Genomic DNA, 129,110 nt, shown 5'->3' on the forward strand with positions numbered 1-129,110 from the left:
TCCTAGATATCCCTGATAATACTGGTAAATTATTATAAATATTTCAATAGGATTTCCATAGGCTGGTTATTTACTAACAAAATTCAGGTATTTTATGTATTTATTTATAAGTTCATAGTCAGAAGTAAAGAATATACCTGAAAAACTGCTCTTTGCAGAAATTCCAAATGCCTTAGTTGAAATGAATTTTTATTGCTCTTAGTCAATAAGATTTATGATCCAAACAGATTCCCTTCATTTTCAGTAGGTTACAGGATGATAAAGATTTGATGACTGGAAGTTACAGAAGACAGATATTTAAAGGGCATACATAGAATCAGTCAGAAGAAATATTTGTATTGTTTCATCAACCGTAAATGTATAGAAAGAAAGAAACCTAATAAATAGTTCCCTGGCTAAGTGGAAAAAATCTTCAGTGATACAAGAGGTAGATTTGGCACAAAATGGATATGCAAAATCAGTTCTTATTTTATTCCCAGGCTATTTTATCCTCTCAGTAGAGTAAAATCTATACAATTGTCTTTTTTCCCTTTTTTGCCTAATTCCTTGCTTATGAACACATTAGCCAGAAAATGTTTAGGGAAAATAAAGTAAAATATAGATCAGAAAATAAACTTCACATTGGCAGCTGTAAAAGGTTTGAAAAAGGTATAAGTATAAATAGTATGAAAAAGGTATGAAGTATTGGTTGATATTAATTTGTGAGTCTAATTTATTTGGCTACATATATTCCCAAGAGTACATTGATGTTAAAAACTTTAAGTATGTTGATAGGTAAATGTATTACTTATATATATATAAATGAGATTTATTAAATAAGAAAGCTCCAAAATAATAAATTAACATTGAAATAACATAATGATTAGATACAAAAAGTAGATTGCTTATAATGAATTTAAAAGAAGAATGGAAACAACAGAATTAATCTCATTCTCTTAAAAAATATGCTATAGAGAAGTATAAAATGATCTAATTGTTTTCACTTTTTTTTCATTTTTGTAGATGGGGAAGCCCTATTTTATAGGCTAAACTCAGGTCAGTATCTTTCAGAAATTAATCTTCACTTTGATATAGCAAGGTGTATTCTGAGCCCACTTTTAGAACACAGAAATTTTTTCCACCTATATTGAGATATAATTGACATAAGTTTAAAATATACAATGTGATGGATGATTCAGTATGTGTATATATTTTAAATGACTACCACAGTAAAGTTAGTTGACACCTCAATCACCTCACACAATTATTTTTTGTGTGTGTCTGTGTGTGTGTGGTGAGAACAATGTAAGATCTACTCTCATAGCAACGTTTACATACCTGATACAAAATGGTTAACTGTAGTCACCATGCTGTACATTAGATCCCCCGAACTTATTCATCTTATAATTGGAAGTTTGTACTTTTGATCAAGCTCTTCCCATTTCTCCCATCTTCAATCTCCTGGACACCACCATTCTACTCTCTGTTTCTATGAGTTAGATGTTTTTAGATTCCACATAAAAGGGAAATTGTATAGTATTTGTCTTTTTCTGACTTACTTCACTTAGCATAATTGTTACCAAGTCCAAGCTCGTACTGCTCGCTGCACAACAGGCCAGAAATTGAGAGACGAGTTGTTGGGGTAAGGAATAGAGACTTTATTCAGAAAGCCAGAAGACCAAGATGGTGGACTCATGCCCCAGAATACCATCTTGCCTGAGTTAGAATTCAGGCTTCTTTTATACTAAAAGGGGAAGGAGTAAAGTCAAACATTTCCTGGTTCCCATCAGCCTCCGGAGGGGATGTGTTAATTTCTTCCTCCCTGAAGTCATTCACAGGTGGGCCTGTTCAGGATGTTTCTGGCGAGCTAAACAAGGGAAACAAGGGTATTTTAACTTAGTGCTCATTACCTGGGAGGCAGGGTCCCCAGAGACAAGCCATTATGTATAATTTAAATTTATAGGCAACATCCCTTTAGTGATTAATTTGTAATAGAATACAAAATGTTCTTCCCTATTACATAACGCCCTTAAGATCCATCCATGTTGCCACAAATAGTAGGATTTTCTTTTTATGGCTGAATAGTATTCCACTGTGCATGAGATATAGATATATACATATATCTATATCTCACACTTTCTTTAGCCATTCATCTGTTGATGGCCACTTAGGCGGTTTCCATGTCTTGGCTATTGTGAATAGTGCTGCAATGAATATGGGAGTGAAGATATCTCTTTGAGATAGTGATTTTATTTCCTTTGGGTCTATACTCGAGTGGAATTGGTAGGTCATATGGTAGTTCTATTTTTAATCTTTTGAGGAACCTCCATACTGTTTTTCAAAATAGCTGTACCGATTTACATTCCCACCAATATGGAATAGAGAAAATTGATGTATTCTGCTTTTATACATACTTGATTTTGTGAATGAACTACCAGGACTCCTCACTCATTTATCTCACATGATTGTAAACTACTCAAGGGTAGGATTCTTGATCTATGGCCGCAATGACACTCAGTATATGTTTGTTTTGAATTAATAAAATAATTCAGGATCATTGATAAATGATTTGTTCTACATACAAAAATTTTCTATATGAAGGTAACCAAACCCTCTGCAAGGTAAACTTTCTAAAATGAACCACAGAAGGCCTATCTTCAGACCCAGGGAGACATGGGACTTCTGAACACAGTTTAACCTTATTTTGAGGGCATAAAAATAAATGCCAATTATATTATATACCATTCAATGATGCTCTTGGCATTTGCTGATATGCATGTGACAGTTGGACCCTACTCTAGAGATAGTTTCTGAGTTTCTATGTTTCTTCTTAATTTGCCTTTCTTTCTCCTCACTTATGTTGAATATCTAGCTTTATATCTTTATAGGGTCATTATGTCTGCTTTTAGCACTCAGTTCCAATTCTTACTGTCTTCAGTCTAGTGTGATGAGAACACCTTTGATCCCAGCTCATTAACCTCGTATATGTTGTAAGGGTAGGCACTCTCTGTGAGACACCAAGGAATTTTTCCTGGAGGGAAAAGTTCATGCATGGGTTTTGTGACACCTCTATTTATTGCAAGGGGGTTTGGGGATGACTCCTGATTGCAACCTACATTTCAGATAGCTAGAATTTTCCAGGTATTTAACCTATATGGAGAATGTTATTGTATAATTTTTCTTTAGAGACAATATTAAGTGTCCCCAAACCCCGTCTGTAAACCATTTCCTCTTATCTTTTGGCTAAATGTGTGTGTGTGTGTGTGTGTGTGTGTGTGTGTGTGTGTGTATAACTATGCACAATTTAGTTTTGGCAATGATTTATCAGAACACATAGGAAGACCTTTGTCTTTTAACCAGCTCTATTTACTGTTTGTTTTAATTTGCACCTATATCTCTCAGATAGATTTGCTGACCATAAGTCTTGGATTTCCCAGAAGAGCTCCAATTTCTAAAATTTTATCTTAGTATCAGACCATATGCTTTAACTTTTTATTTGAATGATATAGTCAGTTTGTATTTAGGAAATTTGTGAATTTTAGAGCATAGAGAAGCACTAAAAAAGAAAAGAAACCTGCAATCCACTAAGTCCCAAAATAAAAATGTTACCCCAAATGGTTTTTTTGAGGTTTCTTGAATATATAATTGACTGGTAACCTTATGCAAAATTCTATTGCCATTGTTAAGTATTTTATTTCACATAGTTATTGAGAAAATTCTTTTGGAGACCAATGCTTTGATGTATTTGATAAAAATATTTTGATGTCTCTAAGTCTTTCTTAATATGTGTGCTTGCATGTAAATCATGCCATTTGTTGTAAAGTACTCATTCTTATTGTGTGTTTTTGACTCTGCTATACTTACTATAGCTTGACAATCTTGCAAATTTACATGCTATTTATTTAAATATGAAGAAAATTCACCTTGATTCATAATAATAACAATCCTGGAATCATCTGTAAGTTGTGTGTACATGAATTTTGGTATCCACCTGTGAAATAGAAATTGTAGCCATTTAATTCACATTAATTAATTTTAGTTTATATAGTACTTTTGTCACATGAAAAACTCTTTTAACTAACTCTTCTACATTTCACCAACAGATTTCACCAACAGAATAATAATTTATGCTTTGAGGCACCTTTTCAAGTCATCTAAGAATTATATTTTGCTGTGTTCTAATTCATGCATCTAGACTGACTCTATAAATTGGCTGGAGCATTAGTGCAGCCATTCTCCTTTATGGGTCTGGTCTGGAGGGGTATTAAGATACCATGGTCAATGGATAATTACTATATTCATGCCTGAGTATTGACTCAGTTAGCAGATGTATATGGGAACACCTCTCAGGACAAGAACTGTCTGCAATCAAGATTCACTTTCTATTGGCAAATCTATTTAAAAATCTATCACTGACAGCAGTTCTCCCTTTTTTTATTCAGATGATAAAATAGCTCAAAGCAAATCAGGTAAATTACCTTGTTTTCTTTTCTTATGCTATTTATGCTAAATAACGATAGAGTGGCAGTGCTTTTCTTTGGAGACAGGACATTTCTTCCATGGAAAATCATTAAAACACCTAAAATGAAATATTCCTTATTAATACAAAGGAACATACCATAGTGTGTTTTAACATAATCTGGGCCAGCCATTTAATATTTCATCAGTATTTATGAAGGTGGTGACCTTTGAAATAGGAAACTACTCTGGTTATGTGCTTTTTAAAAATTTCTTAAACCTATGAGAAAAATGTGAATGTAGATTTAAAGTTTTACTTTCCTATATTTTTATTGACAGAACATGCTTTTATTTTGTATTCTGCGATTAATTCCTTACTGATTTATTTTAATTAAAATCGATCTTAGTTCCAATAGTTTTACTACAGATTTCTTTGAGCAACTGAATAGTTATGATTATTACTCATCATTTTGGTACAGTTGGAAACTAGGCCGCTATTACCCATTATTTGTTTTCCCCCTCCACCAAATGAAAAATAAGCCACAGAAAATGAACACTACTTTTATGGAATTTTTCGTAAACCTAATGATAGGATTTTTGTCAATATCAATATAGATTCAATTTGATTCTGGTGTAATGTACACAGCAATCAAATAGCCTAAGATTACTTTTATATATTTTTTCGATCTCTCTTTCTACAACCTTAATACAATAAAATGTAATTGGCAAATATTTCCTTTGAGGTAAAACACATACTGAAAATAAGCAGCAGGTCTACTGTCTCATGAAGAAGTCACCTCATCATAACTACAAACAGGACTCATTAGGTTCTGTCACAATGGCATAGCAAGAGCTTCTCTACTTCCTCATTCAGGGAGTTAGAATGAGGCAAGGGAACACTTGGAATTCCATAGCTCTCTGAAAATCCTCTGAAATTATGAGCAATTGGATTTATTCCTTTGTCGCTCAGGGAACCTTCCAGGTCTCATTGAGGAGGGACATGAGGGTCTCTAAAACTAGAGCTGCATTGGATGAATAAAAATGCCAAGCAAGGAAGCCCCAACCAACCACTCAACCAGCCAGCGTAAAATTGGACAAACTCGGGCTTCCCTGGTGGCGCAGTGGTTGAGAGTCTGCCTGCTGATGCAGGAGACACGGGTTCGTGCCCCGGTCAGGGAGGGTCCCGCATGCCGCGGAGCGGCTGGGCCCGTGAGCCATGGCCGCTGAGCCTGCGCGTCCGGAGCCTGTGCTCCGCAACGGGAGAGGCCACAGCAGTGAGAGGCCCGCGTACCGCAAAAAAAAAAAAAAAAAAAAAAAATTGGACAAGCTCCAGAGCTATGTTAATCCCACAAGCTTCATTCCTAAAAGGGACAAAGTCTCACATATCTGAGAAAAGGATCCATAGGCCGCTGTAGTACTTTATACTTTTGATATTCATTAATTTTAGACAACATAACTCGTTTATCACCATTACTTTTTTTTTTTTTTTTTTTCCGGTACGCTGGCCTCTCACTGTTGTGGCCTCTCCCGTTGTGGAGCACAGGCTCCGGACGCGCAGGCTCAGCGGCCATGGCTCACAGGCCCATCCGCTCCGTGGCATGTGGGATCTTCCCGGACCGGGGCGCGAACCCGTGCTCCCTGCATCAGCAGGCGGACTCTCAATCACTGCGCCACCAGGGAAGCCCTAGCACCATTAATTTTAAAATCCCCTCTTCCACACAGCTCACTCATAGTCTCCTCTCTGATCTGGCAATTTTTTTCCATAGGGTGGGGGTGGAGGAGCAGAATTATGTCTATTTCTTTATTCTATTCCATTCTAAGATCCAAAGTATAAGATAACTCTTCCAAAAATTTATGCAAAATGTATGCAAAATATAGTATGACTTTACTCTGAAATAAGTAAATGTATTTTACCTACCTTTGAGCTATGAAGTATATGAACATATTTTATTTATCTCTAAGAATTGTATAAGCAATCTGTCTTTAAGCAAGGTGAAAGCAGTGTACCTCTTGCTTAAGAGAAAAGGGTCTCTTAGCAGATTTTACCACTTGATCTTGGGCAAGTTATTCAACCTTTTTAAAGTATCAGTTTTCTCATTTACAAGTGAGGATTAATAATAGTACCTACCTAATAGGAGAACCGTTAAAGGGATAAGGCAAGAGTTAAAGAGTAAGAGTAAGAGAGTTAAAAGAGATAAGGCAAGTAAGATACTTTTACACATCTAAGATGTGGTACATACAACTGGCCATTACTACTGGTAACCCCAATGGCAATATTTATATATTGAATAAGTTTTATATAGTAAAATATGAGAAGGATAAAATAGTTAGTAGAAACGAATATGGCACACTGGTTAAGATACCAGGCTATTCATTTCAACAACAGAATGAGGAAATAAATTCAGAAGAAATGTTGGTCCAACAAAATGAAGGATCTAATATATCTGTGAGGTTAAACTCAGGAGAGGTATGATGGATATAGTGAATACTTATCATGAATTAAATAAGTGAAATAAAATGAATCTGCATGAGTTTGATGTGACAAGTTTGGTGAAGAAAATGAAATATATTAAAAGATATGTGGCTTTTGACTGTTGACTATTTATGTGCCAGACACTGTGAGAGGTGCTTTCATCTCATTTAATTCTTTTACTTAATTAATAAATATATTATGAAGTAGATATTGTTTTATCCTCATTTATTATGTACTCTCAGTTTAATAGATAAGGAAACTTTGTTTCAGAAGTATTAAATAATTTATCCAAGGACAGGTCAAGGGCACAGCCAGGGGCAAGAATAAAAATGAATGTCTACATAGCATATGCATAAATAAAAAGAAAAACATCTAATTAAAATGTGTTTTTTCTTCCACCTTGACAAAAATATATTTGTGACAACCTGGAAGGCCTGATACCAATGCAGAATTTTCAGATCACTGGAATTCAACCCAAGAATGGGATGGGCAGTACCCTTGCCAATGTTCCTGTCCCATTGCCCTTTCCATTCCTTGCTTTGTCACACACATAGAGGGATACCCTAACCTGCATGTCTCAGTTCCATCTACTTTTCCTATAAACAGCCACCTCCTGGCCATCCCCCCAGGCCTAGGGGTTCTCATTCCTGTGATGTGGTCTAACCTTGGAAAGACAGTCTTGAGAAAGACGGTAACATGCTTGAGACTACAGGGCCCTAGGGCTTTAGTATGATCTACAGTGGAGGAGGGAAGATGGTCCTGGCTCTGGGTTAGCATATCCACCTGACCCTACGTCTGTATTCTTTGCCCTCTAAGGAGGACCATGACTCAAGGAAGGCCAGAGTGAAACTTGTGTGGCTTAAAGTAGGAACCCCTCTTGTCTGAGTTTAAGGGAGGTCCTATCAAAGGCCATTCTGATTGCAAGTTTGGAAGTCCAGATGAGTTTGACTCAAAAGCTCATATATTTCCCACTACTGAATATGGCTTTATTTCTTTCTGCTTTTCCATCAGACTGAGATATTTCGACTTCAAGATGCAGTTATAAAAGTACATGGCAGTGAAGAAAGACAGTGAGAGAGAGAGGATAAAAGAGGAAAGGAGAAGAGTGTGTAGTGAAGTAAGGCAGGTAGAGGGCAAGCTCAGAAAAAGAAAAAAGCTCTATATGGAGAAGAGTTGTAAATGTAATAGTGGTTTGAGGATTACTTAATAACATAATAATACAAATTGGCTGTAACTTAAGCAGCACTTGAATTCCTCCTAAACCAAACACTAATAAGTAAATATTATAATTTCATGATGTTTTAAATGTTGGGGGCCTCTTCATCCAACTACATAGTAGACTAACTCATTACTATTCTCAAAATCATTAATATTTTATTCCTGTATATTGTTTGCTATAGAAAAATAATTTTGCTGTGAACATGGAAAATGGCTAAGAAGTGCAAGAGTTGTTGAGGAAAGATAATTTAAAACAAAATCTCCTGTCACCCCAGAAAACCTCTCCACAAAAGTAGAAGAGAAGGAAAACAGTTTTATTACTGAATAAGCATTAAACCAGAATGTGATACACGTCACAGGCAATCTGATGGAGAGATTGCAAGGACAGAAAGAAATCTCACCCTTTTATACAGCCAGGCAGATACAACTCACTACATACCTGTCCTCAAGATGAACAATAACTAGTCCTCAAGTAAGAGCACTTGACATCACCAATTGTCACACATGGTTTGTCCTAAATTTGCTTGGTAGTTGGGGTAGCCACCTGTGTTTGCTAATTGCCTTTATAAGAAAAAAAGTACTTTCTTGTATCTTTAAAAATCATAAAAGAGGTAGGTTTGTGCTTGGAGCCAGACACCAGCTGAAGTTATGTTCATATCACCTAGGACATAGGGGAGCTCTCTCCCTTGATGACAGCATTTCAAAAAGATGGTCACCAATCCCTCGAAGAAACATTCTTGGGTTGCTTATATAACCTTTAAAAAGATTTACAAACATTTTAAAGATGTAGACAAAGAACTCACAATTTTCTAAAGTAAATGATCTAAAAATGAGGAGAGTCTCTCTTCCCTTATTGTCAACAGAGAGAATTGTCTCTTATTTTTATTTGTATTTGCTCTTACATAGTCTTCAAGTTTTGCTTACAAATCACATATTTTATTTTATTGTCTAGTTAGTGACCAAAATGCATGTCTTCCACAAATTTACAAGAATATCATAGTTATTAAGGCCTAATTCTAAAGTACTTTAATTTTATCATAGAGATTTAAAAAAACATAAATGGTATGACAGAAAGCACAAAATAACTCATGTAATTCAGTGTATATTACCTTAACAAAAGGTCTTTGTTGATGAATGCATTTATTAAATAAATATTAATTGAGTGTCCTTTATGGTTCAGGCACATTTCAAGACATCTGGAATACCCCAGTGAATAAAACAGGCAAAAATCTTGAGTTTATAGAGCTTAAAATCTGGAAGGAGGAGACAGTTCATAAACAATAAACATTATAAGTAGTAAACATGATATACTACAGGGTGACAATTTCTATGGAATAAATTAGAGTAATATAATGATAATTGGGAGGATTAAAATGGGGGTTGCAAATTTACACTGTCAGAGTATGCCTCACTGAGATGACATTTAAGCTAAGACTTGGAGGTGAGTAAATGTTAATTTATGAGTAAATGCTTTCATCTTTTTTTCTTTGTAGAAATATGGAAAAGAGAATCAATTATGTTATTTTAAATTTATCAGCTGTTACTAAGCCAAGGACAGTGTGGATCCAACATGGTAGAATATTTTGATGAGAGGGGGTTGAACAATGGAACTTGGAGCTTAGCGGTAGACAATGAAGCAGATGGGGAGGTTTCTGCCCTGTCCATGAGAGGAAGAATTTCTACTACACATCAATTAAATCTTCACAACTCTATTCATCTCTTTCTTGAAGTCTTAGAACTATGACAAAAAGATATGGGCATAGTGATTAAGTCAATAAGGGGTGTATGTTGTTCCAAGTGCCACCAGAGTAAAGGCACTTACACAAAATAAAATACGGCTTTTTATAGTGTCACAATCCAATAACCCTTTATAGTGCTAGCAATACTGTTTTCAAATACAATCTTCTGTTATTCGCATTAGGTCCTTTTTTGCTCAGTAGCTTATCCTTTTGTGACTCAAACAGGAGAAAGAAATCTCTTGTTGGTTCACTCTTTAACAGTGGATTTAGTGCTCAAGGAGAAGCTGAAGACAGGTCGAGAGAACCTCAGGATGCCAACAGTTTAGAGTTAAAAGACACCCCAGCAGTTACTGTTGGAGAAAAATACTGACCTAGAAGTGCTTTTTTCATTTGGGATAATCTGATCATTGTTTTATTAGCAGCACATGGCCTTAATAGTAACAGTGAAAAGCTAAAGGCACTAATTCCAGTGCCAATGAGAGCGATGAATTCTGTTTTAAGAGAATTTTGGCAAAGCAGTTTACATTAAATTAAATTCTTCCTGATAATTTTTATTTTCTTATGCCATCTTTCTTACTATTATTGTGAAGATCAATCATTTTTATGATTATAAACTAATAATTTAAAATGCTTCCTGGACCCAGTTTTAGTGCAGAATCTCTCATGTTTCTGTCGGCAACCACAATCCATTTTCTATACCAAGATTCTCTCTTGAAATTGCATACTCAGTTTGCCAAGCAATATTATAAAGTAGGGTTTTTAGACAGTTTGTTTGTGGCCTTTAATTTTGTTTTGTTTGGAAAATAATTTTAATTTTCATTCGGTGAGGCGTGTCCTCTCTGATTCAATATGCTTCTACCTATTGGCTGATTCAAACTTTTCCATTACTTGCCTGGTCCCTGAAGTTTCTGTATTTTGTACCTCTGCAAAAGTCGGAAAGAAGGAGATACAGTGAAGAAGATAACTTCAATATTTTATATTAAAATTTAATATTTGAGTCCAGGTGGTGATAACTGAAAAGGGAGAAGCAGTTTTAAGTGTAGGGATACGGTTGAAATCTCTTCAGGAAAGACACAAAGGTTTCCTATCTGTTCAGTCATCTGTTTTGGGATTGACAAGCTCAGTATGACTAATAAGTTAACACAGATATTTGCTTTTGTTTACAACACTGAGATGTGAATGGTTTGCTCATATTCTATAGGATATATTGAAACTTTATCTTAAATGAACCTAGTGCTTCACTTTTCTTATGGAATTCTCTCAAACTTCATGGTAAATTTGTTGCCATGCTCACCCCTAGTTACACTGTGTGGAATCATATATGGAAAGATATGTGGAAGGGAGGGGATGATACATTCAAAACTATAATGAAGGCCTAGTTCAAGCAATGTGTTAATTTCTTGTATAATATGAATGAATGCAACTGTTCTCTGATAATGCTTATTTTTTGTATGGTAGAGAAAACCAATTTAGCAAGTGGTCTTGCCAACAGTGTCTCTGGTGGTACAGAATTTGCAGCACTGCTTCAAATAAAAATAAAATTGGTTGGGGTCCGTCTGGCCAAATGGATTTGGTGTGAATTCAGTAAATGGATTAGCCAGCTCTAATTCTGCTGCCAGTGAAACAAGTATTCTAAGTTGTTTCTTAGTTTCTGCTTTTGACAGAAAAAGCAATCAATTAGCAAAGGAGGAACTGATGGTTATTTTTTGACCAATACAGATTTAGTGTTGGAGGGACTCATGGGAAAGATTTTTAAACTATGTTTGATTCTTAAAGGATCTGTGTTATCTTCAACAGAAACCAATTTAAACATTTTAGTGAAGAGGCAAGTAGATTGAATGCTTTTAGAAGGGACAATAGATTGAATGCTTTTATGAAGGGACTTGGACCTGGAATGAAGAGATCCGGTTTCTATCCAGTCTTTTCTACTAACCTTCTGTGGACTTTGGTAAAGCCACTTAAACTCTCTTGTTCCCAAGTTTTGTCATAAGAAACAGAAACTTTTTGGTCTCATGTTTCTGTATGAATTTGACTTTTTAAGTTCTATTACTCATATTTGAACTAATTGTCTTGAAAAGGAATGCAAGAATGTTTGAAACTGTCAAATGTGTATATCTACGGTCAAGAATTAGGAGGTGATAAGTAAAACAAAAGTGTTAAAATTTGTTATAGTGATTTTTATTTCAAAATGGTTTTCAATATTGTTTTATATTATATTTTCAATAAACAAAATGGTGTGGATAAATAGCTTTTTATATTTGGAAATTAAAGTCAGTGACAGAAGTGAGGGTCAATAAAGTACAGTAAGTATAGGTATTTTTTGTGTCAGAGCAACTTATCTTAAAAGACGTGGAAGTTGGTGGAAACAGGAAGAAGAGCAAGGAGTTTGTTCTCGCTGGGCTTTGGCTTTGGCTCTCAGTTCAGAGGCTCAGGAATTCTAATCTAGACTCTATTAAGAAAAAACACAAATGATTTACATCCTTTGTTTATTGCTCCTGATTACAGTTTAAGTTTCCATTTGTCTTTTGATTTTGGACTTGATGGTAAAAAGGCAGGTTAATTTGGATTTGGTCTTGGTAATTCTGGCTCACGCAGAGTTGGTGTCAGTGATCTTGAAAATAAAAAGCTTTGGTAAAAATAAAACAGGGAGCTTTGGAAAATCAAGTTCCAGTGATCTAAGTACTACTCTTTAGGTTTTGTGCATAAAAAGTATTGACTCATAAGTTGTACCTAAATATTCCCTGGTGACAATCTTTTTTAATTTCAGCAGACAGCTGAACATCGGCAGAGGGGCTGGATTTAGTAGCAGTGCCTCTGGAAATTTAGCATTTGGTTTGGGGACATCTGGTCAAAAGGGATTGGAAGTCAGTAGAGTTGATTGGAGTGAAATTAGCAGTAGAGGATCTGCTGGGGGTGAATCCATAGGTTTTAGATGCCTGTAGCTTAGGTATTCCAACTAAGACTCATTCCAGAAAAAATTTAAATTAATTAAATTAACTAATTAGTTAAAATACTTCTCTTTACATTTAACAACAAATTAATTAGAAAAGATTAATTTTTAATAACATCTTGATTTTTTCATCAGTTGGAACAGGGTGTTTTGGCTGGGAACTTGGAGCTAGAAGGGGCAATGCTGCATTTGGTTTTAGAGCTTCTGGTTTGAGTTCATTTGGTGACAGCAGCTTTAGTACCAGAACAGTTGAAGGAAATTGAATGATTAGATCTGAAGGATCCATTTCCAATGATCTAGGTATTGATATCTCATTTTTGTGTATACAAACTTCTGAATCATAGAATGTTTTCAGTAGGCTCTGTGATGATCATTTTATATTTTTCAGGTGACACCAGTCTGAGAATTGGGAATACCTTTGTTGGTGATAGCTCTGGAAATTTGGAATCCAGTTTAGGGGCTTTTGGTCAGCAGGGATTTGGAATCAATGAACTTGGAGGGGATAGAATGAGTGGCAGTGCATCTGTTGGGGCTGGATTTAAAGGCCTTGGATCTGATGTCAGTAGCTCAGGTATTCCAATAAAGACACATTCTGGCAAATTTTAAGTTAATTAAATTAACTAAGTAGTGGAAACACTTTTCTCTAAATAACATTTCACAACAAACTAACTAATTATTAAAGATTGAATTTTGATAACATCTTGATTTTTTTTCATCCGTTGGAACGGGGTCTTTAGTTAGGAACTTGGAGCAGGGAAGGGCAATGCTGTATTTGGTTTTGGAGCTTCTGGTTTGAGTTCATTTGGTGATGGTGACTTTAGTAGCAAAACAGTTGAAGGAAATTGAGTGATTAGATCTGAAGGATCCATTTCCAATGATCTAGGTATTGATATCTCATATTTGTGCATACAAATTTCTGAATCATAAAATATTTTCAATATACTCTGTGACAGTCATTTTATATTCTGCAGGTGACACCAATTTGAGAAATGGTAATACCTTTTTTGGTGATAGCTCTGGAAACTTAGAATCCAAATTAGGGGCTTTTGGTCAACAGGGATTTGGAATCAATGAACTTGGAGGGGATAGAATGAGTGGCAGTACATCTGTTAGGGGTAGACATAAAGACTTTGGCTCTGATGCCAGTAGTTCAGATATCCTCTCAGTCTCTGTTCCTAAGGGACAGAGACATTAATGTCTCTTGATATCAGACATCTTGAGATTGAACATCTCAGTTCATCTAGATTAATAGTTTTAATACTTCCAGTTTCTGTGAATGCAGAATCCTTTATTCAGTTGACATCTTGAAATGGTACCTAGGTTTCCCAAGTGTAAAACAATTCAAAGTGGGAGTAAGTTTGGTTGAAACTGAAATATCAGACTTGGAGTCCTGTCTACACAACCCTTTTCTCTTTCCCTGAACAAGTTTTAAGGCAATTTATCTGGAATAAAGTAATTTGGTGTCAGTTCATTTAGTAGTGAGACTTATAATTTTGTTACTCCAGCAGGTTGTTGAGTTGATAATATTTTTTTCTTATATAGCTTCACGTGGTTTTAAGTCTGCTAGCATACCATTGCTGAACTTGGATCTATGGTTTATACATCAGATCTAAAAATATTTTTTTCATATTTTACCAGATAAAATTATACACATAAACAGCCTAATCATTTTGTATTAAATAGGTGTCACAAGCTCATCTGACTACAGTACTTCTGGACTACTCAGCACTCCAGGTAGTTTGATTTTTAATGTTCAGTGTTTATAATGTATATGTAAGATGTTCTGTTGATTATTGATTTGCTAGGCCTTGATATTATTATGTGTTTCTCATGTAGCATTGAACATCTAAGTGCTTCTCCTCTTCCAGTACTAAAATTTAGATGACCAATTGGATACTTGAAACAATTTTTTGAATAAGAAAGATTAAATTATATCTTAATAGAACCTAAATAAAACAATACAACTTCCCCTTTATCATTTTAGATATAGTATTTAAAGAATGATTTTATAAATAAATTAAGAATTTAATCTATTATCACTCAACCTGGGCAAAGAGAAGTGGCCTCAAGATATACATAAATGGCATTGTGAAAAATATTTTAAAATTCTATCAAAATGTTCACTTTTTAAAATTGTTGTTACTATTCTATTCTGCTTGCTTTTAAACCTTGCTCTAAGACTTCATGTGTTTACTTGGTTGCATAAAAGGGTCCATGCATTGGAAATAAATGATAATGGGAAACAAATCTTCAAGGTTATGAATTTTTCCCTTTGATCAGGAGAACTGATTATTTTTGTATATAGATGATTGAGTTATTAGTATTATACAGTAGGCTGATTTAATAAAATCTATCTTGGGCCTGTTTGGGTAGCATTTTCCAATAAAAATAGACTACAAATATTCTATTTTTGAAGTTGAAAATATAGTTCTGTAAGGAATACAGCATATGTTATTAATTGTACATGACCCAAAATGAATAAACTGTCAATGATTTCTGAACATATTGTGGCTGATTGCTACAAGAAAAAATATGGGCTTCAAAGATAATCATACATATGACTTTGACAAATCATAGCTGTCACAAAATCAAATTATATATTTAGGATTAAAAAAAACCCACTGATGGCCTTCAATACCAACTTTTAAATTCCCATGTAGAAGACCAAATATCCTGTATATTTAAAGTCAATATATATTTGTAATTTAAGTAATCTATGTATTGTGTTGAATAGGAAAAGGAACCCATATTCCAGAAGCAACCCCCAAATACTCAGAAACAAACACAACTATTGGTAAGTAAAAATGACTCTGATTTATATCCATATTTATATGACCAAGACAACCAGTACCTAATGAGGTTTCAAAGTATCGAGAATTTGAAACTGGTTTAAAAAATTTTTCCATCATCTATCTGTTTTATACACACACACAGACACAGACACCCACCACACATACACATAACATATATACACACACATAACATATGTACATACACATATATGTATAGAGAGAAATAATATAATTCTTTATACTTATTTAATATTAATGATAACCCACTCAGACAACATTAGAAAAGCTAGCTCTACAAAAAGCAAAACAAACGAGCAAACAGACCACAGCTTCCCTCCATATATCCCTTCCCATAGTAGAGACAATTTCCCTTTTCCACTGGGAAACAAGATGTTTTACTTTTTTTGTTTTAGCCAACTTTGGGTATTTGCAAGTACTCAGATATTACTTTTAGCACATTTTGCAGTATATAAGAAAGAAAAATACAGACTTAAGGTGGATGTGAGAATAGTACCTTTCAGTGATTTTTTTTCTTGGTACATAAACACTTAAAAAACCGAAACTAGAAGCTACATTAATTGTTCTAAATAGTAATGAATATTCTACCCTAAATATTTTGTAGGTGAAGTTTCTACTTGGGGCAAAGGAGCATATAAAGCTTTCAACGGCCGTGTCTTTTCCTTTGAGTCTTCATGCACGTATAGTTTCTGCCGTCACTGTGTTGAATCTGGAGGAGAATTCAATATTGAGATCAAACGAAACAATGATAGTGAGATTGAAAAAATAACAGTTATAGTAGACAGTAATGTCATCTCTATTGTTGGCAATATCATTTTAGTTAATGGAGAAAGGTAAATGTCACAGTGTTTTGAATAAAGGCTATAGAATCACTTGAAGTAACCTGAGCAAAAAGAAAATAAAAGGTTTATTAGGGGAGAGATAGTACTCTTTTCCTATTTTGGTGCTCATATTGATATTTATAATAAGTTCTTGTAAAATGTATAAGACTTTGCTATATGTGGGATTATAAGATATTATATTTATTCCTATCACAAGCTGGGAAAAAAAGAGTAGTTCTGTTGTTTGACTATTTTGAATATCTAGATTTGGGGCAACATGCATATTCAACAAAACTGTTAATAGAATATTTCAATTTTCATTTGCATGCTTAATGCTAAATAAAAATTTGAGCTTTTACAATACATTAAAACTTAGGCCATTGTTTTTAGAAGTAGCAATTTATATTTGGAAGGGATGACATATTTGAATATTTTTCAGGATAAGAAAGTGAGGCATGATATTCTGCTTGTGAACATTTCAAATTATTTAATCATTTTATTCTTATAATGGACCAGTTTCTTCTTGTTCATTTCTCCAAAGCCTCAAAGATTTATTCATTGTTCCTTACAAGTCTTTCCAAAATCAGATGAAAGCCATTGTGTCTCTTCTTCTGAAATGATCAGAAAAAAAAACTTTACTATTTATTAGCAGTATTATATTTATGATACTAAATATAGAAACATGAATTACCAGAAAAAAACATGATGTAATAATACTGTTCTTACACCTTTTATATGTACTTGTATTTTATACTTTTCAGTGTACAGATACCATATGACAATAAGATGATTCACATTAAGAAATATGGAGAACATAATGTTCTGAATAGCCGTAGAGGAATCCTGTCTTTAATGTGGGATGAATATAATAAACTCTCGGTAAGTCCATCTATGATCTTCTTATAGTTTGCGCTTTTTGTTCTTTACTTTCAGTTATAAAATAATACAATATAAGGAAAATAAGAACTAAGATTTATTGAGAAATCTCTATGTATCAGGCACTGTACTAAGGATTATCTAATATTTAAAATATGGTTATTAATCTTATTTTACAGATGATGGAACTCAGGAAATTCAGGCTAATAAAAGTTAAATAATCCACCCAAAGACACAGTTAGTAAAAGTGAAGTCAGGATCTTGCCAAATTCTAAATCTAAATCCTTTAGAAAAGGCCCTCTAATACATTCCTAAGTAACCAGCTTAGGTAAAATTGAACATGAAGAGGGCCTGTCTTTTGGTTTGGTTAAACTTTGTCTTGAGATATTTTCAATATTTTATAAACATACACGTAACCTTTTTTTAAAGCTCACTCTTCACAAGCAGTATCCAACTTGTGGTCTTTGTGGTGACTTCAACAGCATTCCAGGTAAGATTTCAATGCATTTTGTCTAAGAAAATTGCCTCCCAAAAGGAAATTATAAAGTAATTTTTCATATTTGGATAAATCTAACAATTAACAATTTGCATTTGTCTATAGAATGAGAAATTGTTAAAATAAAAAAATATATTTATATTGTCAAGTCCATATTTATCTTGAAAATAATGTGTATATATATATATATATATATATAAAATGAATATCTTGAAGTTAACATTGCTTTCTTTTCAAGGAGAAGATATTAATGAGCACATTGACAATAGTAAAATTCCTGGTAATTGTCCCAAAGCTGTTACCAAAAGCTATCAAGTTTGTGAAGATGGAGTGCATGTAAGAAATACATATTTCATTTAATAGCAGATTTCAACAATATTCCCTTTGGTTTCAATTTGGATAGCCAACATCCTTTTCTAACACTCAGACCTTATTAGAATTTTGCCATTGCTTCCTCTCCAATGTCCCTGTGGTCTGTTTCTCTGCTTTAGTTTAGCTGTAGATGCTAAAATAAGTGTTTTTTTTTAAATGATATTTACTATATATGAGTGTAACAATTGTAATTTCCTTTGAACAGTGTTTTAGTTGGTCTGTAAACTGACATGCTTCACCTCTCCATGATTATTTCTTAATAAGGACTGACTTGACTCTTACAGTTTAGAAATCCCTGTAGTGCATTCCTAAGAACTACTTTCTGCTCTCACTCCCTTACTTTCGCCCCAGATAGCCAGTCTGAATTGTCATCTCCAGTGTACTTTACCTTCTTTCTGAAAAAGTTACAGATAATATTTTTGACTACACCACTTGAAAATAGTCATCATTTATTCTGAATTTTCTGCACTTGCAGAAACTCTTAATGTTGAATTTGGTAGATTGCACTCATTTGATGACTGAAGGAATTTTCACATATTCTTATTTCAATCTAGAACAAAATTCTCAAGACCAAGATATGTATGAATAGTATAGGTAGAAGAGACTTGTGTTTTAATTGACAATGGGTATTGTATTTATAACCACCTTGTCATCTTTTAGCAAAGCAAACTAAGGTCATCTGCTATCTTCCTTGTGAAATGCTCCTGGAGTTTTGCAGTTAGAATTGCTTTCTCTTTCCTCTGTTACCCTATGTCACTCATTGGTACTTATGATCTATAAAAATTCCTCATGTTTTTCTCACATGTTTCCTAAGAGATTATGAGCTCTGTGATAACAGAGATTAGGTTTTACTGTTGTGGTAGTTGCACAGTGTGTGAGAACTTATGCCTGGTTGCTCAAAAATGTTAGTTGAATGAGTATACAAATTTATATTAAAGCCAATGTGTATTTAGTAAGAACTTACTATGTACAAGACATTGTGTTAAGCCTAGAGATTATAAAGTTCTATTTCTTGCTCCAAAGAAACCTGTAATCTAGTGAGAAATATACACAAAGAATAGTACATTAAAAACAAACAATCTTTGAAGATTTCGTTTCACTTAATTTTATACCTCACTTGGAGAATGTTATCAGTTGTCCTGGGGCTTAATTGGTGCAAACTGTGTTATTTGCTTGCTAGTAGCTTTTATATTTCTCTGAAAACAAACATAGTTAAGATAGCAAAAAGCTATGTGGTAATTAAAATATTTTGAAATTTGAACTTTTTGTGCTTGACAATATGTCTTTACTTCCTTAAACAACATGAGAACAGATATGTTGTTTCCAGAGCAGACTCACATGGCCCCCACCAAGAAAGCACAGAATCAGTCCATTTTATTTTTTTGCTCATCAAATATAAGCAGACTGACAGTTAAAGGGTCAATATCCCTCTGTGTATTGTGGTATCAATCATTCACCATCCCAATCTCTGACATTGACAAACTTTCCTTTTCTCACCCCTTTCATTTTCTCAAGTTCTAAACTTCATGTCACTTTTAGAGAAATTTTGGATGAGTTTCGGTACAACAAATTTTGAAGTCCTTATATAGCAATCAAAAGTATCAGAGGTGAAGTTTTCTTTTAGGAGTCACTGTACCAAATGTAATGATTCAAAACTCCCCATTTCAACCAGTGTTCAAGAATTTTCCTGTCAAAGCTACAGGGTATTATGCAAAATAAATTTCTGAATTTATCTTTCCCAAAATACTCATTTGATTCTTCATTTTTCCTATGTTTTCTTAAAACTTCATGCTTTATTTCCTAGCACTGTAACAAAATTATTGGAACCTACTTTGAGAAATGTGGAAAGGTTGGCACTTTATCCAACAACTACAAAATGATCTGCATTGATGAGTACTGCCAAAGTAGAGACAAAAAATCCACCTGTGACACTTATGCAGAATTGTCCCGCCTCTGTTCATCAGATGGTCCCGGCACCTATGTATCCTGGAGAGACGATCCTGATGTGGTTTGTGGTAGGTTTCAAATATATTGTAGATTCCAAATCAGGAAGCTTCTATAGCACTTAAAGTTGGGATGTGTTTCAAAGTAGTCTTCTCAAATGCTTAAGCCCTGGAAGAAACCTCAGAGACCATAATCTTGTCTCTGACACGTACCTGTGAGGAAACTGAGGTCCATTTTGTGGGGTTACTTGCTACAAGTGCTTTGTGTTAAGATCTTAATTTGGAACTTTATAATCAGTAAAAGTCACTGGGAAAAATGAATAATTCTGTGAAATTCTGTAAAAACTCTGTAAAAAATAACTGAAAAAGTTATCGAAAGTATGTTGATGAGTAATTATTTTTTTCAGAAAATTAGAAAACCTAAAGGAGTTTCATACAAATATGAATATACTTTTCATTTATACTTAGTTCAGTCTTTATAAGTTAAAATACAAATAGAATATCAATTTCAAAGTAAGGTAAAATGATACTATATAATATACATTTCCTCCAAATTAAATATTGTATCATAAAATAATGCATAGGAAATTGGCATAATTTAGTACTGAATATCTTTAAAAACTGACATATCTTGAAAAGTAGACTCAAAGAATCCCATTTGAAAAGATCCACATTAGAATATTATGTATTTATCACATTTATTTTCCATGTATACATATTTCTATATTTCTCCAGAAAAACCTAGATGCCCAGAAAAACATATCTACAAAGAATGTGGTCCCTCAAATCCTGCAACTTGTTCTAATGTGGCTCCTTTTCAAGGCATTGAATGTGTGAGTGGCTGCACCTGCCCAGAAGGTAATACTATTTACACTAAAACAATTGAAAATGAAGTGACTCAGTTATAGTGGGATCTTGTTTCTAACAAGATATTTAATGAATAAATTATTACCTATTTATAATCCATCCTTCTAGCATACTGCAGGGGAGGGGTAGAGAGACTTTTAAAGTTAATGTGCATTTCTGTCTCTACAATACCTGAGGGCCATGGTACTACACAGATGATTTGCTAGCTCTGTATTAGGCTCAAAAGGACTGCTCTGTGGCTCCGAAAATTGTCTATACTCTTGCCAGTTCTCAAATTTCTTAAATAGAAATTATCATTTTAAGTGCATGTTTACACTTGAAAGAACAACCTCAAAAGTGATTTTGCAACACACTGCTTGAGAATTTACTGATGTTTATATAGTTTCAAGATTAACTTTATATAATGTACTCTAGGTTATCTATTGGATGATATTGGAGAGAAAGGGAGATGCGTGTTGAAGGCTGACTGTCCCTGTGAATCTAATGGAAAAGTGTATCAGTCAGGAGAAATCCGTGAAGGTTCTTGTGGTTCTCAGTGGTATGTGTGTGTGCTTTTGGTCTACATTTTATTGATAGTGACATAATACTAATATTTTAATGTAATTTGAAGTAATTCCCTAAATCCACATGTAAAATAAACTTTTCAGAAAAAAAAAGCAACCTTCTGGCATTTTCTGTGTTTATATTCTGTCTTTCAATTTTTGAGGAAAGCTTTGTGTTTTATGTAAAATATATGAGCTTTCTTTGTATCTTTAAAAGACAATGTGTTTTTACTAACTAAAATAGTGTTTTGAATAGTAAACCGATTGGTGGTTGCAAAACAGAGCAAAGCATAATACAAAAGTATGGTTACAATAATGAAACAATATGCTAATTTCCAAGAATATTTAAAAATATACAATTAGAAACAACCCAACACTTTTCAAATAATTTTTATATGAGGCTACACTGGTGAAGATACATTTAATCCAGATAGGATTTTTTTTTTTAGATTCTATACTTTTGACATTTTATTGGTACTTTCTGTCACCTTGGCCACAAGAAGTATTGGTGTAAAGCTTATCCACATTACTACATTACATAAGGAAAATAAAGTTGCTTTGCAAATTTTGGGTAAGGCTGGAAAGGAATGGGGTGAGGGGGAGAAAGGGAAGAAGAGGCAACAGCAATAACAAAAATATAAACTTTGCTAATTGTATTCCATTAAACCAGTGCTCTCCAAACCTCCAGATAGGATTTTAATGTGCCAAACGTTAGTGTAGATTATTTCTCTTTTAGTTGAATAGCTTGATTCTTCCTTTTGCGTTCAGGAACAATATTCTGACCAGACAGATTTCCCTGTTCCTCATTATGCCTTTTCTCTGAAACTCCACATATCTGCTGGACTTCAGAGGACTTTCTAGAATGTACTGTGTCCTTGTGAGGAAATAAACTGACTAAATGAAAACTAATATATTATTAATACTGTAATATTTTCTCAATAAATAGGCAATGTTCTATTAGTCTGGTAATAATATATTAATAATAATTATGAATAACAAGAGCTATGATTTATTGAATGTGTAGAACTGTGCTGTCCAAGAGAAATATAATGTGAGCCACAAATACAACCTACATATATAATTTAACACTTTTAGTTGATCCATTTTAAAAAGTAAAAAGAAACAAGTGGAACTAATTATAATCATGTACTTTACATATCCAAAATATTATCATTTCGACATGAAATTAGTATAAAATGTTGAGAGATTTTACAATCTTTTTTCATATTAAGTCTTAGAAGTCTGTGTGTATTTTACATTTACAGCAGATTTCAATCTGGACTGACAAGCCGCATTTCACATAATCAGTAGCTATGTCTCTATACTATATTGGACAGTGCAGGTCTATAATGTGGCATGTAACAGGTGTTTTAATACTAATAGTGAAATGTGTTCCATTTAAACAAACTCCTGAAATCCAGTTTACAAGTTTTTATATGTTTAATGCAGGCAGAAGTTATTATTTTGGTCAATGGAATTAGAGTCTTTTAAAATACCAGGATACCATGGTCAATGAGACATTTTATCAAAGCTGAGATGTTGGGTGGGGAATGAAAATGGTGTAAGAAAACTTAACTAGATGTCGTAGTTTAAGTTATGATTTTTTAATGTTGTGTTATTTATTTTCACAATAGAGAAAACATAATTGATGACCTTTAACATAACCATTGCATTTTAACAGCACATGCCAAGAAGCAAAGTGGTCTTGCACTAAAATGCTATGTCCTGGAAGATGTAAGGTGGAAGGAAGTTTGATTACCACCTTTGATGGTGTTAAATACAATCATCATGGAAACTGTCACTTTTTGGCCATCCATGTACGTAACAGTGTACAACACTTGAGAAAACTGATACATCAAACTATTTCTCAGCCATTTTAAAACACAATCTTCATCTTTATTTACTATTAAAAATAACAAACATCCCTTCAATCATTGGTTATGTATTTCAGTATCTGCTTTCGGTCACATATTGACATTGACAATGATTATTACCTGTGCTCCTTAGAAATTCTTGATAAACAAAAACAATCAAAATCTCCTTCATTACTAATAATTTTCTAAATACACCGGGAAAAGTTTTCCTTTTTCTACTTTTCTTTGCATGTGTTCATTAGTGCCTCAAATGAAACTATCTTTTACATTCCATAAAGGATCTTCCTCTTTCATCATTATTCTTTTACATTTATTTTTAGTTTTTATAATATAACAGTATGATAGAGGTTATCCTTACATTTAAACTCTTTTCAATATTAAAATTTTAAGTAATCCGAAGTTCAATAAAAGGGGGATTCTATTTCGTAGCTTGTACCTTTAGCTAGCATGAGAACAGGAAATTTTACTGAATCTTCCTGGTCAGAAACAAAGATGAGCAGAATTTGTGACTCCTGAAGTGAGAGATGTGGGTCAATGACCAGTAATCTGAAAAATGTAGTTGCTGTTATCAAAAGCCAGTTTTCCAAATCTTCTTTCCTTTTTTGTAATACTCCTCACATAATCCATGAGAATAGGGGATGGGCAAAGTGAGAGGGAAATATGTCAAAATATATAGAATATTTGCTTCTTATAGATTAGAGATTCCTAGATCTTGAAATGAAAACTGGAAGTCAATGTTTGGCATGACTTTTATTATGGGTTGACAAATTAAATACCTCTCTCATTGGATTTAAGTTGACATCATGGATTTTTCCAGAGAATAAACAAGCTATGTTCCCTCTAAGTCCTATTAGTCTCAATAATGCAGCACAATTCCTTTGGAGAAGACGAAAAGTAAAGCTAAAAGAAAAAAAAAATAATGTTATGAAAATCCACCAGTTATAGACTACTTAAATAGTCTTAGATGCAAGAAACTTGAACCATCTGTAAAGCTTTTGGCCAATCCTAGACTGTGCCATTGACTGAACTAGGTTTCTAGTTTCAGAGCAGAATGATAAGATGTAAGCCTTTTGCATATTTGAAATGCAAACATGCATTGTGAATGAATCACATAGTAATAGCATATATTCAATGACATTTTAATAAACATTTACATGAAATGCATTTTTTAACAGGATAAAGATTGGTCTATTAGTGTTGAGCTTCGTCCATGTCCAAGTGGTCAGTCAGGAACGTGCTTAAATAGTGTTACACTCCTCTTGAATTCGGTAAGTAATCAGATTCCTAAAGCAAAATCGAATCAGTTACTCCACAAATTCAGAATTTTCAGGTTGTAAAAGAGAGGTTTTACTGTGTAAATTAAAAGCATAAGTAAGATTGGTAAAGTCTCTGGAAGAGCTGGATAGTTCCAAGGATCCTTAAGTATATCAAAATTAACGTAGACACATAACTAATGTGCTAATTACAGGTCAGCCTTATGTGCTTATTCGATTATTAAAATCTATGGCCCATTTAAGAAGACATTTATATTTGTTTAGAATTTCATGTATTTGGAATTATCATTTTAAGTGGAGATGACCTATATGGGGGGAGGTCACCTAGCTTGATCTTTGGTACTTACAAGTGGTTCGACCTTTGGAAATCCAAGTTACCTTCTTGGGTCTTGGTTTCCTCATCTACAAATCAGGGATGAAAAGTCCTTTATAATCCTCCTCAAAGAATTGATATAAGAAATGCTTTAGGGCTTCCCTGGTGGCGCAGTGGTTGAGAGTCTGCTTGCTGATGCAGGGGACATAGGTTCGTGCCCCGGTCCGGGAGGATCCCACGTGCCGCGGAGCGGGCTCGCTGAGCCTGTGCGTCCGGAGCCTGTGCTCTGCAATGGGAGAGGCCACAGCAGTGAGAGGCCCGCATACCGCAAAAAAAAAAAAAAAAAAAAAGAAATGCTTTAAAAATGATCTATATTTTAGATATTTATAAATTAATCCATTACAATTAAACTTTTATGGAAAAAAATTTCAGGTTCATATATTACACTAAAATGAATTAATATTGTAAATTAATATGAACTAACAATGTGTTTTAAATATTAGTTTGCTCCAGTTGAAAAATACATATTCAATAGAGATGGAACAGTCACAAATGACAAGATTAGAAATCAAGGTTATTATTATTCAGGTAAGTTTAATAATAACATTTTAAAATAAATATAAAATGCATTAATTTATTCAATCTTTAAGGATATTAAATGTTTCTGCTTTTTAAAATCTATTAAAGTATAAAAGCATTTTAAGAAATCAAAAACTGTTTAATATGTCAATTGTTGCTATTAATATAAATTATTACTTTAACAGAAAAAATACAGATCTCCAATGCATCTTCCTCATACCTTCAAGCAGAAACATACTTTCATGGAAAACTGCAAATACAAATTGTTCCTGTGATGCAATTATATGTTTCCATGCCACCCAACCAATTCACAGACACTGTAGGTAAGTCGTCTAGATATGTTTTTATTTCCAAGGCGCTCTTGTAACCATCTAGTGTAATTTTCAGTTGTCTCAATTAATGACATTAGACCATAAGGCATTTTTACTTAATCTTTCCTTCCATATTGCAGTAAAATAATTCTAACATACAGTGAGGACAGCTTTATTTATTACAAAATCTATTTCCTAATGGTTTTCAACAATTTAAAATTTTTAAGGTTTTTAAATTAAGGATTTATTAAGTGAGATTTGATAATTTTTGTTATTTCATTTTGCTAATATATGTTACTAAAGCTTTGACTTGTAGAAGAATAAATGAAAATATTATACATATAAATCTTTTGAAAATCAAGTTTCAAATACAAGCTATTACAACTTGTCTTTCTGCTCGTAGATTACATTTCTTTTACTGAGTTTTTCTGTTATAGAAATCAGCTCTTACATACTGTTCAAATATCAAACAAAACAAAGAAACGATGGCAAATCCTACAGTTACTCATTTAAAACCATCTAAATTTTTGCAATATACTTTTGCTTAAGAAGGTGACATTTATACACAGAAAAAAAATGTAACTCATGGGTCAGAAGGGTCCAGATAAGAAAGACAATACTCTCAGGTGGCTTATACATGTTTTGATTTGAGCAAAGAACTGAATATGAATCCAAAAAGAAGATGAGAAAATGCTAAAATTTGTTTTGTGCTCTGTACAGGACTCTGTGGTTCCTACAACAACAGAGCAGAGGATGATTTCATGTCAAGTCAGAATATATTAGAGAAGACATCTCAGGCATTTGCTAATTCTTGGGAAATGATGCCTTGTCCTAAAGGAAACACTGCTTCATGCGTCAGTATAGAAAAAGGTAATGTTAATTGAACATCAAACTCCGTAATTAGATATTTGGTACTGGAATTATAAACTTATTCTGGTAATAATATGAGACTACCAGATAATCCTGGTTTCAGCTAGCATTTGTTGTACTGTCCCAGTTTTAGAGGGAACAGTGGAGAAACAATCGGGCTGGTTGATGACACTCTTAGAAAACATGTCTCATTGGGAAATGGAGGGAGGAAAAGACACAGCTGCCTTTTTCTGTACTAACTCTTTTCTTCCTTATACAGTTTTCTCCACGGTTATAGAATAATAGGGTTAGAGGAGACTTTACCTATCACTTAGTTTATTAGTATTCCTATTTTATTTAGTTGTAGAAGTCATCATTTCTTTGAATAGCGAGACTCACCGTAACTACTGAGACACTTAATGATGCAGCTATAGTTAGATCCAGGTCTCCTAACCATTGCCATCATGTATACCAAACCCCAAATATAGATCTTAATGGGAAAACTGTACACTTGTATGATTCAGCTCATGTTTTAGCTTACCAAATACTTTCATACCTATTAGTTCAATTTATTTCCACAAATATTCATGAAGGACATAGATGAGGTTATTATCTCCATTAATGTAGATGGTGATAATGGAGTTTAGATAGAGTGTTCTTAATAAGGTGTAATCCAAGTGTTTTGAGTCCAAGTCTTTCTCTGATTGTTCCCCTAGTATTGCTGATTTTAATACATACTTCACTTTATGTTGCTTCTTTCATAAGTAATGGAATGCAACGGAAGGTAAGTTAAGATGTATTATGATGATATGTTAATTAGTTATTTCTAAATTAATCTGCATATTTGAAACAAATGTTTGATCAGTTTTTAATAATATTTAAAAATTACTAAAGCGGTTCCTTTTGAAAGTTTCATCTATTTGTTTTGATTTAAAAGATGAGCTGGTAAATGCATTAACATCAACATGGTAATACATATTTCACGGTTTTAATTGTTGTTATTTTGTTTTGTGGTGTTGCAATGAAAAAAATGAGCATAGGTAAAAAACATATATATCTCATAGAAACCAAGCCAATTTAGGTTAAGCAGACTATATGTTAACAATTTTGAGAGATATGTAAATGACTCAATTTTCAGTGTTTTATATATAACTTAATAAAATAAAATACAGAAAATTAAACTATACTTTAATAAGATGTTAATAATGTTTACAAAAAAACAGTGAAACCTGGTTGCAAGTTTGGCCTCATAATTGGCCTCAATGTCCTTTAAATAGGTTCAGTCATCTTCCTTTATTGCTTCCTGGTGACAGTAACTTTTAAAGGCCAATCAACAAATAGTTAAAAAAAATTTTAGTAATGTTTGTCCTAGTCATGGTCATCATCCTTAAGAATCTGCAGATCACTGAGCAAAACATTTCCTACTCAGATGATATTTTTGTGAATTTTCTCTTCTGTTAATTTAATCTGAGACTAGTTATTTATAAACCAACCAAATATCAATTAAGCAGTTAAAAATAAAATTAGCATATCTGAATTATTTATATTGGTTGTCCTAATGTATGACCTTCAGAAACACTGATCTGACCTACTTGGGTGACAGTACTAACATTTCATAATTTGACATAAATATGTATTTTAAATTAAAAGATACGTAAATAAATACTCTGGTTCCCCTATTCATATTTTTATATAGAAACTGCCCTTCAGAAAATGTTAACTGATTTAATATAAAAGTCCAAAGCTAATAAAGATTTGCCTCTAAGTTTAAATAGTTTCTGATTATATCATGCTATTTTTGTATATAGTGATAACAAATTATAGCAAAACACTTTAAAAACACAATTGTTTTAATAAAGACAAAAGTTAAAAATTTACACTTTCTCTTTTAATCAAAAAATTATGACAGTTTTGATCTAATATGTGGTTCATTAATTTTCTTCCAGAAAGGTTTGCTGAAAGGCACTGTGGAATTCTTCTTGATTTGAGTGGGCCTTTTGCTTCCTGCCATTCAGTTGTGGACCCTAAACCATATCAAGAGGTATGTGAGGGTCTGATATTAACAGCTTTTTTTGAGAAATATTTTGATAATATTAAAAGAAGCATGAGATATTAAAAATGTTCAAATAGCAGCCATTGTCAGTAGATTAAGATATATGTTTAAATTTAACATTGGATTATACTAATTTATTCAATTGTTAGATATACCAACTCAAAACAAAAAGAGGTACTGGAAAATAACCCCAAATGAGAAAAGTCTTGAATAAGTTTCTTTTTCTGTCTTTTCTAAGTTCTTGGAAAACTCATTTAATAATTGATTTGCTATTTTGTATATTTTTGAAAAGACGTAATTCCAAAAGTTTCAAGGACATACGTTTTTCAGGGAAGAGGAGTGGTTATGAACTGATTTGTTATACACAGTTTTCCTGTTCTGAATATTTTCATAATGTAATATAAATTTGTTTCTTATTTTAAAGGAATGCAAAAAATATACTTGTACTTGTGAAAATAGTCAAGACTGCCTGTGCACGATTTTAGGCAACTATGTGAAAGCATGTGCTGAGAAGGAAACTTACATGATAGGATGGAGGGCTGGGCTTTGTGGTAAGCAGAGGCTTTAGATAACTCTACTTGCTTCTCAATTTTACAAAAGTTGTGTGTGAGTGTGTGTGTCTAGGTGTACTTTAAGCATGTGTATTTACAAGTTTGTACTTTGTTCTTTCAAAGATGATTTTAGGTTTGTTCAAAAAGTATGTTTTTTGCAATCCTTGCATATTTACTTCTTGGTTTATTTCTTCTATCTTGATTAAATACATTCATATTTTAACAAGAACAGAATATATATGCATTTATATATAAATATATGTTTCTGTTCAACTTTTGTATGCTGAAATATAAATAATGTTCTGACATGCATTTTTAACTCATAGTCAAATATTAATAACTTATTTTGAAAAAATAAATTAGTAAGCTAAGGGCTCAACTACTATGTTTACAAAAATCTTACTTTGGGGACTTCCCTGGCAGTCCAGTGGTTAAGACTCTGCACTTCCATTGCAGGAAGCACAGGCTGGATCCTTGGTCAGGGAACAAAGATCCCTCTTGCCACGTGGCCAGAAAAAAATCTTATTTTGTTTTAAAATATTTATTACACTAAAGTCAGAAAAAGAAGGAAAAATACTGTATGTTATCACTTTTTTTTTTTTTTTTTTTTTGGCGGTACGTGGGCCTCTCACTGTTGTGGCCTATCCCGTTGCGGAGCACAGGCTCTGGACGCACAGGCTCAGCGGCCATGGCCCACGGGCCCAGCCGCTCCGTGGCATGTGGGATCTTCCCGGACCAGGGCACGAACCCGTGTCCCCTGCATCGGCAGGCGGACTCTCAACCACTGCGCCACCAGGGAAGCCCTGTATGTTATCACTTTTATGTGGAATCTGAAAAATAAAACAAACTAGTGAATATAACAAAAAAGAAATAGACTCACAGATATAGAGAACAAACTAGTGGTTACCAGTGGAGAAAGGGGAGGGAAAATATAGGGGTAGAGGATTAAGAGGTACAAATTTACTATGTATAAAATAAATAAGCTGCAGGTATATATTGTATAGCACAGGAAATGCATCAAATATTTTGTGATAAATATAAAGTAGAGTATAATCTATAAAAATTTTGAAGCACTGTGTTGTACACTGAAACTAATACAATATTGTAAATCAACTGTACTCAGTAAAGAAAAAGTGAAAAAAATTCTTATTAGAAAGCTGATAAATCCTTCATTTAATGGAAAAAAATGTTTATTGCACTATTCAAATACGACTTCAGAGAAGTACTTTGTTTACAAAAAAGAAAAACTTCTGTAGAAACACATCTCTATAGATAAATCTTAATACTGCATAGCCAATATCCAGTTAATCAGTAAGGTCCGCCAAGTTCACCTCCAAAATTTCTTTCAAATATATTCATATCTTTCCATCTCTTTTGCCACCAACCTAGTTCAAAAGCTGTCACTTTTACTTCTGGGTGATTGCAATAACCTCCTTTAATATCCAGTCTTGGTTCCCTCTAATCCAATTTCTGCAGAGAAATCAGTATAATCTTTAAAGTAAAACCAAATAAAACTAACCTGATCATGTGACATTCCAGTCTAAAACAAGTCAATGGCAATTCATTTCTTTTAGGCTAAAGACCAAGCTGCTTACAAGGGTCGTGCAAGTTCTAAAGGCTACTTGTCTCTGGGCTTATAGTTTCTATTCTTCTACTTGCTTTTTGAAAGAATTTCCCTCTCTTGTAATTTAGACATAGAATTACCAGACATAGAATTAATTACCTTTCTCCAGGCTGTCTTCATGCTGTCCGTCTACCCCCTCCTTTTCACTAAGTGCAGGTTCCCAGCTGTACACACTTAGAGCTTCCTATCTTGCTTTTTTAGCATGCAGCACAATTGTCCTTTCCCCAGGAATATAAGCTACAGGAGAGCAGTGTACTGCCTATCTTGTTTATGGGCTTTATTCTCAGCAGAATGTGTAAACATTATAGTAGTGTCTCAATAATGACAGAAAAAAAGAATGAAAAAAGGACAGTTACCTTTTCCTCTATTATTCATAATCTCAATTATGATTAATTCACTATAATACCTATAAACATCAACTTGAGGTAAGATTATTAATTTTCCTGGTTATTTACATGTTGATTATTTTTCCCTATACCAACAGATCAATCTTGTCCAAGTGGCCTAGTTTTCAGGTACAATGTTAAAACCTGCAATAGTTCCTGCCGATCATTGTCAGAGAGAGATAGGAGCTGCGATATGGAAGATGTTCTAGTTGATGGATGCACTTGCCCTGATGGAATGTACCAGACTAATGAAGGAAATTGTGTTCCAAAATCTCAGTGTGACTGCTACATAAATGACGAGGTCATACAACCAGGCAAACTCATCCATATTGATGACGATAAATGGTATGGAAATTACAAATATACTTGTTATGACTTTGAAATCAAGGGACTGTGCTTTTCAGAGAAATAGTCTTTTGCTAGTATGAAGTCTTCTTTAGACCTATCATATTTAAAATTTTGTATTTCTTATTAAAGTTTGATATTACCTCTTTTACCTGGAGTGTTCACTACACTGTAATGGCCATCGCTGATTTATCCCACTCTTGTTTGGTTTTAAATGACAGTAGTATTGACAGTAGATTGTCAATTGACAGTAGTATTGACAGTAGACAGTATATGACAGTAGAAAAAATATTCTAGAAGCTACTACATACAGACAATGCAAAATGATTTTATATTCAATGTTTCCTAGTTGTCTCTCAGCATTTGTCATTCAACAAAGAGTTACTCAATAAATATCTACTGTGTGCCATGCTTTGTGCTGAGCCCTGGAGTTACAAAGATGAGTGAGCATTGTCTTGGACTCAGATATTGCAAGGAGGTTTGTATACTATCATATGGTACCAAAAAGGGCCAGTTGCTACTGCAGGAGATAAAAAACTTCTCAGAGGAGACCAGCATTTCAGTTTTCCTAAGGGATGAATCTTCCAGACAAAATTGGGTTGTGAAGAGTGACTTCTAGTGGAGTAAACAAAATGAACTGATGTAGGAAATGTTTGAAAAAGTATTGCACATGCAGGTTGTCGCTGCACAGGATTACGCTGGAAAAGAAGGCAGTGACCAGGGCATACGCAAGAGTTTGAACTTTGTTCCTGGGAAGTAGGAGGTGCTGAAGAATTGTAACTTTTTGTAATGGATAAGAAGGTTGTGATTTCTGCAGTCTGGGCAAAGTAGTCTATCCACATTTCTAATTCGATACACATAAATAGCAATTCTTAAAAACATAACTGCAAAATTGAAGCAGTTGTTCCAAAAAAACTTTGGATGCACCTTCTCTCTTTTCTTTAGTTCCATAAAGATATCACTTAGCAATGAATAATTTTTCTTGGTCATTTTAAAGGAAAGGATGTGTATCAACTCTTTTCCATCAAATATGTAAAACATTTGGTTGGGGTTTGGTAATGATACATTCCCTGTAGATGCTGGGGAATCCGTACATTACCTTTTTAATAAAACTTAGGCCAGCGCCTCCAAATTATGGTTGCCTTCATCATTATCCTGTTTCAGACCTCTAAGACCTCTTATTGGCACTACTGTGAGAGCTAACTTGGCTGTTCTTTGCCCTGTCTCTCTCTGTCTCTGTCTCAAGTTTCTTGTACTACCAATAGAATATCAAATCTATAGCACTATTCTGACTGTGTCACTTAGCTGCTCAAACACTTTTGTTATGGTGACAGTTGCTTAAAGAATAGAAACAGGGCTTCCCTGGTGGTGCAGTGGTCCACTTGCCGATGCAGGGGACACGGGTTCATGCCCCGGTCCGGGAAGATCCCACATGCCGTGGAGTGGCTGGGCCCGTGAGCCATGGCCGCTGAGCCTGCGTGTCCGGAGCCTGTGCTCCGCAACGGGAGAGGCCACAACAGTGAGAGGCCCGCGTACTGCGAAAAAAAAAAAAAAAAAGAATAGAAACAAACTTGCATGTGAGACTAACTGAAATCTGGCCGTAACTTACTTCCAGTACTTCTCCCTGTAATGTATCCTGCCTTCTATCAAACAAGTCATTGGAACGTACCTTGTTCTTTCCTTTGTCACATTTTACATCTTATCAGCAATATCTGTTGAATCTTACTCATCCATCAAGATCAAGCCATCTTTTCCATGAAGTTTTCTGTATGTCCATAAGAATCTTGCTTGTACATTTCTATAATACATACAGGATTATATCTTATACTTTGGTACATTTTATGCATCTTCTGGGGGACTGTGTCTCCTTGGTCTTATTATTTGTGATAAAACAGGTGGTTTATGAATGAGAGGTTAAAGTTGCTGTAACAGTGTATTAAGAAGCTGTCATTGGAATTTTATTTAAACGCATCATTTCCAGGACTTCCTTGGCGGTCCAGTGGTTAAGACTCTGTTCTCTCAATGCAGGGGGCACAGGTTCGATCCCTGGTTGGGGAAATAAGATTCCTCATGCTGCACGGCACAGCCTAAAAAAAAAAAAAGTATCATTTTCTTTTATTTCCAGCATATGTCGAGATGGAATTCTTCTTTGCCAGACTCCCATTGATTTAACACTACGTAAGTTTTGAAATCATGATGCTTAAGATATCTACTTTGGTTAAAATAAGCAGATCAAGGGGCCCTTGATTAACAGCTTCCCTTGTTCCACAGAGAATTGTTCTAGAGGGGCTGAATATGTTGACTGTAGGAATCCTAAGGCACAGAGAAGAGTTGACAGTACCTGTAGCACTCGGAACATACCTAATTTCGAAGTAAGTAACATGGCATTAGAGTTTAGTTTTTTAAAACTTTTGTTTCAGTGAAGAGAGAAATTAAAACATCAATGAAAAGTAATTAGAAGGTCATATTATTTTCTGTGTGTCATTTTGATTTGTCAAATGTTGACTCTAAATGTATATTTGGTATATTTCTGCATTGTTAATTAAAACTGATAATGTGATGTATTTAGACTAGTGCCCCATGGTGTATATTTTATATTTATTTCTGTAGGAGAACTTGCCTTGCAAGCGTGGATGCTACTGTCCTGTAGGAATGGTTCGAAATTCTAAAGGGAACTGTGTCTTCCCTGATGACTGCCCATGTTCTTTTGGTGGACAAGAGTATGACCAAGGAAGTGTCACCTCGGTTGGCTGCAACAAATGGTGCATAATAAAAGATTACTACTTTATTTGTTTTGGATATTTGAAAGTGGACAATCTGCTCTGATTTTTATGAGAAAGAAGTCATACTCTGGGATATTTTGAAAAATAATGGTCAAATGTAGTTAGAAAAAAAGCTATCTTTAAAATAGAAATTTTACATAGCATTATGTATGATGAACATCAGATAATGAAGAAACTGCAAAATTTAAACCAATATGAAACATTGTTTTGTGCTTCTTTACAAAAACAATATGAGTATATGAATCTTGATGTAATATAATTACCACACTGTATCATTGCTCTCTTTTAGTACTTGCATAAAAGGATCTTGGAACTGTACACAAAATGAATGTCAAACCACCTGCCATATCTATGGGGAAGGTCATGTTAGATCTTTTGATGGAAAAAGTTACAGCTTTGATGGTCTCTGCCAGTATTCATTTATTGAGGTAATTGCAAGTGTATTTTATCACAATTTTTCTTTACTTATTATTTATTTGTAGATGAACTCTGGAGTATTTTATTCTCAAAATGTGAAATTAAAAAAAAATGGCCCCTTATATGTTTCTCAAAGGCAGTAAAATGTAACATAATGTAAAAATGAGTCTGGAGGCAGTAGACCTAGATTTCACTCCTGGCTCTGCCATTTCTCAGATGTATGACTTACTTTGGGCACATTCCTTAATCTCTCTGTGTCTCAGTTTCCTCAGCTATAAAATGGGGATGGAAATAGCCCCTACTTGAAACCAAAGTAGAGAAAATATTGGCGCACATACTAAATGCTCAATAAATGTTAGGTGTCATTATTTTAACAACAGCACTATTAGCAATAACAGTTACATTTTCTTGAGTGCTTTTTGCAAAGCGAATTTATATATTTTATTACATTCAATCATTTAAAATATAAAAGGCTTATATTATTATTCCTATGATGGAGATGAAGAAATTGAGGGTTAGAGAGGTTAAGCAACATGAATTACTAAGCAGAAAATGCTATATTCAACCTAGATCTGTCTGATTCTGGAGTTCATGCTTGTTCCATACACCTAAACTGCTTCCTAAGTAACATGTAATGGGTGAAGTTTGGATTGTTTTGCATTAGTTTTGATTGAATATCAAATTTCATATAAATCACTGAGGAAAAAGCCCCCACATCTTATCTAGCTATTTGCAGAGCCTAGAAATAAATCTAAGACTTACACAATTTAAATATATATACATCTATGGTATAATTCTAAACTTGTATAGAGGTAATGGGAAAAGGACTCAGTCAAAACAAGTTAACTAGTTTGGACTCAGCAAAGGCTACAGACCCATAACACAGTTACACCACTGTCTTTTGGAAATTCCATAACAAAACATATGGTAATTTATTGATTATAAGGGGTCACTGTCTAAGAAATGTTTGTCTGATACAAACATTGTAATTGAGTTCCATGTCCCTGATATAAATAAACTATTATTAACATTTAATTTTTAAAGGATTATTGTGGTCGTGAAAATGGCACATTCCGTATTTTAACTGAAAGCGTCCCGTGTTGTGAAGATGGGCTTACATGCTCAAGAAAAATTATAGTTGCTCTTCAGGTACAGTACTGTTTCTCTTTACTTTCTTTTTCTCTCAGATTATGCACCGCCAAATAAAACTAATGTTTTTGTAAGTCTATCTTTTCATTTATAGGATCAGAATATTGTCTTGCAAGATGGTAAAATCACAGCAGTCAAAACTACGGAAAGTAAGGAATGTGAACTCAGTGGAAAATCATACTCTGTTCATACTGTTGGCCTGTACTTGATTTTGAAAATTTTAAGTGGAATAACCATAATTTGGGACAAAAATACAAGAATTTCTGTGTTATTGGATCCACGCTGGAATGTATGTATATCACATTCATATATATAATAATATAACAGAAGCAAATAACAATAGAAGCAAAATCATTTTTGCTGCTGAAGATTAGAGACATATTCAAATGTGGAAAGTGGGAGAATGGTAGTCTTTGTTATAGAACAAGGTTCCACATCTATTCAACCTTACGTGAAGTATTAAATGTAATCAAAGATGATAGAATTTGGTGAAAAATAAATGCAATAAACCTGAAGCATTCTAGTTTAGCCATATGTGGTTGCTTGGTGTATAGATAGAATTAATGTAATCCTTGGAACAAATATTCTAAGAACCTAAGAGTATACTCCTGTATGATTTGAAGCTACTGAATATAATTATTTTTAAATTCTTAAGGCATTTATCTTGGTCAATACTGAAATATAGGATATCTTGGATTAAATGGGAGCAGAATCTTATCCACAGATTCTGGTTTCCATTCAAAATTTGGAATTTAAAATAGATTTATAATATACACAATCTTAATATCTCTATCATATGTCTATCTATCCATACCTATCTATCTCTCTATATATCTCTAGCATAACTCACTTTTAAAGTTCCCTTTCTGATCTATATAGGGCAAAGTGTGTGGTCTTTGCGGAAATAACAATGGCGATCTTAAGGATGATTTCACAACGAGATACTCATCAGTAGCTGCTGGAGCACTGGAATTTGGAAATAGTTGGAAAACAAGTCAAGAATGTTCAGACACAGTAGCTCAAACCTTCCCATGTGACTCAAACCCATACTGTAAAGCTTGGGCTGTGCGGAAATGTGAGATCATCCGGGACAGCACCTTCAGAGACTGCCACAATAAGGTAGTGGGGCTCTGAGAGCAATGACAGGCATGGGTTTTGCTCTCAGGTACTCAGGTGCTGTGCTTGATGCCAAAAATCTTGGCTTTCTGTGCACCGATGGTGAAAAGAAATACAGAGACAAGAGTTTTGGAGCAATGAGAAAAATGGCTTTAATCTTTGCCTGGCAAAGGGGAAAACACAGCAGGCTAGTGCCTCAAGAACTGTGCTCCCCTTCCCTGGGGAACAGGGAAAGATTATATAGCCTGGGGCTCATGGTCTGGGGTAGGTGATAAGGCTCAAAGTAATTAAGGTCTTGCATGTCTTTTTTTCTGCAAATTCATGGCCAAAGCTGGTGTCAGGTGGCTCAGCAACCCGGTCTGGTGTCCCTGAAGTTATTGCCTGTGACCTTCTTTCTGAAATGAATAGTGCTACAAGGGAGTGCAGGGGAGAAGAAATGCCAGGTGCAAAGGGTAGTTCATATGGAGTCAGAGAGTAACTAGCCTTGTGAAGGACAAGGCTACAAGTGTTTGTTAGTAGTAACAGCTAAAGAATAACCAAGATTGCTTAACTCTTTCAGGTGTGGTTATATTGTTTCCCCAGTCTGTTCATTGTTTTCTTATTTTCCTTGTTTATCAGAAAAGAAAATCTCATTTCTATTTTTGCTTTAACATGGTCTTCCTAGGTGGACCCCAGTACGTACTATGATGCATGTGTTGAAGAAGCTTGTGCATGTGACATGGAGGGGAAGTACCTGGGATTCTGCACAGCTGTGGCGATGTATGCAGAAGCATGCAGTGCGGTTGGAGTATGTGTTACATGGAGGAAACCAGATCTCTGTCGTAAGTCCATATGTTGTTGTTCTTTAAAACGTAATCAGACAGAATTGTTTTGTTAGACAACCATTCTTCTCCTCATATTTTCTATAAAATACATATTCTTGGGCATAGACAGGTTTAAACACATGTTAATGTTTGTTTATGATTGAAAAAAAATACCTATTTAAAAAAGTATAGCACCTGGCACAGTACATCAAATTCAACTTTTTTAGTTTCAAAAGTTCTTCTGTTCACAGGGGAAAATTGAATATTGATGGAAAATATTTCTTATTCATACTTAAATGAACAATGAACTGTTTACCTATCTTGGTATAGTTATATATTCTTAAATATTTACCTCATATATCACTTTTGGGTGAAGTCCTCACACATCATCTTGAAAAGTTCTACAGAGTTCTAGTCAAGATAAACTGTTAAATGAATATAAACTGAATTTTGTTATGTGTGGAATGTGGTAACTTTAGTAGAAATTAGTCAACACATTTCCTTCCAAAGGAAGGTATGATAAGAGATAATGTGTCAAATGAGAAATGTTGAAATTGAATCCTCATTTTATTTAGTTTATTATGTACAGCTTTATATATTATATTGAAATCTTTAGTTGCCTCATTTGGGAACTGTTATTTACATATTAAAGAAGCTTAATTTCCCTGGAGATTTATTTTTCTCATTTAAGCTTAGACATTAAAACCATGAATATAGACTATAACCTAAAATAGCTAAAAAATGGGAAAATTAATATTTACTCTTCCACCTCAAACCAATCTTATTGTGAGATGTCAAAGAAAAGTGCTATTTTGATTCTATATGCTTTCCCTCCTTTTTTTGTAAGCTGTTTTTGCTTATATGGCAATTTAGATAAAGCCAAAGGGACTTGATAAGACAGAATGATATACTTTAGTTCTGTTTATTGTTAGTTTCATTCAAAAACTCTTATAAAAATGCTTTGGAAAATGAAAGGTGAAAATTGTCATGTAATTAATGCAAGTAATTTGATATAATTCAATCATAGCTGTCTACTGTGATTATTATAATGCACCTGGGGAATGCAGCTGGCATTATAAACCTTGTGGTACACTGACTGCAAAAACATGCAAAGATAGAGTAATTGGCCAGAAGTTTTCTGCAGTTTTAGAAGGTAAGACATATTTTAATAATTTCCATGAAGAAGCGCAAATTATACTGATACCTTAAAACGAAAATATTTTAGGATACTGACAATTCAGTATCTTACATTTTGTAATTTAATGAATAGTTGTTTATCTTTATTATGATATTAATATTTCTACATTAGAAATATTTTGTCTAGACATAAATTATCTATTTAACGGGAGAGAGAGAGAGAGAGAGAACATAGCGATCTGATAGCATTGGCAATCTTTATACATTTCATTAGACAAGGTAGTTTGTTGAGAATGTAGTTTCAGAATGCAACATATAATATAGTCTCACTTGAATGGAGGCCAATTAACTATATCTCACAGTTAAAAATTACCTTATTGCTAGCATTACATATCTTAGAGAAAAAGAATGAAGTGACAAGAAAACAAGATGATACAGAAACTTTCCAAAAGTCACATCTGTGTTAAATCCCAGGCTTTGGGATATTTTCAGCCCATTTTATTATGATTTCTGTTATCTTCGTCTACCCTTGTGAAAGTAGATATTTAGAATTGGCATTCACATTTCAAGACCCATATTTATCCAAGTCTTGCATTATGTTCAACAGCGTGCTGTCATTAAAGTAGTAAATCATTTAAAATATTTTAGGAAACATATTAGAAAAAAATTAAATCAGCCAAAATTTCTAAGTTCTCAGGTTTATATTCATTGCAAGAGGGTCTGAATCCTGTTCAATTTTTTTTCTTAACAAAACATCTCTATTTATTTATTTAACATCTTTATTGGAGTATAATTGCTTTACAATGGTGTGTTAGTTTCTGCTGTATAACAAAGTGAATCAGCTCTACATATACATATACCCCCATATCTCCTCCCTCTTGTGTCTCCCTCTCATCCTTCCTATCCCACCCCTCTAGGTGGTCACATAGCACCTCACTTATCTCCCTGTGCTATGCAGCTGCTTCCCGCTAGCTATCTATGTTACAACTGGTACTGTATATATGTCCATGCCACTCTCTCACTTTGTCCCAGCTTACCCTTCACCTCCACGTGTCCTCAAGTCCATTCTCTGCATCTGCGTCTTTGTTCCTGTCCTGCCCCTAGGTTCTTCAGAACCATTTTTTTTTTTTTTTAGATTCCATATATATGTGTTAGCTTATGGTGTTTGTTTTTCTCTTTCTGACTTACTTCACTGTATGACAGACTCTATGTCCATCCACCTCACTAAAAATAACTCAATTTCATTTCTTTATATGGCTGAGTAATATTCCATTATATATATATGTGCCACTCTTCTTTATCCATTCATCAGTCAATGGATACTTAGGTTGCTTCCATGTCCTGGCTATTGTAAATAGAGCTGCAATGAACTTTGTGGTACATGACTCTTTTTGAATTATTGTTTTCTCAGGGTATATGCCCAGTAGTGGGATTGCTGGGTCATATAGTAGTTCTATTCTTAGTTTTTTAAGGAACTTCCATACTGTTCTCCATAGTGGCTGTTTCAATTTTATATATTTTTCACTAAGAGTATGCTGTTGTTTTGCTATTATCTACTTCAGTTCATGGAACCATTGAAGTAAGTTTACAAAGGTACAATGTAGTTTCAGCAAATAGAGATGAACTGTGGGTCATTTTTACACACAGGCTGTTATGCTAAGTGCCCAGACAGTGCTCCCTTCCTGGATGAGAACACCATGAAATGCGTCAGTTTGTCTGAGTGCAGCTGCTTCTATAATGACATCATACCTGCTGGTGGAGTGATCCAAGATAACTGTGGGAGAATATGGTAAATTCTCTAACTGTCCAGTATTTCTGTTTCTTCCATTTTTATTTAGAAAACAATTAAGAAAAAAATCAGTGAATATATTTTTTAACTGTTATTTCTAAATGGGAAGGTCAGCTTTAGGTTCAGTTTTATATCACTTATGTTGGTTATTTTGTGTTTTCAGTAAATTCACATATCAACAAATGGTTTGTTAAATCTTATACTTAGTGCATAAGACAGAACAGAAAATGTCACTATGTACTTTTGGGTAAAAAGAAAGTTTTCATTCCATAAATGTAAGATCATGTTTATAAGCTTTCAGAGAGTGACATGGAAGTAAAGAAGGGAGGTCTGTACTAGAGCGGCATGGCCATCAAAAAAAAGTCATGTTTGAAACTTAAAATCTAAGAACTAACTTTACAGCTTGACTCCAAACATTCCTTTAGGTCCCAAGAACTCCTCAGTGAAAAGATTAGGAAACAGTACATGAAAAATACAAAAAAACAGTTTGAATCCACAGCATGCTCTTGGGGAAACAGTTATTTACTGTTCTCTTATTTGGTTCTGTTTTGATTTTCACGGTTAGACAATTTGTTATTTTAAATTTGGGAGATGTATGTAATTAGGAGCTAAAAATTTCAACCTAATTCTTGTTTTTTATTTTGATTGTTTATTTTTTGTTTATAATTTAACTTTCAGCTATTGCATCGCAGGAGAGTTGGAGTGCAGTGGTGAGTCACTATGTTTTACTCTAATCAATTTAGGAAAGATGAGGTAAAGGGTTTGGAATCTTTTCATATCATCAACAGCAGAGGAGTAAGTACTTAATGCTTTAGACTGCTCCTCAGTGGATTGAGACTATTCTGTTTCAGGGTATTTGTTCATATTGAGTCAGTTCAAAACCAATGCTGTCAAGGTACTTCGAACCACTGGTAGATGGGGCAATTCTCCTGCCCCACTCCTGCCTGTCTGTAGGTTCTGGGAATTAAGGGAGTGAGACATCAACTAAAATAATTTAATAAAGGGATGGAGTGGAAGGTGAGGATTATATAGATAGAATTCAATACTTGAAGGATTACTCATGTGCAACATATATCTTAAAAAGAAATTTCAATAAGCTTCCAAAGAATATATAAATGACTCCTGTTTTGCATTCGAAATTGTAAGAAGTGAAATAAAAAAGGCCAGATAACTCATAGGCAACTTGAGTTTTAGATTTTTTTTTCACAATTTTTCATTCCTGTGAATAATAGTAATTTATGATTATTTCAGAAACTGCTCCTACAAATTCAACATTTACAGGTAAAATCATCATTATGGTTTAAATGTGTATTTCTGATGTCTTTTTATGGATAATCATTTATAGTTTCACATGAATCTGTGCCAGCAAAAGATATGCTGGTAAATATGCTGATATAAAATTTCAAATTAAAATTAACAGTTACTGGGCTTCCCTGGTGGTGTAGTCGTTGAGAGTTCGCCTGCTGATGCAGGGGACACGGGTTCGTGCCCCAGTCCGGGAAGATCCCACATGCTGCAGAGCGGCTGGGCCCGTGAGCCGTGGCTGCTGAGCCTGCGCGTTCGGAGCCTGTGCTCTGCAACGGGAGAGGCCACAACAGTGAGAGGCCCGCGTACCTCAAAGAAAACAAACAAACAAACAAATAAAATTAACAGTTGCTAGAAAATATGTCAAAATATTATTTCATTATACTCCTGTGATTTAAGTTAGAAATATGATTAGAACATACAATAGGTATTGTATGCTTATTAGTTAAATATAATCATCCAAAGCTTGATATTTTTAGATGATAATTGGAACAAGTGGAATGAAAAAGAAGTAAATGTGATCTCCTGTGAAGTAAATATTTTGAAATCATGATTATACTGGGAGATGACTTGAAAACATAGAAATAAAAGTTAATTTATTTTTCTTAACTCATGTATTTGTTACAAGCTATAATTTGTTGCAAGTATTTCAGTTATGTCCATTCAAGAGCGTATTGGGCAAAATGCAGTTTAACTTTGGGTTTGGAACTTGTAATACATTGGTGATATAAGTGTACTTAGAGTTGCTACAGTACACTTACACATTCCTGTCTTGTATGATTCAGGGATAGAATTTATTTCCTGTTGATCATTATTTGGAGGTGGTGTCAATTAAGAGATAGTATAGTAAATTGGAAACCTTAGGTTTTGGTAACGTATTTAGTATGTGGTCATCAGTGAAGTGTTATTTATTTTAGTTATCATTGGTTACTTTCCTAAAGCTAAGGTATCACATGTCAGGGTTTGTCTTGGCCCTGTCTTATAAAGTTCCTGTGAGATTTTGGTTAAGTGGTAATAACAGAAAATAGTTATTTTTGTCGGGCATACAGTAAGTATACAGTGGTATTCATATTGATTTAATGAAAGATTGCTTTGTTAATTAACCTCTGCATACAACTTCAGAAACTTTTATTAAGTTTATGGCAACTGGTTTCTTGAACTAAATTTTCCAGCAAAATTATTTAAGTAATTATTTTCATAAATATTTTCTTCCCTAAACAGTTTCTACTACAACAGCTACCTCCATACTAAGCGCTGAAGCAGGTAAAAAAAAAAAGGCTTATTTGCTTTTTAGCTTCTAAATAAGCATCAAAGTGAATTTGCAACTCAGGCATTTGGCCCTTTTCTCAATTTTGTCATTCTCTATTTATTTATTTTCTAAATGCCAAATAGCAGGGTCTACATCCCAACTGTGATATTGGTGAAGAACCTCTTCCCTATTCAGAGATCATGTGTCCTAAAAATAACATTCTACATATTACTAATTTGGAAGAAAGTGGCTACAGAAGAAAATTCTATGCTAAATTCTTTGAAAATAATTTATATTTTCTTTTCAACTGACACCAAGGAATTTTAACTTTAATTGAATCATTTGTAATTAAAGCAGTGATCAGAGAAGTACAGGAGTACTTCTGGTAAATGAATTTAACTGACATTTCATTATTTATTTGAATTATAGAGATATCTAACCCATGTCTAAATAAATACTTCGTAATCTTGCCTTTCAATACCATTTTAACATACATTTCCGAATATTTGTCTCCTCCTTTGTACAGCAATTACACTGGTGACCAGTAGCTCAGGCACAGGCAAGCCATAATCATCAACCACAACTTAATCAAGAGGGCATTAAAAAAAAATTCCAAAACTTCCTTTTTCAGTATTATACCTTTGCAGTTACACTTTTCAGGGAAGATTTTTGGTTTTTTTTTAACGTCTTTATTGGAGTATTATTGCCTTACAATGGTGTGTTAGTTTCTGCTTCATAACAAAGTGAATCAGTTATATACATACATATATCCCCATATCTATTCCCTCTTGTGTCTCCCTCCCTCCCACCCTCCCTATCCCACCCCTCTAGGTGGTCACAAAGCACAGAGCTGATCTCCCTATGTTATGCGGTTGCTTCCCACTAGCTATAAGTTTTACATTTGGTAGTGTATATATGTCCATGCCACTCTCTCACTTTGTCCCAGCTTACCCTTCCCCCTCCCCGTATCCTCAATTCCATCCTCTAGTAGGTCTGCGTCTTTATTCCCGTCTTACCCCTAGGTTCTTCATGACCTTTTTTTTTTTTTTTTTATTCCATATATATGTGTTAGCATACGGTATTTTTTTTTCCTTTCTGAGTTACTTCACTCTGTATGACAGACACAAGGTCCATCCACCTCACTACAAATAACTCAATTTCATTTCTTTTTATGGCTGAGTAATATTCCATTGTATATGTGTGCCACATCTTCTTTATCCCTTCATCTGTTGATGGACACTTCGGTTGCTTCCATGTCTTGGCTATTGTAAATAGAGCTGCAATGAACATTGTGGTACATGACCCTTTTTGAATTATGGTTTTCTCAGGATATATGCCCAGTAGTGGGATTGCTGGGTCATAAGGTAGTTCTATTTTTAGTGTTTTGAGGAACCTCCATACTGTTCTCCATAGTGGCTGTATCAATTTACATTCCCACCAACAGTGCAAGAGGGTTCCCTTTTCTTCACATCCTCTCCAGCATTTATTGTTTGTAGATTTTTTGATGACGGCCATTCTGACCGGTGTGAGGTGATACCTCATTGTAGTTTTGATTTGCATTTTTCTAATGATTAGTGATTTTGAGCATCCTTTCATGTGTTTGTTGGCAGTCTCTATATCTTCTTTGGAGAAATGTTTATTTAGGTCTTCTGCCCATTTTTGAATTGGGTTGTTTGTTTTTTGATATTGAGCTTCATGAGCTGCTTGTATATTTTGGAGATTAATCCTTTGTCAGTTGCTTCATTTGCAAATATTTTCTCCCATTCTGAGAGTTGTCTTTTGGTCTTGTTTATGGTTTCCTTTGCTGTGCAAAACTTTTAAGTTTCATTAGGTCCCATTTGTTTATTTTTGTTTTTATTTCCATTTCTCTAAGATGTGGGTCAAAAAGGATCTTGCTGTGATTTATGTCATAGAGTGTTTTGCCTGTGTTTTCCTCTAAGAGTTTGATAGTGTCTGGCCTTACATTTAGGTCTTTAATCCATTTTGAACATTTTTCACAGAACTGGAACAAAAAATTTCACAATTTGTATGGAAACACAAAAGACCCTGAATAGTCAAAGCAATCTTGAATAAGAAAAACAAAGCTGGATGAATCAGGCTCCTGGACTTTAGACTATACTACAAAGCTACAGTAATCAAGACAGTATGGTACTGGCACAAAAACAGAAATATAGATCAATGGAACAGGATAGAAAGCCCAGAGATAAACCCATGCACATATGGTTACCTTATCTTTGATAAAGGAGGCAAGAATATACAATGGAGAAAAGACAGTCTCTTCAATAAGTGGTGCTGGGAAAACTGAACAGCTACATGTAAAAGAATGACATTAAAACACTCCCTAACACCATACACAAAAATAAACTCAGGGAAGATTTTGTTTTCTGTTTTTGTTTTGTTTATTTTTAACATTTTAGAAGAAAACTTTGGAAAAAAATGTTATACAAACTGATAAGAGTCTTTGACATTTACTTGTGGTCTATAGATTTTAAACTTTAATTTTACATTTTGACATCTATGTACTATTTAATCAAATTTCTCTGAAACATTAATTTCAAGTTAATCCATCTTATATATTGCCATAAATGTTATCAGTAACATAATTTTCCTTCCACATGAAACATTTTTTTCCATTGTTCTCCAATTCAGCAGCTTCCATTCCAGAGATTACTACATCAAGCAGTGAAATAATCCGTAGGTGAATCAACAAGCCTATAAACTGACAAATATAGGCTTTTACATATATTAAAATTGTTTTTTACATATTAGAATCAACAGACCCACTCTCCTATACTTAATACCTTTTTATTCCCCTCAATTAACATTATTTTTCTTTCTCCTCTTATTTATTACTTTCTCCAATCTGTCTGTCTCTGTATATACATATATATTTTAAAACATAATATTTTATTGAGGTATAATTGGCATGTTAACATTTTATTAGTTTCAGTTGTTCAACATAATGATTTGATATTTATATATATTGCAAAATGATCAGCACAAGAAGTCTAGGTAACATCCTTGAAGTCACAGTTAATGGTTTGCCATCCTTGTATTACCAATTGCACTTAGTCCCAAGCTATATAATAGTTAGTATTCAATAAATATTTGTAGAATGAATGGATGATTCTTCTTTTCCCTGTCCCAAATTTTAATTCGGGTTTTTTTCTTTTGGCACAGAATTTCTAGTGAAGATTATACTATTGATTAGATATTATTTATACTGATGAATCTTATAGTTCATACATTTCATTCATTGGAGCGAATATTTCTTCTCTAGAATACAAAGAGATAGTGTAAAATCAAGACTACTTTTTGATTATGATTTTATATCATGATATAGAATTATGACTAATTTGCGGTACTTTTGTAATTTTTAGTGTTGTCTGATTTATTTGGTACTTAATACATGTTGCTTATATTCAAAGGGCAAACATGTAACTTTATCACCATCATAGTGTGGAATATCATTAAAATGCCCAACTGACATGTTTAATTTCTATCAAACTTTCTCTTATGTTGAATATCATTAGCAGGTCTGGCTCTTTCAATGTAATTTTAGAAGAACTGACATGTTTCAGAAGTATTTTTCTTTATTCTATAATTGTAAATTTATTTCTGAAGGCTTAGTAAAAATTTCATCCCGGTAGTTGTTTAATATACACTGCATAATGATATTCTATCTATGTATTATCTCAGCCATAAACAATGGACTGAATTCCTAATTCTCAGCCTTGTTCTGTGTCTAAGATAAGTAATTTGGTTCAGTTATATAGGTCCCTTTCAGTTAAAATAAAATCATTCACTCAGCTACTAAAACTTTTGAATCTTGAGGCCATTTAATGTATTCTTGACTGTTGATTTGATGAATTGTGTAGTCATGCATGAGTCATAAGCAATTTGGATAACTATTTCAATATGATGCTGATATCTGCATCTTGCATTAAAAGTAGGCAATCAGAACTAAGAAGACTGGTTTGATTTTTTCCAGTTTATACATATATTTTCTTTTATTGCCTTTTCTTCCCCAAGCATTCAGTTTTGAACATAATATTCTGGCAATTAATTTTGTCAACATTCTGTATTGTAGCAAGCAAACTTTTCACATAAAACAGAAGGCCATGAGTAGATTACCTAGAGCTTTCGTTACTTCATCATTAGCCACTGATAAGGTTTTAGATGTAAAATTAATCTTAAAACACTACAAAAATCTCATCAATTGCTTCCACCATAGCATTTAAAAAAATTATAAATCTAATGTAGAGTTTAATTATAGGGAAGATTAGCTAGGTGATGTTTTCCTGAATTCATTTGGTATTATTTATGACTTTTAATGCTTAACCTTACCAAATCCTAATGTTTTATTTAATTTCACTGAAATTCCAGCAGACATTTCATGCTATTAGTATAATATTATTTTACTAAAACATCATCTTAGTACTGTATTATAATATATAGCAAATAATAACTATTAATGAGTGATTACTATATTTTAGTCATTATATCATGAACTTTTTATTCAATTTCTCATTAAATCTCAACAATCCCCTGATTCCACAATCCTCCACAACACAGGTGCCCTCATATTTTACAGGGGAGGAGATACAAAGAGCTTAAATATTTTTTCCAGCATTACAAATATCAGAAGAAAAAGGGATTTTCTGGTATGATGTAGAGAGAAAAAAGAGTTGTCTTTTCCTTTTTATTTGTGAAAGCAAGAAATTATAAAATCAGAAATTATAATTTCACAGATGTGAATCATTAAGGCTTGCCCCAACGTTAATCTGAAATCAGGAGAAAAAAGTAGTTTTTAGAAGTTTATTTTTTTCATGTTAAAATTCTGTAAATGTGCCACAAATCAAATAAATTTTAAGTAGATTTAGTCAAATAATCCTAATATAGAGAAAACATTGATTATCAAGTTATAGAGTCATTAGTAACTTTCCAGAATTTTTGGATAATGTAGATGTAGCTTTATATTGATACTGGAATAAATTAGTAATTGCTTATTTCCCAGATGAACTGAGGCACATAAAATTTTGTATATTACTTAAATTTCAATTCTAAAATAATTATTAGTGATTTAATGTTTAGCTCCTCATCGACTATTCCACAACATCTTTTCTGAGAATATTCCCATATCATACATAACAGGTAGGAACTTAGAAATTATTCAAATAATCATTGATTTAGTTTCATCAAAAATCTGTAACTTGGGGGCTCAGATAGTACCACTTGGTTATCTTTGTTCAATTAACTGCATAACTATAAATTCTATTTTATTTAATTTATTATTTAAACATCTTTATTGGAGTATAATTGCTTTACAATGTCATGTTACTTTCTGCTGCATAACAAAGTGAATCAGCTATATGTATACATGTATCCCCATAGCCCCTCCCTCTTGCATCTTCCTCCCACCCTCCCTATCCCACCCCACTAAGTGGTCACAAAGAACCGAGCTGATCTCCCTGTTCTATGTGGCTGCTTCCCACTAGCTATATATTTTGCATCTGGTAGTATATATATGTTAGTGCTACTTTCTCACTTCTTTCCAGCTTAACCTTCCCTCTCCCTATGTCCTCAAGTTTATTCTCTATGTCTGCATCTTTATTCCTGCCCTGCCCCTAGGTTCATCAGAACCTTTTTCTTTTTTATTCCATATATTGTGTTAGCATATGGTATTTGTTTTTTTCTTTCTGACTTACTTCACTCTGTATGACAGACCCTAGGTACATCCACCTCAATACAAATAACCCAATTTCATTTCTTTTTATGGCTGAGTAATATTCCATTGTATATATGTGCCTCATCATCTTTATCCATTCATCTGTCGATAGACACTTAGGTTGCTTCCATGTCCTGGCTATTGTAACTAGTGTTGCAATGAACATTGTGGTACATGACTCTTTTTGAATTATGGTTTTCTCAGGATATATTGCCCAGTAGTGGGAATGCTGGGTCATATGTAGTTCTATTTTTAGCTTTCTAAGCAACCTCCATACTGTTCTCCATAGTGGCTGTATCAATTTACATTCCCACCAACAGTGCAGAAGGGTTCCCTTTTCTCCACACCCTCTCCAGCATTTATTGTTTGTAGAGTTTTTGATGGTGGCCATTCTGACCAGTGTGAGGTGATATCTCATCATAGTTTTGATTTGCATTTCTCTAATGACTAGTGATGTTGAACATCCTTTCATGTGTTTGTTGCCAATCTGTGTATCTTCTTTGGAGAAATGTCTATTAAGTCTTCTGTCCATTTTTGGATTGGGTTGTTCGTTTTTTGTTGTTGTTTTTTTTTTTGATATTGAGCTGAATGAGCTGTTTGTATATTTTGGAGATTAATCCTTTGTCAGTTGCTTCATTTGCAAATATTTCTCCCATTCTGAAGGTTGTCTTTTTGTCTTGTTTATGGTTTCCTTTGCTGTGCAAAAGCTTTTAAGTTTCATTAGGTCCCATTTGTTTATTATTGTTTTTATTTCCATTTCTCTAGGAGGGTCAAAAGCGATCTTGCTGCAATTGATGTCAGAAAGTGTATTGCCTGGGGTTTCCTCTAAGAATTTTATAGTATCTTGCCTTACATTTATGTCTTTAATCCATTTTGAGTTTAATTTTGTGTATGGTGTTAAGAAATGTTCTAATTTCACTCTTTTACATGTAGCTGTCCAGTTCTCCCAGCACCATTTATTGAAGAGGCTGTCTTTTCTCCATTGTATATTCTTGCCTCCTTTATCAAAGATAAGGTGACCATATGGGCGTTGGTTTAGCTCTGGGCTTTCTATTCTGTTCCATTTATCTTTATTTCTGTTTTTGTGCCAGTATCATACTGTCTTGATTACTGTAGCTTTGTAGTATAGTCTAAAGTCAGGGAACCTGATTCATCCAGCTTTGTTTTTCTTATTCAAGATTGCTTTGGCTATTCAAGGTCTTTTGTGTTTCCATACAAATAGTGAAATTTTTTGTTCTAGTTCTGTGAAAAATGTCACTGGTAGTTTGATAGGCATTGCATTGAATCTGTACATTGCTTTGGGTTGTATAGTCTTTTTCACAATATTGATTCTTTCAATCCAAGAACATGGTATATCTCTCTATCTGTTTGTATTGTCTTTAATTTCTTTCATCTCTGTCATATAGTTTTCTGCACATAGATGTTTTCTCTCCTTAGGTACGTTTTTTCCTAGGTATTTTATTCTTTTTGTTGCAATGGTAAATGGGAGTGTTTCCTTAATTTCACTTTCAGATTTTTCTTCGTTAGTGTATAGGAATGCAAGAGATTTCTGTGCATTAATTTTGTATCCTGCTACCTTACCAAATTCATTGATTAGCTCTAGTTGTTTTCTGGTAGCATCTTTAGGATTCTCTATGTATAATATCACATCATCTGCAAACAGTGACAGTGTTACTTCTTCTTTTCTGATTTGGATTTCTTTTATTTCTTTTTCTTCTCTGATTGCTGTGCCTAAAACTTCCCAAAATACGTTGAACAATAATGGTGAGAGTGGACAACCTGTCTTGTTCCTGATCTTAGAGGAAAAGTTTTCAGTTTTTCACCATTGAGAATGATGTTGGCTGTGGGTTTGTCATATATGACCTTTATTATGTTGAGGTAAGTTCACTCTTTGCCTACTTTCTGTAGGATTTTTTTTTTATCCTAAATGGGTGTTGAATTTTGTCAAAAGATTTCTGCATCTATTGAGATGATCATATGGTTTTTATCCTCCAATTTGTTAATATGATGTATCACATTGATTGATTTGCATATATTTAAGAATCCTTGCATTCCTGGTATAAACCCCACTTGATCATGGTGTATGACCCTTTTAATATACTGTTGGATTCTGTTTGCTAGTATTTTGTTGAGGATTTTTTCATCTATGTTCATCAGTGATATTGACTTGTAGTTTTCTTTTTTTTTGTGAAACCTTTGTCTGGTTTTGGTATCAGGGTGATTGTGGCCTTGTAGAAGGAATTTGGGAGTGTTCCTCCCTCTGCTATATTTTGGAAGACTTTGAGGAGGATAGATGTTAGCTCTTCTCTAAGTGTTTGGTAGAATTCGCCTGTGAAGCCATCTGGTGTTGGGCTTTTGTTTGTTGGAAGATTTTTAATCACAGTTTAAATTTCAGTTCTTGTGACTGGTCTGTTTATATTTTCTACTTCTTCCTGGTTCAGTCTTGGAAGGTTGTGCTTTTCTAAGAATTTGTCCATTTCTTCCAGGTTGTCCATTTTATTGGCGTATAGTTGATTGTAGTAATGTCTCATGATCTTTTTTATTTCTGCAGTGTCAGTTATTACTTCTCCTTTTTCATTTCTAATTCTGTTGATTTGAAACTTCTCCATTTTTTTCTTGATGGGTCTGGCTAATGGTTTATCAATTTTGTTTATCTTTTCAAAGAATCAGCTTTTAGTTTTATTGATCTTTGCTATCATATCATTCATTTCTTTTTCATTTATTTCTCATATGATCTTTATGATTTCTTTCTTTCTGCTAAATTTGGTTTTTTTTTGTTGTTGTTGTTGCTCTTTTTTAATTGCTTTAGGTGTAAGGTTAGGTTGTTTATTTGAGATTTTTCTTGTTTCTTGAGGTAGGATTGTATTGCTATAAACTTCCCTGTTAGAACTGCTTTTGCTGCATCCCATAGGTTTTGGGTCGCCATGTTTTCATTGTCATTTATTTCTAGGTATTTTTTGATTTCCTCTTTGATTTCTTCAGTGATCTCTTGGTTATTTAGTAGTATATTGTTTAGCCTCCATACATTTGTATGTTTTACAGTTATTTTCCTGTAATTGATATCTAGTCTCATAGCATTGTGGTCAGAAAAGATACTTGATACAATTTCAATTTTCTTAAATTTACCAAGGCTTGATTTGTGACCCAAGTTATGATCTATCCTGGAGAATGTTCCATGAGCAGTTGAGAAGAAAGTGTATACTGTTGTTTTGGGATGGACTGTCCTATAAATATCAATTAAGTCCATCTTGTCTAATGTGTCATTTAAAGCTTATGTTTTCTTATTTATTTTCAATTTGGATGAGCTGTCCATTGATGAAAGTGGGGTGTTAAAGTTCCCTACTGTGATTGTTTTACTGTTGATTTCCCCTTTCATGGTAGTTAGCATTTGCCTTATGTATTGAGGTGCTCCTATGTTGGGTGCATAAATATTTACAATTGTTATATCTTCTTCTTGGACTGATCCCTGATCAATAGATATGTCCTTCTTTGTCTCTTGTAATAGACTTTATTTTAAAGTCTATTTTGTCTGATATGAGAATTGCTACTGCAGATTTCTTTTGATTTCCTTTTTCATGGAATATGTTTTTCCATCCCCTCAGTTTCAGTCTATATGTGTCCCTAGGTCTGAGTGGGTCTCTTGTAGACGGCATATATGTGGGTGTTGTTTTTTTATCCATTCAGCCAGTCTATGTTTTTTGGTTGGAGCATTTAATCTATTTACATTTAAGGTAATTATCGATATTTATGTTCCTGTTACCATTTTCTTAATTGTTTTGGGTTTGTTTTTGTAGGTTTTTTTCTTTCTCTTATATTTCCTACCTAGAGAAGTTCCTTTAGCATTTGTAAAGTTGGTTTGGTGGGGCTGAATTCTCTTAAATTTTCTTGTCTGTAAACTTTTTAATTTCTCTGTCGAATCTGAATGAGATCCTTGCTCAGTAGAGTAATCTTTGTTGTAGGTTTTTCCCTTTCATCCCTTTAAATATGTCCTGCTGCTCCCTTCTGGCTTGCAGAGATTCTGCTGAAAGATCAGCTGTTAACCTAATGGGGATTCCCTTGTATGTTATTTGTTGCTTTTCCCTTGCTGCTTTTAATATTTTTTCTTTGTATTTAATTTTTGATAGTTTGTTTAATATGTGTCTTGATGTGTTTCTCCTTGGATTTATCCTGTATGGGACTCTCTGTGCTTCCTGGAATTGATTGACTATTTCCTTTCCCATGTTAAGGAAGTTTTCAACTATAATTTTTTCAAATATTTTCTCATCCCTTTCTTTTTCTCTTCTTCTCCTGGGACCCCTATAATTCGAATGTTGGTGCGTTTAATGTTATCCCAGAGGTCTCTGAGACTGTCCTCCATTCTTTTCATTCTTTTTTCTTTATTTTGCTTTGTGATAGTTATTTCCACTATTTTATCTTCCAGGTCATTTATCCGTTCTTCTGCTTCCGTTATTCTGCTATTGATTCCTTCTAAAGAATTTTTATTTTCCTTTATTTTGTTGTTCATCATTGTTTGTTTACTCTTTAGTTCTTCTAGGTCCTTGTTAAACATTTCTTGTTTTTTCTGCATTCTATTTCCAAGATTTGGATCATCTTTACTATCACTATTCTGAATTCTTTTTCAGGTAGACTGCCTATTTCCTCTTCATTTGTTTGGTCTGGTGTGTTTTTCCCTTGTTCCTTCATTGGCTGTGTGTTTCTCTGTCTTCTCATTTTACTTAACTGACTGTGTTTGGGGTCTTTTTGCAGGCTGCAGGCTCATAGTTCCCATTATTTTTGCTGTCTGCCCCAGTGAGTGAGGTTTGTTCAGTGTCTTGTGTAGGCTTCCTTGTGGAGGGGATTGGTGCCTGTGTTCTGGTGGGTGGGGCTGGATCTTGTCTTTCTGGAGAGCAGGGCCACATCCGGTGGTGTGTTTTTTGGTGTCTGTGAACTTAGTATGAATTTAGGCAACTTCTCTGCTAATGGGTGGGGTTGTGCTCCTGTCTTGCTAATTGTTTTGCATGGGGCATCCAGCACTGGACGTTGCTTGCCATTGGGTGGAGCTGGGTCTTAGTGTTGAGAGGGAGATCTCTGGGAGAACTCTCGCCAACTGATATTACATGGGTCCGGGAGGTCTCTGGTGGTCCAATGTCCTGAACTCATGTCTCCCACCTCAGAGGCTCAGGCCTGACACCAGGCCAGAGCACCAAGACCCTGTAAGCCACCAGGCCTAAGAGAAAAGGGAGAAAAAAGAAAGAAAAAAATTTTTAATTATTAAAATAAAAAATAATAAATGAAAAAAAAAATAGAGCAACCAAACCAATAAACAAATCCACTAATGATAACAAGTGCTAAAAGCTAAGATAAACATAAAAATCAGAAACAAATCAGTCACAGACAGCAAACCCCAAGTCTACAATTGCTCTCAAAGTCCACTGTCTCAATTTTGGGATGATTCATTATCTATTTAGGTATTCCACAGATGCCGGGTAAATCAATTTGATTGTGGAGATTTAATCCGCTGCTCCTGAGGCTGCACAGAGAAATTTCCCTTTCTCTTCTTTTTTCGCACAGCTCCTGGGGTTCAGCTTTGGTTTTGGCCCCACCTCTGCAAGTAGTTCACCCTCAGGCATCTGTTCCCTGCCCAGACAAGAGGGGGTTAAACAGTGGCTGAGTAGGGGGCTCTTGCTCACTCAGGCCAGGGGGAGTGAGGGGTAGAGTAGTCATAACTAGAATGTGGGGTGAGCCTGCAGTGGCAGAGACTGATGTGATGTTGTAACAGCCTGAGGGATGCCATGTGTTCTCCTGGGGAAGTTGTCCCTGGGTCATGGGACCCTGGCAGTAGCAGGTTGCATGGGCTCCTAGGGGGGCGGTGGGTGGTGTGGATAGTGACCTGTGCTTGCACACAGGATTCTTGGTGGCTACAGCAGCAGCCTTAGTGTTTCCTGACTGTCTCTGGGGTCCGAGCTGATAGACACAGCTCATACCCTTCTCTGGAGTTCACTTAGGCGGTGCTCTACCATCTGTGGGCAGATGGGGAAGGAGTCCCCTCTCCTGTGCACCCCAAAACAATGGTCTCTTGGCTCTTAGACAGGTCCAGATTTTTTTCTGGACTCCCTCCCAGCTAGCTGTGGTGCACTAGCCCCCTCAGGCGGTCTTCACGCAGCCAACCCCAGTGCTCTCCCTGGGATCTGACCTCTGAAGTCCAAGCCTCAGCTCCCAGTGCCCACCCACCCTGGCGGGTGAGCAGGCAAGCCTTTCAGTCTGGTGAGTGCTAGTCAGCACCGATCCTCTGTGAGGGAATCTCTCCTCTTTGCCCTCTGCACCCCTGTTGCTGCACTCTCCTCCACGGCTCCAAAGCTTTCTCCCTGCCCAGCCCCCGTTTCCACCAGTGAAGGGACTTCCTAGTGTGTGGAAACTTTTCCTTCTTCACAGCTCCTTCCCTGAGGTACAGGTCCCATCCCTATTCTTTTGTCTCTGCTTTTTTCTTTTGCCCTACCCCGGTATGTGGGGATTTTCTTGCCTTTTGGGAAGTCTGAGGTCTTCTGCCAGCATTCAGTAGGTGTTCTGTAGGAGTTGTTCCACATGTAGATGTATTTCTGACGTATTTGTGGGGAGGAAGGTGATATCCACGTCTTACTCCTCTGCCATCTTGAAGGTCCCCCCTCTGGAACCACACCAACCATAAATTTTATACTTCAACATGTGCTATAGTTTCCTGGACTGGGTATAAAATGTTGAGAATTAAATGTGACATTTTTGAATTTTAACAGTCATAAGAGATAACATGTCCATTTGCTGGTGACTGAAGTATCATAAGAATCTACTTAAAGTGAGGATGGCAATCAGTAGACTCTCAGAAGGATGAGTATGTTTATTGATAGTCTTATTTTGAAGCTCTTAAAAAAGCCAAGTTTAATGTTCTATTGATCTTCATTTTTCATGTAAGAATAAAGCAATTCATTTTAAGGCACATCAACATAATTAAAAAAAAACTTGTTTTATAAATTCATCCAATAAGCATCACGCCATAGTAAAAATAAAACAGTTTAAAGTGTTTGCTTTTAGAACACTTTTTTCCTTTTTTCTTTTAAATTTTTATTGGAGTATAGTTACTTTACCACACTGTGTTAGTTTCTACTGTATAGCAAAATGAATCAGCTATATATATATATATATATATATATATATATATATATATATCCCCTAGTTTTTGGATTTCCTTCCCATTTAGTTCACCACAGTGCATTGAGTAGAGTTCCCTGTGCTATACAGTATGTTCTCATTAGTTGTCTATTTTATACATAGCATCAATTGTGTATATGTGTCAATCCCAATCTCCCAATTCCTCCCACCCTACCCTTTCCCCCTTGGTATCCATAAGTTTGTTCTCTGTCTCTATTTCTGCTTTGCAAATCAGATAATCTATAACATTTTTTAAAGGAAGTAAGGATCCTTTTTGTGGAGAAATTGCCTTGCACAAAGTGAAGGCTTGAAAATCATATCCCATCTCTTTTACTGACATCAGTGATTTAAAAGTTGAACAGCATTTGACAAGTTGTGATGAATTCATAACTACATAATGATTTTTGGTTTTTAGCTTTCTAGTGGTGAAGCTCTCTTGATCAGTGATGAGAAAAATGGATCCCAAGATAAGAGTTTAGTCATCATTACTAGCAAGTTTCTTGTTTCTTTCTAAATATAGTATGCCTCAACTAAGAATATTTAAATAGACACTGAAAAATGAAATGTAATATTTCCAGATATAATATAGCTAGGAAGACACATCATTTTGAACATGTGTTGCCTCTCCATGAATTGTCTACGATGGATGGAAGGATTTTTTTCTTAGACATGAGAACCTATTTTACCCAGAAATTTGGTTTATAGTCTCAATGTTCTAAATGTACTTTCATTTTGGATAATATATTTGTCCTTTTGAATTGAACCAATATGATTAATGGGTTAATTTAATTTAGCCAAAACTCTTCTATTTTTATTTTCTGCATTGTCTTAAGATATCAATGTGATATTTTAAAAAAAAACCTATGATTCTTGAATAGGTAAGATTTATTTCAAAAAAAGACTGTGCAGAAGGGCACCTTTTTTCCCTTATCTTGTTCCCTGGGTGAAGTACTTTTGATCAAGTAATATATCAAATACTTCCCTGTATCAAGTACTTTTCACTGGCCATTAGTTATTTTTTTGTTTTTGTTTCTCACCTATAACTTGAAAATGACTTGTACAATAACTTGTACAAGTTATTTTAAAGTTTCTTCCATAAATTTAAATGACCTTCTCGGATGGATCAAAGGCATTCCTGCCAGATAGAAGGAGAAAGGCCTGGGTGCTCAGAAGAGGATTTATGATGTATTTGACTTTAAAACTTTAAAGGAAGTTAAAGGAAGCAATATGCAAAGCTTAAGTTTTTTTCCATGCCTTATATATCTATTTTATTTTCTATACAGTAAAGGCTTTCAAAGGGTTAAAATGCCCTGAGAGATGCTTAGCCAACCATTGCAATAAGTATGTTATTTTTAGAAGAAAAATTATTCAATTATGCTTTTTTCCTGTTTAGCTTGACAAATCTTGACACAGAGCTAATATTTACTGAGCACTATTATAATTATTTGACACATATTATCTCATTTGGTATAGAATTCTATGAAGTGGGCACCATTATTTTCCTCAATTTACAAATGAGGAAATGGAAGCACAAAAGGTTAAGCCATGTGTTGAAGGTCACTTGGTAATAAGTAGCAGAGAGAGGATTAAATCCAGGGCATAGTTTTCTAGATTCTAGTCTTAAGGCTTTTGTGTTTTGATATTTAAAAAAAAAGTTAAATTTAATTTAAATCAGTTATTGAAGTAGTAGCATGTAATTGCAGATTCCAATTTCAAATTGGGACTTGTGTTAAAATTTATAATAACTTATTTAATAAGTTTCTAATAAATTTATAACTTATTTAATAAGTTTAATAAATTTATAACTTATTTAATACATTTCTATTAAAACTAAAAATAGCTCATTGACTAAATGGGATACTAATTCGTATAATTAAAATGTAGGTTTCTGTTACATAACAATTTGATATCTTAAAATGCATCTTTCTTTTCTCAAAAAGTTAAATTTTATCAGAATTTATATAAGTTGTATATAAATTTTATTTGTTTGTATAATGTGCTTATTCTAAAATTGCATCAATCATAGAAAGAAGATAATTGTACCAGGATATTACAGAGAGCCAGTTGAGTGTAGTGGGAAGCAGAAGCAGATAAATAAGAACTAGAATCTCTTCTCTTCTACTTACTAGCTGTATGACCCTAGTTTTAATCTGTCAAACACTCTGAAGATTAGTTTTCTCATTCTTTAAGTATGAAAAATATAATATCTACATTACAGGACTTGAGTAAATGTGATAGTGCAGCTTTGTGTAATACATAATAAATAATAAAGTCAAATTTATTACTACTTACAATTTTTTAAAGAATAATTCATTATGTAAATAAACTTAAATTTTAACAGAGGAGTTTAGTATTTTTAATAATTAATCACAAGTATACTGCTTCCTTAATTAAAATCAATTTTATGTATTTTTAACTTTTTTCAGGAATAAGATATTTTGCAAAAAATAAACCTTGCAATACTGAATGTGTTGTTTATTATGGTAAATGTTATAGATACTCCTTAAGATTATCTTTCAAATTTATATTAAGTAAAATAGAATCCATTGAAGAAAAAAGGCAAATTAATCATTTATAAAAGATTTTATAAAAATTTAAATGGTTCTTAGAAGTAAACAAAAAACTTAGCAGTAGCTGGGAAATTAATTGCAAGATTTTATTTTAATTATTAAGTTTATTGAGAGGTGAAAAATAAATGAGGTTAAAATAATAAAATAAATTATTAATTTTATCATGAGGTAAAAATAAATGGACACAGTCACTTTGAAAATTGTTAGGGTGGATTACTACTTTGTAATACACAGAGCTATCAATATTTTGGTAAAGACAACTCTTTCTATTATCATTTATGTCTTGGCAACAAAGAATCTGATACACAGTAATTCATAACATCAAGTACTTTAGTGTGTATGTTCATCTGCAAGTAATGGAAAAATCAACTGAAATTGTAATGATTATGGATGTCAAAATTAATGAGAACAGAAATGCTTTATCTATCAGTTTTGGTAATTAAACCATGAAGACAAGTAGATGTGGATTCTCATACATTCCTGTTAGTAGAGGCTTATCCATACTTTTTATTGCTATATCAACAATTTCAGACCTACCTCTTCCCAGGTTCTTTTGTGGGAAAAGATAACATGACTTTGTTAAAAAAAAATATGGCAAGAACTAAACCAAAATCTTAGTAGGAAAGTAATAACGGAACAAAAATCTTAAGGACTCTTTGAAGAAAGTCACTGGATTCATGATTCTCTTTTCTATAGTAAGAATTGACTGAACAGTTAAATCACCCATTGGTATTAAAGGCCAAGTAAACTTGAGATGAGAAGTTCACTTTATATTTTTCTCAGGTATTACTAGAACTCCAGTGCCTATCACCTCCACAGCTGGAAGTGTGGGCACCACAGGAGCAGTGGGCCCCACCTTCACCAGTCCTGGGCTCATATCAGGTAAATTAAGTTCAGAACAAATATACCAGCCACTCCTAAGCAGCTGGTTTCAGGCAATACTGCTCACTGCAATATTTTACAAAATCAATGTATCTGACTTATATATAATCAGATTTGGATGTTCTTTATATGTAATTAAAATGTAGACTCCGTAGTTTTTGCACAAGTTACTTTATTATTGAATATCATGTTATAATCATATACACCCATTACCTTGAGAGTTGACAGCATGCACTTTTTTAACAGAAAAAAACTTTGTTTTTTCTTTACCTTCATCAGGGTCAACTGGAGGATCAGTAAGTGCAACCACAGGCGCTGAAGATGGAAGCACAAGTGACATAGGCTTCAGAGCAGGTGAGACAAAGAAATGAGTCCATAGCTTCTTTCCACAAGCAGTCCTCCTTTTCAAGTCAAGAACAACTGTACTCTGAGTTCATTAGATAACAGGGATCTGGTGTCAGCACTATATTATCTGGATGACTTTGGGAAAAATTCAAAAATTAATATTTATATGTTAACAAAATATTAGTGACATTTCTATGGCACACTGAAATTTCTGAATTATGCTGAAATATGTGTCTTTTTTCCCAGGTGGAAGAAAATAATAAAAGTTCTCAAAGCTGGCAGAGGCAGGATTAGAACCCAGACCCTTAGCCTCCTCTGTCATAGCTCCACAATTCTGCGAGCTGTGCCTAAGAGCAAACATCCAAGAGAAGTCAGTGAGAGTATGCTTGCCCTTGTGCATCACTGACTAAATTTCAACTACTGTTGGTTTCATGAATAAAATATTATTGACTTCTTTAAGTGTAGATGATTTTGATTAAAAACAAACAAGCCTGAGTTCACCCTGTCCCTTATGCTGCAAGTTAGTGACTTTAAATATTGAATAACTCTTAAATTTCCTCTGTGCATCACATTTGCCTCTGCTTTTGATCAGATGTTAAACATTTTCCACCTAGTCTTTACATGCACCCACCTCGCTCACTTTCCTCTGATACAGTGATGCTCAAAGTGCAGTTCCCAGACCAACAGCATCCACAGCTCCTGCAAACTTTTTAGAAGCACAGAATTTTGGGGCCTACCTGCCTAGAATCAGAAGCTCTTAGTGTGGAGCCAGGCAAACAGTGTATTAACAAGCCCTTTAGGCAATGGATGCTTGTCAATGTTGAGAACTTTCCCATCCTTCCCCACTTCCCTCCCAATTTACACTTTAGTTGATACCACACCAGAATGAACTTACAAAACCTCAACTGTCATCATACCACTCCACTACTTAAAATCTTTCAACTTTTCAGATTGCTTTTAGGATAAATCAAAACTCCTTTATATACCATTAAAAGCCATTTCTATAGTGTTTCCATGGAATTTCTCTTTATGCATTTATTAACTAATCGATGGCCTGACTTTATTTTTCTTACATTTATTTTCCCTTAGTAAATTTCTCAATTTAAAATCTTTGTCAAAAACTTTTTGGAATAAGATATTGTTTGCATGAAAAATAATGTGTTGAAAGATGTAAGCTACAGTAGCACAAATTAAGAAACTATTTAATTCCAACTAGATCAGTGAATTGACTGAAATTTGAGGGTGATGACTATTTAGTATATATTTTCTAGAATTTGAATGGGAATTATTTGGGTGATAATGACAAGTCAGTCCAGGGCTTCTCAAAGTTTGCTCTGCCAATGAGTGCAATTCAGAACTGTTTGTTACTGGTCCATGAAGTGATAAGAACAGAAACAGAAAACAAGTATTTAGAAACATGGCAATTTGACACAGCAATTTTTATATTTGTTGAATAAAAGCTTATGTTGTGTATGGATTTATTTTTTTTTAATTTTATTTCTCTCCTTTCATGGCATTTTTCCAAAGCATCAATATGGAAGACTGAAAATTTTACAGAATTGATCTTTTACCACAGATCTTCTGAGAAGCACGTGTTAGAGTATGAACTTAGGTCTAGATTGCCTGGGTGACCTGGAGCAAGTCACTTAACCATATCTGTTAAGTGAGAATAGTAATATTATCTGCCTCAGAGGATTTTTATAGGATTACATGAGTTGATTTATGTCTAGGTTATTTTTCAAACTGCTATTCTTTATGAGCAGGAACAGGGGTCCTACTGCACCAACAACAGGAGATGAGGAAGACGGCACACCCAGCAAACCAAGCACAGGAGCAATAAGCCCAGGGAAATTAGGCAGTTCAGGATGTGCTCCTTAACCCCTGTTAAATGGCACTGAACATATTGCAGGTTGAACTAAAGATTAAGCTCTATGTGGTATAAGACCATCTAGTCACAGAAATCATAGGGATCATTTAAAGTTGTCTTTTATGTGAGAAACCTCAATTCTGTCACATTAGAGAAGAGTGGTATGTAGAATCCGGCAACAGTGGAAGTAATACTCATTCCCTGCTGTTGTGTCAGGGACCCCAGGAGTATCAGAGGGTTTCACAACCACGCATGGAAGCAAGAGCACAAGTGGAGACTCACTTACCCCAGGCACAACCCCGGGAGGCCAAGCAGGTATTGAAATGGGAAGTCTGAGGCATCTTCTTACTGACCTTAGGGAAGTAGCCAGCACTTCTGAGTTATTAGTTACTAGTAAATGCACATATTCATGACCTCACTATCCCTGCATTTATGGGATTAATGGCAGTGTTTCTCTAACATTAACTCAGAGGTGATTTATAGCAAAGCGTGTTATGTTTCAGATTCTAAGACTCCTGCCTTTGGACTTCTGAGGCTGTGAATGTGAAGTGGGGCTAAAGTCATGGTTTGCAATCTTGGCTACAAATAAGAATTGACTAGAAAGATTTTTGAAAATACATACTGAAGAGGCTTTTACAGAGTAATTGAATCAGAACTCCTGGAAGAAAGACCCAGGCATAAGTAATTTTTAAAAGCCTTACAGTTGGTTCCAATGTATAGGCTGGAGCTGAGAATCACTGGGCTAGTGTATCTGTATATTTAATAAGCAACCCAGATGGTTCTTATGATCAATTTTTGGAAAGAGTGAACTGGGAATGTATAAGTGTGACAAGTCTTTTGAAAACAGAGAACAGCATATTCTGTTCGCTTAACTAAAGATCTTTATATATATATATATGTAATTTGATATATATTGTTTATTTTGAAAGAGACTACCAGATCATCAGCTGGTGAAACAACTAGAGCACCAAGAAGTGAAGTGACACAAACTGAAGGTAAGTTAGGTGAGTAGAGGATCTCACTGAGGCCACGACTTTTGTCAAAAAGGGCAGTCTTTCATCAGAATACCATTGATTGCACTTAGTATTAGTTGATAACATACCATCCAACAAAAGATGTAGGATGTAGAATAGTATAAACATGATTAACATTTTCAAGAAGTCTTTTTTCTGGTTTCTCCAAATCTTCCCTTCAAAAGTACTACAGTACTGGATTGTCATAATAATATATATACTCTCCCAATACTGTTTATGAGGTGTAACAGGAGAATTTGTTGGAACTACCACTGGAACTGGCAGTGGCATCACAGCTAGACCACCCTTCCATGGTTCCAGCCCAACTGGTAGCTCAGAGTCAAGGTGCAGGTCACCAGGACACTTTGGTGGTGCTCCATCAGGAGCTGAGACTCCAAGTTCTCATGAGGAATTTAGGTGAATTGAGCAATGGCTATGGATTTAACAGTTATAATTTTAGGACAAATGGATATGGGTAGTTTGAGCATTTTCATTACAACCATCTACGTAGAGTAGAGTTGCCAGATAAAACACAGGATGCCATTTAAATTTGAATTTCACATAAATAAGAAATTTTTTTGGTGTAAGTATGCCCCATGCAATAATTGGGATGTGATTGTTGTTTATCTAGATTCAAGTGTAACTGGGTGTCATCTATTTTGATACGCTATATCTGGCAACCCCAATGTCCACTGAGAACCATTGTTCTTTTCAATTAGGAACAACTGGAGGGGAAAATGCTGCCATCACTGGAGCTGCTGGTGAAAACACTTCTGGAGCAGCAGGTACTGAATGAACATAATCAGAATAAAACCAGACAATGGAAATGTGAGTTCTTTACTTAAAATTTTGTCAGAGGCAAGGTTTTCTGGAAAATTTAATTATTATTATTTGTGTGATGTCAAAACTGATGAAGATCAGAAATAAATCAAGAGTTATTTATTGATGTGTGCCCACATCACACTGGGTGCCCTAGAGAAAGTAGGAGAGGAGAAGAGTAAGATACTTATTCTCTTAGAACTTGATTTTTGATCAGGAGAAATGAATATTTATATACACACAAAGGCAAAAACCATGTCCAATAGAAGATAATCTAAATCGAGGAAATGTTCAGTGACAATTGTTGAAGTGGGAACTCAAGAGGACCTTCTAGTAAGAGAACTGATTTGTTGGGGTTAAAGGCAAAAGAATTATTCTATTTTGAAAAGAATATGACATTATGATCAGTACACTATGACTGTGTTGACTGAAGAAAAGCACACAACCTAAAAGTTGTGAGTTATGTTTTATTTAGGGACCTTATTGAGGACTATAGCCCATGATACAGCCTCTCAGATAGCTCTGAGGAACTGTTCTGAAGAGGTAAGGGAGGAGCCAAGATATATAGGATTTTTGCTGAATACAATACATGTAGTCTTACATCAAAAGATTACAGCTAATCATAAAAAAATCAGACATCTCAAGTTAATGATTTTAGTGCTCTTCTGTGTATGGGAAGAAACAAGAGTCTAGGCTCATTGAAATTATTCCTTAGGTGTTCATCTTAACTATGTAGGGCCAGTATCCTCTTTTTCTCCATCTTGAATTCCCCTGAGGGCGCACTGTTGGTGGGGGAGGCCGCAGTAGCTGATGGCGTGATGGCAGGCAACATTCTTTGTTTACTGGAATGGCAGGAGACATTCTTTGTCTATAACTATACACTTTAACTTGAGCAAATACACTCAAAATATAAGTAAACTGAGTGAAATTTTAGGGATGTATTCAATTTCAGGGGAATAAACAGCAATCATATTTCAGGTGTTGGGGAAATAGAATTGAAAACAAAATCTCCCAACCCAGAGACCCTGTCCACAAAGGTAGAAGACAAAGAAAACAGTTTTATTATTGAATAAGCATTAAACCAGAATGTGATGCAAATTATAGCCAATTCACTAAAGATCTATAAAGGCAGAAAGAAATCTCACCAAGCCAATACAATCTGCTACATGCATGTTCTCCAGAAAAATAGTTCGTAAGTAAGAGAACTTGACAGCACCATTTATTACACATAGTTCATTCTAAATTCACCTGGCAATTGGGTGACCATCTGGTTATTTAATAACTGGTTTTATACAACAGAAAAATAAACTTCTATCTTGATGATAGGAGGAAGTTTTGTATCTGGAGGGGGAAGAACCACTGTCTTCTTAGATGTTTACATTTCAAAGAGATAGTGCTCAAGCCCTTGAGAAAGACATTTCTGGGTCATTAAGCTGACAAGAGGCTTATTTAGTTTTTTTGAAAGATTTACATACATTTCAAAGACACTGAAAAGAACTTGCATTTACAGATATTCTAAAGTAAATACTCTAAGAAAAGGAAAGGGGAAGTCTCTTCCCTTATTTTCAATAGAGAGAATTAAGCCTCTTATTCAAAATTTTTATTTGTTCTTACACAGGCCATCTTCATAAAATGATCAATTTTATATTTTAATTAGCTAGCTTTTTTCTCCCATTATAAAATTAAGCCTTGCCTAGGGTATTGCCTGGAGCAATCCCCAGAGCTGGAGGTGGCAACACCCATGGGGAACCAGGCACTGGAGCCACAAGTCCCGGGAAATCAGGCAAGTTTGGACCTGATTTTTTAACAGTTCCCAACCACACCTCCCTCATCAGTGTCTGATCTGGACTAAGGATCTGATCCTTAATGTGCACTGATGCTCTTAGGATTGAGTAGCATTTAAACTCAAGGAACCTGTGAAAAAAATTTTTTTAAAAAAGAGGAAAATGGTGGCTGCATACATTAGAAGCTACACATACCTCCTTTCACCAACCAGAAATATCAACACAGAGCCCATATCTAGAATATTTAGAGAAGACTAAAATCTCGAGACTGGAAAAGAGCGCTCTGGGGCTCATAGAGGAATCAAGATTCAGGTCAGAGCATCAGAACAGAGGGAAGTATAGAGAGGTCTTTAATAGTGGTAGAATGTAGGTAGCATCAACTGGGTTCACCTCCAAAAGGAAAGGTCCTCACCTTGATTAGAGAACACTGAGAGATCTGGGATCTGGCAAGTCAGAGCATTTGTGAATGCGAGTTTGAAAGAAAGGATTGGAGAGTTCATGGAATGAGAACTGGCAGTCTTGGGAAGGCATGCAACTGCTTGTAAAGGGGAAGGAGGCATATTGGAAGGTGAAGGAATCCTTGGAGAATGAATGTCAATGGAAAAAGAAAAAAAAAATGCTCAGGGTCTCAAGAAAACAGTATAATAATTAAAAATTAGAAGACAGAAAAAGGAAAAGCTCCACTTATAAAAGAATCTTCCCTTCAATGTAACAAGAGGAAGCCCTTGATCTTAGAAATCTGATGAACCTCACAGAAGCCTCTGTGCCCTCACTGCATAGGATCTCCTGCTATTGCTGTTTTAGGAAAACACAATGCAAAAATAAAAAGGCATGAAAAAAATTAAATTCCAATATCTATTTTAAACTATTCTTTTGTATACATTTTCAGAAATTTTCAGCAATAGCAAGCAAATTCTAAAAATCTAGTCATAAAGCAGAGGAACACTAAAATGTTACCAAATTCAGGTTTGGCTGTTCACTGCTTGAAAGCCAATATTGAGAGGCAAGTGTTGGTAGAAAGGAAAAGTTGTTTTAATCAGAAGTCCAGCAATCTGAGGAGAAGGTGGACTCATGTCCCAGAACCAATTCCAAACATTCTACTTGGCCATGACAGTTTTTAAAGGGAAAACAGGGAATCTCAGTGAATCGTTGAGGCAAAATGTTAGGTTCTGTATCATTCTCCATTGCATGCAGAATGCCTGACTCCTCATGATCTTTCTTCAGATGTTTTCTTGCTTGCATTGTCTGCCTGCAGAATTGCTAAGGGGGAGTCTGGGGGTAGAAAGCTAGTCACTCTTTAACTACAGAATTCTTCATTCCTACTGCTTTTTTTTTTTTTTTTTTTTTTGTGGTACGTGGTCCTCTCACTCTTGTGGCCTCTCCTGTTGCGGAGCACAGGCTCCGGATGCACAGGCTCATGGGCCCAGCCGCTCTGCAGCATGTAGGATCTTCCCTGACCAGGGCACGAACCCATGTCCCCTGCATCGGCAGGCGGACTCTCAACCACTGCGCCACCAGGGAAGCCCTCATTCCTACTGCTTTTAATCTAGGGAAAGAATCAACAGGTTAGGCAAGGTATTATGTGCATTCATTAGGGCATAAGTCAGGAGTTAAGTTAAATGTTGCCGAGTGATCTCATTTCTATAAGGTTTGAGAGGAACAGAAACAGGCAACAGGAAAGGGGCAAAGGAGCTTCTTACAAATCCCCACTGTCAGACATCATTCTATTTCTCTGGGATTAGGGGTGAAGGTCCATGTTCTGTAACTTCTTCATGTTGACATATGGCACCATATTCTTAGAGTGGAAGATGTTGACATGGGTCTGTAGCATCTCTTTGCTGAAAGTTTTAATTGCCTGCTTACATATGCAGGCAGAGCAAGTTATAATTATTTTGATACCCTCAAAGATATAGATTATTATGAGCAACAATGTTAATCCCATTCTCCTGAGGCCAGTTCTTGGAATTGTGCTAGCCATAGATGGCTGACATAGGCCAGCCTATGTCATGGGTACATTCTGGTCATCATGAAGTTAGCTTTTTCCCTCTGGTGGCAGTCATAGTTATCTGTAAAACAACTCAGGAATGTGCACCGGACACTGAAAGATTCTGTGACTCTATTCCCTAATCATTAACTGCTTGAACTTGTTCTTTTGTGACTCAGGGAGGCCTGGGAGAGTTCAGCTTTTCTACAAACAAGAGGCAGGGGACATGGAAGGGCCTTTGTACTTGGGGGAGCCATCTGGGTTCTGCTCAGTTTGAAAAACATAACATTAACACAAACTTAAAATAAAGAAACAACTGAAGATATAAAGAGACATCAAAATTATAAACTAAAAAACTCAGGGTAAAAACGGATAAATAATAGGAAGATGTTAAATTGGAATTGATGAAAACTAAGGAGAGATATTGAAAAAAAAGAAAATTTTTCTTGAAAGTAAAGACCAAATAACAAGGTACCCAACAGAGAATAAATGACTGAAAGTATGGGAAAGGGATTAGAGGGTAGAATTGGAAATATCACCCCCCCAAAAAAATTGCAGACACTTTTAAAAAAGGTAAAGTGGATCAGAGTAGGACATAGTTATAGGAAACAGACAAAAATATTATATATATGTATATATATATGTGTGTGTGTGTGTATATATATATATATATATATATATAAAATTGCAGTTTCTGGAGAAGAAAAGGCAATGAAATAGAACTAATATTTAAAATTGTAAATCAGATTAAGTTTCCTGTAATAAAAAAAAATTTCAAATCTACACGTTGAAAGGACCTACCTGAAAGAATCATTCATGAACAGTCAATTCTGTGGCTTATTTTAGAAAAATGTTAAGCTTGAAAGATAAAGAAATGTTCTGGATGTTGAGGGAAAAGGCAGCTATTAAAAGAGAAAGAAAATCAGGTTAACATTAGACAAGAGTAGAGTAGCATTTAGATACCTAAGGAAAGAGAATGTGGGCCAAGGTTTTCATAGCTAACTAAATGTAATTCAAGTATTAAAGCTATAGGAATATGAAAGAATTCAGGGAATTAGATAGCCATGAGCCCTTCATAATGAAATCACTGGAGGAGTGTTAAGCAGCAAAAAGATGCCTTGAAAACAAGCAAAAAGATTGTAACGCTATTTTTAACTGTAGCTCTAAAACTATAACAAAGTTTGAAAGAAAGGTGGAAGATAAGTGTTACATATTTGACCAAGTAAAAACGTCCAAGTATAAATGACCAAGTAAAAACATGAGCATTAAGAAAGAAAATGGTATTTACTTAAATTGGAAACTACAGAAGAGAAAGAGAACAAGGAAAGAAGAGATTATGAGTTAATTTTATTGCTGCCCACAGGGGACAACCAATAGACACTATCTGAAAGAAAATTGGGAGGATGCTAATGGGATTATATTAAAAAAACACTATAAAATATAACCTTTCTGGGCTTCCCTGGTGGCGCAGTGGTTGAGAGTCCACCTGCTGATGCAGGGGACACGGGTTCGTGCCCCGGTCTGGGAGGATCCCACATGCCGCGGAGTGGCTGGGCCCGTGAGCCATGGCCGCTGAGCCTGCGCGTCCGGAGCCTGTGCTGTGCAACGGGAGAGGCCACAACGGTGAGAGGCCCGCGTACCGCAGAAAACCAGAAAACACCTTTCTAACTATCAAAAGAGAAATAAAAAAGCAAAAAGCAAAAAAAAAAAAAAAAAAAAAAATGAGCATCTAAAGAGTTTGCATAGCAAAAGACAAGTGGCTAAAATTAGAATCCAAAAGTGTATTAAAATAATGTTTAATAATAATTCTTATTAACTTTCAATGAAAGCTTTTCAAAATTACAAAATCATTAAAATAGTTCATTGTACTAATAGCTCTAAGAGAAATAAAAACAAGTAGTTTTCTACAAAGAGGCTAAAAAAGCCATTTGATAAACATTCAATAATCATTTCTGATGTGAAAAAAGAAAAATAAATAAACAACTTGCCCAAGCAGTGTCCATATGCAAACACTACTCCTAGAATCAATATCATGTAATTAAGTGAGTGAATCATTTAACCTCTATTACCTTAGTTTTCTTATCTGTAAAAACTGAGTAATGCAATCTATTGAGTAGCATTGTGATGAGGATCAAATGAAATAATGAATAAATGTATGTCAAAGCACATTTTTTTGAAATGTATAAAGGGTAATAATTATTATTGATATGGAAAAGTAGACGCTTCTGTAATCTTTAGCTGGAAGTTAATTTAAATCAGAATCGGTTATCTCATATTTTAAGAAATTCTGTGAATGAGACTTTTCCATTTTTTTCCCTTTATAACAGGTACACCTGGAACGTCAGGTGGTACAACTAGTGTCACAGAGTGTGACAGTGATCTGACAGTTCAGGTGTTCTCCATTACTAAACAAGACTAATGTGGCATTTAAAATCTGATATTCTTATATGGCCAATTTAGAAATCACTGGAATGTTACTTGATACAATCATAGTGGATTTAAGTAAAAAAGTAATAGTGACCATCTTCTGTTTGGTCCTTAAATGTTGTCTTTGAGTTAGGGACTTCTTAGGATGTATTTCCCATGCAGTTATTTCCATTTCTTTATCTAAGATCTGCATTACACTACACAAAATCACTTCAACAACAAGCAAAAATAAATATGGATTGAAAGTACTAAATAATTATAAAACAATATTAGTTATTTTTGCATTTTATTGATTGTTAATATAATTTTCCCATTACAGAAATATTTGAGTTCAATAAATTCATTTCTTTCTTGAATAATAGACTGTTGGATATTAAAAGTTATCAGGCATTAACAAGGATATTCAAATTTAAAGTTAGAGTCTTTCATTTTGCAGTCTTTTGCAAAAATCCACTATCTTTAGTATTAGAAAAATTTCACGGTTCATTAATATTAGAAAGTGTAGTTTAAAATATTAATATATTTTTCCATAAGTTCTTTATTGAACAGAAAAGTGATCTAGAACCATGATGAACAGCTTTCCCAATTTCTGAGAGTAATTTAATAAATAACATTGGCTTCTGAATTGTCTAAAAATTCAGAAAACAATTTGCTCCCTAAAATCTCTACACATTGGTTTAAAAATGCCTTATTTTCTAGAATTTGCAAATGAGACATGACAATACCTCACTTGCTCAAAGCTCAACCCATACTAAACAACGTTTGTGCTTCATAATACTTAACATGTTTTGAAGGACTAAAGATAGAGACTAAAAACAAACAAATAAATAGGATTGATGAATATTTCTCATGAAACAGGCAAAAAAAAGTGTTTGAGAAATATAATTGGTAGAATAAAATAATACTGTTTTTATACCTTGATTTTTACCCAATATATTGATACAACTTAATGGATAAAAATAAAGATATGAGGCAATCATTAACCATTGTATAATATCATTTGTGAGTCACCTTAATCTGTTTTAGCAAAAATAAAAAATGATGAGCAGAAAAAAATGCACTAAGTGTAAAATGGACAAAGTGTTGTCACATACATTTACTTACTTGAATTATACAACTGCCCTGAGCAATTGACAGTATATTCAGAATTATTTACATTTTATTTATGAAAAAATTAATGTGTTTACTTCAGTCACAGGATGAGTATGTTGTGAGGCCAAAACAGGGCCTACACTGTTGATTCTTCATCCAGTTATTCACCATTACTACATAGGCCACCAACATGGTGAATTTCTGTCAAAAGTATAGAAAGATCTTGTCAACTTGCCTTTTCTTATTTTCAGCTGTATTCCCAGTACTTACCTGAATGACTGATTTGATAAGTGTCTGGTGGATATCTGGTGAATAAGTAAATAGATGAATAGGAACTCACAGTCTGGTAAAGGATTAAGAGCTTTATTCTTATAAATGAAGTAAAAATAACAGGTTATGTGAAAGAGCACCTTCCAGAAGAACTGGAGATGTGGGAGGGAGTAGGCTACTTGTTGCTATACTCAAGTAGTGGAGCTTTGCATCCACACACGTACACCACTGTGTAGATCCATATCTCTACAAATCCAAGGCCTCCATACTCATTTGGTCCTTTAGAATTCTTCAGATAAAGATTTGGAGCATTCTGAGTTATGACAGGTTGTTGCAGAATTAAGTCCATTAGGTTAAGCCCAGGAGGAAGTAGAAGCATTTTGTAAAACAGTTAAGCATATAGAAGAATTTTTAAAATCATTGAATGTGGATTCCAGAGGACAGGGTAAAAGTAATTGTGATAGAGAACAGGCTGTGGAAGAAGTAAGAGTTTAGAATAAAAGAGACAAAGCCCAGCATGACTTTAGAATGCCACAGATGATAGAGGAAACTGAAATGTAGGCTTTACTCAGTGTCAAAGAATGACAGGGTATGAGGTATGGTGGAATTAATTGCTTCAAGAACTCAAACAGAATACTAATTCAAAGTTGCATGAATGAGAATAAAGTTAAGTTTTCAGAGGCAATCACAGTTTTAGCTGGTAGATAGCAAACTAGTCTGTAGAAAAATGCAAGAGCATGACTTGGCGGGTGGGAAGTTCCCTTAAATTGAGCTCAGAAAGAAGCTTCTGGTAATCAGAGACAAGACAGGCCTAGTGGGCATGGTTGCATAATCCATAGGAAGTCAGCTATAAGAAACTTTCGAAGACATTTTAGATTTAGATATCCAAATATATATCCCCAGTCTTGGCTTCTCTGGATCTCTAGATTGAGTAATCTCTAGATTGAGTAATCGATAACTCGATATTTCCACATTTATGTCTAATAGAAATCGCAGATTTAGCATGAGCTAAACAGAATTCTTGATTTTCTTTCATACTCTCACCTGTTCTATCAGTCTTTCCCATATCACTAAATGGTACCATAACTGACTCGTTTTACTCAGGAAAAAATCTTAAAGTTTTCCTTGATGCCTCTCTTTTAATTTTGCACTTCCCAATACAAACAAGGCCTGTTAATGCTAGTTCTAGAACATATCCTGAATCCATCCACTGTTCTCAATCTCCTTTGTCACCACTCTAGCCCTAGGCACTTATATATCATTTGGATTCCTGAAATAACCTCATACTGGTCTTCCAACTTCTATTATACACCCTTTACCATACATTCTCTACAGAGTGGAAAGAGAAATTTTTAAATATATGTAAATCTATCACTCCAAGGCATAACATTGTATTCCATTGCATTTAGAAAAATGTCCAATTTCCCTCCCCTGATTCACAATAACTTGCCCAATCCTATGTACATGTCCTCACCTTCTAGTGTTCTCCTCCTAACCTCCCATGATCCATATACATTCATCTAGTTCTGCTTCTCTAGCATAAACAGCTCATTTCAGTCTTTTGCACTGTCTGATCCCACTGCCTGTAAAGATATTTCCCCTAGAGTTTCACATAGTTGTCTGCTTCTTGTCAGAGCTCAAAATTAATGACATCTTTTCAGAGAGGCATTTGCTAACCAGGGAGTCTAAAATTAGAACCCCAGATGCTGGATATCACCTCACTTCATCTTAGTGCTTCGATGCATTTCTTGTTTGTGAATTTGATTGGTTGGAAAGTAATTTCATTTATGTGTCTTCATGTCTCTCTTATACAGCTGGAGTGACAGAGACAACTAGACCATCAACAGAAGAATCAGCAACCACTAAACGATCAAATGAAGTCTCAGGAAAAACAGTACCATTAACTGAAGGATCAAGGACAACTGTGCAATCAATTGGAGTTACAGGGACTACTGGATCATCAGCTGAAGAATCAGAGACAACAGTACCATCAACTGGAGTGACAGGGACTACTGAAACATCAACTGGAGGATCAGGAACAACTGGATCATCAATTGGAGTATCAGGGGCTACTGGACCATCAACTGGTGATTCTGGGGCGACTGCATCATCAGCTTTAGGTTCAAAGACAAGTGAACGATCGGTTAGAGGATCAAGAACCACTGAGATATCAAATGCAGTGGCAGGAACATATGAACCATCAATGAGAACATCAGGGACAACTGGAAAATCTAGGTCAATTGGACCATCTGTTTTAGGGTCAGAGACAACCACTCCACTATTTGGAGCAAAAGGAACTACTATTATTGGAAAAGGAACCAGTTTATGGTCATCTGGAGGATCAGGGATCACTGGATCAACACGTAGAAATTCAATAGAAACTGGACCAAATGTTGTACGTTCAGAGACAAGTGCACCATTATCTGGAGCAACAAAGACCACTGTTATAAGATCGGGAACCAGATCACCCTCATCTGGAGCATCTTGGACCCCAGGACCATCAACTGGAGGATCAGCAACAACAGGACAATCTGGTGTAGGTTCAGAGACAAATGTACCATTATCTAGAGCAACAGGAAACATAGTTACAGAATCAGGAATGGGTTTACCCTTACCTGGAGCATCAAGGAAACCTGGATCATCACCTGGAGGATCAGCAGCAACTGGACCACCTGGTATTGGTCCAGAGACAACTGCAGCATTATCTGGAACAACAGGAACTGCAGCTATATCATCAGGAACAAGCTTATCATCAGTTGAGAGATCAGGGACCACTAGATCACTACCTGGAATATCAGGGACAAGTGGACCAACTAGTCTAAGTTCAGAGATATCTGTGCCATTATCTGCAACAACAGGAACTAATGTTATAGGATCAGGAACAGGTTTACCCTCATCTGGAGCATCAGGGACCCCGGGATCATCACCTGCAGGATCAGCAGCAACTGGACCACATGGTGTTGGTTCAGAGACAACGGCACCATTATCTGGAGCAACAGGGACCGCTGCTATAAGATCAGGAACAGGTTTAACATCGGTTTTAAAATCAGCGACCACTAGATCAATACCAGGAAGATCAGGGACAACTGGACCACCTGCTGTAAGTTCAGAGACAACTGCACCAATATCTGGAACAAGAGGAACTGCAACTATAGGATCAGGTCCCAGTTTACCATCAGTTGAAGGATCAGGGAGCACTAGATCACTACCTGGAGGATCAGGGACAAGTGGACCACCTAGTGTAAGTTCAGAGATAACTGCACCATTATCTGGAGCAACAGGGACTAGTGTTACAGGATCAGGAACCAGTTTACCAGTATCTAGAGCATCAGGGACCCTTCGATCATCAACTGGAGGATCAGCAGCAACTTCATCACCTGGTGTTGGTTTGGAGACAACAGCAACATTATCTGGAGCAACAGGGACTGCTGCTATAGGAGCAGGAACAAGTTTACTCTCAGCTGAAGAAACAGGGACCACTAGATCAATTCCTCAAGGATCAGGGACAACTGCACTACCTCGTGTAAGTTCACAGACAACTGCAGCATTATCTGGAAAAACAATAACTGCAGCTATAGGATCAGCAACCAGTTTACCATCAGTTGAGGTATCAGGGATCACTAGATCACTACCTGGAGGATCAGAGAGAAGTGGACCAACTGGAGTAGGTTCAGAGATAACTGTGCCATTATCTGGAACAATAGGGACTAATGTTATAGGATCAGAAACCACTTTAACCTCATCCAGAACATCAGGGACATGTGGATTGTCAACTGGAGGATCAGCAGCAAGTGAACCACCTGGTATTGGTTTGCAGACAACAGCACCATTTTCTGGAGCAACAGAGACCGCTCCTATAGGATCAGGAACCAATTTTTCCTCATCTGGAACATCAGAGACACCTGGATCATCTATTGGAGGATTGGCAACTGGATCACCTGGTATTGTTTCAGACACAACTGCCCTATTATCTGGAGCAGCAGGGGCTACTGCTATAGAATTAGGAACCAGTTTACCTTCATCTGGAGTATCAGAAACCCCTGGATCATCACCTGGAGGGTCATCAGCTGCTGGACCACCTGGCCTTAGTTCAGAGACAACTGCACCATTATCTGGAGAAACAAGAATTGCCACTATAAGACCAGGAACCGGTTTACACTCATCTGGAACGTCAGGGACCCCTTTATCATCTCCTGGAGGATCAGCAACAAGTGGACCACCTGGTATTGGTTCAGAGACCACTGAATCATTATCTGGAGCAACAGGAGCTGCAACTATAGGATCAGGAACCAGTTTATCATCAGTTGAGGGATCAGGGACCACTAGATCACTACTTAGAGGATCACAGACAAATGGACAACCTGGCGTAAGTTCAGACATAACTGTGTCATTGTCTGGAACAACAGGGTCTAGTGTTATAGAATCAGCAAGCAGTTTACCCTCATCTGGAGCATCAGTGAACCCTGGATCATCACCTGGAGGATCATCAGCAACTGGATCACCTGGTGTTGTTTCAGAGACAATGGCATCATTTTCTGGAGCATCAGAGACCGCTGCTTTAGGATCAGGAACAAGTTTACCCTCATCTGGAGCATCAGGGACCACTGGACCGTCACCTGGAAGATCAGCAGTAACTGGATCACATGTTATTTTTTGGGAGACAGATGCGGTATTATCTGGAGCAAAAGGAACTGCAGTTATAGGTTCAGGAACAAGTTTACCATCAGTTGAGGGATCAGGGACCACTAGATCACTACCTGGAGGATCAGGGACAAGTGGACTGACTGATTTAAGTTCACAGATAACTCAGCAATTATCTGGAACAACAGGGAGTAATGTTATAAGATCAGGAACTAGTTTACCCTCATCTGGAGCATCAGGGAACCCTGCAATATCACCTGGAAGATCAGCAGTAACTGGACCACCTGTTGTAGGTTCAGAGACATTTGGACCAGTATCTGGAGCAATAGGCACCACTCTTACAGGATCTGGAGACAGTTTAACATCATTTGAAAGAACAGCCTCTACTAGATCAATTCCTGGAGGATCAGGGAGAACTGGACTATCAGTTGTAGGTTCAGAGACAACTGTGTCTCTATTTGAAGCAACAGGGACCACTGTTGTTGCATCAAGAGCCAGCTTGCCATCAGCTGAAAGATCTGCCACCAGTAGTTCAATACATGCAGGGTCAGGGACAAGCGGACCATATATTGTAGGTTCAGACACAAGTGCACCATTATCTAGAGCAACAGGGACCACTGCTATAGGATCAGGAACTGGTTTACCATCAGTTGAAGGGTCAGGGACCACTAGATCAGTACCTGGAGGATCAAGGACAAGTGGACCACGTGGTGTAAGTTCAAAGACAATTGCATCTTTATCTGGAGCAACAGAGACTAATGTTATAGAATCAGGAACTAGTTTACCCTCATCTGGAGCATCAGGGACCCCTAGATTATTGCCTGGAGAATCAGCAGCACCTGAACCACCTGGCGTAGGTTCAGAGACAACTGCACCATTATCTGTAGGAAAAAAGACTACTATTTATGGATTAGGGACCATTTTACCCTCGTCAGTAACATCGGCGAACCCTGGATCATTACCTGGTGGATCACCAACCTCTGGATCACCTGGTTCAAGTTCAGAGACAACTGCACCATCATCTGGAGCAAGAGCAACCACTGTTATAGGATTAGTAACAAGTTTACCATTAGTTGAAAGATCAGCGACCACTAGATCAATATTTGGAGGATCAGAGACAAGTGGACCATCTGTTGTAGGTTCAGAGACAACTGCACCATTATCTGGAGCTATAGGGACAACTGTTATTGTGTCAAGAACCAGTTTGTCATCAGTTGAAGCATCAGCCACCACTAGTTCAATACCTGGAGAGTCAGGGACAAGTCAACCATATGTTGTAGGTTCAGAGACAAGTGCACCATTATCTGCAACAACAGGTACCACTGTTATAGGATCAGGAACCAGTGTACCCTCATCTGGAGCATCAGGGACTCCTGGATCATTGCCTGTAGGATCAGCACCAACTGGGCCACCTGGTGTAAGTTCAGAGACAACTGCACCATTATCTGGAGCAAAAAGGACCACGGTTATAGGAAGAGGAACTAGTTTACCATCAGTTGAAGGATCAGTCACCACTAGATCAATACCTGGAGGATCAGGAACAGCTGGGTCATCTTTTGTAGGTTCAGAGACAGCTACACCATTATCTGGAGAAATAGGGACGACTGTTATGGGATCAGGGACAAGTTTACAATCAGTTGTAGGATCAGGGATAACTGGATCCACAGTTGTACTGTTAGGAACAACTAGAACCTCTATTGTAAGTTCAGGGACAATTGAATCATTATCTGGACCCTCAGAGACAACTGGAACATCAATTGAAAGATCAGGAACAACTAGTTCAGTATCTGGAGTGACAGGAACCAATAGAATCTCTGTTGTAAATTCAGGTATAACTACACTATCATCTAGAGCAACACTGACCCCTGAATCATCGCCTGGAGGATCTGTATCAACTGAATCACCTGATGTAGGTTTAGGGACAACTGGATCATTAACTGAAGCATCATCGACAACTGAAACATCAGCTGAAGAATCAGGCAAAACTGTAACTTTTTTTGCAGGTACCAGGACAACTGGATTATCAGCTGGAAGTTCAGGGACAACTGGGCCACCATCTGGAGAAAGAGGGACCACTGTTATTGAATCAAGAGCAAGGGGATCATCAGCTGAAGCATCACGGACAACTGGATCAGCAGGTGGACTAACAATAACCACTAGAACATCTGGTATAGGTTCAGGGGCAAGTGCACTATCATCTGGAGTGACAAGGACAACAATAACATCCAGTGTAGGTTTAGGGACAACTGGATCATCATCTGGAGAAACAGGGACCACTGTTGTTGAATCAGGAACAAGTGGACCCTCAGGTGAAGGATCAGGGACAACTGCATCACCAGATGGATTGACAAGAACAACTAAAATCTCTGTTGTAAGTTTAGGGACTACTGGACCATCAACTGGAGTGCTGTGGAAAACACGAACATCTATTGTAGGTTCAGGAACAACAGGACCAGCAGTTGAAGTATCAGGGACAGCTGGACCATCATCTGGAGGATCAAGGACAACTAGAACATCAATTAAAGGATTTGGAACAACTGGTTCATTAGCTGGAGTTACAGGAACAACTATAATCTATGCTGAAATTTCAGGGACAGCTGAACCATTATCTGGGGTGACTAGGACTCCTGTATTATCACCAGGAGGATCAGCATCAACTGGAACAAGTGTTGTAGGGTCAGGGACAACGGGATCATCAGGTGGAGATTTATGGAGAACTGGACCATCAACTGGGAAAACAGGAACCACTGGATCATCACCTGGAGAATCAGTGTCAGGTGGTATTTCTGCTGTAGGTTCAGGGACAACTGTACCATCACCCGGAGTCACAAGGACAGCGGGAGTTTCAGAGACCACTCGATCATCTGTTATAGGATCTGAGACAACCAGACCTGCAGTTGAAGGATCAGGGACAACTGGATCAACAGCTGGACTGACTATAACCACTAGGACATCTGTTGTAGTTTCAGGGACAACTGGACCATCATCTGAAGTGACAAGGACAACAATAACATCTGGTGTAGTTTCAGGGACAATAGGACCACCATCTGGAGAAACAGAGACCACTGTTATAGGATCAGGAGCAAGTGGATCATCAGCTGAAGGATCACAGACAAGTGGATCAACACCTGGAATGACAAGAACCACTGGAACATTCATTGTAGGTTCAGAGACAACTGCACCATTATCTGGAGCATCAGGGACAACTGGATCATCACTTGGCCTGAGTGCCACAACTAGCTTCTCTGTCGTAGGCTCAGGGACAATGGAAGCATCAACTAGAGAATCATGGACAACAAGCCCAGGAGATGTAACTTCATCAACCATTGTATTGTCAGCTGGTGCTTCAGGAACAACTAGACCTGGAGTAACAAGGACAAGTAGACCATCTGTTGTAGGTTCAGAGACAGCTAGTCCATCATCTGGAGAAACAGGGGTAACTATTATAGGATCAGGGTCAAGTGGATCATCAGCTGAAGGATCAGAGACAACTGGATCAACAGCTGGACTGACTATAACCACTAGGACATCTGTTGTAGGTTCAGGGACAACTGGACCGTCATCTGGAGTGACAGGGACAAAAATAATATCTGGTGTAGGTTCAGGGACAACTGGGCCACCATCTGGAGAAAGAGGGACCACTGTTATTGACTCAAGAGCAAGGGGATCATCAGCTGAAGCATCACGGACAACTGGATCAGCAGGTGGACTAACAATAACCACTAGAACATCTGGTATAGGTTCAGGGGCAAGTGCACTATCATCTGGAGTGACAAGGACAACAATAACATCCAGTGTAGGTTTAGGGACAACTGGATCATCATCTGGAGAAACAGGGACCACTGTTGTTGAATCAGGAACAAGTGGACCCTCAGGTGAAGGATCAGGGACAACTGCATCACCAGATGGATTGACAAGAACAACTAAAATCTCTGTTGTAAGTTTAGGGACTACTGGACCATCAACTGGAGTGCTGTGGAAAACACGAACATCTATTGTAGGTTCAGGGACAACTGGATCATCAACTGGAGTATTAGAGACAATTGATACATCAGCTGAAGGATCGAAGACAACTAGACCATCAACTGGAAGATCATGGACAACTGGGACACCAGTTGAAGGATCTGGAACAACTGGATCATCAACTTTTACAACCACAGGGGCCAGGAGGACAACTTGGGGGCCAGGAAGTGAGGTTACCACATATGAAGGTAAGACAAGTTAGCTATATTTAGACAATAATATAAATAATTTTAATTTAATAGAGATCTAATTTTGAACTATATTACTTTATCAGAATTATACTATTTAGAACTCAAAGATGGGAACTTTGTAGAATATTATTGTTTTAAATTGATTCCTCAGGCCCCTTAAGAAGGTTATGTTTTCATCCCTATTACTTCTTTTGTGACCAGGTGGAATCAGTAGATCAGTAGGAGCTACCAGAGGTGCTGGTAGTGGAGGCCCAGTTGGAGCATCAAGCTTTGGAACCACTTCTGCTGGGAACCAAGCAGACAAGACTCACCAGGATGCTCTTTTGGTGGTCCAATATGAGCATGCCTTAGGCCCAAATTACAATAATGATTTAAGTTAATTTAAGCAAGGACCATATTTTTTGAGAAATGATTAAGAGGTGTTCTAGGTTTTTATTAACATCTAAATTTGAAATTTACTTAAATGGCAGTAAGTTTATAATTTTTACAAAATGAACCATGTGAAGATAATAGTCAGTTATCCTTTTAACCAGACACAACTAAAGAACCATATGGAGAAACTACTGAAGTGGGTGAAAGCATGACCAGATCAACTACACCCAGAAAATCAGGCGAGTGGGAAGGGAAGCTATTGGCCCCAGTTACAACCCAACATAAGTTTTTTTGATAAATCTCATAAATATCCATTATTGAATATTAGTGTATTATAAGTTTAGAAATCAGAAAATCTGATCCAAATTATCTGGTATTGAGGACCTTGGATATTTTGTTAGGTGTTTTCAGACCAGTACTGCAACTGCAACATCTGGACTCAAAGTAGTTAAATTGTTAAATGTCCAGTTAGTGTCCCAATAAAATAAGAACATTGCTCATGACTTTCTTCTTTTAATCTCACATTCCTTAGGAGCCACCCCTGGCTCAACAATTGCACCAGAAAGATCCACTACTACTGGTAAGTAAGCAGGAGATGTGAGATGTATTTTTTGACTTGTTTTCATGCTCACTGGCTAATTAAACATGGCAAAATAATTAATAATAATTCCAGTTAAATAATACAATGCCCTAAAATCTATTATGTTATTTAACTATTTAAATAAATATTGTTATCTCATTTTACTCATGAAGAACTTAGAAAAGATATTACATAACTTGGTCCAGGTTCTACAGCAAAACAAATAGTGGAGACAATATATATTTTTTAACATCTTTATTGGAGTATAATTGCTTTACAATGGTGTGTTAGCTTCTGCTTTATAACAAAGTGAACCAGCTATACATATACATATATCCTCATATCTCCTTCCTCTTGCATCTCCCTCCCACCCTCCTTATCCCACTCCTCTAGGTGGTCACAAAGCACCGAGCTGATCTCCCTGTGCTATGTGGCTGCTTCCCACTAGCTAGCTATTTTACATTTGGTAGTGTATATGTGTCAATGTTACTCTCTCACTTCGTCCCAGCTTACCCTTCCCCCTCCCTGTGTCCTCAAGTCCATTCTCTACTTCTGTGTCTTTATTCTGTCCTGCCCCTAGGTTCTTCAGAACCTTTTTTTTTTAGATTCCATATACATGTGTTAGCATATGGTATTTGTTTTTCTCTTTCTGACTTACTTCATTCTGTATGACAGACTCTATGTCCATCCACCTCACTACAAATAACTCAATTTTGTTTCTTTTTATGGCTGAGTAATATTCCATTGTATATATATGCCGCATCTTCTTTATCCATTCATCTGTCGATGGACACTTAGGTTGCTTCCATGTCCTGGCTCTTGTAAATAGAGCTGCAATGAACATTGTGGTACATGACTCTTTTTGAATTATGGTTCTCTCAGGGTATATGCCCAGTAGTGGGATTGCTGGGTCATATGGTAGTTCTATTTTTAGTTTTTTTTTTTTTTTTTTTGCTGTACGTGGGCCTCTCACTGCTGTGGCCTCTCCCGTCGTGGAGCCCAGGCTCCAGACACGCAGGCTCAGCAGCCATGGCCCACAGGCGCAGCTGCTCTGCAGCATGCAGGACCCTCCCATACCGGGGTACGAACCCGTGTCCCCTGCATCGGCAGGCGGACTCCCAACCACTGCACCACGAGGGAAGACCAATTTTTAGTTTTTTAAGGAACCTCCATACTGTTCCCCATAGTGGCTGTATCAATTTACATGTGGAGACAATATTTTTATCCATTGTTTACTGACTCCACAGTGTGCTCTTTACCACAAGGGCATCCTTCACTAAGGAAATATACAATGATCCTTAGTGACCCATTAATAAAAGCTTGCATTTAATATTTACATAGATTAAATTTTCCCCGTTTCTAACTATAAAAACTACAGCAGCAGATAATAAAAAGAAGTATAACATTTTTAATATGTTGAGAAACTTTGGCATTTTGCCATTCTGAAATCACAAGATTTGAGGCATTTATGAAAACTATAATACTATTGTTTTGCAAATCAAAATTTTATCTCTTTATTTCTTTTTACAGTTATTACAACATGACATAAAATTCACAAATACTTATAAGACAATTTTTTCTTAACAATAAATGGACTATTTATTCAAGCCTATAATATATTATCAAGTTTCTAGACTAGTAACACTGGGTCGGCCAAAAAGTTCATTCGGGTTTTTCTGTAGCATCGTATATGGAAAAACCCGAATGAACTTTTTGGCCAACCCAATATACTCATATCGAATATAGTGGGAAAAACTTCATTTCTCAATTTGCAGGTTATCTAATAGAACCTAGGTTTTAGTGAATAAATTGTCCAATATTTAAAGAATAGCTTGCTTATTGTTTCTTTTTCTGGTAAAGATTTATCCTATGTTTATTCTAACTACTCTTACAAACTCCCCTTATGTAAAATTATTTTACAAACTAATCACTAGAAAATAATTAATTTGATAATTTGATTCAGACTAAATGTATAATATTATCTGTTTAATCTATGGTTATGCTAACCTAAATGAATTGCCATGCTTCATATTATATATTGAACATAATAATTATAAATTAATTCCATAGTTACTAATATGTGACTCCTGGGCACTGTATGTATTTTATCTTTTTTTTTTTTTTTTGCATTTTCCAAGTTCAAGACTTTAGTCTTTAAATGGAACCAAAGAAGAATTACATATGTGTAAACATTTTATTTGGGAAAAGGGCAATGCCTTTGTTTTTAGTTTGATAATTTGTAACTCATAGATGATTTCTTAAAAGAGCACTTTACAATTTATCTCCCAAGAGATCTCTCACCCTGAATAGAATTTCTAAGATGAGCCTTTGTGGAAATAATATATTTCTGTTTTTTAATAAAAAAATTTATATATCATGGCATTTGAAACATCGTGGTGAATTTTTTTTTTTTTGGTACACGGGCCTCTCACTGTTGTGGAGCACATGGCTCGTGAGCCCAGCCGCTCCGCGGCATGTGGGATCTTCCCGGACCGGGACACGAACCCGTGTCCCCTGCATTGGCAGGCGGACTGTCGACCACTGCACCACCAGAGAAGCCCCATTGTGGTGAATTTTAAAAATAAAATTCAAATATATTATTTAATTGAAACATGAATTTAATTTTTCTTTATTAGGCTCCGATAATGCAATTCCACCAGAACCTGTTGTAGGTAAGTTGATATTAAAATGACAAAATTATGCTTTTTCACAATGTGCCTTGAAATAATATTTCTAATTTTTCTACTTGAACACTGAAAAATATCTAAGGGACTGTTATATTCTTCTCAAATTTTAACCTAATACAAATTAATCTGTATGAATTGAGTTAAATAAAAATGTACATTTATAAATATATTTGTATTTTTAAATTTAGTGCCATTTAAGCAACCTGAAGTAACAGATGAAAAAATGTCACATTATAAATGTGGATTTGAAAAAAAATGGTGTTACAGTAACTAGAATCAAAAATATGATAGTAGAAGTCTTAATTTATCAGATTAATAAAACATAAACTTCAAATTAGATTTTGGTAGCATAGGGCTCTTGCTTTTTCTATTTTTATACCTTCTTGAATCATACCAAAGACATTGAATCTTATATATAATTGTTAAATTCTGCACTGGTTGTGTACAAACTTACAGAATCAATCAAATAAACAAAAATGACTCTAGAAATACACTCTTTATTAAATAAAAAGGCAGTTCCATATTTCTCAGCATATTATTTGTCACCTATCATTTCCATTAAATTTTTTAGCTTTTATTGCATCCTGGTGTCTCTTTTAAATTTAACAGTTTTAAAAGATATGCAAAAGAAATTTATTTTTTAGAATGTTCCACTTTTTCTTAATTGTTCCCCCTCTGCATTCTTTTAGCATTTACATTTGAGTATAACCTCCATGAGGACAGACATTTTTTTCTTATTTTGTTCACTGGTATAAAATCCCTTTCTGGTCCTTATCTGATAAGGTGTTTGATTTTGATACTTGCCCACCTGATCCACTAGATTCTACCTTTGTGGAATAGGGACCATTCAATATGCATCACTCTGTTGTCACTCATTACCTACTACCAGAAACCTGAGAGATCCTTTAAGACAGGCATTTCCAACACAGGTAAGGCTGAAATAATAATAAGAACACCACTATAGGCACTCAGGACATGAAGCTTTTTGTAGGGCTGCTGTGAAAAAATAATACTAAATGCCTCTTCCCCATATCCCAAATGCCCAGAATTTACTGTTCTCCTATTTTCTACCTCAGAGGCTACAACATCCAGAGAAGATACTGGTACTGCTGGAATTGGATTCCAGACAGGTGAGAAGGAGCAGCTCCTGTCTTGTTATTATCACTAATTATGACACAGGATATCCTAGAGAGAATTTCTGGAGAACAGTTCATATTTACTCTACCAATACTGCATTTTAGGCAAATTAATTATTTTTCAGTTTTGAATTTTTTTTCTGAAAAGTTGCTAATAACATTCTAGAGTCGTAGCTGTAATACTGAAGTTGGGATTGTAGTAATTGTTATGAAACACTTCTCCTGTGGATTTACATATATCATAAGCTTTGACAAGGGAAGAGTGAGAAAACTTTGTATTCCTGAGAAACTGAGAAGAGTTACAGGAACCTAGGAAACATGTCTGTCCCACGTAGATGTATGCTTTTCACAAGGAAGTGATGAAGAGCACAGTATTTTCCCAGTGTCTCAAGTTCTCAGCACACTCATAGCTTCTGTTTTGAAACCAATGTAGCATCAGAAAGCCAAGTCATAGGGAGTAAGACAGGAGAGGGTGGGAGAAACCCACCCTGTTTCCTCGATGTAGAATGCCAGGAAGTGTATTTCTGGTTGAGAACATTGTCACTATTATTGCTTTGGTAATAAAATGGTTAATGAAAAACTACACAGAGCTCATCAACAGAGAAGAGTCAGTGAGCAGTCCAGTTGGATACTATGAAGATATACCTAGGTTCTTTCTAGAAGCATGCTTTTAGGGAAGAAACATGAGCACCATGGTGACTACATTTCATTATGTGTTTCAGGCACCACTGAGGTAGCCCCTGGCACAACTGTTGCCCCTGGCAATTTCAACACAGGTGAGTCAACAAGGTGACATATAATCTTCCACAGTCCTCCCACAAATTAGATGTCTCCTCTGTTACTATCTTTTGCAGACCTCCTGCCATATCCTTTCCATGATCCTTAAATATTCTCCAGTTAACTCTTTCCTCCTTCTCTCCCACAGAAGGAGAAAGTGAAACAACCAGAGTTGGAATAGCCAAAAGTGAGGCCTGCTAAGCTAATACCTGAACTTTATGATACCTTCACAAAAACAATCTTATGAAAATATATCTTCACTGTTTATATATGTTATATTGAGCAAATTCAGAAAAACAAGACAAGACAGTTTCCTTATTTCCTGAGCTTATAAGTGCCTTCACTAGACTATTGTGAAGTCAAACTAGGATAGATAAACTGGTAATGTAGAGAGAAATTTCCTATCTCGCCTCCAAAAAAAGGGACCTGATAGTTGAGCACTTTCTCAGTAAAATTGTAGAAAGACATGTTACAAGGGGCATATATGGATCACTTACTTGTACTAAAAGTCTCAGGGTTATAGTTTGCTATTGCACGGAGACTTTAGATTCCTATTTAAATCACGTGGTGAACAGCAATTGAGCTAGTGACCACTGACCCTTTCTTGTTTTAGGTACTACAGGTAGAGTCTCTGGAAAAACTCTGGAACCTGGAAGTTACAACACAGGTATCTGGACAGTGGCACCTTGGGTGATATATTCTGACAAAAGCACAGTGTGTACTTTCCCACACCCTAGTCTTTACTCCTTTCTTTCTTTTCTCTGTCAGAGTTCACCATTTCCACGAGAAGAAGTGGGACCACCCAACCAGAACTTCCAGGAGGTGAGCTCTTTTAATCTGAGGCTTTGGGACTTTCATCAAATCTCTGTTTGTGTGAATACAGTGAACACATTAGTGTGAAAGTGGGCAAAGGAAAGGGGCCTGAATTTCCTCTGGGAACACAATATGCCAGAGTCACAAACCTGGGTCTGCCTAAGAATTCCATGACCTCAGATATCTCCATCTGGATTTCCAGAGGCATGGGCTTGCAGAGCTAGCTGTTGAATGCCATGAATGAGGGTGACTGCTAGCCAGCCCCTGCCTACCAAGTCCCCTATCCTTTTATATGGTTTGCCATGTTCTCATAACACTTACTAACATCTATCACATCCACCTATTTATTATGTTTATTGTTCACTGTTGGTCTCCAGTTGCTAGAATGTAACTTGCATTAGGGTAGGGATCTTTGAATATTCTGCTTGCTGATATATGCAAGGGTCTAAAACAATATTGCACAGAAGAGATGATTAATACATACTAGTGGAACGATGAAATGTATACTTATTTTGAGGCTTCACTCTATTTGCTTTAATAGGTATCACCATGGTTTTACCTGGAGCCAGCAGCAGTTCACAGAGTTCCATGTCAGGTAAGATGGACTAAATAAGTTAACCTTATCAGAGTATTAGAGTCAAGGAGATCTATTTTAAATATCTGAATATCAAATTAGCTCAAGTAATTGATGAGTAAAACTTAGAAAGACGAACACTTCATCTGCCTTTTTCCTCCTTCAGGCAGCTCTGTCACCACTCTAGGGAGCCCAGGGTCTGGAAGTGAAACAGGTGAGGGTGACATAAGGTCTCCTTTCACTTTCAGTGACTCTATGGAAAGGGAACTCTAATAACAATAATGATCAATAGGTGGGTCAGGAAAGGAAACTGTGGGAGTAATTGATGGTTCATTTCCTACAGAATCAAAGATCTGCAGGACAGGTCTCCAGTGATTCAAGGCTGCATAGCTACTTCAGTATTCACTGGGGAGTTAATGCTGTGTTGATCCCTTTATTTTTCTCACTTTAGGTACTTCAGGAGAATTCTCTAAGACAACCATATCTGGAAGTTCCCACACAGGTAGGTTAACAAGAAGGAAATCTTGCTAATTAACCTCATAATATAGTTAGTAGACCTGTTCTGATAAAATATCAGCATCATTCTTTTCTTAATATTCCAAATCCTCAGAACTCATCATTCATCACTTTATTTCCTCAGAGGCCACAAGATTAATAGGAGGCAGTGGCACACCTGGAACTGGACTCAGACCTAGTATAAATGGGTTGCTCATAGTTTGGGGTTTAGCATGAATTATGATTCTCCATAGGTTTGCCTGTTGGGAGTTGTGATCTCCTGCAGAGTAGTTTTCATTGGCTTTTAGGATTTTCTTAGATTTAACATGTTATGGAAGAACTTTCAATACTAGCATCTAGCCTCACAGATGTAACTTTCTAAAGATGGGCTGGTGTGTAATCCGTGTGAGGGGTTTCTCCTTGGGATGGCATACACATCAGGGGGACCAAGGAATATTACACACCTAGGAAGAAGAGAAAGCAATGTGAACAGGCCTATCTATATAAAGGTTTTCTTGCTCAAATAATCAATAATGATATTCAGTATTTTCCTTGGCGCATTCAAATATTCTTCTGGTTTTTGGCCCACAGTAGATAGCACTGCAGTACCAGGAGGTCAAGCAACTGGGAGTGTGACAGGTGAACCTGGGAAAAAACCACCTTGTTTTCCTGTCTTGGAATAAATGGGTTGTCTGAGAAAGTTGCCTCAACTTGGGAACATTTTGATTGCTTTTTTAATGGCATTTGTCATAGAAAAGGTTTATGACTCTCACCTCATCAGGAAGCAGTGAAAGGACCCTTTGATATAGCACATTTCTTCTAGAGGCAGGTCTTTAGGAGACAAACACAAGTCACTGTGATGACTTTAGACCCTTTGTGTTTCAGGCACCACTGAGGTAATTCCTGGCACAACTGTTGCCCTTGGCAGTTCCAACACAGGTGAGTCGACAAAATGGCAGGAAATCTTCCATGGATCCAGCTATGATGAGTTTACTCCAGTGCTATCCTGTGTAGGAGAACTACCACATATTTTCCATGGTCCTTGCATGGTTTCTAATCATCTCTCTTTCGTTTTCCCCTCTCTCAGAGGCCACAACTTCTGTAGAAGAAAGTAGAACATCAAGAGTTGGAATAATCATGGGTGAGCACTGCTGAGTCACTACTTGTACTTTCTAATGTCTTCCTAATAAAAAGTCTTGTCTGAAATATATCAAAACTCTTTGAATTTCCATATTCAGCATATTGGGCAAAATTTTAGCAGATGTTCAATATTTGACGTCAATAAATTCAGTTCAGACACTTCAACTTTTCTTGCTTGTGTTCTAACGAGCCTTCATCAGGGCATCACGGGGCCCATTCCTGATAGTTATACAGGTGATTTGCCCTCAAATCTATCTTCCTTTAACTAGACCTTAAAAGGGGGTCTCAGTGTTGGAGGACTTTCTCCATAAATTTGAGAAGGGAATGATATGTTTTGAAGGAAATACCTGGAGGATCTCTTGAAACTAAGAAGTCCAGAGAAATATAGATTCACTGGTATATGGGAGAAACAGTTTTTTTTAAAAGCCTATGCCCATTTCATGATGTGCAACAAGTTGACCACAGACCTTTTTTTTTTCCTTTTTTTTATTTCAGGCACAATTGAGAGCATCTCTGGCAAAACTCTGGGACCTGGAAGTGCCAACACAGGTCAGGAGTCCTAAACGTGGACCTTCAGGAGATATAGACTGTGGAAGCCCAGAATGTCCTGTCCACACCCCAAATCTTTACTCCTTTCTTCTTTTCTTCTCTCAGAAGCCACAAGTTCCACAAGAGGCAGTGAGACCTCCCAAGGAGGACTACCAGGAGGTGAGTTTTTCAGTCCAAGGCCTAGGTTCTCATTATTTCTTTATTTGGATCACTTCAATGAGCAAATGAATGGTAAGGAGTATGATGGAAGGACTTGCCATATTTGTTGGTTCAAAAACTCAGGAGCTTCCTGGGAGAAATCTGAAACTTGACTCCATCCACAAAGGGCAAGGTGAGACTGAAGAAAGAGGCAAACCACTCCATGTTGGTGGGTAGCAGGTTTAACAAACAAGGGAACTTACATGCAAAGCTTGTGTTGGGCAGCCATAAGACAAGTAGATCTCTGCATCTGCCTGCCAGAATCTTAAAAGTTTATGTAGAGGCCTTAACTGGGTTCAGTCACGTATACCATCCTGAAGGTTTCAATGACACATTGCTCTCTCCAGGCTGCATCCTTGAAAATGACTCCCACTATGGGAACTGTGGTCAGAACGTAAGTTCCAAGGCCAGGGAATGGGGCGAGGTGTCACTGATTGCCTGGGTGTAGCTTTAGGGTCAACTAGTTGTACATCCTCTCCATGACAGTCCTCTTCTTCAACAATACTGTACCATATGAACCCGGGTAATTATTCTTCCTGGGAATTCCAAGACCACAGATGTCTCAATCAAGCTATCCTCAGTGTTCTGGTTTACAAAGATTTTTTTTTTCCTGTAAAAAGGTATGCATACATATTGCATATATCCCAACCCCTTCCCCCAGTACTTCCAATCCTCCTTACCCAGCTTGCCTTCCTGCCATAGCCTGCTGTCTATCATCTCTCCCATACTTATGCATGATGTTTATTATTTATTTTCTATCTCCCCTCAATGGAAAAGTTCATGAAGGCAACTGATTATCAAAATGTTCCAAGTTATATCAAAGATTCTTTCTTACAAAGATTAAACCATACTTTATTCCCTCACTTAGGCACCTCTGGCACACCAGGTGGATATGTCCCTGGAAGTAAAACAGGTAAGGGTGATTTTTACTGCTGCTTCCTCTTACTACATAGTAAAAGGGAACCCCAGGTGCAACACATCCATCCAAAGCTGACTTGAGAAATGAAATGCTGTAAAATTGTTTATTTTCCATTTTTTTCATAGACAGTCTTCAGAAAAGGATACTAGTGCTTTAGGGCCACACTGATGATTCCAAGATGAACTGAGGAGGAAATGCTGTACTGCAACATTTACTTTTTGCATTTTAGGTATCACTGGAGAATTGTCTGGAACAACCATTGCATCTGAAATTTCTAACACAGGTAGGTTAGCAAGAAGGAAATTCCCCATATTTAATCTCAGATGTCATGATCTCACTTTTAGGGCTTCTATAATAAAAATACTCCAATATCTCTTCCCAGTATTCCAAATTCCCAGACTTCATCATTATCCTATTTCTTCCCTCAGGGGCCACAATTTCCACAGAAGAGACTAGAACTGGAGCTCAAACAGGTGAAAACAAAGAGCCTGTGATTTGAGACCATCAGTTTTAGGACTCTCTAGGCTTTCCTTGAGAAAGTTTGTGTGTAATTTAGGGACACTGCAAGTGAGTCAAAATAGGTTTGCTATTAGAGATAAAATCTTTTTGAAAATCCATTAAATACAGAATTGAGCTTCACTGCTTCAAGTCTAAAGAAGGGATGGGATTTCTCCATTGGTATTACAAATATCACCAGCATATTAGCCAGAATCCAAAAAGAATTCTCTTTTTTTTGTCAATTCCTTCTAGCTGAAATAATACAGAGTGCAGAGTGATTTCTGCCCTATGGAAATCTTTGTCTGAGCTTCCAAATTCCAGAGTGTTAATATTGTCCCAAATCCCTGAATTCATATACAGCAGAATACTCTCTCTCTCTCTCTCTCTCTCTAAATCTCTCTCTGTCTCTCACTCAATCTCTTTGTCTTGTCTTCTCTTCAGACTGCTCTACCAGGGAGCCAGGTCTCTGAGAGTCAAACAGGTGAACATGAGAAAATATAAATATCTCCCTGGTATTTACCAATACTAAGAATAAGAGGACTTCTATTGTGAAAATATAGTTTTACTTAATTTTTTTCCGAAAGAAATGTACTTGTGGAAAGATATGTGAGGAATCCTAGAATAGGACCTCAATGACTGAAAAGAAACATAATGATTTTCTTCTTAGCTCTTCTTTGAACGTAAAGGAAATGACATATAATCCCTTTTCCTTTGTGATTTCAGGTACCAGTGGTGTAGTCTCCAGCCCAGCTATTACATCTGGAAGTTCCAGCACTGGTAATGGAATAGATACAAAGGCAATCATCCCTTGTCTAACCCCAGGGAGAAATATGTATCCCCAAACATACTTTCCACTTTCCTTATTTCTTTTTTCCAGAGTCTAAAACTTCCTTAGAAAGCCTCAGAGTCATTGTGATGAAATTAGTGAGAACTAGGATTCCCAGATGTTAGCATTGCTGTTGAGAACCATCATGAGTTTGCCTCTGGATCAGAGAGATTGTACAGGAAGGGCAGGCCCTCCAGCCAATATGCAGGGCCCAAAATACTGTTGATTCACAACCCCCAGCTGGTTTCTGGACCAGCCTTTTCCCACGCCTGGCACTGTGGTGTGGATTTCTGAAGAGGGCAGTAGGAGTAGTAATTCCCTGGAAGACTAACCCACTGGATATTACAGGCATTACTGTAGGAGTCAACACTGTCCAAGAAGGTTCTGTCTCAGGTAAAAGGATGACTAAAATGAACTTAGAAAACTTTGCCTCCCATTTGACTTGTATCTTGAGCTTTAAATTCTAAATTGCCTAATGGTTGGTTGCCTCCATGAATGATTAAAGGTCATAACATACACAGAATCTTTTTCCTGCTTTCAACCATTAGTAACTCTCTCTGGAACATCAGACAATCAAGTCACTGAAAGTAAAGCAGGTAGATGTGGAAAAACTTCCTCTGTTTTTAGCTGAAGATTTTGTGTTATATTTGCTAAGTAGGCTGACTAGAAAATAGGCTTCTTGAGTAAAAAGTCTTCATTTATTCAGTGATGAATCTCTAGTATTCAACAGAGCTCAGTAAATATTTGTTGAATGAATGAAGTAATTGATATACGAGAAAAACACACGTGATTCAATCCAGGAGTAGAAAGGCCAGTGAAAGGGCGTGCTTACAGGTCTGCCATCTGGACAAAACGGTCTCTGTGAACAGTGTTTCTGGAAGCTGCCATGCACAATGTAACACTGAATGATATGGCCCTGGAAATATACATTTATTTTTATACATTGATTTGATACTCAGATTGCCTCGATGTGGAAGATTCTGTATGATAATCCCATGTCCTTCTCATTTCAGGTACCAAGGGTATGGCCTCAGGTACCACTGTTGAACCTGGAAGTTCCAATATCGGTAGGCTAACAAGCTGTAAAGAAAGCATCCTTTCTAGAAATAAGGTGGCAAAAATGTCTCTCACACTGATCTTCTCACATAAGAACATCATAGCCTATTTTCCCTTCTTCCTAAATCCTCTTTTATCCATTTCTTCTTTTTTTATTTACAGAAGCCACAACTTCCACTGGAGTCATTAGAACTTCTGTAGTGGAATGGAAAATAGATGACAATTATTGTGTATGTGTGTGTGAGAATTTTGGTTGATAAATTACAGTTGACCCTGAACAACGTGGGTTTGAACTGCACAGGTCCATTTATATGTGGGTTATTTTCAATAGTAAATATTATTGTTACCACATAGTCTGTGGTTGGTTGAATCCACGGATGTGGAATCATGGATATGGAGTATCTGTGGATACAGAGGGCCAACTGTAAATTATGCATGGATTTTTTGACTATGAAGAGAGTCGGCACTCCTAACCCCCACCTTGTTCAATGGTCAACCGTGCTTTTTGTTTCTTGCAGGACAGTTTCTTGTGGAGGAACTTTTTAGGAACTCTCATCTCAGATCAACAATGTTTTCTTTTTTTACTTGATTTTGAATCAATTTGGGCAGATTTTTGAAGTCCCTCTCTTTCCGTTGTCCAGCCTCATACATGTAGATCCCTGCAAATGAAAGTAGAAGTGATAAATATCTAGAAAGTTTTTTCTATTTGCCATTTTAGGTATCACCACGAAATTAAATGATGGAAAGACAGTCCCAGAGGGTTCTATTTCAGGTAAACAGAAGGCTACAATGAACACAGAAAATTGACCTCTGTTCATTAGATTCTTCCTTGAGTACAAAAGTGGCTGAAATGTGCAGTGCTTATCCCAATAACTGTCTATGTTACATTCAAAAGTTTTCCTATTTTCATCCTCTTAGGAGCTACCACTGGAGTATCAATAAATGAAGAAACTGGAAACACATTAGGTGACTATGGTGGGAAGGGGGCCAGAAGAACAAGAAAGCAGAGCATGAATAACCCCTATCTTACTACCATTAAATTCCAGAAGAGGGGTCTCCTATGCTGAGGAATTTGCATCTTTGTTTGATTTGGGAATTAAAACTATGCATAAGAGAACACAAATAATTCACAAGCATTTGAAAAAGCCCAAAAGATGATCAGAGTCCCCCATGGGATGAAAAGTCACCACTTCTCTTTTTGTTGCAGGTACCACAAGGGTAGCTTCTGGCACTACACTTGAACCTAGGAGTTCAAACACAGGTGAGCCAACCAACTGGAGAGAATTCTCCACAGGAAAATCTCTACTAGTAAAGTATCTTTCATGGTACTGTTATCAAGAAAGTTTTTTCTTAGAATGCTTAACTTTCCTGAATGCTTAACTTTTCTCAGAATGCTAAATCCTCTTCATCTTACTTTTTTTTTTTTTACTTTTCTTCTCTCTTAGAAGCTAGTACACCCTCTGGAGACAGTGGGACCACAGAAACTGGAATATATACATGTCAGCACACAAGCTTCATAACCTCTCCACTTTTCACTTACAATAGCAATAATAGCTAACTCTTTTGAACACTAACTATGTGCCAGGAGCTATTCTACAACTTATTATTATTTCTTTTCCCTCACACCAAACTGTGAGGTAAGTACTACTGTTTTCACAGATAAGAAAATCTATGGCTCAGAGATATTAACTAAAGTGTGCAAGGTCACACAGCAAATAAACAGCAGATTTCAACTCAGGCCATCTGGCTTCAAGGTCCATCCACTTAGCTATGCTCCTCTGTTACTACTACCACACTATTTCACTAGATTTCTTTGTCACATGTCTAAACTTTTCTTGCACATTAAAATTTCAGTAACATCAATACTTTACCCAGATGAAAATTCAATGGGCAATCAACCCTTCACTGTTCATTCTTCTAGGGGGATCTAGTAGTGAAGTCACTGGCATTCAAACAGATAAGTAAAGGAAACTACATTTGTTTCACTGACATTTCCAGAGAAAGGAATAGTTATCATTGAGACTCCCACAACCACCCAACATTGCACCTTCCCCCCACCAAATTTTTATTGGGATGAAATATTACATTAGAAAAAAATATTAAAAACTCTGGAAAAAGCTATCCCTGAAAACAACATTTTAACGTAATAAAGAATTCTGTAGTTTCCCCATTCTATTCTAGAATACGCTCTTCTTATTGTAGGAATAAAATTGACATAATGATACCATTCAATTTTTTTAAAAAACATCTTTATTGGAGTATAATTGCTTTACAATGTTGTGTTAGTTTCTGCTGTGCAACAAAGTGAATCAGCTATATGTATACATATATCCCTATATCCCCTCCCTCTTGTGTCTCCCTCCCAACCTCCCTATCCCACCCCTCTAGGTGGTCACAAAGCACTGAGCTGATCTCCCTGTGCTATGCGGCTGCTTCCCACTAGCTATGTATTTTACATTTGGTAATGTATATGTGTCCATGCCACTCTCTCACTTCACCCCAGATTACCCTTCCCCCTCCCCATGTCCTCAAGTCCGTTCTCTACATCTGCATCTTTATTCCTGTCCTGCCCCAAGGTTCTTCAGAACCTTTATATATTCCATATATATGTGTTAGCATATGGCAAATGTTTTCTTCTTTCTGACTTACTTCACTCTGTATGAAAGACTCTAGGTCCATCCACTTCACTACAAATAACTCAATTTCACTTCTTTTTTATGGCTGAGTAATATTCCATTGTATATATGTGCCACATCTTCTTTATCCATCATCTGTCAGTGGACACTTAGGTTGCTTCCATGTCCTGGCTCTTGTAAATAGAGCTGCAATGAACATTGTGGTACATGACCCTTTTTGAATTATGGTTTTCTCAGGGTATATGCCCAGTAGTGGGATTGCTGGGTTGTATGGTAGTTCTATTTTTAGTTTTTTCAGGAACCTCCATACTGTTCTCCATAGTGGCTGTATAAATTAACATTCCCACCAACAGTGCAAGAGGGTTCCCTTTTCTCCATACCCTCTCCAGCATTTATGGTTTGTAGATTTTTTGATGATGGCCATTTTGACTGGTGTGAGGTGATACCTCATTGCAGTTTTGATTTGCATTTCTCTAATGATTAGTGATTTTGAGCATCATTTCATGTGTTTGTTGGCAATCTGTATATCTTCTTTGGAGAAACGTCTATTTAGTTATTTTGCCCAATTTTGGACTGGGTTTTTTTTTTTTTTTGATATTGAGCTTCATGAGCTGCTTGTATATTTTGGAGATTAATCCTTTGTCAGTTGCTTCATTTGCAAATATTTTCTCCCATTCTGAGGGTTGTATTTTGGTCTTGTTTATGCTTTCCTTTGCTGTGCAAAAACTTTGAAGTTTTATTAGGTCTCATTTGTTTATTTTTGTTTTTATTTCCATTTCTCTAGGAGGTGGGTCAAAAAGGATCTTGCTGTGATTTATGTCATAGAGTGTTCTGCCTATGTTTTCCTCTATGAGTTTGATAGTTTCTGGCCTTACATTTAGGTCTTTAATCCATTTTGAGTTTATTTTTGTGCATGGTGTTAGGCAGTGTTCCAATTTTATTCTTTTACATGTAGTTGTCCAGTTTTCCCAGCACCACTTATTGAAGAGGCTGTCGTTTCTGAATTCTGTATTCTTGACTCCTTTATCTCTGGGCTTTCTGTCCTGTTCCATTGATCTATATGTCTATTTTTGTGCCAGTACCATACTGTTTTGATTACTGTTGTATATTCTGAAGTCAGGGAGCCTAATTCCTCCACCTCCATTTTTCTTTCTCAAGATTGCTTTTGTTCTTCACGGTCTTTTGTGTTTTCATACAAACTGTGCAATTTTTTGTTCTAGTTCTGTGAAAAATCGCATTGGTAGTTTGATAGGGATTACACTGTATCTGTAGATTGTTTTGGGCAGTATGGTCTTTTTCACAATGTTGATTCTTCCAGTCCAAGAACATGGTATATCTCTCCATCTGTTTGTATCATCTTTAATTTCTTTCACCAGTGTCTTATAGTTCTCTGCATACAGGTCTTTTTTCTCCTTAGGTAGGCTTATTCCTAGGTATTTTATTCTTTATGTTGCAATGGTAAATGGCAGTGTTTTCTTAATTTCTCTTTCAGATTTTTCATCATTAATGTATAGGAATGCAAGAGATTTCTGTGCATTAATTTTGTATCCTGCTACTTTACCAAATTCATTGATTAGCTCTAGTAGTTTTCTGGTAGCATGTTTAGGATTCTGTATGTATAGTATCACATCACCTGCAAACAGTGACAGTTTTACTTCTTCTTTTCTGATTTGGATTCCTTTTACTACCTTTTCTTCTCTGATTGCTGTGGCTAAAACCTCCAAAACTATGTTGAATAGTAGTGGTGAGAGTGGGCAAACTTGTCTTGTTCCTTATCTTAGTGGAAATGGTTTCAGTTGTTCGCCATTGAGGATGATGTTGGCTGTGGGTTTGTCATATATGGCTTTATTATGTTGAGGTAAGTTCCCTCTATGCCTACTTTCTGGAGGGTTTTTATCATATGTGGGTGATGAATTTTGTCAAAATTTTCTCTGCATGTATTGAGATGACCATATGGTTTTTCTCCTTCAATTTGTTAATATGGTGTATCACATTGATTGATTTGCATATATTGGAGAATCCTTGCATTCCTGGGATAAACCCCATTTAATCATGGTGTATGATCATTTTAATGTGCTGTTGGATTCTGCTTGCTAGTATTTTGTTGGGGAATTTTGTGTCTATGTTCATCAGTGATGTTGGCCTGTAGTTTTCTTTTTTTGTGACATTTTTGTCTGGTTTTGGTATCCGGGTGATGGTGGCCTCGTAGAATGAATTTGGGAGTGTTCCTCCATCTGCTATATTTTGGAAGACTTTGAGAAGCATAGGTTTTAGCTCTTCTCTCAATGTTTGATAGAATTCCCCTGTGAAGCCATCTGGTTATAGCCTTTTGTTTGTTGGAAGATTTTTAATCACAGTTTCAATTTTAGTGCTTGTGATTGTTCTGTTTATATTTTCTATTTCTTCCTGGTTCAGTCTTGGAAGGTTGTTCATTTCTAAGAATTTGTCCATTTCTTCCAGGTTGTCCATTTTATTGGCATATAGTTGCTTGTAGTAATCTCTCAAATACCATTCAATTTTGTTTTCAGGTACTACTGGAGTGTATCGTGGTAGTACCATCTCACCTTGGAGTTCCAACACAGGTGAATCAATGGGGAAACAGGTGGTATAATTTCTTTCTTGGGGCAAGTTCTGGAGCAATAGCACATGATGCCTTTTTATGACTTTCTATTAGATTTCACTACTCTCTACCTTTTCATTCTTAGAAGCTACAACTTTCAAAGAAGGAAGCATAACCAAAGAAAAGGAGGAAGCTTGTATTTATGAAAATTATATCATTTCTTCTGGGATAAACCTTATACTGTAATTCTTAAGAGAGAAGTCCAGAAAGGATTCCCTTTTTGACATTCAAGCTATTACCTGGGTGTGAGATGGAGGCATTATATGTCCATATAATTATAAGTAGGGAAGCAGAGATGATGGAAGTAACTCTGGAAGTTTAGTTCTATTAAATTTTTGATTTTGGATGTTATGAATTTATTCACTTTATACAATTAAATGCATTTAGACAAATATTGTTTTTATTTCTTGTCATTAGGAGCCACCACTGGCATATCTGAGAGGCCAAGTCCTGGAAGTGAAATAGGTAAATATGGGAGAGGCCCAGTGACCTCTGATATTTAACCTTAAGAAGCAAATCATCAAGGCCTGGACATGAGCCAATGTTTTTATTGTTGCCCTGAATTTAAAAATGGAGAATGCACCTCATTTTGACAGGATAGCCCCAAGAAGAGTCTTCTACTTTCAAGTCCCAGAGATCTTGTTGGCCATGCTCTTCTCGGGATGTTAAATGCATCACTATTGGGATTCTCTGTTTCTCTCTTCTACTTCAGGTACCACTAGTGTAGTCTCTGACACAACAGTTGCATCTGGAAACTCTAACACAGGTAAAGCAATAACCTAATGGGGAGTATAAAGAACTTCAGTAATGAGATAGCCTCCTCCCTTCAACTCTTGCACCCAAAAACACACATTCCCTACCATACCCAGTGGATACCACCCAACTTTTCTGAGTACATGAGTCTTCAGTATTTAGTATTTCTTTGTTTCACTTAGGGGCCAAAACTTCTTTGGGAAGTGGTGAAACCACCCAGGGTAGAATTAAAATAGGTGAGTAATAACAGTCAAAAATTATTTTTCTCTTCATCTTAAAGTATATCACATTGGCTATAATAAAATTAGGGGGAATTCTATTCTACCTGAATCTCTCTTTGGGTACAAATTGTTAGGATGTTAACTGCCCTATATTTTACCCCATGTGAATTGCCTTTTTTGTACATTTGTAATAAAATGGCATAATAGAAGCCACACTTAAGGCAAGAAAGTTTCTGATATAATTTGTGCTAAACCAAATACTACTTTGAAACCCTAGTAAAAGGGAATCATAAATTGATTCTCTCCTCTTGTGATTTCAGTTACCATGAGGGTGACTACTGGCACAACTATCGCACCTGGGAATATACAGGAGGAAGGAAAAAATTTATAACTGATAGAAGATATAGTGAGGTCAAATGTTGACAGTTTGGGTTTAAGATGCTCTGAGGTGTCCAGTTAGTATGCTCAGCAGGAGTGATAAATGCGACCAGAACACAGAAGAGAAGCTTGCATTGGAGATAGAGATTTGTCAAGTCATTCACTTACAAATGATATTTGAAACTGTGGATGCTGGTGGGTTTCCTTATGATGGGCATATAGAGTGAGAAGAGAAGACAAATAAACAGAAACATGATTCCTTGAGCTACAAAGGTGGGCAAAGGCAAAGGGACCTGAAAAAGGGAGGAGTTGGGGCTCAACAATTGCCAGTATGGTTAAGTCAAATCCATAAGGCAAAGTTTTGGAGTGCTGGAGACTAGATTGCTTCTAATTTTGGGATTCAGAATGTCAAATCAAACAGGATCAACCAGAATTTGCAGGGGACATATGTGTTTTTAATATTTTGTTTTTCAGAGAGCCTAGCCTTACAATTATAAAACTTTGAAATTAAAAGGGAGACCTGTCTTGAAATAATTAATTAAAATTTCAAGATTCTTGATCCTTTCCATTTTTTAACCTTCAGGAGTCACTAGCATAATTTCAGGGAGCCAATCTACTAGAAGTAAAATGGGTGAAGTTGGGGAAGTTAAAAATGTGAAGATGGGAGAGGCACCCAACTCCATGATACTAGTTCTAGAAAAGAAGGATCCCAGAAGACTGGAGTTTACCACAAGAAATGAAACAGATCAATAAAAAAATGTTTATTTCACCTTTTGGAACAAGGAATCCTAGAGAAGGAATGCATTCTTTTACAGAAACACATGATTTGTCCTAAACCATGATCTCCATCTAATAAGAAAGACATCCCTGCACATTTCCTCCTCTTTATATTCTCTCCCATCCCAGGTACCACTGAGACAGGCTCTAGGACATCCTCACCTGGAAGTTTCAAAACAGGTAAGTCAAATAGTAAAAGGAATTCTCCTTTAAGTGGTCATAGGGAGAAGATCATACACTGCTATATAATTTTCATATTTTCAACCCCTCAAGCTTCTCAATTTTTCCTCCTTTGCTCTTACAGAAGCCACAACTTTTAAAGAATATGTTGGAAACACTGAAGCAGGAATTTCATCAGGTGAGTTTTGCCAGATTTTGGATTCTCAATGATTTTTTCATTTGAATTTACTACATACAGGTTGTGAATGAAAATTAGCATGACTTAAAAATGGTTTCTTTTAATTTAATAGCATATCATAAGGCCAGCCTAGATTAGCTCCCTGGTTTTTTCTAGAGAACATACTATAGATGTAATTTAATTCTCTAAGCACATTCTTTATTTGAAATTTCACTGCTTTTGTTTTGCCAGGCAATAGCCTGGAATCAGTAGGAGTCACCAGTAGCCAAGAAGGTGAATGGAGATCATTATAATAGACACAACTAAATTTGTTAATTAAGGCTTCGGTTGAGATGCCTAACCCTTGATCACAAGTTTAGACAATTTTTTTCTGGTTTTTTTTTTTTTTTTTTTTTTTTGATGCTGGAAAACCAGGGAGTTAAGTCACTAGAAGTAAATCATGTAAATAGAGGACAGATATTCTCTCATTTAATATCAGATTCTAGATGATTCTAGATCTAGAGAAATAAGATCTATGGAGCATGACTTTTCCTCCTATATTTTATTTGACCAAGCAGTTATGAGAAAGTGCACAGGAAAATATGCTAGGCTTAACATTTTGTGCAAGAAAAAATTTTAAACAGTTTTCTACTGCTTCAGAGAAACAGGAACACTTGTCAATACCACACTCTTCTTAGGGTGAGAAAGGCTTTGTGAGGTTTATCCTTCTCTCTTACTACAGGTACCACTGGGATAGCCTCTGGCACAACAGGTATTCCTGGAAGTTCCAAAACAGGCAAGTAAATATTTAATATGTGGCTCTAAGTAGCTAAGCCTAGAAAAATAAGAGCCTTTCTCTGGAATTTACTGACTGTTGTAACATCAACACAGCAGTCCTGACTTTAGTCTTCTTTGCCTTTCTTAGGAACTAGCACTGGAGTTGGAATGCAAAAAAGTAAGTGTCAGTGGTTCATATCTGTTGAGTTCTCAGTTACTGACTCCTATGCCTTTGCTTCAACCTAGGGGAATGTTGAAGGTAAAGATAAAGGGCCAGGAAATAGGGCAGAATCTCAGTAGAGAATGTCCTCTTCCAGCCATCTAAGGTTGTCTTCTTGCTCTGAGTTTCTGGGCTCCAACCAGAGCCCCGAGGTAAGTGTGTAAAAGTGCACAAGGGCACACTACTAAAGGGAGGAGTAGAGGCTGAAATCCAGCCAGCATTTCTTCAACAAGTTATAAATCCATGGGGTTTCATCTGCCCAGAGGGTTTTTTTTCTGTTAGTTTGTTTTTACTTCATAAAGTTGCTCTATGGGCTAGCTGCAGCATTGGCCTAGACTTTCATCTGATTTACTTTCTCTTCCTGCTTTTGATCTTTGAGGCTACCTATAGAAGGTATGTCTGATGTGAAATGTCCTTCATTTGACTTTGCAGGCACTGCTGTGATATCAAGCAAAATTACTGGTGTCTCAGAAAGTTCCAGCCAAGGTAATGGAAATGACTGACAGAGTGAAGTTAACATGTTCAATATTCTTCTTCCCTTTAACACCCAATTGTTTCAGAAAATGGATATTTATCTCTATGAATATTAAACTTGAACTGTAAAAGAAAAATTGTACCAAATGGAGTTAAATGGGCAAAAAAGACTTTAAGATTATTAAATAGGAGTCAAGAACATTGCAATAGGTTGAGATTTTGAACTTAACTTTGCTGAAATAAAAGGTGGGAGAGTGTTTAAGTGCTGGGGTTAGCTAGTGGGAAAGTACTAGACAGCGTTAGGGGAGAGGTTGGTTTCTGTGATTTGGTGATCTGTGTTTGCTAATTGGTGCTTATAGAATGAAGTTAGGCTCCTACCTTCCCACAGTGACAGGGAGATAGGGGCACTATGTTTCTTTTCTGTTTTTATTGAAGTATAGTTGATTTACAATATTATATTAGTTTCAGGTATACAGCATAGTGCTTCAATATTTTCATAGATTATACTCTATTTAAAATTATTACAAAATAATGACTATATTCCCTGAAAGTATAATATATACTTGTTGTTTACCTATATTATATACAGTAGTTTGTATCTCTTAATCCCTACCTCTATCTTGCCCTTTCCTTCTTCTCTCTCCCCACTAGTATCCACTAGTTTATTCTCTATATCTGTGAGTTTGTTTCTATTTTGCTATATACATTTGTTTGTTTTATTTTTTAGGTTCCACATGTAAGTGATAACATACAGTTTCTGTCTTTGTATGACATTTCACTAAGCATAATACTCTCTAGGTCCATTCACATTGTTGCAAATGGCAGAATTTCATTCTTTTTTATGGCAGAGTAATATTCCATTATATACGCATGCACACATATATACTTACTACATCTTCTTTATCCATTCATCTGTTGATGGACACTTGGGTTGCTTCCCTATGTTGGCTATTGTAGATAGTACTGCTTTGTACATTAGGGTGCATGTATCTTTTTGAATTTGTGTTTTTATTTTGTTTGAATATATATCCAGGAGCAGAATTGTGGGGCCATATGGTAGTTCTAATAGATTAAAGACCTAAATGTAAGACCTAAAACCATAAAATTCCTATAAGAGAACATAGGCAGAACACTCTTTGACATAAATCATAGCAATATTTTTTTGGATCTGTCTCCAAAAGCAAAGGAAATAAAAACAAAAATAGGCAAATGATTTTCTCCAGAAGCATTCCCGGTTACAAATTACCTCCCTCCTATCCCCTCAGGCTGTCTCCTTGCAGCCAACAGCAGTCCTCCCCCCAGGTTTGCTCTCCAATCCCCACGTTCAGCTCTCAGCCCCCATGTGCACCGGTAGACACACGTCCCAGATTGGGGCATGCAGGGTTATGGTGCGGACTGTCTGTGTAGGTGTCACTGTGTCCTGTCTGCCACACACCCTCCTTCAACAGCCTCAGATGCTCCCTTTCTGTCCCAACTGATTTCCCTGTCAGTGAGGGGTCTTCCCCAGATGTGGGAGCCTCTCCTGTGCTTCAGCTCCCCACCAGGGGCACAGATCCCATCCTGCTTCCTCTCCTTTTCTTTTTCCCTTCTTTCTTTCATCCTACCCTGTTATGCGGGGATCTTTCTTGTCCTTTCCGGTGTCCAAGGTCTTCTGCTAGTGTTCAGCTGGTGTTCTGTGAGAATTGTTCCATCTGTAGATATACTACTGATGCATTTGTGGAGAGAGATGAACTCTCCATCCTCCTATTCCCCCACCATCTTGGTCAGAATGGCCATCATCAAAAAATCTACAAACAATAAATGCTGGGGATGGTGTGGAGAAAAGGGAACCCTCACGCATTGTTGGTGGGAATGCAAATTGATACAGCCACTATGGAGAACAGTATGGAGGTTGCTTAAAAAGCTAAAAATAGAACTACCATATGACCCAGCAATCCCACTACTGGGCGTATACCCAGAGAAAACCATAATTCAAAAAGACTCACGCACCCCAATGTTCACTGCAGCACTATTTACAATAGCCAGGACATGGAAACAACCTAAGTGTCCATCGACAGATGAATGAATAAAGATGTGGTACATATATACAATGGAATATTACTCAGCCATAAAAAGGAACAAAATTGGGTCATTTGTAGAGACATAGATGGACCATGAAAGAGTCAAAAAGAGAAAAACAAGTGTCATATATTAACGCATATATGTGGAATCTGAAAAAATCGGTATAGATGATCTTATTTACAAAGCAGAAATAGACACACAGGTGTAGAGAACAAAAGTATGGATACCAAGGGGAAAGGGGTGGTGGTGGGATGAACTGGGAGATTGGGGTTGACATATATACACTATTGATACTATGTATAAAATAGATAACTAATGAGAACTTACTGTATAGCACAGGGAACTCTACTCAATGCTCTGTGGTGACCTAAATGAGAAGGAAATCCAGAAAAGAGGGGGATATATATATATATATATATATATATATATATATATATATATATATACACATATAGCTGATTCACTTTGCTGTACAGTATAAACTAAAATAATATTGTGAAGCAACTACACAGCAATAAAAAAAATAAGCAAATGAGACCTAATTAAATTTAAAAGCTTTTGCACAGCAAAGGAAACCATCAACAAACAAAAGACAACCTCCTGAATAAGAGACAATATTTACAAATGATATGACTGACAAGGGGTTAATATCCAAAATATATAAACAACTCCTACAACCCTCCCCAAAAAACTAATATGGGAGAACCAGGAAACCAGGATATAGGAAGCAAAATAGTTAAGTGTGAAAATAGTTTTTGTCATTAAGAGAAGGGGGCCCTTAAATGATAAGGCTACCAGGGTCATAGGAAAATACTCAATTCTTCTTTGAGCCAGGAGTTGCTATGTTAGGGCCTGTTTCAATGGCAGGAGCATGAACCAGCATTAGTAGGTGTACTAGTACACTCCAGGTGCTTTGAGACTCTTATTCTTTGTGAAGATGTCTTCAGACACACTCTTCTGAGACCAGAAAAAGTTCACTGCTCTTTCCCTATTCATTTTAGTTACCTCCAAGGAAACATCTGAAACAACCAGTGCTCCTGTAATTTCTACCACAGGTAGGTCAAATAATAATAAATGAACTTTGCTTGGTGGCATCTTAGAAGACAGGGCAGCTTACCTGAAGTTAAACTCTAGCTTTTTTAGTCCCTCTACTCACCACGTTTGTGCCTCTCTTAGCAGTCACTGCTTCCACAGGAGTCAAGGAAACCTCTGGAACTGGAATGCAAACAGATGAATGCTAGCAATACAGACCCTTCAATGATCAGTGTGCCTGTGATTATATATGAGGAGTTGAGTTTGGAGGAGAGGAGTGGTGGGAAAGGAACAGCAAAGAAAGGCCAGGAAGATTATCCTACATTTCCTTTTGGAGTATGACTTTGAAGTTCAACTAGGGATTTGTTTTTTCCTCCAGGATTTTTTTGGGTTAGGCTTTTAGCAGAACACCTCACTGGAAGACTTAGTTATGACCTTGAAATCTCTGAGAATGGGATTATGAAATTGCATTCCTGAAATTTTAAATATTTCCCTCCGCAGGCTCCACCTCAGTGTCAAATGGAATCACAACAAGCCCCAAAGTGTCCTACCCAGGTAAAATGAAATGACCCAAATGCACTGGAATGAATTGTCTCTTCCACACGAAGCTTTCCTTAATCGTGAATGTGTGTGATCATTTGTGCGTGCATGCATACACACAGAAACTTGATATGCGTACATGATATCTAATAAATAAAATGACAGCATTATCCTTTTACAGAAACCACTGTAGTAGCAACAGGAGATCAAGAAAATGAAAATAAAACAGGTCAGTATGGGAAAAGTACTGATTTTTTTGTTATTCAACTAACACTTCTTTAATACCTTACATGTGCTAGACTCTGTAGCAGCCCTTGCCATTTTATTATTTTGTGTGTGTGGGGGGGGAAGAGATTATTTTTTTAATATAAATTTATTTATTTGTTTGTTTTTATTTTTGGCTGTCTTGGGTCTTCGTTGTTGAGTGCAGGCTTTCTCTAGTTGCGGCAAGCAGGGCCTACTCTGTGTTGTGGTGCATGGGCGTCTCATTGCCATGGCTTCTCTTGTTGCGGAGCACGGGCTCTAGGTGCGTGGGCTTCAGTAGTTGCAGCATGAAGGCTCAGTAGTTGTGGCACATGGGCTTAGTTGCTCTGCAGCATGTGGGATCTTCCAAGACCAGGGTTCAAACCGCTGTCCCCTTCATTGGCAGGCGGGTTCTTAACCACTGTGCCACCAGGGAAGCCTGGAAGAGATTATTATCTACACAGATACTATCGTTATAGTGTATTTAATGCTTCTCAAACACGTGCACAGCAATTATGGTCCTGGGAGTGCACTGAGACTGTTAATTTCTGTTTATTAGTTGGTAGGGTTGAATGAAGGCATTAGGGAAGAGATCATTGATTTCAATATTGGCTAGGGTGAGGAGGGAATTCCTGTCAAATGGCACTTAAAAAGACAGCGACTTGAGACAGCATGAGTGACTTCAGGAATCAACCAGGTATTGGTAATATTTGTATGAGGTTCAGGGAAGAAATGAGATTAGATAGGTAAGCAAAGGAATGTTTATGAAGGACCTTATTTCCAAACTTAAATGAGACTTTATCCTTACAATAAATGGGGTCTCCTTAAAGATTTTGTTAAGAGAATGATATGATCAGATAGGTCTTAGAAAAATTGCTGATAGCAATGTGGAGCATATGAGATTGTATCTTATTCCTCCCGTTACAAATTTTTTCAATGAACTGGGAATTCTGGGTAGGGAAAATTTTCTGCTATATTTATGCCTAAACACAATTTCTCTCTGCTGTTGCTGGTTTCTGGTAATCTGTTAAGCATTTATAATTGAGAATTAGCCTAGTGTCCCCTTAGTAAAGAGAAATATTTTATGCCCCAAACTTGCACATCTTTAATTAATTTATTTTCTGTTTTTCTGTACCTATTATTTGTTGGGGTCCTTTTACTCAAACATAAAGAAACTTTAAGTTCTTCTCAAATATTCTGTTATTTCTAGTTCAGCCTTCTGCTTGGTAGAGAGAATAAAAATATTAATCTGAATTTTAGCAGTTTGGAAATAGAATTTGCAATTGGAGTGGATTGTTAGGTTGATGAAACTTTGTGATAAGTGAAGCCTCACAGAAAATAGTAAGCAGTTTAAAGCATTTTGTGGGAGTGGAGACAGAACAAGATTAAAATATTGTAAGACAAAAAGAGGATAAAAATTCTTAAAGGATTAAAACCAGGCAACTAATAATACTTATATCTTTTCTATATCTGAGTTATCCTTTTCCTTGTTTGATTATACATTTTATTGTCCTATTTATCAGAACTGTCTTCTGAGAAATTTTGAAGAGAAGTTTACCTTGATTCTCATTCTGCCTTTTGATTCTCATATTTTCCTCCCATTAAAATTTGAAATCTAAAAGAAACACTTTCTAATGGTGGAATATCAAATGCCATGAGGAGTAGAAAGGGAAGATTGATGGCAATATGTCTGTTTGTAAAACTAGCAATGTGGTCAAGTGCTTTCAGTGATTAGAAAACTATATTTATTCCAAACCTATTCCAGTAACTTTAGAGATTAATATGAGGTGTCTGTTTTTACACAGGATGTCCAGTATCACTTCCACCGCCTCCAGGTAAGCTTACCTCCACTTGAAAATCAAGCATCCTACATTAATGGTTTTTCTTGTAAATCAAATTTCAGAGGTCATGCCAATGAAAGTTACTAGCTATGGAAGTGTGATAAAATAGGAAAACTTGAAGTGTATGAATTTAGCTTTTATTCACCAAATAAATAGTGAGTGATAGTTTGTTTTGTCACACACAAACTAATAAAGCCAAACCAAACAAATGCATCTTGTCACTTAGTCAAAATAGAGTTTACTAAATAAAGTGTTTCATGTAACTATACGATACCTTGATCAAAATATTGCTACTCGATAGTATTTTTGAAGCTAAATAATTCCAGCTTTTATTGAGGACTGAATTTTAGCAAGAAAAATTAGGCATAACCAGAGTTCAATACTTTTAGAGGACTTTGAGTTCCTCTAAAATTATCAAGCCAATGTGATGTGCTTTGTACAAAGTGGCAAAAGTTACCAAAAAAATCATTCTCTGATCTTAGGATATAGTGGGAGAAGGGAGATTTTCAAAGAAACATAGGTAATTTTCATATAAGGCTGAAAATAAATTTCACAGTGAAATATGTGACCTATGTATTATATAGAGAGCACATGTTATGTGTCACACATATTACATATATTGTATACTTTGGAAGGATTCTCGTGTATTTCATTAGCGAATTGGAATTTGAGAACAATAAGTAGGCTATTTCAGGGTATGTAAATGAAAGAAGTGAGACAAGGTCGAGATGATAGATTGGAGACATGTTATGGCAACCTCAGAAGGCAGAATGCTAAAATAAAGTATTTAGTTTACAAGACTGTAAGGGGTATCAGAAGTTCTTAATTGAAGCAATGATGAGATGAAAAGTAGGCTTTAGAAAAACTGTTCTACCTATGACACAGACAATTGACTGGATCAGAAAGAAGACTGAGTCAGACTTCCCCAAAAAAGCCAGATTCTGCTAGGTCAAAGATACTAAGATCCTGCTTAAGGATACGGGGTGGGGGAAGGATAAGCTGGGACAAAGTGAGAGAGTGGCATGGACATATATACACTACCAAACATAAAATAGAGAGCTAGTGGGAAGCAGTCGCATAGCACAGGGAGATCAGCTCAGTGCTTTGTGACCACCTAGAGTGGTGGGATAGGGAGGGTGGAGGGGAGGGAGATGCAAGAGGGAAGAGATATGGGGATATATGTATATGTATAACTGATTCACTTTGTTATAAAGCAGAAACTAACACACCATTGTAAAGCAATTATACTCCAGTAAAGATGTTAAAAAAAAAAAAGATACTAAGGTCCTGGAGTAGTATTGTAACAAGTAAAATCAGGAAAGGAAGGGATTCAAGTGAGGATAAAGATACAAGATTTTGCAATTTGTTCAATGCCAAATGATGGAAAGGAAATAATCAAGATGACTTCTAAGTTTTAAGCTTAAGTATTTGAAAGCATAGTTCAGCGCGTAACAGGAGGTGGCCAGCTTAGATGAAAAACTGGTTTTAGGGGAAAAATGATTCAATCTATTTTGTGCACATTTTGTGCACGTGTCTGAGTTTCTTTTAAATCTGCCGAGGTGCTGTTTATTAGGCCAAGGGAGATCTGGGTCCGTAGCTCACAAGAGATGTTTATACAGGAGCTAGAAGTTTGAGAGTCATCCACTTGATGTTACAGTAGATACTGTAAAGATGGAGGAAGGTACCAGTGGGAAGAATAGAGACAAAATGAGAGGGAGGAGGAAGTGCTGCTAACAGGAATTTCAGAGTGTTCAATCTGAAGGAAGAATGTTTCCAAGAAGGTGAGAGGTAAAAAAATGTCAGCTATTGTAGGGAACTTGAAAAGCTGAGAAAGAGTGCTTGGGACTGGTAATTATGAGGTCTTGGTGACTTTTAGGATTGTGGAGACAGAAGTCAGAAAGTGAAACAATAAGTAAAACAGTATCCATAAGATTTATTGACCACTGACAGGAGAGGTCAAGAATTATCCTTTCTGAGGATTGTAAAAATAAGAACTATATATATGCTTGCTAAAGACAGTTTGCTCAGAGTAGGGGGAGGTGATTTATCCACCTTAAAGCACCTTACAATCCTTCATAATTCTGTATCTCTGAAATACTAGTGCCAATTCAGTATTGGTCAACCTGGTGGTTATTACAGATAATTGACTGTTATAGTTTGCCGAATTTAATTAGCATTTGTCATTTCATGTTAACAGTTTGTCATGGTCCACTGGGAGAAAAGAAGTCTGTAAGTACACAGTTTGTCTCTACTTTAATCCAAATTTGCTGTCATTCCTGTATTCAAATAGAAGTCTAAACTTCGTTTGTTTTTGTAGCCTGGAGACATATGGACTGCCAATTGCCACAGATGCACCTGTACAAATGCAAAGACCGTAGACTGTAAACCCAAGGAGTGTCCTTCTCCACCCACATGCAAAACTGAAGAGAGGCTTGTAAAGTTCAAAGCTAATGATACCTGTTGTGAAATCGGGTACTGTGGTATGTATTCATAATACATTACTTGAATTGAATAGTTGTTTACTTATTCACGCATTCAAGAGATATTTATTGAGCTACTAATATGAGTCAAATGCTTGATGGGTGTGATAAATAAAGCAGAATCAATACTTGTCCTCTTAAAGCTTACTATCTTTGGAACAGGGGAAACCCAGTTAAGAATGTAATCAGTAGGTTAAAAGGAGATGATGGTGTTATGGGAAGAAACATTATAATGTTTCCTTATTGGTTGGTAAATATGATCTCATATACAATTTCTGTTTTGTAAATAAAAAATTATAATATTTATCTTAGGGTAAAATATGTACTTATTTTTCAGAACCAAGAACATGTTTATTTAAGAATATCGACTATGCGGTAAGGTCATTTCTACTTTAAAATACTTTTATTAATATAATTTTGAATAAATGCAGGCTCTTTCGGCTAATATGAAAAAATCATAGATAATGGTGGAGTGGAATTTATTTCTTTCCCATATTCCTTTCAAAAGAAAGGTCAAATGCAATATCCACCATAACTTGCTTCAAAAGGGGGCAATATACTTGATCACTAATCTAGCAATGGAGCTTCTGAACAAAATTTCCCATGGGTCTCACCAAATGGAGAAGACATACAATGTTCAAATCAGTGAAGAGAGTTAAACTGTAATTATAATCAGAAAGATCAGATGGCGGAACAGTCAGAGATCAAATACGAAAACCCAAAAGACTAGAGCTCTACTATAGGGATATGGCAACACAGTATATTCAGGGCTGGATTTGACAATTGATTTGACATATTGAAAAGTAATTTAACTTTCTAGGAAAAGTATCACAAAACCATAAAAACCAGATGATTCTCAAACTGATATTAATAAATTTGAACTGGTGATACTAAATATTACAACAATCTAAATATAAAATAAAATATGTGGTATGTTAGGAAATACATAAAACAGAGCCTATAATTTAATTTGATATAACTCATTTATTACACTCACATTTCTACCTGGGTTTCTTAAATTTTAGTTTCCAAAAGTTATCTGACTTGAGAATCTATGACAGTTTTGAAATATAAAATGAGACTATGTTTAAAGAACAAAGAAAAGTTTTACCTCTAATCATTTTTATGCAAAAGAGTTGAAATAATAAAATTTCAGTTTACCAGAAAGTTTACTTGTGGTTTGAGGGCCTGATATAAATGGAATTTCCCCAAACTGATGTTTGAATTTTAAACATAAAGTAATTATAAAGCAATCTAGAGAGATTTAAAAACACAGGAACACAAGGAAAGATAGAAAATATCTTTTGGGACTTTTCTTTAAAATCCTTGAAAAATATAATAGAGCTACTATAGATGAATCTTAATTTGAGAATTGAGAATCTTGACACATTCTGTGCTCTCAGTGAAGACCTTTGATTTATTCATGGAAGTAGAAGACTTTAATCACCTTTTCTTAAATATTAATTTAATGGCTGAAATTGCCTCTGGAAATTCACTAAACATTATAAATTTGAAAAAAGAATTACAGGTTTTATTGTCAACCTGAAAAATAAATCAAGATGAATACTCATTTGTTCTGTCCCCCTCCCTACCTCCCAGGTTGGTGCTTCATTTGGTGACCCCAGCAACCCATGTGTCTCCTACTTCTGCCACAGCACAGGTTTTGTTGCGGTGGTACAAGACTGCCCAAAGCAGACTTGGTGTGCAGAAGTAAGTCATCTTCTTAAGCAGTGAACAAGGTTCACTTCTCATGTTACATATAAACGCAACCTGTCTTCTTCCTTATTTGGAAAAGTTTGTGCCTGGACAATAGTTATACATCTCCTGTAGATTCCATTCCAGTTATGTCATACACATTTTATTGCCAAGTATACTTTTCATATCAAATATATATTTTCAGGTTCTATAAAACTTAATCTAGTGCTAGTCTAGAAGTAAGTTACTGTAGAAAGCATGTTGCTGCTTTTGAAACAAACAAAAAACTGTTTTTTTCAAGGTTCATGGATTCAGCTTAATCATTTTCTGTAAAAGAACACATTTTTTTAATATAATCACATAAATGCGTACTGTTCAGATCTCTCTTTGTGCCACAATTTTTATCCCCCGAAAATATGGTGAGGGTTTTGTATTAATGAATGCTTAAGTTTAAATTACTAAGGAAGGTTTAAATTTAACTATTTTTTCTTTCTGAAGCTATAATTGATAATATAGTTTAAAGTTTTATTTTAGAACTCCAGTGTTGGCTTTCAACATTTACTGAGTTTTTACTTTGAGACATTGATAAGTTTGAGGGTATAATAATTTATAAGACGAAAATCCTGCCCGTGAGAAACTTAGTGTCAAGTAGTAATGTTATTGTGAAAGTATTTTTTTTCAATTCAAATAGGGAGGAGTAACTTTTTATTTTTTGGTATTTTATTTTAAAGAAGAACTTAAACATTGTTTTTCCCTTTCTGACTACTGTTGAAAAAATTTGGTGTCAGTAGTCTCATTTTTATTGCTATACTCTCCCGTCTGTGCTGACTGGATCTGAGATCAGCGTGTCTATCTGTTCCATTTCCCCCTTTGTGATGCTATTTCAATATGTTAACAATGTTATATTATTTATAGGAAAATACAGAGGTTTTTCAGCCTGTTTCTTTTTCTCATACCCCTATAGGAAGCCAGAGTCTATGATTCAAATAACTGCTGCTATACATGTAAGTAAAATCAAGTTCCACATACGGAGGAAATGTAAACTGTTGACAAAAATTTAGTGTTTCTTTAAAACAAAATGGCAGATCATTAATAGAAAGTCTCCTGTGTTTTTAACACAACAGGTAATCTAACCATATGCATACAATTAATTACACAAACAATTAATACAAAGTATTATATTTTCTCACGCATGTTGGTTGCAGCATTCTTCCCGGTAAAAACCAGTGATGTTTACAAGGGAGAAAATTTAATTTTCATGGAAAAAAATTAGTTTGCTCTCCTAACATCAGTAGGTTATGTTGTAAATTGTTGTATTAGATCATAAGGATGATCAGCAATGAGAAAATGGATATCAGAAACAACCATCTCTCTGTCTTTTCTTCCTTCCCTCTTTCTTCCTTCCTCCTTCTACCTTCTTCCCTTCCTCCTCCTTCTTTTATTCTTTCTTCTCCTATGATAGTAATAATAGAATAATAATAACATTTATTGAGTATTAACGAGGTACCTTGTTCTGGATGCTGAGACAGTTAAACCCTTTCAATAACATTGTGAAGTATTTGTTGTTATTATTCTCTACTTTATGGTTAAGAAAACTGAGACTTAGCAATTGTTAATGTTGAACCTCATTTTTGACTCTGTTATCCTAGGTAAAACTAATTGCAGATCTTCACCTGTGAATGTGACTGTTAACTACAATGGTTGCAAGAAAAAAGTTGAGATGGCAAGATGCACAGGGGAATGCAAAAAGACTCTCAGGTAAGTTTCTCCTTGAATGTATACTGCACATTAATTTTGGAACACTGTGGAGAAAATTAAGCGTTTAAAACATTACATGGACAAATGTTTACATGAGAGCTAATGATCAGGACCTGATTAAAATGAAAATATTAATATCTGCAAATCAAAATAAACATTTTAAATAGTAATTAATTCATTTTGAAGTAGTTTTCTAAATAAGTCAAACATAATACATTTATGACAAATGTATTTATTTTCATATAGTGATTACAGAGATTACTTAAGCAAATACTCTTGCTAAAAAGTGAGTTTTTAAAAAGTTGCTTACATTTTAGACATAACATATATTACGTATTTTTCCTTTTGTACACTTTTGCATGTAGATTAATATATGGAGAATAATAATTTGATATTAATTGTATATTTAAAAACTGTTTTGTTTATATTTTTTGCACCATAATGCTCTAATTATGAAATGGTAAATCTCTCCATTTTGGACTTTTTTTCATTTTCTTTTTTTTTTGGTCTTACATACCAATTTTAATGAATCCATACCAGAAGTTTACAGTAAAGGGGGAAATGCAAGGTGTAGGGAAAGAATAAGTTGGTTGGAAGACTTGCTAAATCACTTAGACAATTAGAATTTGAGCATTGATGTCAATTTATTTCAGAAGACATTTTGAAATTATTTATTACCTAATTTTCTTTTTTTTTAGGTATGATTATAATAAATTTCAGTTGAAAAATTCATGCCTTTGCTGCCAAGAAGAAAACTACGAGTTCAGAGAAATTGTTCTTGACTGTCCTGATGGCGATACAATACCTTACAGATACAGGCACATCACGACGTGTTCCTGCTTAGACATGTGCCAACAATCTATGACCTCAACAGTCAGTTAATAGTAAATAGCATTACCTTTCCAGTTGTAACAGACCAGGTATTTATTTTGTAAGTGAACAAAAATAATGACTTTAATAATGAGAATAACTAAACATTTTATGTCACTCAAAATGTGAGTTGCCATTATGAGTCATTTTGTTCTTTTATTGACTGGATCTGAAAAATAAATACAACTTTTCAAGCAATTAGGGAACATATGTATTTATTTGGTAGCAATGAGAATTCTAGAAGTCAAGGAGAAACTGAGTCATATCATGGCTCTCCAGTGTACTCACCTTTTACTCTTCATCTGGATGAGGCCATTTTCCTGTTTTGTTCCTTCTCTTCACAGCTAAACTTATGAAAATGTAAATTTTGTTCATCACCCCTTTCATTCTATGACAACTCCCTCTGCTGAGAACACCCATGGCCTTCTTATGATTTTTTCTGTAGGATCTGATATCATTTTCACTCTTCCTTTCTTGAAACATTTTCCTTGCTGTTTCTGTGACATCATTTTAAATTAGTACTTCTACATTCTGTGGACACCTTCACTTTTTCCAGTCTTTTAAATCTCAGTTCTCCAAAGTTGTATCCTGTTCCTCTTCTCATTTTACTGAGGCTTCTTAGACAATTTCACTAACATAGGCAGATGTGTTTATACATGGAGGACCTCCAATCTATATCTCCAACCCCAAACTCTTCTTTGAATTACATTGATAGAACTACATTGATAGAACTCTGAATTTACATCTCTAACTGGACATTCTGTAGGTACCACAAATTAAGCAAGACCAAAACTAAATTAATGTCACTCCCCCAATCCACTCTTTTACTTGTATTTTGCATATCATTGAGGTAGTTAGCTAGAAGAAGTTGAGGTTCAATAATATCATGACTGTCATCTTCAGTACATTCTATACTTTGCTGCCTCACACTCATACCCTTCTTCCTATACGTATATTTCCAAATGTGTCTTGCACAACATTGTTTACATATGCAAAACATGCATAGTTACTAGCACTCTTATTCCCTTCCCAAACCCAATTTATCATAATCCACTTCTGTACTACTCACCTTTTTATATGACTTGGATTATTGGTACATTTAACTATCATCAAACACTGTATGTCCAATGGTGTGTGGAGAAACTAGGTTTCTTGGTAACTAGGATCTTGGTAACTGCCAACAAAAGGTGAATAATAACTAAATACAGGTGGATATTACAGGTACTTTTAAATTTGGTCCCAAGGCCTTCGGCTTTCCTCCGTGTCTTGTCACTGGTTCCAGGTTTTTCTTCCTCTCAGTCTATATCCGAGTTGGTCATTTGGCAAAATATTGCAAATTTGAGCCTTTAAAAATCCAAATGGATGAGGTTGTAAGAGTTGTTCCATACCTTTTACCTTAGAGAATATTAAACACAGAATCAACTATACACCTACATCTCAGCCTTTACTGCATGACAGTAACTCTATTCTCCTTTGGTAGTCAGAATTGATCATCCCAGACAATATAATGACAGAGATGGATTTTCTGCTTAGAAAGGCTGTTCTCGAGTCACAAAAGACACAAAATGGCTAGCAGGGACTTTGAACAAATGGGAGAGAATGTAAATCTTGATTTCTAGTTCATCTGTTATGTCACATAGTGCAATCAGCATATCAATCTCACAAGTTAGTATCCCTCAGCTGGTGTTAGAGAGGAGTTCTCAATAGGCCAGTCTTTAAGGTTTACCATCTATGAATAATAGGCAAGATAATTTCATTGATACTGTATGCACCTATTTCCTTTCCTTTTTTTCATTTTGAAACAAATTTTTTTCAGTTGAAAGGAGTGCTGTGCATCATTTCATGGTAGTGAATAAAATATTCAATAAGCTATGGGTAGCAGTACTTCCTGAAGCATATTAAACACAAAAAGAAAATTCAAATCAACAATTGGTTATATTGGAGAAAAGAAGTACTGATCTCTTCCCAACTGAAAAGGATCAAAGTTGTCCACTTGTTACCAGGTGGCTGACTGGAACTCCATGATGAGGCCAAAAAAGAAGATCACTTTATTGTTGACATTGTGGTATTCATACTGGCTTTAGTGGTAGAAACTTAGGCTCTTGAGCCCATAGATCACCTCTTCCCTGCCACAATTTCTACCTTATTCATGAACCTCTTTGTTGAAGGAGGTCATCAAGAGTACGTGACGGCCAGTTGATCTGTGGATGTGCTGAGGCAGTTGGAGGCTCCTTACCCACTTCCCTGTCCTTTGAATGCGTGTTCTACTTACCTTCCCCTCACTAGCAGCTACCCCAAGGACATAGCCTTGAGATAGTGAGGTGTTACTGAGACCATCTGAATGGTATATGCGACTGAATTCAATTAAGGCCTCTATATAATCTTTTAAGATTCTGGCAGGTGGGTGCAGAGATCCACTTGTCTTGTGGTGCCCAAGACAAGTCTTGTAAGTAAGTTCCTTTGTTAATCAAAACCTACCACCTACCAATCTGTAGTGGTCTGCCTCTTCAGTCTTTCCTTGCCCTCTGTGTACAGGGGCCAATTTATAAACCAACACTCATTTAGCAACTACTGGCCAAGATGAGAAAGAAGACTTACTGGCAACCATAAACTGTGATAACCATAGTTAACACATACTGTTTATTACCTGATTCTTGCATGAAAATTCTGGTAAGGAATCTCTGGTAAATATATGCTTACTTATGTTCAGACTTGGATCTATTCTGGTGACCCAAATGATTTCTCTAAATCTTCTTTGTGTCATCCTCCAATTTTGCTTCTTTTGAGTCCTTGGTTATTTTTATCAATAATCTGCTACTTCCCTGAAATCAGTGTAAATCCTTACTTTGAGCCAACCTTCTACTAAGCACAATAGCCAATGAGAAATATCCTTTCCAGTTGTCATCCATGCCATTGCTTGAGATAGACTATAATACCACATAGAGCTTACTTTTCATTGATACTGGGGTCATTTGGTAATCCAGCCTTGAGTGTTTTCATCCTGTGCCAACTGGTCATAAGCTAGTCCTCCCCTCCAAGCAATAGGCATAAATTCAGACAAAGGTGACAGCCAGATAAGTGGTATCATATTGTAGGTACTAAGAAACCATCTCATGGATCTGACTTTTGCCTTTGAGATCTGAATGGGTCATGGGGCACCCATCTTACATATATGACTTCTGCTGGGAATACCTAACTTCATAGCTATATAGACAAGAAAATGTCCAGTCCAGGATTAGGGGCTTTGGTCATGGTTACCTGTTATTGCTAGATACCAGTAAAAAGCTCGTATTTGTTGAAAATAGCATAGGTTCTCCAGATACTGATGTGGCCTTGCTCCCAAAGCAATTGCTATGATTATATTAAAACCTGTCATTGGTTTCCCGAAGTTTTGTTCTTCTGCTAAAGATTCTTCTAGAACCATTAGATCAGCACAAGTTGTAATAGTTAAAATCAAGGCAGTTTTCACCAAAAACTTGATAACCCAAACAGCAGTTTATTTGGTCAAAGTCCCTCTAGAGTTAGAAGCTCTTAGGTCATCCAGTAAAAAGACTTAAGAAAGACATCCATATAGGTTTTATATTTCCAAAATCTAATGGGTCTATCTCCTAGTATAGGGGAACAATTTACAACAGCATGTCCTTCACTTTGGAAGTGATGGCCCACCATCTCTGTATTATTAGGAATTCAACTGATTACAGAAAACCCAAAATAAGTGACACAAATAAACAGAAGTTTCTCCCTCATGCACAAGACTGGGTATGTGATCTGGAACAGGTATGACTCACCTAGTATCTCCTATCTTGTTTCTCTGACATTCTCAACATGCATCTTTTATTTTCCATCTGTAGCTCATGATGGTTCCCTTCAGACCTTAGCATTTCAGCCTCATTCAAATCAGCAAAAAAAGGGGAATGGGAGAAGGGGAATGTATGTGCCTTCCTTTTAAAGGCAAGACCCAGAAGTTGTACATATACTTTTGTTAATATACTATTTGCCGGGATTACAGAGCCACAACTGCCTATGGAGCCACAAATGATTCTAAAATGAAGGCCTATGGATTGTCTATAGCATAAGCATTCGGGATCTTTGCAAAAATATAGATTGATGAACTTCATCCAAGAGATTCCAATTCAGTAGATTAGAAAGCAGGTACTAAATTGGAATCAATATTTATATTGATTCCAAACCAATATTTGGAAACAAAGTTCTGGAGCCCATATTGTTTCATTTGGTTACAGAAACATCTAGAAGAGCAGCTGCAATTCAGTCATCACCAAACTAAGCTTATTGTGAGGGATACTGTGAGGCACTGCCCAGATTCCCCTTCAAAAATAAAGGATTTATTTTCCCAGCTTTTGAGAGTGCTGCCAGAAGATTGCTCTCAGCTGTCTGCCTCCTTCAGGGATTGCCTCAGCTAAAGAAAGCCACAACCCTCAATGTCCTATCCCCTTTCTGGAGAAAAGAGGAGCATCCAATGACTGATGGACAGTAGAAAGGTTTGGCCCTCTCATCACAATTTGCATCATAAGAATGCCCTGAAAGGTTGACTGAGCCTTCCATTGAAGACCCATAATGGCTTGACTTCTCCCTCCATCCAGTCTTGATTCCTTCCTTCTCTTCCACAGTTTTGGATTCCAAGAGCATTCCCTAATAAACCTACTCTTTGTTAATATCCATCTCAGAGTCTGATGCTAGGGAACTGATTCTGCATTGCTTAAGGAAATTTAGCATCATTCTCTAAGACGGATCAATTTTTTGTAACATTCAAGCCTGAGAATTGAATAGGGGAAGAATGCAGAAATGAGTCTACCTATGTCTCTCATTTTTTATGGTGGTCTTGAAATGAGCTAAACATATGAATCCTCCACCACTGCCTCTATCTCTCATTTTCTCCCCCTTATATAATAAAAAAGTTTCCTATACACCAATGAGATAATTTTAATGGCTTTAAAAGAGAAATGCTCCTACCATAAAATTAATGAGGGGAAAGAAAGTTGATTATTAATACTCAAAATCTAGAATTATAATTTTGTCAGAACACCTTTAAAACTCAATCAATGTTTCTGACTATTCTAATATTTCTCTCCCACGTGTAATTCATCCCACATATACCGGTCACACTCCTTTCCTCATCTGCCTTTATATATTTCATAGTCCTACATATACTTTAGAAAAATATCACTTTATTGAGAGATGATTGTCAAGTAAAAAGCTGTACATGGAATTGAGTAAGATGGTGAGACAAGAGGCTCCTAACTTCCCTTCTCCACTTGGATGTACAAAATGCACAGCTACACAGGGAGCAATTCCTTTTGAAAGAAATTCAAAAACTAGCTGAGTGATTCCTACACATTGGATAAACAAGAAAATATTCACAGTGAAATGAATTAGGAAAGGCTGAGATACACTCTTGTCATAGACCCCACTCAGTACAGAGCCATACAATCTGGGGGGAACCCCCAACTCCCAGGTTCTCCTTGAGGAGCAGAGGGTTTGGACCACACATGTGGTGCCCAACTTTCAAGACTCTGACCTGAGGCTGAGCCCCCAAAACACTGAACTCTGAAAACAAATGGGGTGTGCATCCACAAGACCCACAGTCTATAGCAAACAAAGAAGCAGTGATGGGCACACTAGCAGTCACCATGGTTATTCCCCCAAGACTCAGTGCAGATGAAGCAGCCCATCTCCCAGGCTTTCTCTGAAAGGGGTCTAACTGCATACTGTATAAGCTGCGGTCTGAGAGTCTGGCTTCTAAATTTAGCATGTGTCTAGGACCTGGCTGTGACCTCCCTGGAGACCAGAGAAGCTGGCAGACACTTCCTCTGCATTCTCCTTCTGGCTGTCTCCAACAATAAGTCCAAGTTTCTAGTATCTCTCTAGAAGGAGCTAGTACACACATCTGGCACCCCAGCATCTGTGGCTACCATTCGAGGGACAGGTTTCCAGATCAGTTGGCTCTAAAGCCAATAGGGCTTACATTCATGAATCTCACAGGACTATAGGAAACAAAGAAACAGTTCTAGAAAGGTATGGGAGCGATCCCCCCCACCGGCCCCTGACAGCTATATACCTGGGCTCAGCATAGAAGAAGCAGGCAAAACCACACATCTCTCAGTTTGTCCCTGGAAAGGGCTTAACTACAGACTTTCCCGGTTAGTTCCAGGGAGTCTGGTTTCTAATCAGCCTGCATCTGGGTGCTGACTGCAATCCTACCTGTTGGGACATGGACATGTCTTGGCACACCTTAAACTATTGGGAGATACTAAGAACAAAGAAGGCAGTCTGGACAGGAGTTGGGCTCAGCTGATTGGCAAGTCCAATCTCCTCCAAAAGACTACTCTGTCAAAACTGTGAAAGATGGCTATTTTAACTAATGTGCAAAAACTAGCAGAAAAATCAAGGAAAATGAAGAAATAGGAATATGTTCCAAACAAAAGTACAAGAAAATTTCTAGAAATAGATCTTAATGAAATGGAGATACGTGATTTAACTGATAGGGAATTCAAAATAATGGTCATAAAGATGCTCATAGAGGTCAGAAGAACAATATATGAACAAAGTGAGAATTTCAACAAAGAGATAGAAAATATGAGAAAGTATCAAACAAAAGTCACAAAGCTGAAGAATACAGTAATTGAACTAAAAAAATTCAATAGAAGGGTCCAACAGCAGACAAGATCAAGTGAAGGAGAAGATCAGCAAACTCAAGGACAGGGCAGTGGAATTCATTCAATGAGAGAAGCAAAAAGAAAATAAAGGGTGAAAAAAGAGTGAAGAGTGCTTAAGGAACTTATGGGATAACAGCAAGAGGACAATTATATATATACATATTTTAAGGGTCCGAGAAGGAGAAGAGAGAGAAAGAAAGGGGCAGTTTATTTAAAGAAATAATGGCTGAAAGCTATCCTAAACATGGGAAAAGAAACAGACATCCAGATCCAGGAAGCTCAGAAACTTCCATAAAAAATGAACAAAAGAGGCTCCACCCAGACATTCTAATTGAATTGTTAAAGTTAAGAAAAAAAGAGAGTCTTCTTTTTTTTTTTTTTACACCTTTATTGGAGTATAATTGCTTTACAATGGTGTGTTAGTTTCTGCTTTATAGCAAAGCGAATCAGTTATACATATACATATGTTCCCATATCTCTTCCCTCTTGTATCTCCCTCCCTCCCAGCCTCCCTATCCCACCCCTCTAGGTGCTCACAAAACACCGAGCTATCACCCTGTGCTATGTGGCTGCTTCCCACTAACATCTATTTTACGTTTGGTAGTGTATATATGTCCATGCCACTCTCTCACTTTGTCCCAGCTTACCCTTCCCCCTCCCCATATCCTCAAGTCGATTCTGTAGTAGGTCTGTGTCTTTATTCCTGTCTCACCCCTAGGTTCTTCATGACATTTTTTCCCCCTTAGATTCCATATATATGTGTTAGCATATGGTATTTGTCTTTCTCTTTCTGACTTACTTCACTCTGTATGACAGACTCTAGGTATATCCACCTCACTACAAATAACTCAATTTCATTTCTGTTTATGGCTGAGTAATATTCCATTGTATATATGTGCCACATCTTCTTTATCCATTCATCCAATGATGGACACATAGGTTGTTTCCAACTTCTGGCTATTGTAAATAGAACTGCAATGAATATTTTGGTACATGACTCTTTTTGAATTATGGTTTTCTCAGGATATATGCCCAGTAATGGGATTGCTGGGTCGTATGGTAGTTCTAATTTTAGTTTTTGAGGAACCTCCATACTGTTCTCCATAGTGGCTGTACCAATTTACATTCCCACCAGCAGTGCAGGAGGGTTCCCTTTTCTCCACACCCTCTCCATCATTTATTGTTTCTAGATTTTTTGATGATGGCCATTCTGACTGGTGTGAGATGATATCTCACTGTAGTTTTGAGTTGCATTTCTCTAATGATTAATGATGTTGAGCATTCTTTCATGTGTTTGTTGGCAATCTGTATATCTTCTTTAGAGAAATGTCTATTTAGGTGTTCTGCCCATTTTTGGATTGGATTGTTCATTTTTCTGTTATTGAGCTGCATGAGCTGCTTGTAAATTTTGGAGATTAATCCTTTGTCAGTTGCTCCATTTGCAAATATTTTCTCCCATTCTGACGGTTGTCTTTTGGTCTTGTTTATGGCTTCCTTTGCTGTGCAAAACTTTGAAGTTTCATGAGGTCCCATTTGTTTATTTTTGTTTTTATTTCCATTGCTCTAGGAGGGGGGTCAAAAAGGATCTTGCTGTGATTTATGTCATAGAGTGTTCTGTCTATGTTTTCCTCTAAGAGTTTGAGAGTGTCTGGCCTTACATTTAGGTCTTTAATCCATTTTGAGCTTATTTTTGTGTATGGTGTTAGGGAGTGTTCTAATCTCATACTTTTACATGTACCTGTCCAGTTTTCCCAGCACCACTTATTGAAGAGGCTGTCCTTTCTCCACTGTATATTCCTGCCTCCTTTATCAAAGATAAGGTGACCATCTGTGCATGGGTTTTTCTCTGGGCTTTCTATCCTGTTCTATTGATCTATCTTTCTGTTTTTGTGCCAGTACAATACTGTCTTGATTGCTGTAGCTTTGTAGTATAGTCTGAAGTCTGGGAGCCTGATTCCTCCAGCTCCGTTTTTCGTTCTCAAGATTGCTTTGGCTATTTGGGGTCTTTTGTGTTTCCATATAAATTGTGAAATTTTTTGTTCTAGTTGTGTGAAAAATGCCAGTGGTAATTTGATAGGGATTGCATTGAATCTGTAGATTGCTTTGGGTAGTAGAGTCATTTTCACAATGTTGATTCTTCCAATCCAAGAACATGGTATATCTCTCCATCTCTTTGTATCATCTTTAATTTCTTTCATCAGTGTCTTATAATTTTCTGCACACAGGTCTTTTGTCTCCTTAGGTAGGTTTATTCCTAGATATTTTATTCTTTTTGTTGCAATGGTAAATGGGAGTGTTTTCTTGATTTCACTTTCAGATTTTTCATCATTAGTGTATAGGAATGCCAGAGATTTCTGTGCATTAATTTTGTATCCTGCTACTTTACCAAATTCATTGATTAGCTCTAGTAGTTTTCTAGCAGCATCTTTAGGATTCTCTATGTATAGTATCATGTCATCTGCAAACAGTGACAGTTTTACTTCCTCTTTTCTGATTTGGATTCCATTTATTTCCTTTTCTTCTCTGATTGCTGTGGCTAAAACTTCTAGAACTATGTTGAATAAGAGTGGTGAGAGTGGGCAACCTTGTCTTGTTCCTGATCTTAGTGGAAATTCTTTCAGTTGTTCACCATTGAGGATGATGTTGGCTGTGGGTTTGTCATATATGGCCTTTATTATGTTGAGGTAAGTTCCCTCTATGCCTGCTTTCTGGAGGGTTTTTTATCATAAATGGGTGATGAATTTTGTCGAAATTTTCTCTGCATCTATTGAGATGACCATATGGTTTTTCTCCTTCAATTTGTTAATATGGTGTATCACATTGATTGACTTGCATATACTGAAGAATCCTTGCATTCCTGGAATAAGTCCCTCTCGATCATGGTGTATGATCCTTTTAATGTGCTGTTAGATTCTGTTTGCTAGTATTTTGTTGAAGATTTTTGCATCTATGTTCATCAATGATATTGGCCTCTAGTTTTCTTTCTTTGTGACATCTTTGTCTGGTTTTGGTATAAGTGTGATAGTGGCCTCGCAGAATGAGTTTGGGAGTGTTCCTCCCTCTGCTATCTTTTGGAAGAGTTTAAGAAGGATAATTGTTAGCTCTTCTCTAAATGTTGGGTAGAATTTGCCTGTGAAGCTATCTGGTCCTGGGCTTTTGTTGTTGGAAGATTTTTTGTTGTTGTTGTTGCAGTACGCGAGCCTCTCACTGTTGTCACCTCTCCCATTGCAGAGCACAGGCTCTGGACACGCAGGCTCAGCCGCCATGGCTTATGGGCCCAGCCACTCCGCGGCACACGGGATCCTCCTGGGCTGGGACACGAACCCGTGTCCCCTGCATCGGCAGGCGGACTCTCAACCATTGTGCCACCAGGGAAGCCTCTTGTTGGAAGATTTTTAATCACAGTTTCAATTTCAGTGCTTGTGATTGGTCTGTTCATATTTTCTATTTCTTCCTGGTTCAGTCTTGGCAGGTTGTGCTTTTCTAAGAATTTGTCCATTTCTTCCAGGTTGTCCATTTTATTGGCATAGAGCTGCTTGTAGTAATCTCTCATGATCTTTTGTATTTCTGCAGTGACAGTTGTTACTTCTCCTTTTTCCTTTCTAATTCTATTGATTTGAGTCTTCTCTCTTTTTTCTTGATGAGTCTGGCTAATAGTTTATCAATTTTGTTTATCTTCTCGAAGAACAAGCTTTTATTTTTACTGATCTTTGCTATCATTTCCTTCATTTCTTTTTCATTTATTTCTGATCTGATCTTTATGATTTCTTTTCTTCTGCTAACTTTGGGGGTTTTTTGTTCTTCTTTCTCTAATTGTTTTAGGTGCAAGGTTAGGTTGTTTATTCGAGATGTTTCCTGTTTCTTAAGGTAGGATTGTATTGCTATAAACTTCCCTCTTTGAACTGCTTTTACTGCATCCCATAGGTTTTGGGTCATCATGTCTCCATTGTCATTTGTTTCTAGATATTTCTTTATTTCCTCTTTGTTTTCTTCAGTGATCACTTCGTTATTAAGTAGTGTATATTTTAGTCTCCATGTGTTTGTATTTTTTACAGATTTTTTCCTGTAATTGATATCTAGTCTCATAGTGTTGTAGTCGGAAAAGATACCTGATACAATTTCAATTTTCTTAAATTTACCAAGGCTTGATTTGTGACCCAAGATATGATCTGTCCTGGAGAATATTCCATGAGCACTTGGGAAAAATGTGTATCTGTTGTTTTTGGATGGAATGTCCTATAAATATCAATTAAGTCCATCCTGTTTAATATACAGGATGTGTATAAAGCTTGTGTTTCGTTATGCATTTTCATTTTGGATGATCTGTCCATTGGTGAAAGTGGGGTGTTAAAGTCCCCTACTATGAATGTGTTACTGTTGATTTCCCCTTTTATGGCTATTAGTAATTGCCTTATATATTGAGGTGCTCCTATGTTGGGTGCATAAATATTTACAATTGTTATATCTTCTTCTTGGATTTATCCCTTGATCATTATGTAGTGTCCTTCTTTGTCTCTTGTAATAGTCTTTATTTTAAAGTCTATTTTGTCTGATATGAGAATTGCTACTCCAGCTTTCTTTTGGTTTCCATTTGCATGGAATATCTTTTTCCATCCCCTCACTTTCAGTCTGTATGTGTCTGTAGGTCTGAAGTGGGTCTCTTGTAGACAACATATATATGAGTCTTGTTTTAGTATCCATTCAGCCAGGCTGTGTCTTTTGGTGGGAGCATTTAATCCATTTACATTTAAGGCAATTATCGATATGTATGTTCCTATTCCCATTTTCTTAATTGTTTTGGGTTTTTATTGTAGGTCTTTTCCTTCTGTTTTGTTTCTTGCCTAGAGAAGTTCCTTTAGCATTTGTTGTAAAGCTGGTTTGGTGGTGTCGACCTCTCTCTGCTTTTGCTTTTCTGTCAAGGTTTTAATTTCTCCATCAAATCTGAATGAGAGGGCTTCCCTAGTGGCACAGTGGCTTAGAGTCTGCCTGCCAATGCAGGGGACATGGGTTTGTGACCCGGTCCGGGAAGATCCCACATGCTGTGGAGCAGCTGGGCCCGTGAGCCATGACCACTGAGCCTGCGCATCTGAAGCCTGTGCTCCACAATGGAGAGGCCACAACAGTGAGAGGCCTGTGTACTGCAAAAAAAAAAAAAAAAAAAAAATCTGAATGAGATCCTTGCTGGGTAGAGTAATCTTGGTTGTAGGTTTTTCTCTTTCATCACTTTATATATGTCCTGCCAGTCCCTTCTGGCTTGCAGAGTTTCTGCTGAAAGATCAGCTGTTAACCTTATGGGGATTCCCTTGTGTGTTATTTGTTGTTTTTCCCTTGCTGCTTTTAATATGTTTTCTTTGTATTTAATTTTTGACAGTTTGATTAATATGTGTCTTGGTGTGTTTCTCCTTGCATTTATCCTGTATGGGACTCTCTGTGCTTCCTGGACTTGATTAACTATTTCCTTTACCATATTAAGGAAGTTTTCAAGTATAATCTCTTCAAATATTTTCTCAGTCCCTTTCTTTTTCTCTTCTTCTTCTGGAACCCCTATAATTCGAATGTTGGTGCATTTAATGTTGTCCCAGAGGTCTCTGAGACTGTCCTCAGTTCTCTTCATTCTTTTTTCTTTATTCTGCTCTGCATTAGTTATTTCCACTATTTTATCTTCCATGTCACTTACCCGTTCTTCTGCCTCAGTTATTCTGCTATTGATCCCATCTAGAGTATTTTTCATTTCATTTATTGTGTTGTTCATCATTGTTTGTTTCATCTTTAGTTCTTCTAGGTCCTTGGTAAATGTTTCTTGCATTTTCCCTATTCTATTTCCAAGATTTTGGATCATCTTTACTATCATTATTCTGAATTCTTTTTCAGGTAGACTGCCTATTTCCTCTTCATTTGTTAGGTCTGGTGGGTTTTTATCTTGCTCCTTCATCTGCTGTGTGCTTTTCTGTCTTCTCATTTTGCTTATATTACTGTGTTTGGGGTCTCCTTTTTGCAGGCTGCAGGTTTGTAGTTCCCGTTTTTTTTGATGTCTGTTCCCCAGTGGCTAAAGTTGGTTCAGTGGGTTGTTTAGGCTTCCTGGTGGAGGGGACTAGTGCCTGTGTTCTGGTGGATGAGGCTGGATCTTGTCTTTCTGGTGGGCAGGTCCATGTCTGGTGGTGTGTTTGGGGGTGTCTGTGGACTTATTATGATTTTAGGCAGCCTCTGTGCTAATGGGTGGGGTTGTGTTCCTGTGTTGCTAGTTGTTTGGCATAGGGTGTTCAGCACTGTAGCTTGCTGGTCGTTGAGTGAAGCTGGGTGTTGGTGTTGAGATGGAGATCTCTGGGATATTTTTGCTGTTTGATATTACATGGATCTGGGAGGTCTCTTGTGGACCAGTGTCCTGAAGTTGTCTCTCCCACCTCAGAGGCACAGCACTGACTCCTGGCTGTAGCTTCAAGAGCCTTTCATCCACACGGCTCAGAATAAAAGGGAGAAAAAGTAGAAAGAAAGAAAGAAAGAAAGAAAGAAAGAAAGAAAGAAAGAAAGAAAGAAAGAAAGAAAGAAAGAAAGAAAGAAAGAAAGAAAGAAAGAAAGAAAGAAAGAAAGAAAGAAAGAAAGAAAGAAAGAAAGAGGATAAAAGAAAATAAAGTAAGAGAAAATAAAAAAATTATTAAAATAAAAAATAATTAATAAAAAAATTTTTAAGTAAAAAAAAAAAAGTTGGATAGAATCCTAGGACAAATGGTGAAAGCAAAGATATACAGACAAAATCTCACACAGAAGCATACACATACACACTTACAAAAAGAGGAAAAGGGGAAAAAATAATAAATCTTGTTCTCAAAGTCCACCTCCTCAATTTGGAATGATTTGTTGTCTCTTCAGGTATTCCACAGATACAGGGTACATCAAGTTGATTGTGGAGGTTTAATCCGCTACTCCTGAGGCTGCTGGGAGAGATTTCCCTTTCTCTTCTTTGTTCTCACAGCTCCCAGGGCTCAGCTTTGGATTTGGCCCCACCTCTGCGTGTGTAGGTCGTCTGAGGGCGTCTGTTCTTAGCTCAGACAGGATGGGTTAAAGGAGCAGCTGCTTCAGGGTCTCTGGCTCATTCAGGTCGAGGGGGAGGGAGGGGCACGATGCGGAGCGAGCCTGCAGCGTCAGAGGCGGTGTGACGTTGCACCAGCCTGAGGCGCGCCGTGCGTTCTCCCGGGGAAGTTGTCCCTGGATCGCGGGACCCTGGCAGTGCTGGGCTGCACAGGCTCAGGCTCCCAGGAGGGGCGGTGTGGAGAGTGACCTGTGCTCACACACAGGCTTCTTGGTGGCTACCTTAGTCTCATGCCCATCACTGGGGTCCACGCTGATAGCCGTGGCTCGCGCCCGTCTCTGGAGCTCCTTTAAGCGGCGCTCTTAATCCCCTCTCCTCGAGCACCAGGAACCAAAGAGGGAAGAAAAAGTCTCTTGCCTCTTCGGCAGCTCCAGACTTTTCCCTGGACTCCCTCCCGGCTACCTGTGGTGCACTAGCCCCCTGCAGGCTGTGTTCACGCTGCCAACCCCAGTCATCTCCCTGTGCTCTCCAAAAAGAGAATCTTAAAAGCAGCAAAAGAAAAGCAACTTTTTATGTACAAGGGAACCCCCATAAGATTATGAGCAGACTTTTCAGCAGAAACTTTGCAGGCCAGTCAATTATACCCAAATAAAGCTGAAAAAAAAAAAAGGATGTGCATATTTATTGTATACAACTTGATGAATTTGGAGAAAAGTGTACACTTACGAAACCATCACCACCATCAAGGAAATAAATATATCCATCACATCCCAACATTTCCTCCTGCCCCCTTTATTATCATTACTTGTGTGTATGTGTAGTAAGAGC

The 129,110-nt window shown here is 36.2% G+C and overlaps 1 protein-coding gene across 1 annotated transcript; it reads left to right on the forward strand.

Annotated features, from left to right (window-relative positions):
• The first annotated feature begins 17,300 nt into the window (after positions 1 to 17,300).
• On the forward strand, positions 17,301 to 114,625 carry MUC19 (mucin 19, oligomeric). Its single transcript, XM_067698686.1, has 70 exons — positions 17,301 to 17,327; positions 17,754 to 17,814; positions 18,059 to 18,156; positions 19,997 to 20,207; positions 20,871 to 20,993; positions 21,417 to 21,540; positions 23,226 to 23,361; positions 24,594 to 24,686; positions 25,509 to 25,593; positions 25,770 to 25,907; positions 26,616 to 26,765; positions 28,691 to 28,785; positions 29,222 to 29,348; positions 31,457 to 31,703; positions 33,829 to 33,881; positions 33,975 to 34,075; positions 34,314 to 34,465; positions 34,776 to 34,914; positions 35,948 to 36,052; positions 36,147 to 36,341; positions 36,932 to 37,171; positions 37,833 to 37,989; positions 38,999 to 39,124; positions 40,756 to 40,897; positions 41,576 to 41,607; positions 42,149 to 42,178; positions 43,424 to 43,465; positions 43,978 to 44,010; positions 46,101 to 46,145; positions 59,694 to 59,792; positions 60,072 to 60,146; positions 62,221 to 62,319; positions 63,737 to 63,802; positions 73,208 to 80,245; positions 80,450 to 80,623; positions 81,153 to 81,200; positions 83,837 to 83,872; positions 84,964 to 85,017; positions 85,746 to 85,799; positions 86,414 to 86,467; positions 86,569 to 86,622; positions 87,155 to 87,208; positions 87,639 to 87,689; positions 88,568 to 88,621; positions 89,318 to 89,371; positions 89,477 to 89,530; positions 90,438 to 90,482; positions 90,718 to 90,771; positions 91,710 to 91,763; positions 92,826 to 92,879; positions 93,587 to 93,640; positions 94,076 to 94,129; positions 98,033 to 98,086; positions 98,837 to 98,890; positions 100,060 to 100,107; positions 100,383 to 100,433; positions 100,843 to 100,884; positions 102,020 to 102,073; positions 105,124 to 105,177; positions 105,302 to 105,349; positions 105,653 to 105,709; positions 105,876 to 105,923; positions 107,743 to 107,772; positions 109,976 to 110,007; positions 110,096 to 110,258; positions 110,596 to 110,633; positions 111,858 to 111,972; positions 112,922 to 112,957; positions 113,603 to 113,711; positions 114,410 to 114,625. The coding sequence occupies exons 1-70, from the start codon at positions 17,301 to 17,303 to the stop codon at positions 114,591 to 114,593; spliced, it is 12,957 nt and encodes a 4,318-aa protein (XP_067554787.1). The 3' UTR covers positions 114,594 to 114,625.
• Positions 114,626 to 129,110: the final 14,485 nt, after the last annotated feature.

Source organism: Pseudorca crassidens, chromosome 11, assembly GCF_039906515.1.
Source record: "Pseudorca crassidens isolate mPseCra1 chromosome 11, mPseCra1.hap1, whole genome shotgun sequence".
Lineage (NCBI taxonomy): Eukaryota > Metazoa > Chordata > Mammalia > Artiodactyla > Delphinidae > Pseudorca > Pseudorca crassidens.

Coding starts and splice junctions, on each gene's coding strand:
- MUC19 (XM_067698686.1), top strand. CDS start 17,301: ATGTGGGATGAATATAATAAACTCTCG. Junction 31,704..33,828: donor CATATTGATGACGATAAATG/GTATGGAAATTA, acceptor TTTTATTTCCAG/CATATGTCGAGATGGAATTC. Junction 33,882..33,974: donor TCCCATTGATTTAACACTAC/GTAAGTTTTGAA, acceptor CTTGTTCCACAG/AGAATTGTTCTAGAGGGGCT.